Here is a 142,779-nt window from a genome sequence, read left to right as displayed (position 1 = left end):
TTCAGGGTAGGGCTGACTGGTATTTTCCCTGTTTGTGTCCTCCTGAATGAGTGCTGAGCAAGCGCTTGCTGAACCACCAAAGAATGAAGAGTGTAAAGACTGGTGGCCTTTGAATGCATCTGCGAGGTCACAGTTCTCTGGACAAAATTAGCCTCAACTACAGAGCAGCGGGCAGGAAAGGCAACCATGTACCCCAGCTCTGCCATTTTCCTGCCCCAGTCGCAAAGCACTCTCACTAGTGCTCTGATTTCATAAAGCTTGAAACTTAAAACCAGGACGTCGAGGAAGGAAATAAAATAATAAAATCATTTCCATAAGAATCCTTTCATAGCAACGGATTTCACCCAGACACTGGGGAAATGACCACTGCAGCGCAAGGAAGATAAGAGATTGGGCAAAAGAACACAGTTGACCTTCTAAGATGAACAACCCTAGAGCTTGTTCTGCTGTGGCTGCACCAGAATCCACCTGTTCTGGAAAACATGCACTTGTAAAACTGCAGGTCTCTCCCACCACACCTATGTTGAACACCCATGAAAGGATGCCTGGCCTGGAGTGATTTTATATCGGCTTAATTGGAAAACATCTCGACATCGCTTTAGACTAGAAACAAGTAGATGCTGCCTCTGTGTCAAGACCCCTAGAACTGTACATTATTTTTTCCCAGACAACTATTTTGAGTTTTTTTTTATTAAAATAACTGACTCACAAACAGAAACGCTTCCTGATCTATAAGCCACTTTGAAAACAAATCATTATGCCGTTGAATATTTTATGATGGTCCAAAGCACCAAAGGAGGGAAGGCTAGCATTCACCAGTACTTGCCATATCTATTTCGGGACTCCCAAAGTAAACTGCAAATGCCTCCTTTATTTTCTAAACGTCCATTTGCAAGTTCTGGGTGCTGCATTCTTGGTGAAATATTACCACTACCCAAACTGACTCTAACTACAGAGACCTAGAGATTCTAATTCTCCAGATTTACAGTGGGTGGACCTGAAGGATCGCCTAGTGCACACTCCCCCACCTCCCATTTTTTATAGGCTGCAACACCAGTGGGGATACCTGCCCAAGGTCACACAGTCAGTGGATGGTACAGGAGCCCCGAGAGCCAGGGACCCGACTCCCAGCTCTGGGAGCATCGAATATTCCCAGAGGCTGACTCAACACCCTCCTAAAGCTCAACCAAAGCTGCTGAAGGTTTGCAACATGACCCCTAATATTGACTCATGTGGGTCCCAACAGTCCTCTCCATCCCCAAGGAACCCTGGAGCTGAGGCACCCCTTGACTCACAAAATGACAATACAGGCATGGCGCTTCGGGTGATCGTCCCTGGCGAACCCCTCCGGCTCCAGGTGTGGCCGCGGAGCCCCGGCAGGGCAGGCTGGTAGGAGGTCACTCAGAAAGTTGGCGCTGGCCGGGAAGGCGGCACCTGGACCCAGGTCTCCTGCCTCCTGGTTGGCCGCTCTTTGCACTACACCGTGCAGATCTCGAAAACTTAAGCGACACTGATACTGTGTAAAGATTTAACCGTTGCAGGCCCGGAACGAGCCGGCGCACGCGCCCCGGCCGGGAGTGGGGACCGGAGGACTGGAGGTGGCTGCGGCTCCCCGGGGCTGGTGGTGCGAGCAGAGCGCACGGCCGAGGGCGGCGCGGAGGAAGCCGAGCGGCGGGCAGCTCGCGCAGGCCCGGGGCGTGAGGACCGGCAGTCCCCCCAAAACTTTGCGGCGCCGGGACCTCGCCCTTACCTGCAGAGGAGGCGCCTCCCGCGCGGACCCGGACCTGGCGCTCTGGGCGAGGGGCGGCCCCGCCCGGCGCGGGCTCGGACGCGTGCGGGGCTCTGGCGGACGCTCGGCTCCAGCTCGGCTCGGGCTCCGCCTCCCGCTCCGCCGCTGCAGCCGGAGGGGGGTGCGCAGGGCCCGGCCGCGCCCGCGCCGTCTGGCCGCGGCAGGTGCTGAGGCTGCAGCTGCGTGGCCGCCAGCTGCGGGCGCCGCGACCCCCGCCCCGGGGGAGGAGTCCCGCGCGCAGCCTCCGCGGGCGCGGAGGTCCCGGCGCCGCAGTGGGCGGTCCCGCTGCCCCCGGCCCGGCTCAGCCGGCCCCCCCCAGCTCCCCGCCTGGGCGCGCGGCGTCCGCCTGATACCCACGGGGAGCCTGTGGTCGGAGAGGAAGAGGGCTCCCCAAGGTCACCCAGACCGGCCGCGGTGGGGCCAGAACTGGAACCCAAGACTCCCAAGGAACGAGCACCCTTCCCACGCCTCCCTTCCCCTGGCGCGCCTACTCCATTGCCTTTGGAGGAGCACGAGCTACATGGGGCTCTGGGGGATGCAGATGAGCCCGAGGGAGATGGGAGAGGTGGGCCTACGTTTGGCGCTAGGGGCTGCTTCCCCGCCTCTGCAAACTCTTTCCGCGCTGGGACGCTGCGCTCCTTCGGCTTTCCCCTGGCCTCTCTATTCTTTCTTGGTCTCCTCGAGTGCTCTTCAAACTCTCAAACCCCAAAATGCTGGGGTACCCTAGGACTCTGCACTTGGCCCTCTTCTGACTCCCTGGGCCATCTCCCCACGCCTCTGGTTCCAGCCCTACCACCATACCACCACTGGGGTACCCGTCACACCCACATGCCTGCCGCTAGGCCCCTGCCCGTGTTAGACCCTGGAGCGACGGCCTGGGGTAGAGCGCAGCCCCCGCCCTCAGGGAGTGGACGGTCCACCCGGCCGCGGATACAGCGCAGTTCCTGTGGCAACAGCGTGAGGCCAGGGGCCGGGGGCCATGGCAGGCGCCTGCGTTGGCTGAGCGAGGGAGGAAGGCCTCCTGCAGAGGAGGCCCTCCAAACCGAAACCCAAAAGGCCAAGGGAGTTGGCCAATGAAAGGAAGGAGTGTGAAGAGTCTTCTGGGCGAGGCCAGGGGAGCAGAGACCCCAGGATGAGAGATCCCAGTGAGGGCGGGGCAGGAGCTGAGAGCTGCAGCCGGAGAGTCAGGAGGAGTTTTGAGCAGGGAAGGGGCACCATCAGATTTGCCTGGCAGATCATCTTAGTGATGGAATGGAGCACAAATATAAGTTGACAACTGTGTTCTTTGTAAAATAAATAATAAATAAATAATAAATGAGCAACATGGATTTCAGCACATTGGAGCCCACCCTTCCTAGATGAAGAAAGGCACTCCAGTACCTATGCCTCTGTACCCTTCATTCCCAAATTCAGGCCTCTGTCCCAAAACTCTCCTGAGAGGCTCTGCCTTTGAAAGGCCTCCTAGGTACCTGCACCCAAAGCTCCTTTTCTCAGTGCCCCAGCCCCTCTGCCACACACATCCACAGGCTGAGATGGCCCTTCACTCCTTGGGGTCTGCTTCCCTCACCTGTATCCACTCTAGATAATAGTGTACAAAGTTCTGCCCCAGGATAAGCACCATTCGGAGGCGTGGACAAACATGACATATTCTGAAGCCGGTGGAAATAAAGTACGCTTCTAAAAATTTAAGTGTTGTGCCTCTCTACATTAATTTCTTACAACTGCATGTGAATCTACAATGATCTCTAAATAAGTTTAATTTTTAAAATTGTGTTGTAGATAAAGGTTAATAACCAAGTCACTCTTGCTGATGAAAGACTGAAGAGGGCAATTGTCAGAAAGGGAAATAAACACTCAACTCTCTTATCCAGTGCGGACAAATTTTGCTTATGGAATCTTGTCCTGTTCCTCTCAGTTTCCTAGCTGCGCACGCCAGGAGCATCTGCCTCTTCAGGTGCTTTATGTATTTATGTGTAAACAATTTCACCTTGGGCTCCTGGGTCCCCACACTGCCCATGTTCCCATTCTGATCGCTCTTCTCCCAAAGCCTTCCTTTCTCTACCAGCTGTTTAAATGCCGGGCTTCTTCACGTCCTCTCTTGGTCTCTTTTTTTCTTTCCCCCTCACTGAGTGATTCAGTTGGCCGCACGGTTTCAGCCCAGGCCTTCTTCTGTTCTCCAAACTCAGAGGCATAACTGCCTGCTGGACACCTCCTGACTGCCCCTCAGGTGCCCCAGTCTCAACAGAGCCAAAGCCCAGCTAACATCGTTCCTTTAAATTACACCTTTTGCATTCCTTCCATATCTCAACTGGTAGTGGCCCTTACACCAGAAACCAGTGGGACATTCTAGACTCTTCCCTATACCCTACTGGTCATTAAGTCCAAACATCTCGTGTACATATCTTCTCCTCCCCTTGCCTTAGCTGGAGCCTCACCATGTCTTGATGAAGCTGTAGTAAATGCCTCCAGTCTTGCCTGTTTGCAATTCATCCACTACATGCAGCCAGTGATCTTTTTAAACTATAAATCTGACAAGTCATTCTCTGGCTGAAGATACCTCCATTGTTCCTTCCTGACCTTTCAGTGAAGTTCTCTTTATCCTGGCATGAAGCCCTCAGGAATTCGACCTATTACCACCACAGTCCCTTCTTCACGTCACCCCATACCTGCACACCAAATACCTTATGTTCCTAGGGCACATCATATTTTACAATAGCGAAAATAGCTATAATTTATTACTGTGTGTCAGGCGTGTGTTAAACCCTTTACACACAATATCTCATGCAATGAAAGGCATAGAGCATAGCGCTAAAAAATGGTCTTGAGCCAAACTGCCTGGGTTCACATACCAAGGCAGCCACTTGTTAACCTGCACAACAAGTTCCATCACCTCTCAGTTCTAGGTTTCTTTTTCTGCAAAGGGAACATAAGCATACCTGCAACCTAAGAATGTTCTACAAGAGTGACTAGGGCTGGAACAGTGTTCGTTACCTGCCAGCCAGCACTGTTAGTCCTGCTTATAATCAGTATATGCAGTGAGGGTTTCTATGTGCCTGTTGCAAAGAAGGAAACTGGAGCTCTAAGAAGTAAAGTCGTTTACTTAGGATCCCACGGGTAAAGTAGCTGCACTGGGATTCACATGCGATTCTAAATCTCATACTGCCAAATACTTTGCCTAAGCTTTTACCTTGCTCTGAGAGTTTTTCTCACTCCTGCACCTTTACCACAAACTGCTATACAAACTCTTCTTCCTCCTTTAAATTCTGGTAAAAAAATGTCTTCTCCTCTAGGTTTTCCCAGTCCCTCCTTTGTGCCTGTGCTGTACTTGGTTTAGTCTTCAAATAAAGCACCAAGCACACCACAGTATAATGATCTGTTTACATGGTTGTCTTCTTGAGACCTCCTTGAGAAAGACAGTATCTTATTTATTTTTGTCTTCCTAGAACTCTATAGATATTTGTTGAATGAATGAATGAATAAGTCGATGAATAAAATATATGTAAGATTCTCAAAAGAGCTTTGCCCTAGCAGCTGTCATTTCAATACAGATCACTTTTAATCTCTGTTTTTGTCACTCTGCAGTCATTTTTTGTGAGAAGAAGGCATCAAACGATCCATTATTAATATAGAGCAAGATACAGCAAGACTAAATTTCTCATATTGCTATTTGGCCATGCCTTGTCCCTCTCAGATGTGTCTCCTTTTTTAGTGACACTATGTAATAACCCATAATGAGAAGCTGTGTTGCATCCTAATGAGACTTCCTGACTAAAACATCTGAGGTTTGAATTTATTTCCCATAAGTACCATTTCAGCTAAAAGTTTGCTTTCTGTATGGCATGAGTGTGCCATTTGTCATCTGCCAAATGCCCATACCTTCTCCTTATCTGCATTAATCTCCTTTGCATTTAAATATTTCTGAACGTTGACTTAGTAGTTAGCTTCTCCATACAATTTCCTTCTTAGAATGCCTGACTCTTCCTGACTTCATGTCTATTGTTCCCAAAATAGAAGTTTACTGCTTCAAGTTTCAGCTTTACTGTCTGCAGTGATTTAGGACACGTTTCTGCTCTTTCTCAGAATGATCAAATTCCATATGGCTAAAAAAATAAAAGTAAAAACCCTGACCCTGTCATTTTGTATGAACTAGTGTTTCTAAATTAATTGTTAGAAACGTTTATTTTATATACCAGAGCACAAGTAAATTGGCAATTTCAATACCTTCATATCAAATTAATGAAAACAGTGCAGCTGAAAAAAAGAACCCTGGTCTGAAAAATAGAGGGGAAAGGGGGTTCTAATATTGTTCTGCCACTTGTCCAAGTCCCCTCACTCTTCAGGCAGGAGAAGGAAAGAGTGGGACACAATGACCTTCAAGGTCTCTTTCAGACGTAAATGACATGATTCCTTAATGGGCCCCCAAGTGGCCATTCATATGACATTGTTGAGTGCCTACCATGGGCTTATTTTATTATTTATTTATTTATTTATTTATTTTAGAACTTTCTTTTTAAATATATTTTTATTGATTTCAGAGAGAAGAAGGGAGAGTGAGAGAGAGACAGAAACATCAATGACGAGAGTCATTGATCGGCTGCCTCCTGCACCACCCCCCCACTGGAGATCGAGCCCCCAACCCTGGCATGCACCCTGACCAGGAATCAAACCCTGATCTCCTGGACCATAGGTCAATGCTCAACCACTGAGCCATGCCAGCCTGGCCCATGGGCTTACTTTACAGTGTAGTGATTTAAATATAAATCCAGACTGGATGGGGAATGGAATGGTTTGATTAAGAGAGTGTTATTATACTGTATAAGCTGATTACATGTTTTTAATATTCAAGATTGACTTAATAGTGAACTATAATGAAGGCAGTTTTATTGAGACTTTGGTGAACCAAGACTCATGGACACTGGAGTGTTATAGGAAGACCATTAGGAACACCCCTATCTGAGATCCATGCCAGCACTTGTGAGCTGCTTGTGGAAAAGCAATGCCCTAAGAGTTCTAAGACCTAGTTCTGTCCCTACCTTGCTGTGTGGCTAAGGAAAAGTCACATCACCTCTCTGGGCTATAGTCTGCTCTTCTGTAAAATGAGGGAATGATACCTTATGAAAATCAAGTTCTCTTCAGCTCTAAACCAAATGATTCTTTGAGACTAACAAAGCTAAAGTATTATCTAGTCAGAAAGAGAGGTTCTGCTGTTGTCTGCAAAAGAAACGGGTGTTTATCATGAGGATTATATTACCTCTTAAGGACAAATAAATTGTTGCTTTACAGAGAGAAATGATGACATAAAAACAACATGTTCTTACTCCCACGATTCTAGGACACAGAAGCAGACATTCACAGCTCACTTTTTAAAAATGAATTGTCCAGTTAACTGCAAAATACTAAGGATAAGCAGTTGGGCTAGGCAGTCTATTATCTGTGTGTTAGTGAAGAGAGATCAGTCTCCCAGAATTCTCCAAAGCTTGTTTGATCACAGTGATTTGCCCAAAGATGACCTATTTTGACTTTTGCGGGGAGGGGTGGGAGCGTTAAGGTTTGGAACACATGTTTCCTTTCTGGATTGCTTCTTTTGCTCTCATATAAGCCTTGTCTGCTTAAACATCTAGCCCTGTTCCTAATCACATTCTCTGCTCCTTGATAAAATCTGGTATTCTAATCAACTTCGAATGCAATGGACTTAATGACCTAGTTGGAAACCAAGGGAAAGAATGGGACATTTGCATAGATTTGGAAATGATTATCACAATTAAAAATATATATTTGTGTTCATTATGTCTCTTATCAGACAAGTTTTTATTTCATTCCTCAGATGATAAATCTTTCAGTGCTCTAAGGGACAGTTTTGAAAATATAGGAGTAGCTTTAGCCTCTTTTACTCTTTTCTTTTTACCTCTTTTTAAAATTATGTTTTCTTCTGTTGGTTCAACTTTTGAAAGATCAGCTCCTAAAGATGAACTTCAAAGACATGCCCTTTAGATTGTGGCCAGGGTCTTGCCTGATCCCACCTTGGTCTTGCCGCTAAGTCTACTCTAATTCCCACCGGCTCAGTTCTGCTCTGAATCTGCCAGGTGACTACTGCTTTGGTCCCCACAGCCCCAGGGACAGAGGCCGCCTTCTCTGCATCACCACTTTCTTCAGATAAACCTGGGTCTGAATCCTAGTTTACACAGATCATCTGACTTCTCCGAGCTTGTCTCAACTTCTTCATCTCTAATACAGGGGATCATAATGTTCGTCCTGCGTAACTCAAGTTGCTATTGAGAGAATAAAATGAAATGATTGCTCTGTTTGGTGTTTTACAAACTGTAAAGTGCTATGAAAAAATAAAGGAGATGGAGAAAGCTAAATAACTAGAAGAGAGGGCTCACGTTAAGATATGTTTAAAAGAAGAAAAAGTAATTTTTTAAAAATAAGAATTTTAAGGAGATTCAGGTAGAGATTAAAATGATAAGTGAGGCCCAGCCGGGCGTGGCTCAGCGGTTGAGCGTCGACCTGGGATCCAGGCGATCGGGGTTCGATTCCCCGTCAGGGCACATGCCCGGTTGTGGGCTCCATCAATGACTCTCTCATCATTGATGTTTCTATCTCTCTCTCTCCCTTTCCTTTCCTCTCTCTGAAATCAATAAAGATATATTTTTTTAAAAATAAAAATAAAATAAAATGATAAGTGAGGAAAAAAACAGTTTGGGGAAGTTAAAAAGGCAATTTCTAAATTTAAACATTCCAATTGTGGACGTGAAACATAGAATGAATGCCACTGAAAACTGATTTAATGGTCTGAAAGATAAAAGAAGAGAACAACCCCACAGTACCAAGCCAAAAATACAAATAAATGGAAATTATGAGTGACAAGGTTTAAAAACATGGATAAAATATCTAGAAGCTATGCAAACAATAGGAGTATCACATGGAACAAAAATAAGCAGAGAGCAAAGCAATAAAGAAGTAACAGAATAAAATCTTATGGGCTTTAAAAACCTTGCATTTTCAGATAGAAAAGACTTACTGAATGCTGCACATTGTAATTTAAAAACACAGACCTAGGACTTCCAGTTCTGGACGAGATACAGGAGATACATTCCTCCCTATTCTCCTGCTAAATACAGCTAAAAGCCCTAGACATAGTGTATCAAACAAATGTAAGAAAACTCTTATGAGTGATGAGGAGAGAAGGAAGACTAATTAGGGACCTCAGGACTTAAGGAACAACATGGCAATGAATTAATTCCCTGGGGTTTCTTTCAGCCTCCAAATATCCCAGACTGGGCACCAGAGAAGCCCACAGCTAGGAACTGTTAATAGGCACAGAGAAAATAAGCCTGGAGAAAAGCCTGATCTCCACGGCCAGAGGAATCGGGAAAGGGCAGCCTAATGAGGCTGAGCCTTTGTGACAACACCCACCTCGTTCTAGCCAAACACCACAGAACAAAAGACACGCGACACTCCCACTCTCCCGCCCCTGGCCAGCGGAGACTAAGTTAAGTGAGAAACTTAGACTCTCGCCCCTGCCCCGAGGTAACGAGACACAGCTCCCGCCCCCACCAGGGTAGCCAGGCGAGGCTGAGTGGGGAGCTTGGGCTCCCATGCCCACCGGGGTCACGAGGCAGTACCCCTTCCCCACCAGGGCAGCGGCCGGCGAGGCCTGCTGAAGTAGAAAATTCAAATAGGATCCAGACTCTCATAACATAATACCCCAAATTTCCAGGGTACAATAAAAAAATTACTCATTATACCGAGAACCAGAAAAATCTCACCTTGAGTGAGAAAATGACGATCAACAGGCCCCCAAATGGACCAGCTACAGATGTTAGAATTAGCTGACGAATGTGTTGTTTTTTTAAAGCAGCCATCACAAAAATGCTTCAAGCAATTATGAATTCTCTTGAAACAAATGAAAACAGAAAATATCAGCCAAGAAATAGAAGTAGTTGAAGAACTAATCTTTGAAAATTCCCCAAATTTGGTAAAAGACGAAAGCCTACATTGAAAAAAGTTGCACAAACTCTAGAGGGAATAAATTCAGAGAAATTCATACCAAGCATAATAATTAAACTTCTGAAAACTAAAGATGAAATAATCTTGAAAGTAAAGAAAAATTATTCATCACAATTCAAATGACAGCAGAATTCTCATTTGAAATCATAGGGCCAGAAGGAAGCGGTACGACCTTTTTTGGCTGCTGAAAGGAAAGAGCTGCCAACCCAGAATTCTATATCCAGTAAAAAATATCCTTCAGGAATAAAGTGGAAAGCTAAGATGAAGGAAACCTAAGAGAACCTGTGGCCAATAGACTTATTCTAAAAAGATCATGAGATGAAATTCTTCAAATAGAAAGGAAATGATAAAAGAAGGAAACCTGGAACATAAGCAATGAAGAAAAGATAACAGAAAGAGTAAAAATATTGGTTAATATAATATATTATCATTTTCCTCTTGAGTTTTAAATGTATATTTGGTAGTAAAAGCAAAAATCATAATGTTATTAGATGTTCTCAATGGATACAGAGGTAATATTTAAGACAATGATATTAAAAAGGGGAAAGGAGAAAGAAATCTAAATGCACATTTTACTTGAAGTGCTAAAATGTCAGCACCAGTAGACTATAATAAGTTCTGTATGTATAGTTTAATACTTGACCAACAACTGAAAAAACTATACAGAGATGTGTGCAAAAACACTATATCCAGCTCAAATTGGAATTCTAAAAAATGTTCAAGTAATTGGAAGGAAAAAGGCAGGAAAAAAGAAAGAGAAGAATGAAAAATGTGGAACAAACAGAAAACAGAAAATAAATAATAAAATGTCAGACGTAAGTCCTAACATTTCAACGATTATATTAACTTAAAGTAGCCTAAATGCACCAACTAAAAGACTGAGATTGGCAGAATGGGTTTCTAAAAACAGGACCTGGTGAAGTCTCTACACTCCAAGAATAAAGAGAAAATGTTATGAGTGTCCAGACAATGTGAATAGCTTACTTATGAAGGAAAGAGGGCCCTCCATAACTATTTTGTGGACCTCACAAACTGTCCTTGTTAAAATTTATTGAGACCTAATATTTGCTAGACACTGTTCTAAGCACTGTATGTTATTTCCTATTAACAATTCTGTGAGGTACATATCATTAGTATCCCCATTTTACAGGCAATGAAACTAAGGCTAACTTTCCCAAGGTCACTTAATTGGTAAGTAGCAGAGCTTAGAGTCAAACACAGGTTCCCTAGTGAAAGAAACGAAAGAATGAATACCCATTAGCTATCTGAATAGGGGAGCTCCCAGGCAGACAGAACAGCCCCTGGGAAGGTCCTGAGGGTGGGAAGGAACACCTATTTATTATATGCTGGGTTTTAAAAATAGACTATCAATTATCACAAAACTCCAGCAGGCAGGTATTAGGGTGGCCGTTTTGCAGGTGCAAAGATTCAGCAAGGTTCAGTTAATTGCTCAACATAATCCAGCTAGTGGGAGATGGAGCCAGAATTTAAATCTGGGTCAGCCACCCTCCCTATTAGATCAACAGGCTGGAAATGCTTTCAGAACATATTTCCCATGGTGGTTGTCTTTGCCACCCCCAATAGTTTCCCTGTTGTGACCCAGCAATTAAAACCTTAAAGAGAAAAAGATCAGTCGCCTTTCTGGGTGTTTTTGCTCAAGCCTCCCCTGGTTCTGAGTGTCTTCATCCGTAAAACAGAGAATTGGGCTACATCAGTGTTTTTCTAACTTAGGCAGAGGGGAGACCAGTGGAACCTTTTATTCATTTCACAGCCTGTTAAACAGAAACCCAAAGTAGAAGACAGGTCAAAGCAGAGCAAACCTGACTGGCGGGACCTGGGGCCTGTAGGGATGGTGCTAGCCTGGGCCCTCTTCAGTTAAAACACTCCTTTGGGGAGGGGGAGGGAGTGGGGAGGGGGAGGTTAATGGGGAAAAGGGGGGCATCTGTAACACTTTCAACAACAAAGATATTTTTAAAAAGAGGAAAGATAATAAAATACTCTTTTTGCAACACTAAATTCTGGAACTAGTGGGCGGGGAGGCCCTGGGCACAGGGGAGAGTTTTGGAGGCATTCTCTCCCATCTTCAGTGTAGGCTAGGGAGGGAGATGGATGACCTAGATTTTCTTAAAAACAAGGCTTTATTCATGTTTTGTTACTATGTACTGTGAACTGCAACGTTGTGTTTAGTCTCGTCTTTGAATCAGAGGGATGTTCTGGGAAGGATCTGGGCTGTGGAGTCAGCCGTGGCTTGAATCCCTTGCTAGCTTCATGACCTTGGGCAACTAGTGTCACCTTTCAGTTTTCTTATAATAACAAAGAGATAATGCTGACCTTGAAGGGTGTTGTGAGGATTAAATTAAATAATAAGAACAAAGTACCTAGGGCACGATCATAGTCTTGTAGACTGTTCTTAAAAGGCAGCTATTATTATTCACTTGGACACTTTGTCGTTTCTTTCAGTTTGTGGAGCTTGGGTGTTTCTTCTTTTTTGTTTTTCCCCTTTTTTATGCAGATTGATTGATATGCAAAGAGATGATGCTTTTTGCAAAGGAATGCTGCAGGTACTATAAATTTAAGGTGGTGAATTATGAAAAACCACTTACTTATTGAACTGGAGCTGTGATGTATTTTCATAATCTGAACCCTGATTAATGACTGTTACACACACTGATTAGTTTGAAACCAAAGAGGAAGAGTGTTCACAAAATAATTCATTATGAAAACATACATTATTTTTTCAAAAATAAAAGATGCCTTTATGATCCGCGTATTGACAGACAAGGATAACCTGACTTTACCGACTTTCTTAAAATAAGCCGTGTTCCGTGCATCGTCATGTAGTTGGAGGCATAGCCTATCCTTCCAGAGCCTAGGAGATCTGGAGTGTGTTTTACTAGAGGTTAAAGTCATGGCAAGATTTCTTATAATGGATTATGAATTCCTGCCACGACCCATGAAGCTTAATGGGAGAGCATTTCAGAGCATATGGTACTTTTGTCAACTGATACTAATGTGTCCATTAGTGTGGCTCCAGAGGGAATTTTAGTCTACGCCTAGAAAATGGTCACTTGAAGAACAGAAATAGCTACTTATATCTCCCACCTCTCCCACAACTCTGTCTCTGGTCAGCCTCCCCGTGTCTTCCAGTCCTCCCAGGAAGAGACATTAATGGTCTCTGCACTGTCTACACTTGAACCGTAATCCCTTGAGGCACACCAACTTGATGTCCTTCAGAACCTTTATGCAGACAGTGTCTCATTCCACCCTCACAATATACCTCTGAGCTGTTTATTATTATCCCATTTCACAGATAAGGAAAACAGAGGCACACAATAGTTAAACTATTTATGTGGAGGCCAGAGGTAAATGGCAGGACTATGCTTAGTTCAGTGCAATGGCCCAGCCTCATGCTAGATGTATGGAGGCATCTACTTGGCCTGACTGGGCTCTATGAATTGCTCTTCTTTGCTCATCTGAATCAAAGTGAGGCCCAAAATAAGTATATGCAAATTTATTTATTCAAATAACATTGGATAGAACAGAAATAGCTACTATGGGAAAGGCTATAAGGGGATCCTGGGCTATGAGCGGAGTAGTGTCCTGGGAAGCATAGGGCTTTGGAGTCATTCAGTACGTGGGCATGTGAATATCCTGGCCCTAGTGAGTGCTCTTTACGTGCTAGTTATTATTACTGAGAGGTGCCATGGAGGACACAGGGCTGAGTTAGACATGGTCCTGACCCTCAAAAGGCCCTAAAGTTTAAATAAGTTATATGGCCATCTGAAAAAATAAAAGATCTAAATCCCTATCTTACTTCCTATATCTTACTCTTTATTCCTAAATAAAATCCAAATGAATCAAATATTTAAGTAGTGAAACCATAGAAGTACTAGAAGAAAATATGGAATAATTTAATCTTGGAGCAGAGAAGGTCATAAGCATTAAATAGAAGATGAATAGATATTATTACACAAAAATAAAAATCCTTCATGGGGGGGAGCACTATAAACATAGTCAAAAGATGCATAAAAACTAAGAAGGATTTTTGCTATACATACGACAAACAAGTGGATAATATCCTTATGCTATATAAAGTTTTTAGAAATCAGTGATTAAAAGACCAACAACTGAGTAAAAAAATAAGCAAAGGATAGGAATAGATACTTTATGGTAAAGCAATTATAAATGGCTCTAAACATCTACAGAAACACTCAACCTCATTCATGAAATTCAAATAAAAGCGACATTGAGATATCGTGTGTTCCCTATTATAATGTCAAAGATCAAAAAGTTTTACAATACGATGTGTTGTTGGAGATGTGGGGAAACAAACTTTTACACTTTGTTGGTGGGAGTGCAAATTGGTACAATAGCTGTGAAGAGCAATTTGACAATGTCTGTGAAAAATCTGTAAATGTGTACCAATAACAAAACATTTTAAACAAGCTGAATGTCCATCTTTGAAGAACAGATAGATTACGGCATATCCATTTAGTGGAAGGCATGTAACCATTAAAAAAGAAAAACAAGACTCTTTGAGAATAATTTTCATGATACTGTATATGGTTAAATATTTTTAAAGCAAGGTGCCAAATTATGAATATGATGTGCCACCACTTGTATTTTTAAAAAGGGAAGGAAATAGTTTTCTAAGAATATACATGAAACTGATAATAGTTGTTGACTCGGAGATTAGAACTAGAAGGTTGAAGAACAGGAATGAAAGTCAGACTTTTCACATATACCCTTAGGATCTTCGTAATTTTGAACTGAGTAATAGTAGTAAATATGTTTTAATTTTAATGTTGGAAAAAATCTTTTAACCCAGAAATTTCAGTGCTAGGAATTAACTCCACAGATGTATTTACATATATGTCCCATATGTACAAAGATATTCACTGCAGTGTTTTATGTAATGGCAAAGGATTGGAGACATTCTAAATGCTCGCTAATAAGGGAGGGCTTAATAAATTATAGTCAGTCATACAAAGGGCTGCATACATCATTAAAAAGGGTAAGAAACAAGGAAGTTGGTCGTGTTATATGGAGTAAGAGAAGATAATCCAAACAGTTTTGAATGAAAAAAAGACTATGCGTGGAATAGTCTATACAGTATTGTGTGTGTGTGGTATGCTTGGATATAGACTATACAAAACCATAAGCTATTTCTGGAAAAATATACAAACAGCTAATATTGGTTCCTGGGAGCAGAGGGTCTGGAAGAGAGACAAACATGGGAAGACAGCTTCCTTTTCACTGTATATCCCTTTGTAGCTTTTGAATGTTTTATCATGTGCACAATAAAAAAATGTAAACACATCATGTTAAAAAAAAAAAAAAATAGGGGACTTTGTGTATTGAGTTGAAATTTGCCTCCCTGTGGGTTCTGCCCCCTGATTCAGGTTCTGTCATTAGGGCCACCTGTAACTTGGGTTTAACCCTCCCCTACTAGATGCTCTTGGGGTGTTTGAATACTTTGAGCCTTCACTCCTCCAGCCAAGCTGTCACAGGCACAAATTGTTTGTTGCAAGAGAGGTCCTTCCTTACCCTGGGCTCCATCTTTGGACCCTCTGAGGTCCTGGGCTTTCCTGAAAAGAACATCACCCAGAGCTAAGCAGGCTACTGGCATCCTTCCATCGTTGCTATGACCATCTTCCTTCAGGACTTCTGCTTTGGGTGGGGACAAGTTAGGCCAGTGGGAAATGGCAGGGACACATCACCCCTGAGGAACCCCAGCCTCCAAATGACTGAGGCAAGGCCGCCTGGCTGCTTCCCATTTCTTCTGGAAGGGGGCAGTGGCCACCCTGGGCCTCGCTGTATTTTGTCTGCAGCAGAATCTGGATTTAGACTGGCTGAAGGAGGGCATGGTTTGAACACAGGGAGACCTGCTTGCAAACATAATTTCATGAAAGGTTCAAGAATGTGAGAAATCTCGAGGTGGTTCAATGGTGAGAACTGTGCTCAGGAAAGCAATCCCAAGTGGTTCTGGGGAAGAGCAAGGCGAATCTACAACCTGCTAAAGATGTGCCCACACACAGTGGACTGTTTGGACCCACTGTGGATCGCATCATTTATAAGGGAGACTGAGTTGCTCTGGGAAGGCAAAGCGGGCCTCCATGTCCCCTCCAAGCACTCCTACTCTAGATACCATCACGAATTTACTTTAGCCCTTCTTGGGTCTGTCTTTTCTTTGTAAATATAATGCTTATTTCTCTCAATTATAAAGATGCTATACATCTGCGGTATACAATTTAGAAAATACAGAAACATTTAGAAAAGAAAACCTATAATCTTACCACATACCATCATTTTTCTCTATTTATATTTATTTTTCTCACAAAATTGACTGCCTGACATACAGGTTTGTATTCTATTCTTTCGGCTGAACATTATAGCCTGACATTTTTCCATGTTAACTGTTTTCAAAGCATGATTGGTTTTGCTTAGAAATGCTCTTTCCTGAAGATGCACTATAATTTACTTAATCATTCACCTATTTTTAGACACTTTACTTGCAATTTTCCCTAAATAATGCAGCAATCAACATCTTTGAACATAAAGCAACATCTGCCTCCCTGATTACGTTTGAGAATACATTTCTAAAAGTGGAATTCCCGAGTCAAAGCACCCTTGACACGGGACCGTCCAGTTGCAACCCAGGAAGAACATGCCAATTTCCTGCGCGTGTGCAGGCACCCGCTTCGCCTCGCCTTAGCCGAGCTGGGCATTACCGCAACACACGAAAGCTTTACTAAGTTTATTTCATTACAAGGGAAGTTAAATGCATTTTCATATGCTTATCAATATTTACAATTCTTATCCTATGAATCATTAGTTTAGGTTTGTGTTGCTGTTAGAATGTTGCTCAGATTTCAGGCGAGCTGATGAGGCTCCTGCCCAACACTATTGCTGTCAGAACTCAGGTTAATCAGGCAGCATTGTGATCATGGATATTCTTTTCACACAAGCACCTTTACCCAGCACTTGCTTCCCCCTGGAGCAGCCGTACGAAACAAACAACCGGCATCTAAACAACTACTTGTTTATTTAAAAACACAGACTTCAATTGCCCTCCATTCTATTCCATGAGGCTAATTGAGCTTAAAAGGCTCCTGATATGGAGTATCAATCAGCATTACCGAAAACGAATGCCCACATTTAGTAGTAAGTGCTCTCTGTAATAATCAGAATAATCGTATTACACGGTTCTGAAAAGGCCAGGAAGGGGGCTTTCTGTCTCACTGTGTGTGGGGCTGAGAGCAGGCCAGGGGGCTCGGGGCCCGGGGCTGGGGCACCCGGCTCCTAGTCCCAGCTCAACATCCCACGCTGGCCTCACTTTTCCTGGATCTTGAAGCAGGTCTTGGGTGTCTTGAGGACATCACCCTCCCCTTACAGATAAGGAAACCAAGGTTCTAAGGGTAGAAAGCTTTTAGACAAGCTTATATGTTTCCTTTCCATGGGAAACAACTATTTTGAGGGGAGAGAAGAGCGGGCCCTTGATAGCATGACTGGTTGGGTAGAACGGAAGCTATACTAGAACAGCAATGGCTATAATTATGCATCGAGGGGTCCATGTGATAACCTCTGAGGCTTCTTCCACGCTCTGTGAGTACATTGATACAATGTGAGTCGCTGATGGGGAAGTTATCTTTGTATCCTGGGCAGACAGAGTGCCAGTGTGGGATAGTTGAATACAGCTACTCACCATCACCAGAAAGACAAATGAAAGTTTCTGTTTGTCTCATGGTGTGCCACCCTCACAGTGTAGGGCAAGGCCTTTTAGGTTGCTTACAGATTGTCCTAAAACTTTAAAATCTGGACCCAAATCAGCAATGGGAGCCTTCCCAACAAACCCAGAAGAGTATGGGGCCCTCCTTCCCTGGGCCTTCATCTTCCGCAGGGGCTCCCGCAACATAAGCTCTGTCCCTTCATGAGGAAGTGGTCCTAGGAGGTAGGACAGCTTTATTTCAAACTCTCCAGTGGCTGTTTCATTCTGCAGTGGACAACTGCAGGTGTGCTCTGTTACAGAAAGACATTGTTTCAGAGGGGGGAAAAATCAGGCATACGAGGGAAGACGATGGCTGTTTTCAACTCTCTGGAGGCCCATGTGGTACAAGACAAATTAGGTTTGTTTTGTGTCTCTCACAGGGCAGAGCCACAACCAGTGGGGAGAGGTGCCTGGGAAACAGAGCTGGAATCAATGGAAGGAAGAACGTTAGGAGCTAACTCAGGTTTCCATTTTTCCCAGTGCCTGTTCCTTGATGGGACACAGAGAAAAGGTACTATCTTGCTCCCTGAGCCTGGAGTTCAGACACTAATAGCAAGGCTCTGAGGGTGGGGGCTATGCTAGGGGGCCTCCTCTCCTAGACTGGCAAGGGTGGTATTACCTGATTTTACAACCAATGAGAGCAAAACTGAGCCCCATCAAATGTGCTGGTAGACACAACATAGTATTATTTGTAGAGAGGAGCAACATGATCTGTATCCAGTTCTACTCAAACTTGAGTCCCCCAAAATCCTCGACTCCTCTATATCCTTGTCATGTACATCAATATTAGTTATATCGATGCTATCCCTAAAATATGCCTTGCACAGCCATTCCCTTTTCCATCACGCTACCATTACCCTGATAAAGGTCCTCATTACTGTTTGTCTGAAGCTCCAGAACAATTTCCTAGCTGGTTTCCCCACCTCCCACCTCAACTGCCCGAGGCTATCCACCTTGCTGCTGCTAGAGTGCCTCACACAGCTCTAACTGTATCACACCCCCTGCCCCCAACCTTTTAGTAACTCACTTATTCATTCACTCACATTCATTCATTCAACAAACATAGACTGCTTGCCAACTATGTGTGCTGGGATATACAATGGTAAATAAAGCAGATATTGCTCTGATCTCATGATGCTTATAGTCTGCGGTCCACTGAATTATCTGGCATTCAGTGACTCTCTGCAATACGGCCCAACTCACCAATCTGATCTTCTCACCTATCACCTCCTTGTGCCTCAGGCTCTGGCAGACCAAACCACTCAGGTGTCTTGAATGTGGCCTATACATTCCAGTCTCCAACCATGTCAGTGCTCACCCTTCTACTTAGATCTGCCTCCCTCCCTGTGTCACATATGTCTAAATCTTATCCATCTTTCAAGGTCAGAACTAACATCACATTTCCCATGAAGTCATCCTTGATTCCCTTCACGCGTCTCCCAACCACAGTGGATATAATCTCTTCTGTCTCTGACCCCCATAATTCTTTAACATACCCACTGTCTGGCATTTTAGGTGTTCACCTGTGAAGCCTACACGTGTGGCGCATCCTAGACCGTGGCTCTGGAAGGTCAGGGTCCCTAGCAGGTGAGCTGGGCCTGAGGATCCAGGCACTGGTGCTTTTTAGGCTCCCTGTTTGGTTTATTCTGCCTCCTGCTCCTCCTATCTGTGGACAGAGCTCCACATGGCATCCAAGGAACCTCCTGGAGCCATTGTTCTCTGGAAACGAGTGGGAAGAAGGCCTCTTCTAAAGCTGAGAAAATAGGCGAGTATCAGGACTGCCAGGTGCAGGCATTTTACTCTGCGAGGGATTCTAAGACTGGGTCATAAAAAAACCATAGCTTTCCACCTGGTTCTCTCTTTTAGGACATTTGTTCATGGTACTCAGCTGCCAGGCTGTGAGAAATGTCAGGCCATCTGATTTGATCTATAACATTTATATATCACACCCTTCAATTCAGCTGTTTTTCTGAGACCAACCCAGAAACCTAGAATTCTAGGCTTTGCTTTTCCTTTAGCTAATTGCAGATTTTACGAATGTTAGTTAAATTCACGAGTCCTGTTTCCACATTTGTAGAACTAGGGGATTTGACCTGCATGTAAAGTAGTCTCCTCTCCAAAATATGAATATTCTCTATCTGCTTTGCCTGCCTCACAAGGTGGCTGTGCAGAGATGCTGTATAAGGAGCAGATACAGCGCAAGGGATGGTCATCACCACCGTCACAACCCATTCTCAGACCCAGAGCCAGGTCAGCCCGCCGAAGGGAGCCCTGCAGCAACGCCAACAGTGCAGAAGGCATGAGAGAAGGTCCCAGGGCACTGTCTCCCCTGGCCTCCTTGCCAGCACAGTGCTCTAAGGACAGTGCTCGCTTTCATCAGCATTCCCCCTGTGGAACCTAGGGCAGCACTGCCTGAGATAGGTTTCCACGAGCCATCTGCAATCTTGGTGAAATCCCAGTTAACTGCAGCCAGATTGATTTTCAAGAAGAAAATGATAATAAGGTCATACCTGGGAAAAACAAAACTTTAAGTGATATCTTCTAGACTATGTCCAAGGGGCAGTATCAACTTTGCCCAACAGCCCAGTTTGGGCTTCAGTTGGTCCACCCGTGAAATGAAAGGATTTGATAAAATTATGTGTGAGGTCCCTCTGGGCCCTACAGTTCTCAACCTATCATTCTGTGTACTTGTACCTACACCACCCATCCCTACCCACAGATTGCTGTGTTGCTCTAATATTGCCACATTCCTGAAACACTTGAACAGTGCTACTCTAGTAATCTTTGTCCAAATTATGCAAAGAATCTCTTGCCTCAAATATTTTTTGATAACAAAATACAGGTCACTGTAGGAGATGGAGAGCAGGAGTATAGGACAATATTCTTTCCTAGAGCCAGATGGAAAGCTTTGTTCAATTGTTCACTTTTCCATTAGCTTTTGACAGCATAAAAATGAGTTTTAGAAAGATAACACAGAATTTTAATTAAGGAAAGATGTTTGCTTATTTGTCTTTAAATTATTAAAAAGGCAGAGAGATAAAAGTATTTTTGACTAAACTTAGAATTTTTAAACTGACTTAGGTGTTATCTAATTCAACTGCCTGCTTTTCCAGATGAGGTCTAAAGAGAGCAACTGCTCCCTGCCTACCCAGTATGCATTCTGCATGTCCTCTTTAGTGGCAGAAGCCAGGTATTGTGCTAACTGAAACTTTACGTTTCCTGGCCTGCCCTGATTCAGATAAAGGTGCCCGTTAGGATTTAAGAAGTCACAGGAGGAGACTCCCAAGAAAGCTCTTTAATGGAGTGCTCCCTTTCACCCTTTCTCCCTTCCTTCTTCCTGTTGCCAGGAGTGTGGATACGATAGCTGGATCTCTAGCAGCCATTGGGATCATGAGGTGACCTTGAAGATGGAAAACTATGCTAAAGACTATGGAACAAAAAGATAAAAGCAGTCTGGATCTATAAGAAGTCAAGAATACATGGCGTAATTGCTAGGGTAGCCACTAAAATAATAGTAAAAAATGTTTAATTAAGAAGCTCAAAGAGGGAAAAGTGGAATGATAAAAAAATAGTTGATGAATTCAAAATAAGGCAAATAATAATAGGAAAAATAATATAAAACAGGTGAGACAAAGGGAAAACAAATATGAAGATGGTGGCTATAAACTCAAATAAGTAATGAGCATACGTAGCTGCTAGAGCCCCAGCTAGCAGGTCCCCACACTGGCCCAAGATGAGACAATCTGAGCCTCAGCATGAATAATGAGAGCACTGGGTTGAAACTCATCCAATATGCTTAAGTCATGAATTCATAATGATATGCACAAAACCTACGTGGTGACCTTTGGCTGATGCTAGAAAAACAATTCATTATCTTGAAAGCTGGTAAATAAAGAGGAGGAATTCAAAATTTTCCCCTGCCTTTCCTACATGAACAGTAGCCAGTGGTATGCTTGCGAATGTTTAACAACTGGCTCCTTGGGGAGAAGCCCTGCTTTGCATCACTTGCCAATTTCCATGGTGTAAATACTCCTACCATGGCCAATTTCAAGCTACCAATGTGACATCAGTGAACACGGGGTTGGGAAGAGATGTACACAATTGGCTCTCTTGAGCTGGCTGGCTATTGTCTCTGAGTAAAAATATAATGAAAGGAACCATCTCTGTATCAAGAGTATTCCAACTTATAAATGAATAAGAAATGACAGAATTAGAACATCACCATTTTGCAACTTCCAGTGAATTAGAGGATCTTGGCATGGAGCACCCATAGCTGCTAACATCACACTAGGAGACATAGCCAAATGTTATGTGCCCTCTGATGAAAGAATGCCACACCACTTAGGGTCTTGCCAGTGGGATCAAACCCAAGTCTGTAGAGCCTCTGTTATCTAGCTGCCAGTTTTATAGAAAATACAAAGAACAGGGGAATGTGTTGAACTGCACCATCAGTGTGCAAAAAGCAAATCCAGGCTGTGGGAAACCCAACAAGTCAAATGGTACTGGTTCTTCAACAGATAAATTGTGAGAAAAAGATAGGAATGGAAGGGTGCTAGCAGATTAAAAGAGATTTAAATAACATTTTTAATGAGCACGATTAAAGTCTAGTGTCTAGTGATATGGAGTTGGGTGGTAAAACTATAAAGACTTGCAAGGAAATGATCATTCTAAAGTCAGGAGCATGCTTACTTTCAGAGGAATGGGGTTGAGGTTGCCCATGGAGGGGCTCCTGGATTGGCTTGACCTAGGTTATAAGAATTCATTACATATAACCCTTATAAGAACTCATTAAAAAACACACTTGTTAATAGTTTTCTGTTTCTATGTATGATTTTGCAATAAAAAGAGGTTAAAACAAAAGCCAGACAAAAAACAGTACATACTAATGATTTCATTTAATGAAGTTCAAAAACAGACAAAACTAATTTGCATTAGAGGTCAAGATAGTAGTGACCCTCGGGTAGGACTAGGGTGTGGAAGGAGACACCAGAGGATTTCTGGGCAATGTCCTGTTTTTTATCTTTTTGCTGGGTCACATGGGTGAGTTCACTTTGTGAAAAATTAATACATTAAGTTTTAATGCCATTTTTATTTTGGATTGTCTGTTATTTGTTGCTGAACCTAATCCAAATTCCCATGATGAGTTAATTGCAGTATCCTCTCCCCACCACTATCACTGCGGTGCTGCCCTGTGGGACCTTAGTGACTGAGCACAGCACCGCCCTCGTCTCTGGGAAGGGGAGACCCTGAGCACCAAGCCTCCCCCTGCCTCTGAGAGTCACCCAGTACTTACTGAGCTCGACTTCTAGACTTACAGAGATGAGTCACATGGGCGCCATCCTCACGGACTCAGGAGTCAGTATAAAGAAATGTGAAATTGTTTTAAACTGTGTTGTTCAAAGACCACGATATTAAAGTGCACATTAGAAATTACCTCAAGTTTCAAGCTAGGAAAATAATTTGTCTCTTTTGACAAACTGGCAGGCTTCCCTTTATCAGTTAATGGAAGCTATCTAATTTGCCACACATTCTTCCCTCCCCACCCCAGGCTGCCAAGAAAATCAGAGTCACATTTAGTGCTAAATGACAGCAACTTCTTCTGACTGATAGCAACAAATCCTACAGCTTTACAGTCTATCCTGCCAACTTCCAAATCTCTGTTTTCCACTCAACAGTCTCTCCTAAATTTCTGGCCACTTAAACTCCTCAGTATGAGTGACAAAGCTTCACAATCTGACTGAAGCACACACCCTTGCCTCCTCTCTCACTGCTCACACAAACACCTCTGCTGGTCACAAAGATCTTCTCATCATTTCTCAAATGCACCTTGCGTTTTAGGCTCTAAGAACTTTCCTTAAAAAAATTTTTAAACAGCTTTATTGAGGTATAATTTATATACCATGAAGTTCACCCATTGAAAGTGTACCCTAAGTGCTTTGGAAGGTGCTGTGCTTCCCACTTAGTGATTTCCTTTTCCTCCAGACCCAGGCTATGTCACCTCCTCTGTGAAGCCAAAACCCAACAAACAAAGACAATATTTTTCCCTCTGTAGAACTTTATATTTGTCCCCATTATGGCATTTAGCATATTACACCCTTATTGTTTGTTGATATTTATATTGTGTCCACTGGAATGTCCAGATCCCTGAGGACAAGCTGTGTGTCTACCCACCCACTACACTGTCTTTCAGAACATTAATCAGTGTCCAAAAGTAGTCAAGCTGCCCATAGGAAGCCGCTCATCCCAGCACCGAATAACCTCGGGGCCACCGTCACCGTGGGAACTCTAGGGGGGACCAAGTACATCCCTTCGGCATGAGCTTGTCCAAATGCCTAACACGGTGCGCGCTGCCCATGAACTCTCGCTCTAGGCTGGGGTTGTAAGAGAGTTTAAGACTTCACAGAAGGATGTGGGTGAAAGTCTGGCATAGCATGGCTTCTCAGGAACATCAAAGGTGCCAACAATATAGCACATTTCTTTGGATCTAAGGCACCATCTATTGTAATCACAGAGGTAAAAAGATGTGCTTCTTAAGAGTCTATGGAGTATGGTAAGTGACTTACTAAATACCTCAAGGAAAAGCCAGGAGAAAGGCAGGATGGAGAACTTTAAATACCCTCAACTTTGAAAACGCTATATAGTTCCCACTATGTCCCCATGCCTGCCCTGAGAATTTTAAAATTTAAAAAAAAAAAAAGCACTAAACTAGACACTAAATATAAAGAGATCTAACAAAGTTCTGATTTTTCCTATGAGAACAACTTTAATGATTTTTGGGAAACATCGGGTATCAATTTTTTCATACAAAGATAATGTTGTGAGTGGCCCTGTCCTGCCGGTGCCCTGGGTGTGTGCTCAGGGTGCCCGCAGTGAGTCACCTGGCTCTGCGGTTTGGCCCACTCCGTGCAGAGCGGCACCGCAGCAGTCCATGACCCGGCGTCTGTAAATTGGTGGCCTAGGGCACAGAGCCATCCTCTGCCTCAGTTTCCTACATCTGCTTTGCGTATGCTGCCGTTCCTTCATTTATAGAAACACAGAATGACTAGTCCAGCGGGTCTCAAACTTGAGCGTGCATCAGGACCACCTGGAGGGCTTGTTAAAGGACAGGTTGCTGGGCCCCACCCCAGAATGTCTGAGGTGGTAGGAATTTGCATTTCTAGCAAGTTCCCAGATGCTGCTGATGTTGCTGGTTCAGGGACCACACATTTAGAAACACCGACCTAGGCTAAACTACTCATTTTACAGACAAGAAACTGGAGCACCGAGAAGGGAGGGGCTTGCCAAAGATCACACTGTGATTATGGTAAAGTGGGGCCTGGACCTAAGTCTTTCTCTTTATGCTTCGCCCTGGGGCCTCCCCTCAGGGGGCTACATCAGTTTCCAACCTACAAGGGAGCAATCAAGGCTCTTATAAGTACTTTGTACCTACAAAATTTTAATTTTATTTTGAAATTTTAAATATGGTTGCTAATAATCCAATGGGACTCGTTGGGTCATTAGGCTTATTAGTGAAACAAACCCATCCAATCTAAGCTATAATTTGTTTGCTTTTATAATTTGATTTCTCCTTCCTCACCCTTTCTCTTTGTCTGTCCTTTTGTTCTCCACCTACATTCTTCAGAGCAATTGGCAGTCAGATTTCCCCAAAGACTAACATGTTTACAGAGTCCCTTTTGTCTTGAGTCCAAGTGTCTCCTTCACATTTTCCAGTAAAACTCCATCCGGCTGATGCCCCATCCATTCTCACAGAGCAGTGGGGAGACGAGCAGAACTGCGAGCATGGGTGCAACCAGCCTTGCAACAGAAAACACGGCCAAGTGCGCTCTGTGGGAACCCGAATCCACAGCAATTAGGTGAAAAGACAGACAGAATCAAAAGAGTGGTCATCAGAAAATTATTTTTTTCTTTAACAAAGATTTTCTTAAGTGTCTACTCTGTGCAAAGGAGCAAGCCTAATTAGCAACTGGGGTCTGCCAGTAGAGGGTTTTCCTCCTTGTTGGAACCTTCTCTTGCTTTTAACTGTATCATTACGTGTCACACCCCTATTCCTGAGCACCTAATATGCATTCCATTCAGAGCTGAAATGAACAACTCTGGGCAGGTGTAAGAAAAGGTGGGTTAGGAAAGGTGGCCTAGAAGATGCAGAAACTGGCAATGATTAGGAAAGCCCAATTCTGTGAGCATCTCTGCTATACTAAAGGGAATAAAGAAACTTACAGTCACCTCTCTGCATATGGTTTTACTCTCAAGATCTTGCATTCTTCAGCAGAGCAATATCTGTACTCTAAACCAGTGCTTCTGAAACTTCAAAGTGCAGACAGATCCCCTAGGGACCTGGCTAAAACACAGATGTCAGATTTCACCACCCCCCTCCCCCCACCCTGAAATTCAGATACAGTAGGTCTGTGGGCAAGGCCCATAATTTGCATTTTAAACAAGCTCCAAGGGGATGCTTCCGCTGCTGATCTGAGGACCACACTTTGAGGAGCACTGCTCACAGAGCCCACTTCGTGGGGAGGAGCACTCTAGGCCTCGGGGAGCAAAGCTGTGGATACAAGGAGGTGTCCTCTTTGGAGGAGATTACCCCCCACTCCCTGAAATGGCTGCAGGGTGAAACCACACCATGCCTCCCACCCCAGTGATCTTGACTCCGTGCTCCACACCTATAGTTCCTTTAGCTGCCATGTTTTCTCCAGGTCCTTTGGCTCTGGAAGCAATTATATCAACAGACCCCTGGGACAGAGGACAGCAGATCACCTAAGCATTTAGGAACTGCCTTGGGTTCTGGAGAGATTTATTCGTGCTGATGTCTGGTACCAGCAAATCGGGGGCACTCTTAAGAATGTGGGAGTCTCCCTGAGCTTGCTGCAGCAAGCTACACACAGAACTTTCCTCAAATGACTTCCCAGCAGGGAGCTCCCTGCCTGCATTTCATCTAAGTACTTCAGCAAAATCAGAGATCTGAATGCAAAGTCATAAGTATTAGAGATGGAACCAGCTTAATATCTCACTTAGGGCCTGTCCCTAAGGGCCAGACCAAGAAAGACAATTACAATACAAATGAGTCGTTCCATACATCAGATTTAGAGATTTTATGCAGTTTGGAAGGGCTTTTCGTTTTTCAAACTGCTACCTCCTCCAAGTCACAGTTGTGTGCAGCAATTTTAAGCTTGAATGGAAACAAGTAAATTCAGGTAAGGAATCCCACTTTTAGACCTGGGATGCTTGTCTCACTCTAAGGACATGTGAAAGAACTTTCCCTTGACAGAGTGAAGTTTAATAGTTCCCAATTATTTTAATTCTGGATGGTCTTAATTTTTTCCTGAGGGGTTTCAGAGGGGTGGAATATGTTGGAGAAGGTACAAAGTCCCATAGTAAAAGCCGATTGAAAGAGATTGTGCATGAATCGAGGGGGAAAGCGTGTATGTGCTCAGAATTCAAATTAATTCAATGCCACAAATGTTGACTGAGCAGCCCCTGGGATGGAGAGCACCCAAACTAAAAAGGCACTATCCCAGGGGACAATAACATTCCTTCACATCTTTCTAGTGATTTATGCCAAAAGTTTATCTAAAGTACAGTTTTACAACTGTTACCTCACTTTATTTTCAGAATTACCTTAGAGTAGACCCAGCAGGAACGAATAGCATGTTCTTCAGACAAACCGAGATTCAACACTTAAATTATGTGCCCAAGCCTGGCCCTCACCTTTCATTATTTAGCTTTTACGACTAGCTTTTATTATCAGGTGTGTGATAACTATCACGTTGAAATTAGGTTTCATGGTGACACCCCTCTGCTTGAAATCCCTAAGATTTAAGAAGCTCCAAGACACTAAATGCCATTGAACACAAGGCACAGCTGAACAGTGGACATTTGGTCAATCTCCATTTATTCCCCCATTTATATTTCTGCCCACGTTTCCCCTGCCCTGCACCCCGAGAGGCCCGGCCCTGTAACTGCATTTCCTAGTCACCTTTTCAGTTGAGTGGCCAATGAGAGGAACCAGAGACCAAAGGGCAGCAACGCGGAGAGGTGAGGGTCTTTCTTTCCTGCTCCCTTAACTGTCCTTCCTAGACCACAGCTCCTCCATGGCTCCAGCTCTCAGTAGAAACTGCTAATACTATTTCCTCCCCTTACCCTGCAGGGGTGCTGACAGCTTCCCAGTCCTGCTGCTCTCTGGGGGCCTCACCACCCCTTGTTGGCTCCCTTAACCCCACCCGCACCTCTGCAAGTAGGGCCACACTGGTTAGATTCTGCTTCCCGCCTGGAACCTGAACCATGCAAACCTCTCCCCCACACAGCCCTAACCAGTAAAAATAAATCGAATGCCCAGGGGAACACAGCCTAAAACATCCACAGCCACAAACTCATTGATTTTTCCCTTTTAATAATTGATGTTTGTTTCTCCCATGCTTATTTGCCACAATCTTACCTGGGATCCTTGTTTATCCCTGGCCTGAACTTTCGTGATGGTTTCCTAAGTGGACTCCCATCTCTAAAGCCTCCCACCTCCAATCAATTCTCTCTAGAGCCTGCTATTGAATTAAATTTTCTGATGCACAATTCTGATCATATCATTCCTGCGATGGCTCCCAAGTGATTATATCATAAGTTCAAAGTCCTCAGCCCAGCACGCAGGGCTCTCACCGGTGGGCTCAGCCTTGCCTGCAACTCCCCGATGTGCGCCTGTGCTCCAGTCCCCAGCCCCTCACCCAAATGTATGGGCTTCATCTGGTTTACGCCATCTCCACCATCTAACTTTGAAATTGCTCACAGACTTTAAGGTCCAGCCCAAACGTTGCCTCTGGCCTGAAGATTTCCTGATTCCTTACAGAGATGAACAACCGCTTTCTCTCCTAAACACTCATGGGTCTTTCTGCATCTCTTTTTTTACAGCACTTAGCATGTTGAACCTCTCAGTATAGTTACCTGTGTCCAGCCTCGCCAACACCCCATTCTAAGAATCTTTCCCATCCAGAGGCTGTCTGGTTCACTGTGGTACCACCAACAATGAGTGCAGGACATAGCACAGAATAGACCTCCGCAAGTATGGGTTGGATGAATGAATGTATGAATCAATTCAATTTAACATCCCCTCAGGGCCTAACACTGTGTCTACAGTGTGGTTTGACTTTGCAATAATTTGAATAATCAGTGGAACAAGATGGATGACGCATGCCTAATGTTATATATGAGATGCTGCATATAAACATATCTTCATATTTGTATGACTGTCTCATAATATGAATATATATTATTTTATCGTGTTATTTTTAAAAAGATATCTTTTGAAGGAAAGTACATAAGCATCTTTTAAAAAACACACAACTAAATGTTCTAAAGCTGAGCAAGGTCCTCAAAGAGGTTCCTGAAGGGCAACTGGATGCATGCAGCTTTTAAATGTTCTACTTCTTTCTCATTTCCTATCAGTCAACCCCATCCAATTTTGTTTAACGAGGCTACTGCAATGTATTTGTTTTGGGGTGATTGAATTTAGAGAGACATTTATCTAACACACAATTGCTGCCACAAGCTGAACGGCTGAATCATAACAGGGGTGATGGCATTAATCCGAGGACAGCTGTTTCTTATCATTTCTAACAAAAAAAAAAGCTCAGACCAGGCAGGGGGGTTTGCCTCAGTTGCAAGATGGGACTGATAGGATCTGAAGTAGAAACGCTTCTGGACAGGTGAAGTAGCCAAGCAGAAAGAAGAAATGCCCCAGAGGGAGTAAACCTTTGATTTTAGAACTATGTCTATCGGACATGTGAGCATTGCTTCTGGCCCTTTGGGATGCTCAAGAAATTCCAGTTATAAGGAAATAATTGGTTAAGGACAGCAGAGGCCTCTGTGTGAGTAACTAACCTCTTCAGAAGCGCTTACGAGTCTGTTGCAGCCATTAAAGAACAGGGATAACGACTGGCTCCCATCTGCATGGTGCTGTTATCACTTACAACATGATTCCACACTCACCATCGCAGGCAGGCGAGGCCGGGCTATGGAGGCCCAGGTGCCCAGCGCTCAGGCCCGTACCAAGTACGGCTGCCAGGGAACTGAGGAGCCCCTTCCCAAAGAAATCTCCAGTGACATTTGCCTGCTGCAGATGCCCAGAATTCACCATGAAAGCATAGCTTCTTGGAACTTGGGACTTTTACTGTTAAAGCAAAAATGCTTGTGGAAATAAGCAGATAGCCAACTCTGGAGCTCATTTCCATCTGAGTCTGAATGCATTCTCAGCGCCTTCTCAGCAGAATAGCTGGCTAAGGCTTTAAGCAGGTCACACAAGTAGTAAGAGAGTACAAGGAGATTAAGGGCCTAACAGATAGACGTTGCTAACACTCTTCACTCGCTACAAATTTTGAGGTAACAGGAAACATGCAGGGTGGTGCTAATTCAACTTAGGATCTTAATATAGCAAAGAGCTACAGAATAGTCTGCCACCTACAACTACATACCTTCTGAAGGTAATAAAATGTTACAAGAATTCAATTTAAAAGGCGGAAGTTGGAGTTATAGTGCATCCTAATATCAACAATACTCCTTCATTCATTTATTGTCCATTTATTCATTCTGTAGCCAGTAAGCTGAATGTTCCAAACTCATGGAATATAATAAAAAATCTACTGTCCTTTAAACTGATTAGGAATGAAATCTTCCTATGCCATTAGGTGTAAACTTAAGCAGGCCCCTGGGCTTTGGTGGTCATTCCTGAATAGCTGAAAGTCCTACCTTCACTTTAAGTCACAATGGCAAACACAGTTTCAATTCAGTAAATTCAAATATCCACAGCCACGTAGTAATGAAAACTGCTAGCCTCATTCAGGGGGCTTTCAGCAAGTGGGAAACCAAAGGTAAGTCTTCTCTTCCCTTCCTTATACTCCCATCTTGCTAAATAGAGTTTCTGACCCTGCCTGGAGAAAGAGTGACAAGAGGAGAGGAAAGGTGGGCAAAAAGTGCTTGTTTGGTCAGGACCCTGGTAAGACGGTGTCACTCTCCAGGCCTAGCAGTTGTCTAAAACTGACTTTCTCTTATGTGCTATTCTTGTGACTTCCCCAGAGACCTGCCCCCTCCTCCAACCCTGGTGGTCTCTTACTTGAGGATCCCTTACCCTGAGCAGAAACGTTCTATTTCCGCAGGAGCTTCCAGCTCAAGCCCTAGAAATCACTGCAGCCCTCATCCAGCTTCCCCTCAACTGGGGAACAATACACTCCCCATTCAACAGATCTAAGGTGCTTCCCACACCAGCTCTCTCCTGCAGAGGCCCATATCTGCTCCTTGGAGCATTCTTTGCCTGAACAAACTGTCCAATGCAGAAGCAACAGCAACCTTCTTTGCTCTGCTGCCAAAGCATTAGCCAGCCCTGCTCTTTTCCCGTGAATTTCGGAGGGGGGGGGGGTCAGACCCAGTCCCTAGGGCTCCCAACTGCAGGAGACAGCTCAAGCTCTGAGTGGTCCTGTTTCATTGAGATGAGGTGGGCACCCATATCCCTTACCCCACTTAGCACACTCACTGCTCCCTCCAAAGAAATCCTCTTCAAAAACCCCCAACACTTTTCTGTTCAGTTTAAGAGTCATGTAACCACTTTTCTGTTCAATTGGTCTAGCACTGATACAATTCATTCATGTATTCAATGAGCGACTCCTGAAGGCCTACCCTAGTGTGGATTTTCCCTGTTCCCTACTTCCTTTCTCTTCCTCACTTACTCTGTTCTTCGCCTTCCTGCTACCAAATGTTTTCACTTTCTGTACCAGAATGGATAACAAAAAAACTGGGGGAAAAACCAAAACACTACAATAAATAATGAAGATATTGAATGTCAAATTATCTTACAAGCATAGTCATTTTTTTTAACCCAAAGTATAGCATGTTGTTTATTGGGCTTGGGTTCTTCAAAATTCAAGTTGCAAAGTTCTTGCAAAGCTATTGCAAACACACCCTCCTTAAAATGTTATAGTACAGAAAGTGTATTATCATGTGTTCCTAGAACATAGGGCCTGGGGTGGTAAGAAACAAGCTGACAACAAACAGGGGCCAGTAAGGAATTTAACTATTGCTATGGAAGCAACATAACTGTGCCATCCTTTCTGTAGCATATAAATACAGGCATACGAGTGAGATAAAATAAAAAAGGGAGTTGTAAAGGAATACCAAATGCTTTAACACTGCTCCACCGGACAACTGGAACATCTAACAGGACTTCTGAAATATCAAAGAACAGCTGTCTTCTTTACTAAGCCCTTGAATTCTTACCCCAAAATTAAAAAACAACAACAATCATGGTGCTCGATCACTTACTTAGGTCTTCCTCTATGCCGGACACTGGACTCAATTATTTATGGCACGTGTTATTTAATTCTCACAACAGCCCTGTGAAGAGGATAGTATTTATTCCCATTTTATGGCTGAGGAAAATGAGTCTCAGTGATTAAGGCACTTTTCTTAAGTTGTGTGCCTTGTAAGTGGTGAAACGGCTGATTAGGCCTGGCTCTCCATAACGCTCCTTCGCTCTGCCACGGGACTCTCACCTGGAGGCAGATAAAAGCGAGTGTTTCACTCATAATTCTGCCTATTTGTTAGAAGGGAGGGAAAGGAATTTCAGCCTCATCTGGAAGCTTTTGATCTTTTTTTTAAAAAAAGCTACCTTAACTTTAATTGGTCATTCGACTGGTCTTTATGTCAGTGAAACCTCCAGGGATTCCAGTGATATTGTCACAGAATGGGCTGCAATTGCCAACTGTCTCCTCCTAATTATCTTCTGTTCAGGAATATATCACAGCACCAATTTCAGAATGTGCAGGAAAGAGGAGGGTGAGAGTATCTAGGAATAGAGGGTGGTGTTTTTTCTGATTTACTCAGTGTTAGCACCTACAAGAAGCAGTATGTATGGAGTAAGCACCTTCATCATATCAAGCTAATCCACCAAGACAATATGGCAGGGTCCCCACCTATGACTGTCCCTCTTTGGATTCAGTTTCTCTGTAGTCTTCACCCTCCCCCATCTCTGCATGAACAAACCCTTCTCCCCTCCCTCCCACCCTGTTTTGTCTCCTCCCATAAATATTTGTGGAGCACTTACTATGTGCCAAGCACTAAACTGGGTACAAGGTTATAATAGGGATTAAGGCTTAGCTCCTGCCCTCGAGGATCTTCTAGTCTAACAGAGAAGTCAGACATAGCAGTATATAATTGCAATACTGGGTTGTGAATTCCACCATGGGGGGCAGGTACAGGAGGACCGGTAGGCCCCCAGGGAGAAATCAGAGAAGGTTTACATGAAAAAATGGAACCTTTCCCAGTGTTTCCTGTTTGAAAGATATTCATCCCCACTCCAACCCAAATTCTATTCCACTGGCATTTTGTCTTGGATTAGTCATTTGGGGCTGGTCCTGGGATTGGGTTTGTTGTTTCCCTGTGCCACGGCGCAGCTAGCGCAGTACTCGCGTGGAGTGATTACACTGAACAGAATGCTTACAGGGCTAGAATGCTCTGGTCATAGGACTTGGCATTCGATACCTTCAGCAATTTTCGTTTTCCTTGTAAATTACAAAATTAGCATCCTGGTTGTCTATAGTAGCCTCATAAGCTTAGATCTACCCTTCAGTGCTAACAACTCAGATTTCTGAGCCTGCCAGGCAAAGGCCCAGAACCTGGACCCCGTGAGATCGCGGTGGCAATACCCCATGGTGAAGGCCCTTAAAGAGACAGCAACTGGCCTTCCCTTGGAGTCAGCCAGTCTTTGTTACTGTCCACGCCATTCTTTCGGAAAGCTATAGAAGTAACGGGCCCCTCCCCCCATTCATTGCAGGGATCCCCTCCATGGCAAAGCCTGCCAACAGATAAACTGGCCCAAAGTCTTTATCCTGCCTGTCCTGTCGGAATCCCACACCGCCCTCTCCATGTTAAATCTCATTACCACCCTACATACACTCTGAATTCCAAACCGGATGTGTTTGCTCATACTGTCCCTTTCTGGCTAGAATAGCCCTTGATTCAAGACTCAAGTCAGGTGTCCTTCTTCTATAACCACTTCCATAACTGCTCTTCCACCTCGGAAGGTCCCAGCTCATTCTCTGTGCACGCGCACCTGCTCTCTTCTGTTGGGATTGTGTCGTGCCAGTGAGGTCTCCCAGAATTCCAGAAATGAACGTCATCTCTCTCCTCGGAGCACCCTTCACTCACAGGACACATTTCCTGGGACTTCACATTCATTCCGCCTTCCATTTATTTATTCAGCCATTTAATAAATGTTTACCGAGGGCCTCTATGTGCCAGGCAATGGGATACTGCAGTAAATAAGACGGACAGGACTTCTACCTCACGCAGCTTCCAGTCTAGAGGGGGGAGACAGAAAAATTAATAAATGACAGCTGGGAAGATGCCACGGAGAAGTGCATAGTGCTGTGAGAGTACAGATGAGGCTTTTCTGGGAAAGTTACATTTAAGTGAAACCCCAAAGGTAAGTAGGAGTTAGCCAGGAGAAGAGGAGGGCCTTGAAAGAGTATGAGTTGAATGATCTCCATGGCCAGTGTCGCTGAGCTATGACAGCCTGATGTCTTCAGTCCCTGATTGACTAGCCCATCTTCAGGTAATGCTAGGAACTAATTCACAAATATTGTTCATCTGACTCCCTGTCTCCCAGCTGCAGGCAGACCACCCCTTTTACACAAACAGTTGTCAGAGTTGTCAAAGAATAATAAATATGATTTGTTATACTTAAGCTTTCTTAGTTGTAATTACATCCCCATTAGCCAAATGATTTTATTTGTTTTGTGTTAATTTTCCTAATTTCATTCTCAAAAGATGACATTAACTTCATGCTTTAGGGGTTCTTATTGCCAGCCTCATCGACCACCTGTGAGGAACAAAAACCTCTGTTTTGTTCACTGCTGTATCCCCGGTGCTATAATGCCTGTCATATCGTAGGTGCTCAATTTATATTCATTGTATGGATAGATGGGTGGATTTTATCTTCCCCCTTATAACAGAAACGCTCTAAGAGCACAGTACCTGCCTAGTTCACGTTTGGGTTCCTCTAGCACTTAGGACCATGCCCTGCGTAGGTAGGTAATCAATCAATAAATTATTTGAAAGTAAAAAGTCATCTAGCTTTGCTTGAACTTTTTCATGACTAGAAAGAACTCCTTGCTTTTTCAGGCAGTTGGTTCCATGAACTGCTCTAGCTGTTAAAGTTCTTCCCACTTTGGGGCTAACATTTGCCTCCCCACTGGTCCTAGTTCTGACCTTTGGGCCCATGAAAAACAAATCTGCATCCTCTGTCCCATGGGCAGTGCTTCTGATATTGTGGGCAGTGACCAGGTTCCCTGCAGTCACCTACAAACAGGACACTTCTCCAGTGTAAACTCAGGTACTTTAAAATCTTTTTAAGTGCTCCCGACATAGTTCAAAGGAGGACACATCCCTTATAAGTTTGTGGTGCCTTCTGAACTCCCACAGAGGGCCCTGTGCAAGCAGGTTCTCTCTCCAGGTCAGGAACCCAGATCGGAACTGATGGTGACAACAGTAATTAATGTTTACTTTGCAGTTAATTATGGCTTACCGGTTAATCCACATAACACCCCTGGGATATAGGTCAGGGTTTCTAGGCCTCTTCATGGTCAAGGGGAAGAGGCGGAAGACAGGGACCTGGGCATATTTTGCACACATGCTGAGGCCAAGTGTAGGAGGGAATTGTAGCGCTGGGGTCTCACTGACTTAAGAACCTATCTCCAGGCTAATCCACCTGCAATTACCACTGGCCTCTCTCCTGGGCCTCAAGAATCACTTTGGGTCCAATCTCATTAAAGCCGTATCTGTGAAATGCTGCAGATTCTAGGGTGAGTAAAGGGACAAAAGCATACTGAAGACAGACATGGAGGACTTTCTGTGACCAAGCTCTACATAAATGTGTCCAAATATAGCACTGAACACACAACAGGCCCAAAGCTATGCACAAAGGTTTGATATTATTTGAAATAAGAGAACTGTTAGCTATAGGCGTAAACATCTTTTTGTTCCACATAGATTTTATTGTAGTAGGATTTACTCCAAATTCCCTGAGAACAGATACACTTGGGTCACAAAGAGTCCACTAAAATCAATGCGTGTATTTAATTTTATCCATTTCACTGTATTTTAATGCAGAAGACATTTCAAGTGATTCCTTTCCTCAAATAAAGAGTCCTCTCCAAATTATTTTATAATTTGAACAAGTCTCTTCTTAAAATTGGATTTTCAAGTATGAGGCTTCCTACAAGCAGTGATTCTTAAGCTTTTGGGAGATTTTGAGTCTTTTGAGAATCTGGTGACAGCCACGTGGGCTTTCCCCAGAAGAGGAAACAGATTCACATATGCACACAGATTGCATAAAATTTAGGGTCTGTGAACTGAAGGTAAAGATCAGAAAAGAAACTGGGCCCTGATGAGGCTTTGTAGCTATTGTAAGGGCTTTGATTTCCACTCTGAGTCAGACGGGAAGCCACAGAAGGTTTTGAACTTGCTTTTTAACAGGAGCACTCTGGCTACCATGATGAGAATAGACCTGAAGGGGGCGAGGGCAGAAGGAGGTTACCACAATCACCAGGCGAGAGAGGGTGGTAGTTTGAACCAGGGTAGTAGCAGTGGAGGAGTGAGAAGTCGTCAGATTCTGATAGTTTGAAGGTGCTGCAGCGACAGGAGCTGCTGACTAGATTGAATGTGGTATATGAGTGAAAGAGGTGGGTCGAGCTGACTCCAAGGGTTTTGACCTGAGCAGCTTGAAGCCTGGGATTGTCATTGTCTGGGGTGAAGAAGACTAAAGGTGTAAGAGTTCACTGGAGGCAGGGGAATGAGAAGGGAAATACTAGGAGCCAAGGAGCCAAGTTGGGGACATTTTCAACTTGAGATGCCTATCAAACGTCCAAATAGAAATGCTGAGCAGACAGTTGAATATCTGGTCAGGAATTCTGAAGAGAGTTTGGGCTTTAATAATATTTATCCATAAAATTGAAATAATAATATAATAATGTCTACATAATAATACATATTGGGGAGATTAAACAAGGCAATGCTTGTAAGGCTCTCAGTGCGGGACTTAGTGCACCATGTACTCTCAATCCATGTTAGCTATTATTTTTACTAAAACTTAAATGGTCTCAGTCAGTATTTCTTCCATTACTATAAAGTTGTGAGTGGTTGCTTTTAAGATTGCAGTCAGTTCCCAGGCATGATTTATAAAAGAAAACAAAGTCCTGAGCAATGGCAGTGCCTTTGGAATTGCTCCCTAGCCCCCAGGGTTTAAAATTTTGAAGGCTTTGCACGCCTTCAACAGTCTTCACAGGTAGATTATGTCACATTTCTTCAATAATCAGTATGTTGCCCTAGCCACTTTAGCTCAGTGGATAGAGTGTCGGCCTATGGACTGAAGGGTCCCGGGCTTGATTCCAGCCAAAGGGCATGTATTCAGTTGCAGGCTCGATCCCCAGCCCTGGTGAGGGTGTGTGCAGGAGGCAACCAGTCAATGTGTCTCTCACATCAATGTTTCTCTCTCTCTCTCCCTCTCCCTTCCTCTTTCTGTGAAAAGCAATGGAAAAAATATCCTCAGGCAAGGATTTTAAAAAATAGTAATAATAATCAGTATGTTATTTTATCAACCCAGAATTTATTTCATGTTTCAGAGAGGGTTTGCCATGGAGAATGAGGCAGTTTATCAGAAGAAATTGAATACCAGCAAGGTCCCTGCAGGGAAGACGTTCCCAGACCATTTGTGTGGCCTGTGTGACACAGGAAGTTTCAGTGGAAGGAAGCTTGAGAACTAATTGGCTACCCTGTCTCGACTTCAATAGCTCCAGATGTTATTGCTGGCCACAAGTTTATCTGGCTCCTTCTAAATTGATTCACAAAAGCCATGACCCATGTCTTCCTGAAACAGCAATCTTCTTAGAGGAACCTTCCTTGAAGAAGCACAACCTTGCTCTGTTATTAATTTATTCAGTCATCTGTAGCTATTTTATGTTTGGAAAGTGGAAACAAGAGCTGGCGTGGTTTTATTACACCCTTCTAGACCTTTGAAGCAATGAGTTTCCAACATCAAAACCTAAACAATGTTTGAGGTTTCTCTTTTTTCTTTACATCTCTTTGAATTTTGACTATAAATCCTTGACCCTGTAATTCTCTTCAACATCTATGACAGGCTTAATGCTCAATAATTGCCTATTAATAATCCTCCTTATCTCCATTTGTACCCAAAGGGAAGAGGTGCTGAATCAGTTCAAGCAGTCCTAAATGCATCTGTAACAAATGGATGAGTGAGGTCACATGCAATCAGACACCTGCTTTAGCGCTGGGAGCAGGCGTGGGCCGATGCACCAGGGAGGGGCAGAGAGGAAAGGACACAAAAGAGAGGCTGTCCTCGCATCTTTGTCTTCTTCCAGCTGTGAACGAAACCGCATAACCGAGTTCACTGCTGCTAATGAGCAGCACAATGCTCAATTAAACTTCATGAAACACCAGTTTCTTTCCTTCTCCTTCATTCTTTTGAAAGTTTCTAGTAATTATTGCCACATTCGCTGTGACTCTGCTTCAAGCAGATCTCCAAAGGTGGCTCCTCATAAGAAAATAACGCTTCTCCCTCCCTTCCCCCGGGACTCAGGAGAGGACACCTCCAGGACTAACTCCTTAGGGTCCTATGGCCCAGCAGGACATGTGAGGGCTGAGGTCCCCCATCCCAGCCCCTCTCTGGCCGTGTGCCCCTGAACTCCAGGTGGAGGAAAGATAGAGCCAAGAACCCAGCATTCTAACTGGAGCCAGCCAAGCTGATCTATGGCAAGGGCTAAATGAATTTGTACCCCGCGTTTGTTTTTCTACTTTGAAAGAGATCTTTTTTTATTGTCTATTAATTTTGAAAGTGAAGTTTCATTTTCTATGGTTGCAGCCAAGCTAAGGGGGGAGAGGAAAGCCTTTTGTCTACATTCAGGTGTGGTGGTGACAGGAAAAGGCTGTCCAGCCAGTGCTGTTTATACCCCAACGTCTCTTTGGCTTTACAATTCATAACTCAGGCCCGTCAGGAAAATACAGGTGTTTTTTGTCCATGGGTAGCTTGACAATGACATTATCGTCCTAACAGGGATACTTTTCAGAGTGGAACAGGCAATATAAATAATGCCACTAGCATAACACGCATAAATGGGACTGTGCAGACAAACCAGACACCACCTTCATGCCTAATGAGTCCCCACCTACCAAATGTCCTCATCACTCAACGGACCTGATCCGAAAGAAGGTTCCATGGCTAACACAGAAATAAATGCCCTCTTCTCCATACTGAGATAAATAGATCCTAGTGGTTTATGAATATAAGAAAGTATCTCTCATTCCTTCTTTCTCTTCTCCAACAATCTCTCTGGCCATTTTAATTGCAGAGTCCTTTTGCAAGTTCTGTCTACTCAGCCTTGCCGTCATCTTAGCCCCTACATCACTGATCCAGAAAGTTCATCCAGGAGTCTGAAGGTTATACGACCCATCTTCTGAATCCACTTAGTGGGCAGTGAGCTGAATAGGTAAAAATCCAGCAAGAGAGACAAAAGGGTTTAGAATTAATCTTGTCTGCCTTTACAAAGCAGGACAGGGGTTCTAAGGCAGGGGCTCCTCTCCAGCAAGGACTGTGCACAGTCCACCCTTATGTGGGTAATGGCCAGCGCCCAGCACAGGGCCGAGTTCTCGGTCCGCGCTATGGAACGAGCAGGCTGCTTCCTCACCTCCCTCAGCTCTGGGCTCCCGAGGACCCAAGGGCTTCCTCCCCCTTTCTGTGCAGTGAGGGGAAATCCTCCCCACGATCCCAGTCGGCTGCTGGACTGGGTTTCTGCTGCCAAGCCCCGGGGGCTCCTGAACATTCCACTTCTCAAGTACCGTGCTGAGCCCAGCAGAGCCTCCCACAGCCTCCAGGTACCAGGCTTGAGCACAGGCTGAGTCCTTTGTGTCTGTTCCATTTTGAGACACTCAGCAAAGCCCGTGGCCGCCTCAGCCCCAGGCTGGGTGCTGGAGATACAGAATAAGAGTCGTGGGCGTTCCTTCAAAGTTTACATACGCCCCAGAGCGTAGGTGGTTAACAGCAACCACTCTGCAGCCCAACTGCCTGGGTTTGTACCCTGGCTCTGCGACTTGGGTGAATATTTAACCTCTCCCTACCTGAGTTTTCCACTTAGAAAATGGAAATAAGAGCATGCCTCAGAGGGCTGGTGTGAGAATTATTAATAAAATTCTGATTATGATCATTATGACTTAGAACCCTGCTTGGCACAGAGTAAATACCCAGTAAATTTAACTATTACTATTTTTGTGCTTTGGCTCCTCTTCGTGGGGACCTAAAACTTGGCCATTTCTCTTAATTTTCTCTGCGTCTGGCTGGTCCCTTAGTCTCTCAGAGATTTTCTTTGCTCCTGGCTCACCTCAATGCTAATGACCAAAAAATAACACTTCTCCACACTGTTTGGCCGGTGTTTTGTCCACTAGGATTCAAATCCAAAACCTTCAAGAGGTGAAGCAATCATCTCCCTTCTCTGATGATTTATGCGAATTATTATCTGATGATTCAAGTGAATTATTACATAAGCATTCTTCTAGGAAGGTGAGGAAACTCTTGGTCAACACAGAAGGACCACATATGAAAGGAGCCAGAGCCAGCAGCCCGGTTCCTAAGCAACCTCTGCTCACTCCTTCCTGCTCTTTCAAGGACAAAGGCAGGAGTTTCCACATACCTCTCAGAAATTCTGATACCAGTGAACAGTGAGCAAAAAGAATATTCCCAGGATTTAAAAAAATCATGATGTTATTTTCTTCTCTAACTAGAAACAGTTGGTTACAATGCATTTATTCAATTAGGCAAATACATACTTTTCCTTATGTCTTTATTATAATTATTAAAGCCACTATTGCCCATTTAAAACAGGTAAACTTCAAAATAAACTGGACTTTGATCCACTTGGCTAAGGCAATTCTGAATTTCCATGACTTGATAGTTCATAGCCTAAAACTCCAAATAATTTTCATTCACCCACTTAACACTTCCATTCAAAAACACTGCATTGCTGTCATGCTTGCCCCAGCCAAGTTCCAGGCCGTACTTTCTGCTTCATTTCCAATGCTTACATTTTGGATAATTTCAGTGCGAAGAAAATAATCACAACTATTGGCCAATAAACATCAAAAGCTTCCCCAAATGTGGTCATTTTATTATTAAGTAAAAATTACCACCACTCTGCCACCCATCTACCCCAACTCCACCCCTTGGAAATGCTTCTTCGGAGAGACCTGAGTTAGATCCTCAAGATCTAATGGTGAGCTATTGTGTCCAGAGGTCTCTGTCCCCCAGGGTGACTTAAACCAATCTCTGTCCTAGTTTGGCTCCTTTTTGCTGAAGACTGCTGCTGACCTGGTGCCGATGGTTTCGTTGCCACATGCTCCTAGTACACACGTACCTGCTTCCTTCTGCTGGTGTTCAGTCTTCACGCCGATCACAGAATCCCAGAGCGTCAATCCGGGAAGGGACATTAGAGACCAGCCAACCCAAGCCCTCATTTTACAAATATGGACACTGGAGCCTCTGAAGAGGAAGACACTTGCCCAAGGTCACATAGCTCATTAATGAAAGAGCTTGGACTAGAATTGTTGAGCTGGAGATTCATCTCCCCTTGGTGTCATTCTTCTTCCAACCGGTTCTTGTGCTCTCTGCCCTAGTTGGCTTCCCTGCTCTCAGCGCACAGTCCACACCCTCCTGGGATGTGCCAGCAGCCTGCAAGGCTCAACCGGAGAGAACTAACCCAGCTCAGCTGGCCCGGGACTCTACCTACAGAGGAGGAGTTGTCATGTGACTCTTGGAAACACAGACAGCGTGTAGGGGCACATGCGATGTTCAGGTGTATCCATCATTGCACGTCTGCCAAGCCCATCATGCCGAGAAACAAGCAGAGCCTACAAGTCATTTATAATGTCTGAGACTTTAAAAGTTCTTTTCTTCCAGGCCTATCATTTTATATTACCCTACAATGAAAGCTTTGGTATTGTCACCCCAAATCAACTTATTTAAGTACGAACATTTACTTAGGAGATGCTTGTTCAACAGTTTCCATTTGCTAGGCACTATGCTAGTAGCATCAGGGATACAAAAACGAGTAAGAAATGATTCCTATCTTTTTTCAGTGGAAGGGACAGGCACATGGACAATGGCAAAATATTGTGGCAAGTTCTTGGACACTGACAGGAGTGGGCACAGGCTCCTGTAGACACACAGAAGCAGTGGCTAAGCAGGAACAGGAGAGTTAGTGGAGACTTTGTTTTTAATGGTCTTTTTATTTTGGAATAGTTTAAGCAACGTTGCAAAAATAGTGCAGAGTTCCCATATATCCCTCACCCCAGTTCCCCATAGTGTTAACATCTTATATTACTGTGGTACACTTGTTACAACAAAGGGTCCAACACTGGCATATCACTTTTAACTGAGCTGGCAGGTACTTTTGGAAGGAGGTGAAATCCAAGGTGATATCTGAATAACATTAGGAGTTAGCCCAACAAAGAGGTAGGAAAAAGAATTTTAATGAGATAAAAAAGCATGTGCAAAGGCCCAGAGCTAAGAGCCTGCTGAGCTCAGGAAATAGCTGGTTGCAGTACGTGGGGATGGAAGTGGGAGATTTGGAGGAAAATCAAGATAGAGGAAGCGCGAAGAAGAGGCACCGGGGGGGAAGAGGAGTGGAAAGGGGTGAGGTTGGTGAGGAGAACAGGAGCCAGGTCAACCAAAAGCCTTCTGAACAAGGTCAAAGCATTCATGCTGTTCCCTGAGTGCAACAGAAAATAAATTAAAACATTTTCTATAAGAGACCAACATGATAAAAATTATATTTGGAAAGATCACTTAGACCACAATGTGGAAAATTCACTTGCAGTGATAAGGCAGAAGAAAGAAGACCAGTTGGTGGAATGCCCGAGCAAAAATAGCGCAGAAAGAAATATTGATACAACTTGGTGGTTAATTAGATCAGAGAGCCTAAGGGAGAGAGAAGAATCACGGTTGACTCCCAGATTTCTGGCTTTAGCAACCAGAGGAACTGGGTGGTGGTGCCAGTCATTAGACTGCAGAGCACAGGAGTCAAGACTGATTAGGAGGGAAGATGACTGGTTCCACTTTGAACAAGTGGAGTGTGAAGTACCCAAGGGACATGCCAGAAAACAACGAAGTCAAGAGGTGAGTTGGATGTACAGGTCTGTGTTTGTGGAGAGAAATATGAGCTGGAGACATACAGGGTGGGGCAAAAGGAGGTTTACAGGTGTTAGTACATGAAACACAGTTTATTCTTGTACCATTTTCCATATGAACAACTGTAAACCTACTTTTGCCCCACCCTGTACATGGTGAATCATCAGCTTAAGGCTGGCAGTTGGAGTCAGAGCAGATTGCCCATGAGTATAGAGGAGAAGAGGGTCCAGGAAAGAATCCTAAAGAATGCTGCCGCCCTGGCCAGTGTGGCGCAGTGGTTGGAGCGTCGGCCCTCGGTCCCAAGTTCGATTCTGGCCAAGGGCACGTACCTCGGTTGCAGGTTGAATCCCGGCCCTGATCTGGGCACGTGCAGGAGGCAACCAATCGATGTGTCTCTCTCACGTCGATGTTTCTCTCTCTCTCTCTCTTTCTCTCTCTCTCTATATCATCTATCTATCTATCTATCTATCTATCTATCTATCTATCTATCTATCATCTATCATCTATCTATCTCTATCTATCTATCTAAAAGCAAAGGGAAAAAAATTCTTGGGTGAGGATTGGAAAAAAAAAGAACTCTGCCATTTAGGAGTGGATCCTAGGAAGAGGAAAACCAGAAGAATGCAGTATCTCCTAGGAGGGGAGAGCTTTCCTAAAAGGGTGCGACCAAGAGTGTCAAATGCTGCAGAGGGGTGGAGGCCTACGAGGCTCCCTTGCACGTGGCAATAGAGACTTCCCTTAAAAGAGGCATTTCAGAGAACACGTGGGGTCAGAAGCCCAATCTGTCCCCGGGCTGCGGAACGAATAGTAGGTAAGAACAAGACTGTGGATATACATCATTCTTTTAAAAAGATTTACTGTCCCTTTGGGACAGTATGGATGGACCTGGAGAATATTATGCTAAGTGAAATAAGCCAGGCAGCGAAAGACAAATATCACATGATCTCGCTTATACGTGGAATCTAAAGAACTTAAACTGATGAACAGAATAGATTCAATGACATGGAAGCATCGATGAGACTGATGAATGTCAGAGGGATGGAGGAGGGCGGGTGGGTGGAGGAGGAGAGAGTAACCAAAGAATTTATATGCATCTATGCACAACCCAAGGACACGGACAATGGTGGGGAGAGGGACTGGGGAGGGGGATGGGATGGGGTGGAACGGGTCATTGGGGAGAAAAAGGGACATCTGTAATATTTTAAACAATAATAAAATTTAAAAAAATAAAAAAATAATAAAATAAAAATAAAAAGATTTACTGTGAATTGAAGGCCAGAGATCACTTAAATGGGACTCACAAATGAGAATAGATTCTGTGATGATAAAAAATTACTTGTTTCACTCAGACTATGACTAAGCTATAATTTAGTGAAAAGTTACTTCTTCTGATCAGTAGTAGCTACGGTTTGCAGAAAGTCTACCATAAGCCAGGTACTTTAAGTACATGATCCTATTTAGCCCTTAAAACAACACTGTAAAGTAGATATCAGATCCTTTCATTACAGGTGAGGAAACAAAAACCCAGAAAGATTAAACATCTTGCACAAGAGCTCAAAACAACTTCCTAGAGGAGCTGGAATTTAAGCGTCGCCTTCACTCCGAAGCCCATGCTTTTTCTACGGCAACCGCACTACTTTTGCTGGATGCGTACTTCCTACAGCGGCCTTTATTTCCCAGGGCAAAAGCCAGGAACTAGAACGGGTGTCAGGGAATTTCTGAGGAAAGAGAGAGATAACCCAGGCACACACCTCTTATACAGGGACAATCTTTGAATAAGGAATGTAGAGTCTCTGGCTTTGATTCCCAGAGGTCCTTGCCAGGAACCCTTTGGTGTGTGTTGGAAAGGGGGCAGCGAGATGTGGGGTCAGACCGCTTAGAATAAAATCAATCCACCATTGCTAACTGAAAATGTTAAGTTTTGGGTAGAAGAAACTGGAAGACGCTAAGATAATTTTGCAAAAATTATTTTTAGCCTGGAGAAAACAAGCATTAAGGAAGACCGAGGCTGCTTTTACACATCCGTGAGGAAGAATCACCAGACTTGCTTTTGACATTCTGGAGGACATAACTGGGACCAGGGAGAAGATGGGCTAGAGAGGCAGATTTGGGCTCTAACAATAAGAGTTGCCTATCCAAAGACAGATGGAACTGCCAGGAAAGGGGTAAGCTTCTTGTCATTGGAGATGCTCAAACGGAAGCAGGGATGTCAGTGGTAGAGGCCAAGCATCAGAGAAGGTCTGGATGGCCTTTCAGGCCATGTTAGACCTGAGATTCTGAGAGACCCTCTTAAGAAAATGGTTAGGATAAGATTTCACACTTTAAGGCCTAATTGAATTCTAAATGTTATGTTTTTGGAAGACCGGCATGTTCCTTCATTCTGAAGTTCATTCATTCACTCACCAACTCAGGGAGTACTTTCTGAGGTTTTACCGTGTATAAATATCTATACTCCGTTGTTTGGAGGGTTAAAATGTATGTTCCTTAAACTTGTGGTGCTTACAGTCTACTTGGATGGAAATCCAACATTCATGAGTCATCCAGACAACAAAGCCCTAAAAATTAGAACAGAGAATAGGGTAATATAGGCAACAGATGCCAGTGAAGTAAACGTTATCAAAGTTCTACTCATCCTTTGATGTTCAAAAGGTCCCTCTTCCTGAAGATGCCTCTTATTGGACAATAGTTTCTAGAAGTAAGTTATCCCATCTGCTAGGTGAGGACTCCAATTACCATCTAACACAAAGCAATCCTTACTGTGAGGGCCAAGGATCCTTTCCATGTCCTGACCTTTCACTCATCTTGGGTCCTGAGTGGCCTTCAAAGCCAAGTTTATTTTTTGAACTCAAGACTATGTTCATCTCCCGAAGGAATGAGGAAGGAGAGGGTGGAGCTGGAAAACAGCACAGGCTACATTAACTCCTAGTGATGGGTGTGGAAACATGGAAAGAAGGGCTTACCTTAGCCTGTTGACAAATAGCAGAGACCCCTTACCTGTCCCTCCCAAAATGGTGTTGAACCCATTCTCCCAACCCTAACCTCTGAGGAGAGGGTTATCAATGAGAATATTCATAAGTATTGAAACCTGCGAGGTGTGATTGGAAAAAGTGCTGAACTAGGAGCCCTAGTGCCAGCTAGCTCTACCTTTAATTAGCTTCCCTCTGGGCCTCAGTTTCCTCATCTGTAAAATGAAGGGCTTGAAGTATTCAATACCCAAAGCCTATAGCTCCCTATAAATTAGAAAACAAAGGTTCCTGTGATTATATGTTAGAAATATTCCTCAGTCATGAGTCATCTGTCAATCTGTGACCTTGCAAATACAAATTCCTCCTCAGTGTTAGAAATTAAAACACTTAATTCTCTTATGGGAAGGTTGTGCACATTGAATGTTTGTGTGCAGTACTGTCTGGGAAATTGAGGCAATGGAAATGGCTCCTAAATTTCTCCTGGGATTGAAATGGAAAACAAGACAGGCTATGACATCAGCTCCCATTTCTTCTGTGATCAGACTAAATAATACAAATAGCAATATTAAATTATGCATGCATAGTTTTTCTTTCTGCCTTTCACGGGAAATCACAGGGAATTCTTTGCTTTTAGCCTTTAGTGCAAAGTTACGGAGAACTGGGAAGATGAACACATAATTTCAACATTTTAGAGCTGCAACTGACTTTAAAGATCCAACCCCTCTTCATTTCAATGAGGAAAAAAATGAGGGGTCTAAGATATGAAACAGCTCACTCCAATGGTAACTTCCTGAAATATGTTCTCTCAATTTGCCTCACCTAAGTCAATCATAATTGGACAATACCACCACCGGTATGCCAAAAAAAAAAAAAAAAAAAGGAGCCCAACCTCTTTTAATGAGTTTCCTCTATTACAATTGTTGGAGCCATGCAAGAGCTCATCAGGATGGCCCGGCCGGGCTGGCTCAGCGGCTGAGCATCGACCTAGGACCCAGGAGATTGAGGTTCAATTCCCGGGCAGGGCACATGCCCAGGTTGTGGGCTCTATTCCCCAGCAGGGGACCTGCAGGAGGCAGCCGATCAATGACTCTCTCATCATTGATGTTTCTATCTCTCTTTCCCTCTCCCTTCCTCTTTCTGAAATCAATAAAGATATATATATTTTTTAATTTCATCAGGATGAACATTTCTGAGACAGGAACAGTTCACCTTCCTAGATTATATCCAGAACCAATTCCTCACTTCAAGACACAGCTGCTCTATATTTCCACCCACTACCTTCCTGTCTCTCTACAGGTAGTCAGGCAAGCACCAGAACGTTCTATGAAAATATTATTGCCCTTTAATAGGCCAGCCACTTGCCACCACATCACCTATAAACTAAACAGGTGTTGCTTAGAATTGGGTGAATAAAATTCAAATGCTAAAAATCTGTTCTTTTCACCAAGAAACATGCTTTTTTGCTGATTTCTCCCATCTTTGGTTCTCAGTGAATCCAAGGAAGTTACTCAAAAGCATCTCAGTGAAGAAAAAAATTGGTAGTTCTATATGAGAACTGGCCATCTAAACTTGGTCAGCATTAGGGATCTAAGTTCCTGGAATCACATAAGAACTCATTCCTTTCCAATTCATTTTGCCTCACTATTCAAATGAATGAGAGTACGTTTCATTGTTACCTTCTTTCTACCACGAAAAACACACACGCTGGCTGTTTTGATATCTGACCGCATTTGATAACGTTTTGATTATCTGTACTCCAGACCCGAATGTCCTAGAATTCAAAATGCATGCAGTTAGAAGTGAAAGGGACTCTTAAGAGCATTTAATTACATCTCCCTCCTTTACAACTAAAGAAATAAAGTTGCAGCGAAACAGACTTGTCCCTCTTCACGTGGCTACATAGTGGCAGTGCCAGATCTAGAAGCCACGTCTCCAGCCTTCCTGTCCTGGTTCTTTCCAGAGCCTCTGCTGCTTTCCAGCATCAGTGCGGGCTTTCTAAACACCCTCGAAGGGCTAGATGGAGGCTCTTCCTTGGGAGTCGGCCCCTCCCACTCCAGAGCTGCCTCTGCTATTCCACTGCATGAATTATAGATGCAAGAGGTTACTGAAGCCTGAATGCGCAGATGTGTTCCCTTTCTTGCCCCAATGTCTTACGTTCTGTCAATGAGGAAGGTGGGTGGCGATTCTTATAGTTATCAGTTGCTCCCATAGTAAATTACCATTCTAATTTTTCCAAAATCCATTGTTGCTATGCAATGTGCAGTCAAGAAGGAACATTCTATTCTGGTTTTGAATTATGTGCGCAACTCAGACGTCTGGTTCGTGTCTAAGAATGATACATGGCTAGTTGGCATGCATAATTTGGGGCAGCACTGTTCTGATGATTCTGTGACAGGAAGCCTGGTGGCATTAAACTCCTACCTTCTGACTCCCGTGATGCCCATCCAGGCGGGCACTGACTGTTCAAGGCTCAGAGAAGAGCAGGAGGGTGCAGGGGAAAGAGATTTCAGCTTGACACTGTCATTCTCTGCATCAGAACCCTGCCTCTGCTCATCACTAGCAGAATGACTTCAAGCAGTGACCTTGGTTTCTAAGCCTCCCTCTTCTTATCTGTAAAATGTTGAACAGATTTGAACTTGCTTTATATATACTACATTACTGGGCCAATACTATAATTTGCAAGGATCAGTTAACTCCAGAAATGAGGCTACAGCAACAATATGGAAAATGTTAAAAAACAACAACCACCAAAACACACACACACAAAAGCCCTTCTTGTCTTTGGGCTCCCAAAGGTCTAACTAGGTATGAAACCCTGCTCTGAATTTACTAGTTATGTAATTTTGAGCAATTTTCATCATCTTCGCTTTTTTGGTTTAACGTCTCATGGAAAATTTCAAACACACTCAAAATAGAAAGAGAAAATAATTTAAATTAGGTACTAATCACCAGCTTAAGCAATTTTCAATATTTTGCTAATATCATGTCTTCTCTCTTCCTCAAACGCCCTCCCCTCCCCCCCAGGTATTTTAAAACACATTTGGGCAAATTGTTTTAAAGATGTCTGTGCTCCAATTTTCTCATCTAGAAAATGCAGATGACAACATCTAATTCATAGGGTAGAACTGTACTGAACACTCAGTAGATGTTAGCTATTAGCACTATTTATAGCGCCGCGCTCCCAGGTCGAGGGAGAGGTAATGATTACGTAAACAGCCTGCAGGAACCAAGATCGCGGCCGCCCCCTACCGGCAGCCCTCTTGAGAACCTTTGGGTTAGGACGAGGTTGTCCCTCGTAGGCTCCCTTCGCCGCGTGGGAAAGTGAGGGGCGGGAACCGGAAATGGGGTTGAGCCTATTTCCGGGCGCGAGGCTGCCGCCGAGAAGAGCGGAGCGCTGCCGGTGCAGGTCCGTGAGGCAGAGCCGCGATGTTCCGTATCGAGGGCCTCGCGCCGAAGCTGGACCCCGAGGAGATGAAGCGGAAGATGCGCGAGGATGTGATCTGCTCCATACGGAACTTCCTCATCTATGTGGCCCTGCTGCGAGTCAGTGAGTGTCCTTCTCTGCTGTCGCCGCGAGACCCTCGGGGAGCCCGCCGACGCCGCCCACCCAGCTCTGGCTCTACGGGCCTTTGGGGGTCGTGGGGCTGAGCTCTGCGAGCGCAGGGAGCGGGGGACCAGAGCGTCTAGGGCAGCGGGCGCATGCGCGGCCCAGAGCGTGCGGCCCGATGGGGGTGCTGCCTGCACGCGGTGGCCGGCACTGCGTGGTTAATTGTCCAGCCTTGCCCTGCTTCTAGAGTATTTGAGTCAGAGCCTCAAAGGTCATAAGCCGGAGCAACTCCCTCGTTTTGCAGGCAGAAACTGAGGGATGCGTGGCTCAAGGTCATTCAGAAATTCAGTGAATGATCTTGACCTGGAATCCAGACATTTTAACTCAATACCAGGACTCCTTACTTCAGTGCTGACCTTTGTAACCCAAAAAGTTTTGCGTATTTGTACAATGGGTAATGTAAAAATTGCTTTTTGCGGGGGGGGGGGGGGGGGAGAGTGAGAAGAAAAGGATATGAGTCTATAGGATTTAATGATAATACCTGAGGGTTTATTTGATTTTACAGTTGTTAGAAACTTATTTGCTTTACCTGGTCATGACCTTAGCCCTTTGAGGGAGGCGGGGCCTAAGATTTTGTACCCCGTTTGTTAACTTGAACTCGACTTTTAGAGGGGACTTCTGCAAGATTTAAGAGTTGCAGTGACGCTGAATATTAGAGCTGGAATTGACCTCTAGTTTTGGATATGAATCTCAGAAGTGACTTGCCCCCATCTCGTTCTCAGTTCAGTACTCTCTTCTTTGCTCCTTTATATTGCTGGGAGGTCTGAATGGAGAGGCAGGGACGATTCAAGTAAATTAAGGCCATTAGCAAGGTCGTCCTGTAGAAACTCATGTTGGGCCTAGCGCAGAGCTCACTGAAGCCAAGTCTCTTTTATTCGGTGTCCCTTTCACTGTCTGTGACATTGTTTCCCCGGGAGAGGGAGCCCTGGTGAACAGAAACTCTATCCTGCTTCTTCAAGAGCTTTTTGCAGCTCCCAACTTATTCCTCCACTTACCGTTTTTTGTTGACTTAGCTGCCAGTAAAATATTTGCTTCTTCTCAGTGACCTTTGTATTTGATGTGAACCGGTTTAAAAAAACCCACACACAAAAAAAATAAAAATAATTAAAAAAATAATAATTTAAAAACCCACATATACAGAATACTATTCTGTATTATCACTTTTTAAATTGAGGTACAATTCAGTGGTTTTTCAGTACTGTTAGTTTAGAACAGTCTATTTTAGAACATTTTCTTTCCCTTTAAAAGGGAAAAGCTTTCATTCCCCATTTACCCCCTTCCCCAGCCCTTGGCAACCACTAACCTTTTACACACACACACACACACACACACATACACACATATTATTGATTTGAGAGAGAAGGGAGAGGGATAGAAACTTTTATCCACTGCCCCTACTAGGAATTGAGCCTGCAACCCCAGGCATGTGCTCTATCTGGGAATCGAACCTGTGACCTTATGGTTCATGGGTTGACACTCAACCACTGAACCACACCAACTAGGCAAGCAAACACTAATCTACAATACGTGACCTTTTGTGTCTGGCTTATTTCACTTTGCATAATGTGCTCGAGGTTCATCCATATTTTAGCATGTATTATTTCCTTCTATGTATTGTTATTTCCTTTGTGTTCATTGCTGAATAATATTCCATTTGTATGGATATACCAATTTTATTTATCCATCCATTTGATGGATTTTTTTTTTCTGATAAGAATTAGAAAAAACAACAGGTTCTGTCAGTTTCTGACAGATCTCAGTATCTTCAGTTTAATATTAACAAAATATTTTATTTAGTATTAGCACTGAGAAAAGATTCTAGCAGCTTTTTTGTTGCAGCTCTTTTCCCCCCGGTTTTTAAAGTTATGGTAAAATGCACATAAAATAAGATTTACCACTTAACTGTTTTTTAAATACACAGTGTAGTGGTATTAAATACATTCATAATATTGTGCAACCATCAGCATCATCCATCTCCAGAACTCTTTACCCCTATATAAGTGGAATCATACAGTATCTGTCTTTTTGTAACTGGCTTATTTCACTTAGCATGATATCCTAAGGTTCATCCATGTTGTAGCATGTTAGGATTTCCTTCCTTTTTAAGGCTGAATGATATTCCATTGTGTACCATATTTTACTTATCCCTTCATCTGTCTCTGGACACTTGAGTGGCTTCTACATTTTAGCTACTGTGAGTAATGCTGCTGTGAACATCAATGTACAGGTATCTCTATTTTTAATTTTTTGAGGAACCACCATTCTGTGTTCCACAGCAGCTCTACCATTTTACATTCCCACCAACAGTGACCACAAAGGTTCCAATGTTTCCATATCCTTGCCAACAGGTGTGTTTTTTTTTATAGTAGCCATCCTAATAGGTGTGAGGTGGTATCTCATTGTAGTTTTAATTTGCATTGTCCTGATAATTAGTGAGGTTGGACATCTTTCCATGTCCTTATTTTGGCCATAGCACTTTTACACAGGACAATAATATCACTTCTTTAGATCATTATGACAGCACTTACTGGTTTTCTAGACATTTCTACCTACACTACCCCAACAGGCCCTTATAATTGAACTAGGACTGAACCATATGTGATCTGGAGGGCATAAATCATATATAGTTAGTTAATCAGTGGGGGAAATCAAAATGTGTGACTGGCTCTTCTGGTTCCCTAGTTCATTGTTGTTTCCCTACCTTCACCTTCTTTCAAATGCTTTTTTCAAGGTAAAAAATGCCAATTTGTTTCTTGTAGAGTTTTGTGCCTTTGATAGTTAAATCACAAGAGTAAAGGATTATCATTGAAAGAGGTTTGGATTTACTCTTTGTGGCCCTAGGAGGTAGAACTACTTGGAGAAAAGTGTATGAACTTTATAATAGTCATAGCTGCAAGACACTGGAATGGGTAGCCTTGAAAGACAGCGAGTCCCTATTGCTAGGCTGTGGAGGCAGAGGCTTGGCTGTCACTTGGAATTGTTTTCAAAAATGTATTTATCTAAACCCGTGAGGTTTAGCCTCAATCTTGTAATTTCATAATGTCCCGTGGGACTAATGAAAACAGATTCTCAGCTTGTTTATTTTTCTTTCAGCTCCTTTTATCTTAAAGAAATTGGACAGCATATAAAGATTGGACATCACATGTGAATGCATGATATGAAGAACCTGGTTATAGTTTCTACTCTGCAAATGAATCTGCAAATGAATAGGCCCAGAAAGATGTAAGAGACTCTTTGATTGAATGGACATAAAACTTCTACTTGTTAAGAACAAGTTTGGTTGTGGTCACTGACCTTCATAGCTAAAATAGAAAACTATTTGGGAAGTATGAAAAGACATTTCTTATGCCAGTGATATTCAGCCTCCATGAATGTTGGTGTAATTGTAAATAATGTCAAACTCCATTTTCTAGCAAGTATTAATTATACAAGGGAATTCTGTCTGCAGTGTCCCTGTCTTGTCAGTCATTTCTGTTGACCTTTTTACTTCTGTCTGGAGTATATTTGTTGAAGAGCTCCTTATGACTATTATGTTTTATGGAAGCCAGCACACGACCACAACATTTAAGCACAGGACCATTAGTCTATATTTTTAATAAATGTACCAATTAAGAAAAATTGGGTTTTTTTTCCTTCTTAACCTGCTTTTTGCTGCAAATCAACAATCACTGGTGAGACTACTATAATATTGTAATTATTACAACTGCATGAAATTGAGTTCCTCTTGTTTTGGACTGGAGAATTTGCTAATCCTGATGAAGTGACATTGTTTTATTGTTAAGCAACCTTCATGAAAGGCATCATTGCTGCTTGGTGCTGAAAATATGTAATGTCGCCCAGCCAGGCATGGCTTAGCGGCTGTCAACCTAGGATCCAGGAGATTGCGGTTCGATTCCCAGTCAAGGCACATGCCCAGGTTGCGGGCTCCATCCCCAGTCGGGGGCATGCAGGAGGCAGCTGATCAGTGACTCTCATCATTGATGTTTCTGTCTCTCCCTCTCCCTTTGTCTCTCTGAAATCAATGAAGATATATAAAATATATATATATACATGTAATACCACCAAAGGAGAAAACAGTATATTTTTAAAGTCAGTAGTTCTCCAAGTTTCTTGGGGAAGGGGACAGTCTTTAATCTTCCTCCCAGAGGCAATGCAACTACATTCACCTCTTTTTACCTAATTATATTGGTATTTACCTCATGTCTCTAAATAACATGATTGTATTGTTACTTTATGATTTTTCGGTTTTAGACATTGCTTATTGACTTCTCCATATCTGTAAGGATTTAGGTCTCTTTCCTCCCTTTACCTCCATTACTTATACATCTCATTTCTTCTTCCTCCCAGTGTACTTATTAGTGTGATGTTCATTAGATCAATTTCATTAGAATTTCAGATGCTGTTCATTGTTTTTGTTTCCTGTACATCTTTTTGTTTTTCCTAGGCATAGTTTTCTATGAATTTACCACTAAATCAAACTAAACTTTTTGCCATTGCTCCCAGTGTTTCATTAGATATGCTGTTTCATCTTGCTGAATAAGTTTTTCCTGGAGCTCCCTAACCTGCCCCAGTGTAGACTCACAGTCTTCTATGCCTGTTGTATGACTGTGCTCTGGCATCTCTCTTCATCATCATCCTGGGAATTCCTTTTCCTCTTATCCCATGTTAGATCTCGTTTTCTGTATCTCATGTCCAATGTGCATTTTTTCACCAAATCTTTGTATTGGGTTCAGTACCCCTGCCCATAACTGCTTGGCATCCCAAAATCCAGAAAATCCGCTATGTTACCCTTTTCAGAAAATAAACTTCTAATTTGGAGAGGGGAGCCTGCTTAGCAATGTAGAGTTGCAGAGAGCATTTGCTACTTAAACCTTCAACCAATTCTATTTTTATATCTACCCCTTCACCTCCTACTTCCACAAGCACATGAAGCCACCAGTTCCTGAGCCTTTTAGGGATTCTATGATGGAAATTGGGTTGTTTGTTTGGCTTTTCCTGTAAACTCAGGATTCAGTTTTCTTGGGTCTGCCATGTTATTTACTACTTGTCCATCTGTTCCAACTTCTTTGTTGCTGTTGTCTCTTCTCTTCCCTCCTCTTAGGTTTATACCTAAAACAAATAAAAATCTTTGCTGTTATTAAATAGAATTTCAGGAGAGAGTGGAAATAGATGCATGTGCTTAATTCACCATTTGTACCCAGACTGTATGTATTTTTAACCCTGTGATGTTGTGTTCCATGCTGATAATTTATATCCATTCCTGACTTAAAGAGGTACAGTATATAGTGCCATGGTCATGAACACTGACTCTAAAGATAGGCAGACTTGATTTTGAGTCCTGGCTCCAACACTTATGAGTTGGATGACTTGTAGCAACTGAACCTTTAAATCTTACTTTCTTCATGTGTAAAATTAGCATAATAGAAACATCTCTATTTCAAAGTGTTATAAGGGTGAAGTGAGAATGCAAGTAAAGCAGTTAGCACAGTGCCTGACATTTGGTAAATGCTAGTTATTAATGGTTAGTCTTTGGTGTAAGGTGCTTAAAAGTGATTTGTGCTGGCACTCACTGCATTTCATTCATGTTTCCAGATGCTATGAGATAGCATGCTTATCCTCTAATTGTGTATGGACTTCAAAATTACCAAACACTTAAATTCATTACCTAAAACAGCCTTAACCAATCAATGTTAATGCCATTTTACAGATGGTGTTTGAGACTCTAGGAATTTCAATAGCTAATAAATAGTAGCTGGCAAGGTTTGGGTTTTTGTTTATTTATTGTACCCTATCCTAAGTGCCTTTCTCCACTACTGACAATTTAGCCCCACCAGGCGCCATTGTCTATTCACCCTACCACTTAGTTTCTGTGCTTCACCTCCCTCATGTCTCAGTTTAGATTCCATTGGCCATCATTGTAATCATTCTTGCACAAATACATTTCACTCTCTTCCCTCTCTCTAGCTTCATTGTACTTCCCTGGCAAAACCCAACCCTGGTTAAATCCAACTCTCCCTGTTCTGTGCTGCCCTGTGCAGTTGAAAGTGGCTGGAAAAACAAACAAACATACTAACAGAATCCGCTTGGAAAATGATGCCTCTTAATTTCTGTTGGGTCCTGCATGACCACTTCATTTCCACAGGTCATTCTTTCTTCTCTACTAAACACACATTTCATATCTTCTCTTACCTCAGAATTCCAGTATCTCTTATCTTTAAGCTTAGCTGATGGCACTGCTTTGTATTTCCTTGAGAACAGAGAAGCATCCAGAAGAAAACTTCCATAAGCTTACTCCATGATACCTGCCCACACACCAGCATTTATACCTTCCCTCGTGTTAGACCTATAGTAGTAACTATAAAAGGGTGGTTGTGTCAAAGAAAGAATAATTGTCCTAGAAAGCAGATAGGATAAATGGAAAGCTCGGGAAGATTTCCTTCTTGAGCTCACAACTGCTGTTACCAAGGTGGACTTGGGTTGTGGAAGGGGTTCTTCATTGGAGGAGGTTTGTAAACAGAACCTGAACATAGATACTCTAGTAGAGATTGCCACTATGGGGGAAAGAGTTTGTCATTTCTTCTCCCCATTACTGAAGACTACTTGAAGTACTGTCTCACACATTTTCTGTCCCCCATAATATCCTTACAAAGAAGGGACTGAATAAATTGTTGAGTTGAAGGTGGAAAAATACTGACTTTCCAGCTACTACCTGTCATCCAGGCCTCAGAAAAATCCCAATCTATTTGGTATTCACTTTCACAAATATTCAGTGACTACAGTACTACAGGTACTGTGGTAGGTGAGGGATACAGCAGAGAATTCACTCATGATACCTATCTTTAAGAGGCTTGCTTACAATCTAGCAGGGAAGTCAGACATTACATAATTTCATCACTAATTCCATTATATAAACTGCCAGGAGAGTGAAGTACAGGTAACTAGAACATGGCATAGGGGAGCTCTGACCTATTGGATAGGGGAGGAAGCAGGAACGGCTCCTTGTGGAAGTCGCATTAAAGATTTGGATGACTAGGAATTTGCCCAATAAAAGAGCGAGGAACCTTTAAAAAAGGTGTTAAAGCAGATGTGTTTAAGGAATAAAGAAGGCCAATGTGACGAGTGTGTTGAGCACGGAAGAGAGAAACTTCAGTCCTTCCAAAAACTCCTACTATTTGCAAGTTTTAGTCTTAAAGAGGTCCCATTCTGACATCTGCTGGTTAGTGTGTATACTGCAATTCCAAATGTCATTACAAAGAACCACCTATATTTTTGAAGGCTACTATGATAAATTGGAAATAAAGCACCAGGTTTTTTCCTTACTCTGTATATGTCCATCACAAAGGAGATGTGAACAATTGTTATTTACATGTTATTTGCATGCACTCAAGCCATTTGCCTACTTTTGTACCAGTTCACAAAAGCTTACATAGAAATCTCATCTATAAAAGTTGAACAGACTTGTTACTGAGATGTAAAAACATTACAAAAATCACTTGCTTTGTGCTTTAAATAATATCTGATGAAATGTTTTCAGTTATGAAATGCTGTTAAACTGTTACTTCATAAATAAGACAGCTGGCTTTAATCCAGTAAGCATTCTACTAATGCTAAAGATCTGCTTTAGCCCTGGTTTGGCTCAGTTGGAGCGTCGGCCCGAGGACTGAAGGGTCCTGGGTTCAATTCCTGGTAAAGGGCACATACCTCGGTTGCAGGCTGGATCCCTGGCCCTGGTTGGAGCGCATGCGGGAGGCAGCCGATCAATGTGTCTCTCTCACATCGATGTGTCTCCCTCTCTCTCTCCTCTCACCTTTCCATTCTCTGAAAAATCAATGGAAAAAATATCCTCAGGTGAGGATTTAAAAAAAAAAAAAGATCTGTTTTAAAACATGTCTGATAAGTTTCCTCTTTTTTAATCACATTAGTGTTTTCATTTTCCACTTACATCTATAAAAAACAAATGCCAAAAAAATTAATATTACATAAACATATATACAGACAATGACACTGCTGCATTTGAAACAATGTTCCACTGGCAACTGCCTCATCATGAAGTTACTTGAAATATTTATTAATCAGCTGACGTTAAAAATAAAAATTTGGTGAACAAAGGATGATTTAGAGATCTATGTAATGTGAAAATGTGGGTTGTTGGAATCTATATGTTAGGAAGGAGCATTAGGATTAGTAGTTCAAAGTCCTGGGTTACAGCTTCAGCTCTGCTATTATTTGACTATATGAGTGAGATATTTTACTTGGAAATACCAAAATCCAGCCTTGGTAGATTTAAGGACAAAAGCAATTTAAAAGAATTATAGGTAGTTTAGCATCACCAGGAGGCCTAGAGAGTTGGGCTTGGAGACTAGGCAACTGGAACATCACTGTTTGTCACACGGTCAGTCCACACAACCTGGTGCAGTGAGGATACCATCTCTGCTGAGGATTAGATGCTACCATTTGTTACCAAGGCCACAGGCACAGAACCCTGGACTTTTATGGCAGCCAGTGTTGCTCTAAGAACTTCATCTTGCTGCATTTGCCATGGTCACCAAAGAATTATTCCACAACTCTTGTGTCTCTGGCTCCCAATTCAAAGTCCAGGGAATGTTTAATTTGTAGTGTCACATGGAGAAGCAGAGAAAATATCTGGATTTCAGCTTCTATAGTGAAAGGCATGCTCTGATTACCAACAAGCTTAAGATGGGGAATTTCCAAATGTAGGAAGGGAGTTTAGATCCTGGGCAGACAAAAAGGATGACAGAAGTCTATTATGTTGACCCTGGACAAATCACTTTGAGCCTCACTTTTCTATAAAGCAAAGTAAATAACATTCACATGGCTGTGGGAAATTATGTATGTTACTCATTCGTTTCACAATAAATACCAGCTATGTGCCAGGATGGAAAGATGAGCAAGCTGGCTCATGTTTAATGGAGGAGAAAAATCCACAGCAAGTGGTAAGGCAGAGGTATGCACAGGAGAGAGGAGGGCAGAAAGAAGAGAGGGTGGAACTGCAGTTTGCAAATGATGTCTTCATGTGCAAGTACTTATATATAAAATCACATTTTCCATTGCACAAGTGATGCTTGCACCACTAATAAGAAAGACAGCATGCTCTCATAGAAACCTGATGCATTTCTTTAAAAGGCTTAGCTCTTTTATAGAAATGCCACAATAATAACGGCTGGCACGAATCCAGAAATTCAGGCTTTTGATTGATTATTGACAGATATTTAGACTGCCAGTTTCACACAATGGGGTACTTTTCAAAGGATTAAATGTCATAGCTTTGCCAGTCATCAATAAGACAAATCATCAAACTCACTGTAGTGTAAATCATAACCTGTTTTGACCTGACTTGGCCTAAACTAAGTCAGAGAGGTGTTTCTACTATATATGGCTATTGTGTGTACAGCTTTGTGTCTTTGCTTAAAATAATCTGTTGACTTTAGGCTTAGGGTGTTCTCCCCTCCCTCCTTTATAAAAAAGAGCAGCTGCATGGTAACTTGGGCCTCACTCAGAATAATAATAGAATACATTTTTATAGAATACATTCTATAGAACCAGGGACTGACAAGTCGATGGGACCACGGGGTCAGCTATTACAAACCTCAGTCTGCTGCAATAATTTTTTCACAGCAATCCCAAGTTAGATTTCTGTAGCTGACATTCTCTCCTAAAATCTAGACGTCTATATCCAACTGCCTTTTTGATTGCTTCATTTGGCTGACACACAGGCATCTTAAATTTAGCAAGTGTAAAATTAAGTTCTCGATCTCCCTTCCCCTCAAAATAGGTTCCCCTACAATAGTTATCATTTCAATAAACAGCACATCCATGGGCACAGTCAGTAGATTAAGCTAGAAGTCTAGGAATCCCCCTAATTTCCCATATCAAGCCAAGTTGGCTCTACCTCAAAAATGTATCTCTAATCCATTTCTCTCCATCTTCACTGCCATTACTCCAGTGCACATCTTAACCAACCTCTGCTTTCACGCTTAGCTTTGCCTATTCTCCACATATCTTTTAAAAAGATATCAAATCATCTACATTCTCCCCCATTCAACAAAAATTTAAAACGCACATAAAATTTTAAAACCCATCCTTATCCTGACCTACTAAATGCTGCATGATCTAGCTCCTAACTACATCTCTCCATTTATACTTTTCTCTCCTTAACCCAATAAGCTTCTGACAAACTAGACATCTCCATTTACCCATCTTCCATTTCCTCTGCCCTGCCCCACCCCACCTGGCTCTTCACACTGGCTTTCCCTCCTCTCTCCCATCTAGGTAACTCCTTACCTTTCTCTGAGAGGTCCTTGACTACCTTCCCTTGCCCCCTAATTTTAAGTCAGGGTTCCTTCAGTGCACTTGCCATCATTTAAAATACATACTTAAGCGACATCTAATTAATAACTACCTTCTCCACTTGAGATTTAACTTCAAGAGGACAGGAACCATATCAGCTTTGTTCACTTTTATGCCCATAATAACAGCAGGGGCACCAACAAATACCACTTACTATGTGGCAGGCACTGTGCTAAGCGCTGTATCTATAATGCTTTTATAGACACCCCCAGGATGCGGTCGGCCCCATAGCCAGGGGTCGGTCTGTTGAATGAATGAGCCCAGCCCCTGTGAGCACACCTGCAAGTTGCTCACCTCCACCTGAAACAGCGCGACTATAGCCAACCGCGGCGATCGGAAGACTCCTTTAGACTGACCCCAGCGTGCCTCTGCGATTCCGCCCCCCGCTTCCATTTCTGCCCCTTTCGGGCCACGCAGTACAAGCCTTCATCGTCCTCCCGCAAGCGCGACTCCGCAGAACCTGAAGCCCGCGCGTCCCCCTCCGGTCTCCCGGAAGAGACGCCCCGCGGTTCCCTCGCCGCCGCGGTGGTCTAGGAGCCGCCCCGCCCCCCGCCCGCCTCTCCCAGCATCCCCCGCCTCGCGCGTCACGTGACGGCGCCCGCCCCGCACCAGCCCTGCAACTGTCCGCCCCCGGGCGGGGCTCTGGGCCCCTCGCGCCGCCTCGCGCCTCGCGGTGCCGCCGCGGCTCCGGCGCCCGCGGCCCGGACTGCGTGGGCGAGCGCCCGGGGAGCTCGCGGCCAGGTAAGACGCGGTCGGCCCGCGGAGGCTGTGCGCGAACTTAATTCCGCCCGCATCCCCGGGATGCCCCAGGCCCGGGGGAGGGGCTCGGCCGCCGGAGGGCTGCTCGCGGGGACCTGGGGCGCTTCGCGAGGCGACCGGCCTGGAAGGCACGGCTGGGTCCGGGCCGAGGCTGAGCGTCGGGCGCCGGCGGGACCCGGCGGGGTGCCCGCAGGCCGCTCGCAGCCCCTCCTCCTGCGCTCTGCGGGCAGCTGCGCGCTCGGCCGCGCGGAGGAGCCGTGCCTCGGTTTCCCCTCCTGCAGAATGACCGCGCCGGGAAGGTGGGTCTGGGATTTTGCGAGTGTGTAAGTGAAGGGGCAGAGGAAGAAGCAGGCTCGGGATGGGAAGAGCCCTCACCTCGGAACGCGGGAGCGAGCGTCCGCGCCGGGCACCTCACTCAGTGCCTTCTGTATTTTATGCAAATCACAAGCCTCTTTGAGATTCCGTTTCTCCATCTTTAAAGTAAAGGTGATGATCCCTGCTCCGCCTCCCTCCTGGGACTACGGCGAAGAACGGAAAGCCATTTAAAGAGCCAGAGCTCTGGAGGCAGCCAGACTCGGGTTCAAGTTCTAGTTGCCACTTACTAGCTGTGTGACCTCGAGCCACACAGAACCCTCATTTGTTTTTTTTAAATATATCTTTATTGATTTCAGAGAGAGGAAAGGAGAGGGAGAGAGAGAGAGATAGAAACATCAATGATGAGAGTCATTGATTGAGCCCGCTGCCTGGGCATGTGCCCCAACTGGGAATCGAACCCCGATCGCCTGGATCCTTGGTCGATGCTCAACCTCTGAGCCACGCCGGCCGGGCCAGAACCCTCATTTGTTAAAAGCAGATGATAATACTTAGCTCATGAGGCTGCTGTGAGGATTAAGTTTTAAAGGGCTTAACACAGTGTCAGGCACCAGAGCGCTCAAAGATAGTGCTATTAATATAAGTTTATTAAATTAGTAAGCTTCACGTGAGGGGTGTTGAGAATAGCCACAGGTCAGTTTCTGTGTTTAGTCCTTAAGAGTACTGTTTTGGTTTCCTAAGAAAGGATCCAAGTGGGACCCTTTCCCCCTTTCTCTTTCTGGGCCCCTTTGGTTCTCATTTACAGTTGGCATGTGAACCTGTTGTTCCTATCAGATGAGTCAGGCGGGATGGGAACATTAATGTACTGGAGCAGATGGGTATCAGATTCCCTCTGAGAAAAAAAGCACCATGCCTGCGCTACCACCAAAAAAAGCACAGTACAGTGATTGACTGTCTGAGCTGGAAGATGCCTGGGAAACCATCTCATCCAACTGTCTCCTTTTGCAAATGGAGAGGCTGGACCCAGAAAGAGAATGGGACTTTGATTTTCTCAGGAAGGGACAGAATGTTGGCACTGTGTGGTGGAAAGAACATACACTGTGTACCAGACACTGTGCTTTCCCTAAGTTCTAACCTAATTTTTCATTTATTCAACAAGTATTTTTGGAGCACCTACTGTGTGCTTGTACACCTAGGAACTAGAGAAGAAATATATGTGTTTTGTACATATATGTTATATATATACACATATATATCCATTCTTCTGCTGGTTCTCGGTATATTTTATAATAACAATAAGTTTCAGCTCCCAGTGAGCTTGCCTCATAGCAGCTGGCCCCAAGGGACAGAAACACACAGAGAGGTCTAAATTACTTCATGATCAGCCCCAGCAGTCCCAGAACCCTTGTTGAAGCCTGGTGAGATTTTAGACACTGGAGAAAATACTGCTTTTTTAGGGCTTTTAGGAAAGGATTTCCTTGTCTTTCTGGTTTCAGGCCTCTAATTATTTTCAGATTTCTGAAGAGAGCCACCCTCACCATAGTGCTTTCATTTTGGTTCCCATGGTTATCAGATTAATTGTATTTTTATGATAGCACAAGTAGCTGTTAACTAATAACGTGGTCAAGCAATCCCATTTACTGTGAGTTTCTGTTTTCTGGTGGTGGACCTCTGTTTTTTTTTCAGCTACAGAACAAACTATCCCTGCCTGCCTCCCTCCCTCCTTCCTTCTTTAACAAACCTGCATGGGTAGCAGGACCAAGGGGATGCATTTGGGAAGCAACCAATTGATCTCTCTCTCCCCCCGCTCCTTCCCCTCTCTCTAAAAACTAGTGAACATGTCCTCGGGTAAGGAGATATATATATATAAATCTCCTGGCTTAGGGACCTCAGAGTCTGGGAGAAATGCAAGGAGCAAATCAGTAGACCTCTGATTGGGAGCCAGCCAGAGCTCTCAGAGGTGGGAGGGATAGTGTCCTGGGCAACGAAGAAGACATCACACACTGAGATGCTTTTCAAGGAAGATATGAAAGAAACAAGTCTCTTTTACTTGTCTCAGTCACGTAATAATAGATGATACTACAAGAAGTGTTTTGTTCCTTCGCTTTGTCTTAATGAATGAACCTTCTCTTAAGTCATCTATCACAGGCATTGCTTGAAATGACTGCTAGTTTCTCTCATTACCCTCTTTCTGTTATCTTAGTGATGTATTAGTTTTCTACTCATACAGGTGATATTGTGTACATAAAAGTAGATAGACATTAAAATTTTGTGTTTCATTTTAGGTGCTTAACTTGTGTGTCTCACCAATTGTGTTCTAATGCAGTCATGTGCTTCTTTATTTTTTCAAGTAATCTCCCAAGTCTTTTAATGCCCTTATTAGTAATTCAAATATCTCTCATTTCCAGGCCCCCTGGGGGCTTAAACAGTCCAAAGAATTCAGTCAGTCTTCTGTTCTCCAAAGGAACAAGAATTGCAGAGTCTGAGCAGTACATCCACGTTGTTATTTCTGAAACAGCTATATGGTCTCACTCTTTTTTTTTTTTTTTTTTAATATGTTTTTATTGATTTCAGAAAGAAGAAGGGAGAGAGAGATAGAACATCATTGATGAGAGCGAGTCATTCATCGGCTGCCTCCTGCATGTTCCCTACTAGGGATCAAGCCTGCAACCTGGGCATGTGCCCTGACTGGAATTGAACCAACCACTGAGCCATGCCAGCCAGGCTGTATGGTATTACTCTTGAAGAGCTGCCCCGTGTGGTCCAAGGATGTGTGGTTACTACTGCTCAACGCCCTTGTTGAACCAGGTTCCAGCAGCCTGATCCCAGGCTTGGATTCCAAGGTTAGAGCTTTTCTAGCTTCTGCTCATGTGCTTAGCTATTCTCCCCAAAGCACCGCACTCTGCGCTGTGTGTTGAGCCTGTCACCAGGCTGGGCTCTCCCAGTCTCCTGTTGAGATTTCTTTGAAGGCATGTAGCCTTTGAAGGCATATATCCCTTTCCTGCTAGCAGCCTTGATCATGGTCACCCCATTTTCAAACCTTTTATCAGGGTTTGGAGGCTCAGTCCCTCTTCTTTCTAACCCTAATCTGAGACATTTTTCGGCAAGTTCTGTTTCCTCTCCTGAATTCTGCCTACAAAGGATTCTCAGGAATGGCAGGCAGCCTTCAACAAGGTAACTCCCCTAGGTGCCTACTCACTGTACTTTTCATATGTAAGAAGGGTCCTCTGATGACTCCTGGCAAAGCATAGATCTGTTCCCAGGAGACTGTGTCTCCACCTATAGTCCTAAGAGAAGTTGGCATTAATGAAAGTTTACTTGGCATGTGCCCTGTTAGATATTTGGGGGCAAGGTTTTAACTTAAAAATGAAGGATTTTCAGTTCCCTCAACTTTTCTAAGAATCAGACAATAATCAGTATGTTTATTCCATTGTCTATTTTATTTTTTTAAATATATCTTTATTGATTTCAGAGAGAGAGAGAGAGAGAAACATCAATGATGAGAGAATCATCTGTTGCCTCCTACACGTCCCACACTGGAGATCGAGCCCACAACCTGGGCATGTGCCCTAATGGAGAATGGAACTGTAATCTCCTGGATAATAGGTCAATGCTCAACCGCTGAGCCACGCTGGCTGGGCTCATTGTCTTTATTTTAAACTTTTAAAAATACGATGTATAACGAGAATGCCGGCAGGAAAAACCTCCCACAGATTTATAGTTTAACAATCCTAAGGGAAATATACATGTAACCACAGCCCATGTCAAGAAATGGAATATTTGCCCGGCCGGGCGTGGCTCAGCGGTTGAGCGTCGACCTAGGATCCAGGAGATCAGGGTTCGATTCCGGCCAGGGCACATGCCCGGGTTGCGGGCTGCAGCCGATCAATGACTCTCTCATCATTGATGTTTCTATCTCTCTCTCCCTCTCCTTTCCTCTCTCTGAAATCAATAAAGATATATTTTAAAAAAAAAGAAAAGAAATGGAATATTTATTTTAAAAAATTTAAAAAAAGATATGGAATGTTGCCAGTACTCAGTAGTACCCTCTTCCAAATCATAACCTCCTTTCCAAGCAAAACAACTATCTTGACTTTTATGATAATTATTTATTTGCTTTTCTTTGTAATTTTGTCACCTATATTTACATCCCTAAACAATATAGTTTATTTTCACTAGTTTTTAAACTTTATACATATAGAATCATATTGTGTGCATTTTGTGTTTGCTTCTTTTGCTCAACTTGTTTGTGAGTTGCATCCATGTAATGATCACATTTATTTTTATTGCCAACAATGTTTCATGATATGAATATGTCACAATATATTTATGCATCCTGTAGTTGATGGACACCTGTGTTGCTTATAGTTTCTGACTACCAAGAACAGTGCAGCCAATAGCATCCTAAGACATTTTCTATTATGTATGTGAACAAGTTTCTTTAGGTTATTATGTGAAAGTGGAATTGCTTTGCCACATAACCAGTTTTCTAAGTGATTGCACCAGTGTACTTTCTGGCCAGCAGAATATGAGAGTTCCAGTTGCTTTACATCCTTACAAATAGTTGGTATTATCAGTTTTAAATTTTTAAACTGTTCTCAGTGTATAATGATATCTCTTGTGGTTTTAATTTTCTTTCCTTGGTTACTGCTGATGTTGAGCACTTTTTTATTGGTTAATTAGATGGTCTCTTTTGCGAACTCCAGGTCTTTTACCTGTTTTTCAATTTTTCTTATTGATTTGTCAGAGTTCTTGATATATTTTGGTTAGTAATCCTTTGTCAGTTCCATGTTTTAGAAGTATCCTCTCCTACTCTGTGACTGTCTTCTCACCCTCTTAAATGGTGATAGCTTAGATTCCCTAGAAGCAGGACCCCAAATGGGGATTCCTGTTTTAAGTGATTTACTGGAAGTGCTCAGGAAAAGGAGAATGTGGGAAGCAGGATGGGGGGAGAAGGGAAAGAGGAGTACAACCAGATTAGGTGTTTTCAGCTGAAACTTCTGTCTGCGGGGTGGATGAGCTCGCCAGGAAAGAGGGTCTGGGTGAGGCGCCGATAGTATTCCCTGTTGTCCATTTGGATCCATTCCCTTTTTACGTCAAGTTTACTCCTTCCAGATACAATTTCTCTAGGTTTCTGGTTGGTCACAATTCCTGGAAAAACTTACAAGAGGAAGGTTAGTGGGACAACTACATTCCTGGCTGCTGCGTTTCTTTAGCCCACAGATCTGATACGTGCTGGCTTCCTGCCCCGCCACCCGTTTTAGTTCCTCTCCTTTGTCCCTTGAATATTTGAGAGAACTCAGTGAGCCACCTGGGTCTGGAAGTTTGTTTTCTTTTATGTTATTTTTAACCACAGATTCGATGTTCTTAATGGTTCTAGGGCAGTTAAAACTTTTTCTTCTTAAGTTAGTTTTAATAAGTAATATTTTTCTAGGAATTTGCTCCTTCTAAGGTTTCAAATTTACAAACACACACACATATATATGTTTATAATATTTCCTTATTACTCATTTAATGTCTGCAACATCTGTAAAGATATCCCCCATTTCACTCTGACTTCAGTGGTTACCCTGGAAATTTTAATTTAACCAAAGTTGATAAAGTTAGAGCTGATAAATATCCCTACTCTTCTTTTAGACAGTACAGGGACCTTAGACCGCTTGAACTCCATTTACCCCCTTCCCTCTTAGTGGTAGGCTAGTTGTAATGCACTGTGTCAGCTTTGATTAGAGTCACTTAAGGACCCACAGATGGAACAAATGTGATGAGGGAGGAAAAGTCAGAGAGCAAAGAATTTGCTTGAGAAAACTATACATTTGTCAGAACTCTTTGGTTGCAGGTTATGAGCTTAGACTCTCTTAACTTTAAAAAGAAAATCTGTTGGCTTATAAACTGCATAGCTGGATCCAGGGGCTCAAAATATACTTTTAGGGCTGTGTGTGTGTGTGTGTGTGTGTGTGTGTGTGTCTCCATCTCTCACAGTTGCTCAACCTTGTCTTAATTTGGCTTCATTCCTCACATGAACTCTTCTGAGTTGTTCTAGGGGTTGCAATGTTCTGATTGTCTATTTTAGGTCAAGTATCCATCCTGTGTGCTGGAGGCCTGAGACCCTATGAATGATAGTTCCACCAGGACTAAATGGAATGGGAGCAGAGTTCCTCTAAGGCACTAGAAGAGGAAAGATTTGCTGGGCAGATAGAAGCTATAGCTACCATAGTCCACTACACCGTGTAATGACTGGAAGGAAGAGTGATGCAAAGAAAGGAGAGCTAGAGAGTTTGCAGTTGGAACTAACTCAGTTGATCTGTACAAGAAAAAAAAAGGACATCACATGTTCATGAGCCCACTGAAAGGGAAAGAAGAGTCTGGTCAAATAGTTCCTTTGCCCACCAACCACTGGGCACTTTGGTTTTGTTGGCTGAGGACATGGTGTTGGTTCAGGGCAGCAGAGGTGAGAGAGCTAGTGCAAGGGCTCTCTACCATGTGGACGTGTATTCAGTGTATCAGCCATGGTGCTTGCTAGTCCCATAGTGCTTTTTAAGAAAACTTCTACGTTCACAACTGTTCATGCAGGGAAAGCCCCAGACAGTCATGTTTTCTACCATGAAATCTTGCTCTTTCCCTACCCGCTAGTAGTCAGAATTTACTGAACCAGAGATGAACATCAGACCCAAGAACAGCCAATTCCTGGCCTCACCAGGGACCCCTGCAGGGGCTGTGGTCTCAGTCCAGGTTAGGAACCTCAGCTGTGCTGCTTACTAACTAAAACGGGAGTAACTGTTTTTTCCTCGAATTGGGGATAAGACTACGACCTCTTGGTTTGTTGTAAGTGCTCATTGAGATGACATATAAAAAGTACCTGGTATTTAGTACGTCCGCATCACACTTTTCCCTGCCCCCTCAAGGCCACCCAGCTAATTGGTGTGAAGTCAGTACTAAATCCCAGGTCTGGGAATTCCCCACCCAGTGCACAGTGAAACAGTGAACGGGCAGTGCACTAAAGAAGGGAGGGAGAGGGGCCCTTATGGCTCCCAGCCACACTAAGAAAGCACCATATGTGCATAAAAACACCGCATTCTGGTCTTTGTCATCAAGTTTCAAAGCTGCAAATAAGAAACAGCTGGTGATTTCTTAGGCTGAAGAGAGCTAAGATTTGAAGAAATAATGAAAAGCCCAGCTGAGACTCAAGGGTGGAGTCTTTATCTGACTCCTGACTCCCTAACAGTGCTTACCTCTGTCTTATACATCACAAGTGTTGACTACAGACTTGAGTTTTATTTACTTTTTTTATTCCATGGGGACCTGTGTGACAGTAGGGATTCCTACGGCTAATGGTTTGAATAGCCTGAGCTCTACTAATACCCCAGGTAATGATGATGGTGATTATTCATTCAGTAAATGTTTATCGAGCACCTACTATGGGCCAGGCATAGTTCTAGGCATAATACAAAGCATGACACAAAGTTTCTGCCATTAAGGAGCTTACATTATACTCAGGGGAGACAGATAATGAAGGAAACATTATATATAAGATGATAAGCTCCTTGAGGGCAGAGGATGCGTCTGCTTCGTCGTAGTGAGTTTCCTCTAGTAGGTGTCCAGACACAGTGTCACCTGGCCACTCTGCATCTGCGTATGCTGTCTCACTTTTCACGTGGGCAGGCCTGATGGTGTAACATGGTACTTCCTCGTGTCTCCTTCACTTACTCCACAAATCCACTCAAACAAAAAAGCATTAGTGAGCTCGATAGGTGTCACTAGATTTTATTCCTGACTTGCCCACCCATCATGATGCTCAGCTAACTCAGTGGCCCATAGAACCCACCTTTGCAGAAGCAGTGGGGGTCTAGAGAGCAAACCAAAGCAAAGCTTTCCTGCCAGTGCCTTGCGTTGACTAGACTTCTGTACAGCGTTCAAAGGGTATTTACTCCCAGTTTCTCCTTAGCACGGCCTTTCAGTTCAGGCACTTTAAATGGTAGGCTGGCGAGGACTTGGTCAGCAGACTTCTCTCTCTTCACTCTCTCCACTCTCTCTAGTGATCTCATCCCATCCCATGGCTTTAAATGTCATTCAGGCCTCTGTTTAAATGTCACTTCCTTAGAGACCTTCCTTACCAACCCTATCTAAAATAGCACACGTGTGCATGCACACAGGCACATAGACACACTCCCTTTAGCCTGCTTTATTTCTCTTCATAGCATTTATGTTATTTTCAAAATTCATTGTCTGTCTCTGAAGGTAGGGACTCTGTCTTGTTTACTGCTTGTCAGTATTTGGAACAGTGCCTAGCATAATAGTTGACAGTCAACAAATATTTGTTGAATAAATGATTTTTTTCTTCGGAAATTTTCAAAATCCTCATGAGGTGTAGCAGGACAGCTGTCATTAGCCTGTTTACAGATGAGGAAATCGGCTCAGAGAGGTTAAAGGGCTTGCCTGACGTTATAGGGCTGGGACACAGTAGAGCCTGCTTGTTGAGAGCCAAGTCTTGTGGGACTCACCTCCCAAGAGGATGGACTCTGCCTCGCCCACAGAGGTGGGGGATACCAGGTGGCCTGCAGGCATGTGGATACTGCCAATGGGCTGTTAGGAGGTGCCACGAAAAGCTCTTGAGTTCTCACTCTTGGGAACATGTAAATAAAGGAACAGCTTAAGGCCTACCTTAGGACATGCTTTCTCCCATCCCAAACAACTTCCCATTGTTGTTTCTCCAGTCCTTTGCAAGTGCACAAGCCCTGGGGGGCATTCGTTACTTTTAATTCCATAGCTCAGAGGCCCCAATGGCAAAAAGGAGGGACAAAACTCGAGTACTTTTTTTTTCAAGTGTTACTTGGTTATAGAAATCCCTGTAGACGCATGGATCCCCATGGATTAGTGTAAAGATACAGTAAATAAAGCCAAATGGAACAACAGGGAATGCGGCATTTGAGCAAAAGGAAATCCTCATCTGAGCTCAGAGGGGCCTGGACTTCTTATGCTAATACTACACTGTTGTGGCTGACATGTTGAGGGAGTTTAGATTATGTTGTCTTTTTTTTTTTTTTTAAGAATATCAAATTATATTCTAGCAGGCAGTTAAGATACTGATGGAACCCTTTGATCCCATCAGGCTTGCTTTTGTTCTTCCAATTTGAATTTATTCCTATGGCATATCCGTTCTGAGTCCCAGCATGAACAGTCCATATTCTGGGCTGGAATTCCATTGTCTCCCAGCTCTGTGTGATCTCTGGTATCATTGTTTACCCCATAGCAGGCGATCTCTACTAGGCCTGATGAAGTCTTGCGCTGTGCAGGTGCAGTCCAGCTTTCAGCCCAGAAACGGCCCACCCACTCTGTGCTGTTCTCTCTGTTCTGGCACCCTGCCTCAGAGATTCCAGCCGCTTCAGCAGCAGAGAACTCAGATCTGCCTGCTCGGTGAGACTAACCACTCTGCCTGGGCTCCATCTCCCTCACCACAGTAAGGAGGTGCCTCAGGATGCAAGCTGGGCAGCCATGCGCTCACCCCCTGTGCTTCCCTTCTCTCAAAGATCACAGTCCTGTGTGTGGCTGGCTGTTCAGTGCCCTAAAGCATATTTTGTTCAGCTTTATAGTTGTTTATGACAGAAGGATGAATCTAGTTCCAGCTGTTCAGTCAAGACCTGAAGTGGAAGTGGAAGTTCAGTTTTGAATACACTACTGAGTTTTTAGTGTCTGTGTCAGGGACATCTGAGTAGACTTGCCCAAGAGGTGCTGAGTGTTCATATGTGGAGCCTGAAAGAGATTATCAGGACTAGAGATTCAGATTTTTGTAGTCACGAATTTAGTTATAGTTGAAGTCAAGGGAATCAGTGTGACCACTTAGCTACAGAATGGTTAGGGAAGGACTTTCAGAAGAACATTTTTCTTTTAAAAAGCCTGAGCAGACAAAGCTAAAGAAGTAGGTGAGGAATAGGAGACATCACTGTCACAGAAACCACCTTGAATAAATGAATGGCATTCACCGGGGGGAGTGACAGCTGTCAGGAGCCTATTTTCTCTATTTGTAATGCTTACCGATCCAGAGACCAGCTTTTCTCCAGTGCCCCCAAGGACTGTAAAGTTCCACTGGGTGATAATTAGAGAAGAACCCACATACTCAGGCTCCAGTACTAATCTGTAGTAGTAAAGCCACACCTGTCTTGAGGAAGCTCAGAATTTCTTCCAGATATAATCATATATTTGTGCTTGTAGCCGCCTTGGAGCTTACATAGCTGACAAGTATGATCATAAACAACAGAAATTCAATGAAGCCAGCTTAAGCAAAGAGGAGAATTTATTATGAGTACAGAGATATCTGATGGAATTCAAAAGGCAAGGATAAAGCTGAGCTTTTTGAATAGCCTGGAGCATCACCTGGAGCGCCGCAGAGAAACTGTGGTAACCCCTTGTTTCTGCTTTTCTCTGCTTTTTTTCTGTGTTTCTGATTCATTCTTCTCTCATTTTATTTTTTTAAAGTATGTTTTTATTGATTTCAGAGAGAGGAAGGGAGAGGGAGAGAGAAATAGAAACATCAATAATGAGAGTCATTGATTGGCAGCCTCTTGCACGCCCCCTACTGGGGATCGAGCCCACAACCCTGGCATGTGCCCTGACCAGGAATCGAACTGTGACCTCCTGGTTCTTAGGTAGATGCTCAACCACTAAGCCATGCTGGCCAGGCTCTTCTCTCATTTTAGACTAACTTCTTGTGCACCTCCCCCCCCCCCCCCCCCCCCCCAATTGAGAAAATGTTCGCCAGCAACTATTCCTGAGTTTATAGCTTAGGAAAGAAGCGATTCATTCCCCTCCATTCAGGAAGGAAGTCAACCTGGTTGTAGAATCACAACTCGTATTCCCCTGGAGGTCTCAGTGGCCCAATTAGAGCCATACAGAATCCAATCAGTTGCAGCCAAGGAGCTGGGGGAGTGTTGTACACACACATGTGGCTGTGGGAGCCCTACCTCTGTATCCATGGGGTATAAATTGCTGGAGGAAGGAAGAATATTTTCCAGAAAAAAGCAAGCGGGCAAGGGGGCAGGTGACTGGGCAGCCAGACTAGTAGATGTTTAGAACACTAGAGTTCTATCCATATATTACCAGTGGCAGAGCCAGGACCAAGACCCTCAACCTCTGATCCTGTGATAACCTTTCCTGAGACTGCCTAAGATGGGAAACAGTGGTAATTATTTGACCTGGTTATGAGGAGAGACAGACAAATAGATATTCACTGTCTCAGTTTTCATTCCTATTGGTGTGAAGAAATAGAGGTCCTTTCCCTGAGAGTCTGGGGATCCAGAGCTCTGGAGCCATAACAGCCAATTAAGTTCCCTCAGGATAATTAGTCCAGATTCTTAGTTACCAGTCACAGAAACCCAGATCAAACCAGCTTAAGCACAAAGAGCATTTATTAGAAGGCCATCGTGGTTCCTCACAGAATTGAAAGAAGAATGAAGATTCCAGGGTACCTGCAGGAGTCTGGAATCTGTACCACCAGAACATACAAGTGTGCTCACTTTTTTCTTTCTTTTTTTTTTTTTAATTTTAAATATATCTTTATTGATTTGAGAGAGGGAGAAAGAGAGATAGAAACATCAATGATGAGAGAGAGTCATTGATCGGCTGCCTCCTGCATGCCCCTGACTGGGGAACGAGCCTGCAACCCGGGCATGTGCCCTGACCAGGAATCAAGCCACGATCTCCTGGGTCCTAGGTCAATGCTCAACTGCTGAGCCATGCCATTCTGAGCTCTTTCCCTTTTTCTGTTTATATCTTTCATCTCTCATTTTTGCTTGGCTTTGGTACCACAACTTTTCTCTGCAAGGTAGGGAATGTGGCTTCCAACAGTTCTGGAGTCATACCCATACAATGTCTGACCAAAGAGAAAAGAGAGTCTTTGCTGCTGATTCTTGGTAGAAAAATCCCAGAGAAGTATTCTGATTGAGGGGATGGAGTCCTGTGGTTGACCGGGCCTTGTTCCCTTGCTCACCCCTAGAGTCAGAAGAAGGCAGGGGGTATTTAAGAAGAGGGACCGTAAGCAGGATCAACAAAAGCCTCTTTTGTTCTGTGTTTGTCTCCCAGGTGACCATGGAGGCTGGTGGGCTCCCCCTGGAGCTTTGGCGCATGATCCTAGCCTACCTGCACCTTCCTGACCTGGGCCGCTGCAGCCTGGTGTGCAAGGCCTGGTATGAACTGATCCTCAGTCTCGACAGCACCCGCTGGCGCCAGCTGTGTCTGGGCTGCACCGAGTGCCGCCACCCCAACTGGCCCAACCAACCTGATGTGGAGCCTGAGTCTTGGAGGGAGGCCTTCAAACAGCATTACCTTGCCTCCAAGACATGGGCCAAGAATGCCCTGGACTTAGAGTCCTCTGTTTGCTTTTCTCTTTTTCGCCGGAGGAGGGAACGCCGTACCCTGAGCGTCGGGCCAGGCCATGAGTTCGACAGCCTGGGCAGTGCCTTGGCCATGGCCAGCCTATATGACCGCATTGTGCTGTTCCCAGGTGTGTACGAAGAGCAAGGTGAAATCATCCTGAAGGTGCCTGTGGAGATTGTAGGCCACGGGAAGTTGGGCGAAGTGGCCCTGCTAGCCAGCATTGATCAGCACTGCTCAACCACACGCCTGTGCAACCTTGTCTTCATGCCAGCCTGGTTCTCGCCCTTCATGTTCAAGGTGGGTACCCATATCAGATGATGGCCTCTCCAGCCCTGACCCCGGACCTTGACCTCTTCTTAGTCGATTTGTAGACCCTTTTTTTGTTGGAATTGAGAGTTTAATTATTATTGCTCTAACACACTTCTCTGAGTTCTGCACCAGTTGAGAAATAGGCACAGGATCAGTAGAGATTAACATTCTGCTTTATTCCTGCCAAAGCTGTATTAAAAAATGAGCCTTGGACTTGAGGCCAAAATTACTTTGTAGTTCTTCCCTTCCAAACTGGATCAACCGGAGCCACAGGTGGAGCAACTAGGTAGGAAATCCAGGTTCCTAGAGCATGCCACATGGTGACAGAAAGCAGAGAACACTTTATGGCAGCATGCCCAGAGAGGGGAGGCCAATGACCCCCGTGCATCAGCCCCACCCTGTGGACGGCCCAGGAAGACCAGGTTTTACCAAGGGTGACTGGAAAGAGGGTCAGGAAATATCAGTCCCAACACATTCCTTCCAGGAACACAGAGCAGAAGTTGTGTTCACAGCAAAGCATGGACTGAGGTGTTGGTAGCTCCTGGCAGAGCATCTGCAGCTTTTACATTGCCAATACTAATTGCGATACCTAAATTATGTACCTAGTCAACAAAAATTATATTGCTACTTTACTACCAATAACAACTAAATTGTCTCTCAGGTTTGTAACGATCATAATACCAGCAATCATTTATGATGCACTTACTGTGTGCTGGGCATATGTTTTACTAACTAGCTAAACAGGTCTTATCCCTGCCATCTTCACTTTCTCTTTTCATTCCCCAGACATCATCAGGTCATGTCCAGTTTGACAACTGCAACTTTGAAAATGGGCACATCCAGGTCCATGGCCCAGGCACCTGCCAAGTGAAGTTTTGCACCTTCAAAAACACCCATGTCTTCCTGCACAATGTGCCCCTGTGCGTTCTGGAAAACTGTGAATTTGTGGGCAGCGAAAACAACTCTGTGACAGTTGAGGGCCACCCATCTGCAGACAAAAACTGGGCCTACAAATATCTCCTAGGGCTCATTAAGTCCTCTCCCAGCGTGCTCCCCACAGAGGACTCCGACTCTTTAATGTCCCTGGACCTGGAGAGCAGGGACCAGGCCTGGAGCCCAAGGACCTGTGACATTGTCATTGAAGGCAGCCAGAGCCCTACCAGCCCAGTGTCCAGCTCCCCAAAGCCAGGCTCCAAGGCTGGCTCGCAGGAGGCAGAGGCGGGCAGCGATGGGGAAAGACTGGCGCAGACCCCGGACAGCAGCGATGGAGGCCTGAGTCCCAGCGGCGATGACGAGGACGAGGACCAGCTCACGTACAGGCTGTCGTACCAAGTGCAGGGCCCGCGCCCGGTCCTGGGGGGCTCCTTCCTGGGCCCCCCCCTGCCGGGAGCATCCATTCAGCTGCCCAGCTGCCTTGTCCTGAATTCGCTGCAGCAGGAGCTGCAGAAGGACAGGGAGGCCCTGGCGCTGGCCAGCTCGGTGCAGGGCTGCCTCATCCGCAGGTGCCTCTTCAGGGACGGGAAGGGCGGCGTCTTCGTTTGCTCCTACGGCCGAGCCAAGATGGAAGGAAACATCTTCCGGAACCTGACTTACGCGGTGCGGTGCATACACAATAGCAAGGTGCTGTCATAGGCTTACTCCCAGAGCCATGCGTCTCCCTGAGCCACCGGGAACACGATTTGTGATTGATGAGAGGCCCTCAGAGCCTATATGCAAGGAAGGCTTTGATGGGGCTATTTTGCCTTTTTTAAAAATCATCTTTTTCTTAAGCTTATAACACACTTGCCTTACGTCTGTCATCTGATTTGGAGAGGGCAGAAACTATTTTTCCCATTTTACACCATTATACAGCCTTAATCGTAACCTTCTTGAACTGTGATCCTCAGGACTTTTGGCAGGAATTGCGCAGCCAATGAATCAGTTGTGCAGCTAGTGAGTCCCTAGAGACAGGAACCTGAAAAACTGATATTCAAGGTTTTTGACTAATAAAAAATCCATGATGTCTCATGAGTACAATTATATGCTAAGTGGCATTGATTCAAGCAGAGAGCTGTGGGCAGGAGTGCAGGGCTTACTGAGCTGGTCCCTGTGCCTAGGAGCAAGGCCTTGATCCAGAAGAGAACCTTACTTTCAGAGCTTTCTCAGGCAGGTGAAGTTTTGCAAAGGCGGGTAGGAAGTGGTAGATCTGGAACTTGATTCCATTCAAAGTAGCTGTGCCCTTGGACCTCTGGGGGAATTTTCATGTAACCCCAGTGCATGTTGACTTTGAAGACCACTGATTCCCATCTTTTCTAAGGGTCTTTTTCATTCCATTATCCAATTATTCTGCTCAAAAGTTGTGAATATGGAGCCCAGGGCTAAGCTCCGGTCAGGTTTTACTAAAGAACTGGTGTGAGGTTGGGCATGCCAGGAAGGGCATGGCGCAGGCGCCGCCCTGTGAGCACAGGGTGGCCGTGCTGACCTGCTCACGTACAGGCTGTCCTACCAAGTCTATAGACACTCCTCTCTCCTGTGGGTTGAACAGCACAGACCAGACACTAAGGGACACACTCGAGTGTCCCTGAGTAATTTTTTTTTTAAATCCTTTGTGACAGGAAAACAAATAGCTTTCTCTTTCCTGCTTAGATCGTCATGCTCAGGAACGACATTCACCGCTGCAAAGCATCAGGCATCTTTCTTCGCTTGGAGGGTGGAGGCTTGATCGCCGGCAACAACATTTACCACAACGCGGAGGCCGGCGTGGACATCCGGAAAAAGTCCAACCCGCTCATTCTGGTACTTCCCTCTGTCTTCATGCCCTTTTCAGGGTGGCTCTTGCTTCTCAGAAACCTTTTCTGAGGATATTTAAATCAATGTTGCCATCCTGGGTTTATAGTGCTTTCTGTTTGCAAGGGGCTCCTGCCCTTTTTCCTGCAGTCTCCCCGTCAGTAAGAGGACCAGTCACAGGGAATTCCACAGGGCCTTGATGTGCTCTGGTGGCTTTGACTTTGGTAAGAATTAAAGATAACAGCGTCTGCCCTAAAAGACACATGGATGAGAAATAAAACACCAAGTTAGTGTGCTCATTACTATAACAAGGATATTTAGTTGTGAAGATTATTTGTTTCATGGGTATTGTAAGTTTGATTTTACACCAATGTGAAAGCCACTTAAAATCCTAGCAACTGAGACCAGTGACATGAGACTAGCCCCTTTTCCGCCCTGGCTTTCCCCCAGAGACAGGTTTCTGAGAAGTTGGGACATGTGATGGACTTTTTATGGACCTGGAAAAATAATATCCACCCTTATGTATAGTGCTTATTATATGCCAGGTTATTCTAAGAACTTTATATATGTACTTAATTATGGTTTAATCCTTACACAACTCTGTGGGGTAGAGTTGTTATCCCCGTTTTATAGATGAGACATCGACACACAAAGAGGCTAAGGATCTTGCCCCAAATCACACTAGTGACAGAGCTGGGATCTGAATCCGGAGAGCCTGACTCATAGTTGATGTTCTTAACCCATTGTATCTAAACTGCCCTTGAAATGCAGAGAAAAGAAAGTCCTAACTTTATTTAAGAGACATGCTTAGCCAATGTCCTCTTTCGGCCTCTTCCTCTCACTGTGTTTTTGCCATGCAGCTGATATTTGACACATGACCATGGCTTCGGAAATTATTGCTGCAGTTGCCAGAAAGATGAGTTTGCCTTCCCAGGGACAGAGGGGGCAGGCCAGTTCGCAGGTGGAGGTGGGAAGGGGGTGTTGCATAGTAGCCCTGGCTTTGTGAAAGGGCGTGGGTGGAAATGTCGTTGCACACACCTCTCTCTCAAAGCTTTTCAGCCCTGTCGGGGACTTCTGTTAGGACGTGGTTGCCCTGGTGAGTCGGCCAAATCCATCAGGAGAAAATCTGGAAAGTGAATAAGAATAGGAGAGTTTGCAGCATGGAACACTTACTTTAAGGCAAACGAGAACTTTCTGTGAACTCGTTTTGGAAGAGAAATAGCTAACTTTCTGGTTTAAGTATGGGATTGCATTTGGGGCTGTAAATTAACTATTAGATTGAAACAGTTTTATTATAATTTATTACAATCTAAAAATTTTGTCACTGTGCAAAAGCAACTAACTGGGAAACAGAAAAAACTAGGTTTCAAATCTGGCTCTGCCACAAACATGACCTTGGGCCTGTTTTCCTTTTGTGCAGAGGTATTAGAATGAATGTCTCTAAGATTCCTTGTAGCTCCCACACCTGTCACCTCATGCTCCATGGGACAGCTAAGCTCCCCAGAGCTGTACCTTTCCACAGCCCTCCCCTGAATAAGAAGTGAGGACTAGAAGCCAAATGGCTCTCACCCCTCCCTGGTTCTGTCCCCCTTGGGACTGTACTTGGCCCATATTCTCGTGTACTGGGGTACTGCTGTTCCGTGAAGGTAGGCTCCCCCAACCCTGGGCGGTGTGGTGTGGCCAGATGATTGTGTGTTTGGGGCACTTGTGGAGGCTCAGAAATTTCCAGCAGCGGGGCCAGCATCATTGCATCCCAAGACGGAGCAGTGAAAACTCCTGCCTTCAGCTTCTCCCGGCTAGGCTTCCACGTGTGTACCTGTGCAGGGCAGCAGCAGGGTCCATGTACTTTGTTGTGTGCTCAGGCTCCTCCAGTGATGTTGTTCTCCCCACTGTACTCATTGTGGCCCTGCCGTGGGGCAGCAGTCAGCACGCTGCTTCTGGCTAGCCTGTCTGATCTGTCTTATGTGCTGTCTCATGTTAACTTACAGTGTAATCAGATCCACCATGGCCTCCGCTCTGGCATCGTCGTCCTTGGCAATGGGAAAGGCATCATCCGGAACAATCAAATCTTTTCAAATAAGGAGGCTGGCATTTACATCCTGTACCACGGAAATCCAGTCGTGAGGTATGCGCTGCTGTGCCCAGACCGTCCTGCTCACCCAAGTCCCTTCTTTCTTTCCTCTCTCATCTCTGTTTCTCTACTCCCTGTCTTCCCTCCATTTGAAAACATTTTTTGTTTCTTAAAACAACTGTACAGACGCGACATTGGTATAAAACGTTTTAAATTGGGACTGTCCCAGAAAATCTTGGGTGCTATGGTCACTACAGCCTGACCTTTTATATCCCCAGGGCTGTACATCTCTGCCACGCAGCATGGTGGAAACGGATGATGGAAGGAAGGGGACAGGTGGAGAAGGCTTGTTTATGTGGACAAGCTGAGGAAGGTGGAGTTTCAGATAATGGAGAAACACTAAAGGGTTTGAGCAGAAGACTCGCACAGTTCTGTCTGCTTTAGGAAAATAATCTGCATTAATGTGCAACAAATATATTCTGAGGGGTTTTCCCCTGCATTATTCTAAATGTACTTCATATTGTCACATGGCCTTTAATCACTTTGGAAAGTTTCAGAACATTCCATTGTTTCAATATCCCATAATTTTTGAACCTGTCCTGTGAGGCATTTATTTTTTTACTGTTATAGGCAGCTGTCTAAAAACAGTGGTCATAGAGCTCCTTTCATATTTTGCATTGTTGCTTTAAGAATATGCCCCTGTATGTATGCATGTTATTTACATAACACATACTGAAGTTTACTCTATGTAACGGGTCAGTGATATAAAAAGTGTATAAGAACTGTCCATGTTCTGTGGGGTTTACCATCTCATGCTGCAGATGGACAGACACACAAAGGCCCATGGGGGAAGACTCACCAAAACAAGAACTTTAATAGGTCTTCATGCTGGTGCCAAAGGAACCCAGCCACAATTTTGGCTGTGTCAGTCAGAGACAGAAGAAAACTTACTATCAGCCAACTCCTATTCAGTGATGTTCTATGGGGTGCTGACCCCGCGTCAGGCTCTGAAGGGCCAGATGTATATTTGGACCTACCTCAACTACCTGGTGGGAAGTAGGTGGGTCATCTCTTTTTTTTCTTCTTTTTTTTGGTGAGTCACCTCTTAAGAGAGGGGGCAAGCCCTTTTCAGTAGGGAAGGAGATCATAGCATTCCTGTTAGTAAAAATAGCAAATGTGTCCTCCAGGGATAACCCGATTTTGCTATCATCTGGGTGGGACTAGCTTTGTTTTTACAGGCAGGAAACCAAGCTGCAGAGGCTGGAGGGAAATGCATGTCCCTTCACATGCTCAATTGTCTGTTTCTGAGGAACTCATTCATGAGGCCTTTACGTGGCAGTAAGGGCCATGTGAGTTTCTCTGAGCAGGAGTGTGTTTTTCTATAGCTGCCATTTGTGGCTAACCCAACCCATGAGACTTCACATACACATGGTCTGATGTTCTTGAAACTCCCTTTTTAAAAATCTGGTTTTCTTCTTTTAAAGCATGTCATTATTTTATTTTGTCATCCAGTGGGTATGTGATTAAGTTAACAGAAAATAAAGAGTAGCTGTTGGACACGAACAGAAGGTTGTAGGCTTAGTACTGGCAGAGAGTCTGAGTCAGGGACTGGACACAGTCGCTCCCAGACAAGCTTAACACAGCATCCTTGGAATTCTGACATGGCCAAGATTTCTCCTGGGAGCTGTGTGCCACGATGACATCCGTTTAAAATGCTCTTTGTACATGGATGCCCATCAGGAGAAGCCACAAAGCCTTGGATAATCATGCGCTTTTATGGCATAGCTGTAGGGTTAGTTTTAATCAGTGATAACCAAAGATTGCTAAATGCCTGGCTTCTAGGACTTCAGGAAGTGCTTTATGCTGCTGTGGACTTGAGCTGTCTGCGGAAGCCCACAAAAGAAGATAGTCACCTTGAGTGGCATTGTCTAATCTCACCTATCTTGTTCTTTTTCCATTTTAGCGGGAACCACATTTTCAAGGGTCGTGCAGCCGGTATAGCTGTGAATGAGAATGGCAAAGGCCTCATCACAGGTAGGGTGGGGACATTGGAGTCTGGCCAGTCATGTAGTGGGCTCCGCCTCACTCCCCCCACCCAGTCCTTCACCGGGACAGATTGGCCTCCTGCTGACTAGTGGCTAGCGCTCGGGGATGCTGGCCCACGCACTGGCCGTGCTAATCACTGTCCTGGCCCAGTGCTCACAGGATTTCACTGGGTGGCTGACATAATACTGTCAGGAACATTTATGCCATGCAAAATGTCTGAATCCCTCTTGGTTCTGTACTGGCTTTTGCCAGCTCTGGAAACCCATCCCCATTTCCCCTCCGCCTGGCCAACTCCTGCTCTTCCTTCAGGTCTCATTCTGAATGTCACTTCCTCAGGAAAGCCTTCCCAGACTTCCCCTTATACACATATACACTCACTGTACCCAGGAGGCCTGCTCTCTAGGACATTTTACTTAATTTCTTAGTGATTTGTTTAATGTCAGTCTCCTTTGCTGTAAGGTAGTGAATTCTTTAAGGTAAGGATCAAGTATGTGTGGTACATCGGTATAACCTCAGCACAGAGCGTAGCCATACCTGGGACATTAAAGGGATTCAGAAAATATTGGTCCAGTGAATCCCACTGACTGAATCCAGCCTTCATTCATCAGGCATTTTTGAGTACATGCTTCCTGAAGAAGCCAGGGATACAGCAGTGCACAATGCAGATCTCCATTTCAGGAACTGATATTTTAGGAGGGGGAAGCAAATAAATAAATAAAAGCATACATATACAAGCAAGAAAAGTCACATCTAAGGATGATAAGTGCTTAGAAATAGAATAAGATGATAGAGGGCCTTTGTTTTAAAGATTGGGTGGTCGGGGCAGGCCTTTCTGAGAAGGTGGCTTGTAAGCTAGAACCTGCGTGATGAGAAGGAGCCTGGGGAAGAGACCAGAATTACATGCAGGGCCATCTGTGGGAGCAGACCTGACATGCCTGAGGAGCAGGGAGATCACTTTTGTGACTGGAGTATGGCAAGCGAGGGGCGAAGGTTTGGAGATGGGGTCACAGAGGCAGGAAGGGGCCAGTCACACAGGGTTTCATGAGCCATGGCACTTTAGTCCCAGGAGGCTGAGAGACTGCCCTGCCACAGTGCTTGGGGCAGATGGTCTCAGACCACCCTTCTGACTGACTCCTCAGTCCACTCTTGGAGAGGGAGAGGGGAGAGAAGACAACAGCTGTGGTCCAGAGCTGAGGCTGAGAAGGACAGGCTAGTGCCTCCCCAGGCTTGTGGGAGAATGGCTGGATTCTGTCCCAGCCCTTCTGGAAACAGCCCTCTAGGACAGATATCCCCTGCCTGGCCTGGTCCAGGGGCTCTAATGCTCGTTTATTCTTAGTCATCAGTTCCCAAGGCCACTGGGTACAGTGGGTACTGGGGATATAGGAGAGCTCAAGACACAGACCTTGCCCATGGGGAATGCAGATAGCCAACAAGTCCCTAAAATGCCAAACAAGGGTCAGGATGCTGACTGCAGACAGGGTAAGGCCTGGGCTTCCTGGTCCAGACTGTCCTTCCTCTCAGTTGCCCAAGTCCTTGTTGCCAGCACTGCAGGTGGCCCTTGGGTCTTGACCCTCTTTTTTGCCTCTCTCCATAGAAAATGTTATCCGTGAGAATCAGTGGGGAGGTGTGGACATCCGCCGTGGAGGGGTCCCTGTCCTCAGGAGCAACCTCATCTGCTTTGGCTATTCAGATGGTGTTGTTGTGGGAGATGAAGGCAAAGGACTGATAGAAGGAAATACCATCTATGGTGAGGAGCACATTCGGGGGGGTGGGCGTGGGGTCCAGCCTGGCCTGGGAAGCAGAAAGCCCAGGACCCATCTTTGTGGGTCCTGAGAAAGTCATAGCCTTTCCCTGGGCCTCAGAGACCTCATCTGAATAATGGCACTCATCTCATATAAGCCTCTTATAAGTTATGTAATCAGATTAATCCCATGAGGTCAGCAAAGCAGAGAGCTTTAGCCCCATTTAAAACAGGAGAAGGCAGGAGTCAGGTATTGTGTAAGGAAAGGGCCACTTAATCTCTGACACACAAGCATCTAAGTTCTCTTATCCTTTCCTGTGACCCACAGAACTGAACATAATATGGGAGAAATAGGATGATCATAGAAAGAAAACTTCTCACTCAGTCTCTGATTTTGGGTAAAGCCTTAATCATTCTGGACTGTGTATTTGATGATGGTGATAATGATAATAATAGCAGCTAACGTGGATTCAGGCCCAACTCTGCTAGGCCCTTTATATGCATTATTGCATTTAATCCTCAGGTAGTTATTAACCCCATTTTAAAGGTAAGAAAACTGAGGCACAGAGAGGTTCCATTTGCTCAGTCACACAGCTAGGAAGTAGTAGGGCTGGGATTCAAACTGAGGCCTCCTCTGTCTCTTCAGGGATGGGTTGGGCTGGATAAACTCCAAGGCCCCTTTGCCCTGTCACTATGGGCTTGCGTGCCTCTGGTCTGGAAGTGTGGCCTTGACATTTCTCAGAGCACTCTTACACCCGATGGAATGATCCTAGTTGAAAGATTGTTCTGATTGTTATTTTCCCTCTTGTATGAAGGAAGAGCCTGCAGTCTGAGCCATAAAGTGACTTGTCCCAGGCCTTTAGCAAATCAGGAACTCTGTCCCCTGGGCCAGTGCCTTTTTTGCTTCCTCTGTTGGGAAGACACTGGGGGCTGCATTACTCCTTGCTCAATGTCAGTGACCAGCTGCTTTCACTGTCCCAGCTAATAAGGGCTGTGGTGTGTGGATGATGTCGTCCAGCCTGCCCCACGTCACCAGCAACCACGTCAGCTACAATGGCCTGTATGGAGTGGCAGTGTTTAGCCAGAAGGAGGGCTCTGGGGACTTCCCTGGGGGCCATGGGGCCCAGGAGAACTTCAGTGAGGATGGGGATGCCATCCTCTGGGAGACAGAGCTAGAGAAGGACGACGACCCGCTGCGCCAGCCCGTCTCCATAGCTCTTGTGGAGTCTAACAGTATTAATCACAATGGAGGTGAGTGTCCCCTTGTGCTCAGCCCCTGCTCCAGAGCTATCCGTGCTTTCACCACCTTAATGGCCCTTCCAGCCCGCCGGCCTCATTGACCACTTCTTTCGGCCACCTACCCGATACCCAGTCCCCTGGACTTCATGCTCCCTGAACTTGAATCCATTCTTTCTTCTCCCCGACCCCGACTTTGGTCATGCTATTTCTCTTGCTTGAAATTTCCTTTCTCCCATCCGCACAGCCCAAACCACTTGAAACTCAGAGCTACTGGTAATGCACCCTGCATCCTTCCCTCCTTTGAACCGTGCCCTCCAGTGGCACTTGTTAGGCGGCCTGGGACTATATTTGTTTCTGTGGCTGTTTCATCAACTCTGATAGGCTATAAGCTTGAATCAAAGAATTGAATCCCACCCATGTCAGTGCCCCTGCCCCTACAGCGTCAAATCCACACCTGGCAGGCACATTTAACTAATTCTGAGACACATTTTTCACGTTTTAACGTCTTTGATGAGATGTGTCTTACAATTAATGACATATCATGGTTTAATCGCAATGATTTTTCTTAGCTGTATAGAAAATAAGAGTGTGTTTTGTTTTATTTTTTAATGTTTTTATTGATTTTAGAGAGAGAGGAAGGGAGAGGGAGAAAGAGATAGAAACATCAAAGATGAGAGTCATTGATCAGCTGCCTCCTGCACGCCCCCTACTGGGGACCGAGCCCTGACCAGGAATCGAACCAGTGACCTCTTGGTTCATGGGTCGACACTCAACCACTGGGCAACACCGGCTGGGCTTTTTTTTTAGAGTGTATGTGTATTTTCTTTTGGGTGTAGTTTTAAGAGTCATACAATACTTTTAATATATCTTTATTGATTTCAGAGAGAGGAAAGGAGAGGGAGAGAGAGAGATAGAAACATCAATGATGAGAGAGTCATTGCTTGGCTGCCTCCCACACACCCCCAGCTGGGGACCGAGCCCGAAACCTGGGCATGTGCCTTGACCGGTAATTGAACCCCAATCTCCTGGATCCTAGGTCGATGCTCAACCGCTGAGCCATGCCCAGCTGAGTGTGTTTTAAATCTATGTTATCTTACACTTAACCAAAAAAAATGATAGTAGGTATTTGATGTTTATTGAATTGAAAAAAATATACACTTATTGTGGAGTTCATCTAACTCCAGGACTCCTAAACTGGGCTGGTTATCAGAATCACTATTGAGGAGCTAATGGAGGAAGGCTTGTTACAAAGAGGTCACAGACCCTGGTAAGTTCATTCCTCTGGGAGTGGCAGAGGTCAGAGAGATCTGTGGCCATCTGTCCAGTAGGAGAGGAAAAGCTGCATAAATTCACAAATACTTAATTTATAATTGCTGTTCTCTACCAAGCCAGGAGAAGCAACAGGTGGGTACCACCAAAAGATTTGGACTCACGCTCACAGCTCAAACTGCTCCCACACGACCCCCACCGTGGTCATGCCCTCACTCCCCTCCCAGCGCGCCCCGTGCCTCCTGCTCTCGCGGCCGGCGGATGCCGCTGGGGAGAACGCCTCTTCCTCACCCAGGTCCACCTGCCGTGCTCTCTCTTCCTGACCAAGTGGGCAGCTCAGAGCCCACCAATTTTGTACTTTTTTCCAAAAACACCCAGTGTCTCTAAGCATACACAACCCCAAACAGCATTTTCTTTATAAAATTTCCAACACATTTTAGACACATATTACTTAGCTTAGTAAATTTTTTTATTCAAAAATTACAGAATTTTCCTTATAAAGAAAGTTTCTCCAAACAGCAGGGAGGCAGATCCCAGGTCAGTATGGAAGGAAAACAAAACAACTTTCCAGCAGGTGGGTCTGTCTGGAGTTGGAACGGGCAGCGTGTGGTAAGCACCCCACCACAGGAAGGGCATGTAGTGGATGGTTTTGTAGGAGGTGTTCCAGCGCAGGATGAGAGCCTGGGCCAGACGATCCGCTGAGCCTGAGGAATCTTGCATCCCATTTCTCTGGCTATATTTAATGAGGACTGACTTCAGAAGAAACAGAATTTTCTTGATGTCCCAGGTTTCCTCCGACTCTGTGTGCCATCCAGCTTGGAAGCTGCAGCTACCAAGGGCTGAATCTGAGTGTTGCTCCCTCCTCTTCCCCACCTCTGTCCTGGAGGCAGAGTTCCAGGAAGGCTTTTCCTGACTGGTGGTGTCAGGGCTGACCCTGGGACCACCCTGTGCTTTCTCTGCTCTCCACCCCCTCCACCTGCAGCCTCAGGACTCTACGTCCAGAGCAGTGAGGCGCTGCACGTCATCACCAACGTGATCCATGCTAATGGGGACAGAGGCATCACTGTGGCCCAGAGCAGCCAGCTCACCCGCGTGGCTAACAATAGCATCTCCTGCAACCGCCAGAGTGGGGTCAAGGTTGAGGCCCAGTGCAAGGTGGAGCTCCGGGGCAATGGTATCTATGACAACAGAGGCCATGGCATCATCACCAAGGGTGACAGCACTATCGTCATTGAAAACGACATAATTGGCAACCGGGGCAGCGGGCTGCAGCTGCTGCCCAGGTCAGACACTAAGGTGAGTGTATGTGTGTGTGTGCACGCGCACCATGTAGTGCCAATACAGGGCACAACTCTAGAGAGCTTTTGCTCCCTCTCTGCTGAGAAGCAGCCATCACTGGAAGTAACATCATTCCTCCTGCCAAAAATCAGCCTGGAAGGCAAAGATGGGGACAAATGAACTGGGCCCTGAAGGATGAATAAAAGTTGCCAGCAAAAACCAGGGTGGGGGTGCCACCTGGGGTATCTTCATGGTCTCCAGGTCAAGGTCAGGGCTATTTTAGATTTCTGCTAACAGAATAATCTCACATGGGACCTGGTATGTGGTAGGTGCTTAATTAGGACAGAAGTCTTGCCTCAGGGCCTTTGCATACACTATTCCCTGTGTATCTGGACACACTTCTCCCTCATTCTCTGTCTCAGCCCTATAGCTTGGCTATTGCTTTCTTCAGGAAGCCCTCCCTGAGCCCCCAGGGAGGTGACCCTTTTCTGGACTCTAAGGTGCTTATTTCCACCTTCCTTACAGAACACTTCCCATAGTGCTTTGTAAATGTTCCTTTGCCTTTTTGTCTCCCAATGGGACACTGAGCTCTGACCTCCCTTTTTATGCAAAGCACTGTGCTGGGTGCTAGGCTTTCAATGTTGAGCCAAACTGACCCAGTCCCTGCCCATGTGAAATTACGATCCTAGAGCCTCTTTTCAGCTCTGTGGTTTCGTGATTAGTGACTTAGGCAAGGAGTAAAGAAGTCCTTGGCTTTGAGTCTGAGCACTGTGGGAGCAGAGGAAAGGAGAGAGGGGCACACTGTTGCCTCAGTTGGGTTTCTGTGGGCCCTGGTCTCTAGCACCACCTCCCCTCTCTGCCAGGCCTTTGCCTATTCTTTCTTCTTCCTGGAACATCCCTCCCTTGCTCTGCACCTGATAAACTCCTATAGCTTACCCATCACCTCTTCTAGGAAGCCTTCCCTGGTTACCCCCAACTGGTCTAGATATCCCTTCCCTGAGCTCCTATGGCTTACTGCTCACCTCCTATCATGTTCTTACCCCTCAGTTTTATAACTGGTGAGTCACTTACCGGGCTCCCCCAGTCTGGGAGTCCCTGAGCTGTGACAAACTCTGGCTGCCTCTTCCAGGTAATAAAAAACCGCATCCATTCATTTCGGGCCTATGGCATCGCCGTGCGGGGCCGCACCAAGGCTCTGGTGCAGGAGAACATCTTCTTCCAGGGCAAGACCAACAAGACCATCTTTCAGCAGATCTCAAACAATCGAGAATGCATCATGCAAAACAACAAGTTCTTGGTCTTCAAGAAAAAGTAAGTGACTACATCAGTTTTCTAGAACCACAGTGAGGCCACTGGGGAGGCCAGGCCCAGTGATTGCGGCTGCCCTTGCTCCCTGTAGTCCTGCCAGCTTTTGGCTCTGGTCAGATAAAGTCCTCTGCTGTGCTTTGTGTCAGGCCTGGGCTGAGGACCTACACTTTACTCCCTGGGAGGAAACAAGCTTTAAGAGCAAGGGGTATGTGGTTTCAAATCTCAGCTCTGCCAGTTATTGGCTGTGTGACTCAGGCAAGTTACTCAACATCTCTGAGCCTAGTAAAATCCAATTAGCTCTGACCAGGTGGCTCAGTTGGTTGGAGCATCATCCCATACACCAAAAAAAAAGTTGCAGGTTTGAGTCCCAGTCAGGGCAAATATCTAGGTTTTGGGTTCAATCCCTGGTCAGTGTGCGTATGGGAGGCCACCAATGGAGGTTTCTCTCACATTGATGTTTCACTCTCTCTCTCTTTCCCTTCTTTTCTAAGAATCAGTAAAAACATATCCTTAGGTAAAGATTTAAAAATATATGTCATACAGAATGTAGTCTTTTGAGTCTGGCTTCTTTCAGCCGAATATCCCAGAGATTTGCCCATGCTGTCGCATCTGTCGTCCCTCCTTTTTGTTGAGTGGTGTTTTATTGTATGGGTGTTCCACACACTGCTTATCCATTCATCAGCTGTAGTTTCTAGTTTGGGGTGATTATGAATAAAGCTTCTATAAATTTTCATGGTCATGCAGCTAGGGTGGGGAGAAAGGAAAATCAAAGAGAGAAAAAGGAAGGCACTAATCTTATCCAGATCCTTATAAAGAGGGGACATTGGGGCTCCTAGAGGGAACTTGTCCAAGATCATATGCAGAATTGAAGGCATAGCTGGAGCTAGAATGCGGGACTGTTGCCCTTTAGCTTCACTAACTTGGGAGACAAAACCTACATCCAGATTTAAACACCTGCATCCAATGAGCTTGAGTCAAAGATAAAATTTTCAGGACACTTGGTGAATGCTGTATACTCTTAGAGTCCCTTGATTGTCATTTGCATCTCCAGGTCTGATACATGGCGGCTGGTGAACCCACCAGCACGCCCTCACCTTGAAAACTCTCTCCGAGGCCCCTCTGCAGCCCACAGTGGGCAGAAGGTGACAGCGTTGGCGACAAGGATCACAGCCCGTGTGGAAGGTGGGTACCACAGCAACCGCAGCATCTTCTGCACCATCCTGTGAGGATGGAGAGCCACAGGGCGGGGCAACTGGAGTGCTGGCCAAAGACTCTGGGACCAACAACCACATACCCTGCTCTCAGGCTCAGGCCCTGACAGTGCCCAGCTAAGAGATGAGGCCTTCGAGATGGAAGCGGTGTCTGAGGAGACTCCAGGTCCTTCTCACCACACCCCTGAAAAACAAGCTCCTAGGCTTCCTGGGGACTAAGAACAAGGTACCTCCACAACCCTTCAGCTCCACCACCTTCAAAAGGCACTTGGAAGTGTTTTTCAAGGAGAAAAGGAACACACATTGGTGGGTTTCCAGTCACTCCAGCTCCTGTAGAGATTATGAAGAGTTGAGAGGAATCAGTACTGAAGCTTCAGTCAGGTTTTTGTTTAGGGAACTGTGTTTTACATACCAAACCCAGGCTCTTCTCAGGGAAGAGATTTACTCCTAAGCGAGGGAAGTAATTCTAGTGAGGTGGAAAGAGACAGCTGCTCCAGAATTTTCCCCTTTCCTAGACCTCTCCCTCTCTGTCCCTCCAGGGACACCGCCACCCCCTCCCAGCTGCCCGCAGGGGCAGGAGGAGTTGAGTTTGGTTTCCTTAAGGGCATAGAAGTCTTAGACTTAGAATGGGCCTATGAGGGAGGAAGGGGCTTGGGACAGGCAGCCCCTCCTGAAAGGCTGATCTAGGGATGACACAGGCATGCGAAAAACAGGAGAGGCATGTTGAGAAGGCTTCCTTGCAGTGGCTCAGGTGCCAGGCTGGGCAGTGCAGGGACACACACAACTCCCCTCTACCCTCAAGAAGCTCCCAAACTCAGGAGGATGTTAGCTTGGTGCCTGCTGCACAAGGATTCACATCTCACAGGCACAGCCACACCAGCTGCCCCTCCTGGGCACAGACTGGTGGCAATGCAGGTACCTACAGCCCCTCATGTGTGTCCATGTTTTCTCATGGATAACCACCTGCCTTTGCTGACCCTTATGGTTTCCACTCTGTGCCTTGGCTCATGCTCTACCCCCTCCTGGCCTGCCCTTCTCTCTCTGCACATGTCCAGGTCCCACCCATTCAAGTGTAGCTCAGACACTGCCATCTTCACAGAGCACTCCCCTCCCTCCAGATGACAATGCTCTTCCCCCGCTGAGCCCTCCTGCCCTGTCTCTGCTCCCTCAGGTACTGAGCACTTACTGCCTTGGTGTTACCCAGGTCCATCCCTGTCCCACTCACCTACATAGGGCCCTGTCTCACTGTGTCCCCAGGCCTGGGGTAGGGTCTATAGCCTGAATGGGGGGAGGAAGGCCAGGTCCCAAAGGGCTTTACTGAACTGTACTGTCAAGGTTCCAGGTGGGCTCAGACCCTGCCCTGACTGCTTGAGGAAGGGGGCTGGATGCAGGACACACTACCTGAACAATCCCCTCCCACTCAGCCTTTCATGCGGGGCCTTCACCAGCCTGTTGGGGTCGCTGTCATTCACCTCACTTATGGCTTCCCAGGCTGGTTCTGCCAGGCCCTCGGTGCTGCTCTCCCAGGTCAGGTGGGAGGGGCTGGAGGGACCCAGGAGCACTGGCTCCTTGAGGACTTTGGGCACAAGAGCACTGCCCCCTTCCATCCCCACATTGTCCTTTGCACTTCTCTAGTGGCCCCAATGTGAGTCGCTGTACAAAATGCTGCCTTTATTTTGTAAGAAATGACTTTTCTGTGAACCAAGCGCTTATAAAAATCTCAGCAACTAAAATAAAGTTCTATATTTTAAAAGAGGCACTTTTGGGGGACTTTCCTTGGTTGGATATGTGCTGGAGTTCCTGGGTGACTGGATGCAGACCCTGCACAGCTCACTTTCCCAAAGCACCCACTGCTTGGAGGCAGTAGTGGGATAGAACACCCATCCCAGCTCTTCTGTGGTTGGGGAATAATCAGGAAGTTGAGAATGCTCTGCAGTAGCCTCACTGGTTCATTGGGCAGGGCCTGCTCTCCCACACAGCTGGACAACACAGTAACAGCTGGAGAATCTGGGTAAAAGATACAGAAGTTCTTTGTATTATTCTTGCAACTATTTTCTAAGTACATATGACATATCAAAAGAAAGTTTTTAAAAGAAGACACTAAAAATTTTTATCTAATTAGCAATTTCTAGGTTGGTGTCCTCTGCAAGTGTTAAATCTATCTTCTTTGATCTCATCACTGTTAACAATGTACAACAGGTCAGGACCACAAGCAGAAACCTCCCTCTAGGCCTTCAGTTAACCAACACCTGGAAGTTAAGGTTATTTCACAAACTGCAAATCTTATTAAGGGTACCAGATTCTAGCCCACAGCCTCCCTTTCTTCAGAGGAAAGCAGGAGATCTTATGGCAAAAAAACTTGGTGAGATCAAGGTATCCACTGTGAATGTATTAGTAAACAAATGGTTTTTTAGAGCTATAAAAAACCATTTCCATTATTGTGCAAGTGTTTACCCTCTAATAGCCCTGCCAAGGAAAGAAGGTGCAGTTCACGTACTATGACTCATTTAACATAAACTGCCTGTGTCAGGCACTGTGCTAGCTGCTTTCAGATTTGTTCAAGGTGAACAAGGCCCTCTTGAGCCTTCTGACCCACAAGCCCCTTGATGTACAGAAATGTGCTTTTCAGTCAACCTCTGGGAATGTAGTGAGGTACACCTGTTGTCATGCAGGACAAGTACTTGCCATCCCAGACTCTTCCCTATCGATACCACTGCTCTGCGAGAGTGACTCAAGACAGGCTGCTTCCCCTCTAGGACAGGTTCAGAGGCCTGGTCATGTGCTGTGACCCAATCATTCCTGGAAATTCCAAGTGTCAAACCCATCAGAATCTAAAAAGCATTCATGAAAACACATTCTACCCTATAAACACATTAGTTCTTTTCTCAGAGACAGATCACGAATGCAGTCACACATACTTGGTTTTCATGACAGCTTAGATAAGGAAAATTGACGCATTTACATTTCCTGCTCACCTCTGCTGGAGACAAAGTATACTACAAATGCCCACTACTCAGGATCAGAGACAAATGAGACAAACCAGAGAAGAGCATGAAAAATAAACACTTTAGGCATTGGCCTTGCTCCAGAAGCGGCTCTGATAACAGCATCCCAGAGCTGGACGGAATACAAGGACCACCTGTTTGAGCAAATCATCTAAGACTCATTTCCATCATGTCCTCCCTGACGGATGGCCCAGCTGCTGCATAAACTTCCTCCTCCTCTCACTTTCAGAGATGAATTCTACCTTCCTTCCTTCACTGCTCCTCACTCCCCAGCACTGAGCACCACAAACCTCAGCTACTCCCAGAGCGCCTTGAAGACCTGAGCGTTAGCCATAGTCCGCTGGCGGTCAGCATCCATCCCTGTCGCCTTCAGGTATGCCTTCCTGTAACTAGATGGCGGAGAGCTGAAACCTTTTCCAAGACTCCCTTGCTGCTAGGATTGTAGATGCAAACTAGGTTCCTAGATGTGCACTCACAGAAGAAGGAAGTAGGATGGAAGCCAGCTTCGTGATCCTTTGGTTATGCTGACAAGAAAGGGGGTGGAAATGTGGGTATTAAAAGCAGAGGTGGCTGAACTTTGTTGAGTTACCAGTTTCATGAATTCAAGCAGTTGTGGGGCAGAAGTGGCTTCTTGATGCTTGGATGGCAACCCCCGCAGTGTGTTCTTGAACTGAGCAGTTCTGACACTAACCTCCTGATTCCCCCTCCTGCAGCCCGTTTAACAGCTTTACATTTTATCCATGTATTAAACTCCTTTGTTCTTAAGATATCTAGTACAGTTTGTTTTCTGTGTTTAACTCCGATTCATCCCCCTCAGAACTGTGGCTTGAGAGCTGACCTCTACCATCTATATGGGCTGAGCCAGACAGAGCAGCTGGGATGTCACTTCCTCCCTGTTCAGGCAAGGGTTTCCACCCTGTTACAGCAGCCTCACACTCCAGCAGCCTGTCTGGCAACCACAGCACGCTGGCTAACCTGAAGCCGCCTCTTCCAACCCCGCCGGGCTGGCTCCTCGCCACCATGTACTCCACTGAACCTCCAAGACCTAAGCAGGGCACTTCACATTGCTCTTTATTAAACTTTATCCATTAGATTTGGCCCAGGGTCCAGCCTGTGAGATCTGGCTCTGGCTTCCCAGGCCCCACCTCCCACATACCAACACGAGAACCACCTGCCAGTTATAATCACACCAAAGGTTGGAGCGAAGTCCAAAATGGTGGTCACTTTATGTTTTTACTTAAGACAAGCACGACTGAGATGCTGGCTTGTGGCGTCATACCCATGCCAAAGCAAGGCTGCTGTTTCCTCTTTTTAAAAATGAAAATGGAAATGAACAGAGGTAGTGGCTATATGATGTGGCCAAACTGCTGTGTGAAGAGCACATCTCTATGTGATTTTCCTCCGCTTTGACTGGCGGTCCACGGTCTGGGCTGGAGGCAGTGGGATGCACAGAGTACCCAGTTTGTGTTCCTCCTCCCTGCCGTCTGCCAGAGACACTTTTCTTTTGGAGATCTTCAGCCTCATGGCTTTTGCTATCTCGATCATCCTGAGGAGCAAACACACAAAACAAATGGAGAGTCTCTTCAAATGTCACTGCTCAGGGAGGGGTGGCAGGATCGAGCGGCACACTCATGCTCCAGACCATGAAGACAATCCCCAGAGTGGCCGCCAGGAGAGAGGCAGACAAGACGCCCCCCAGAGCCATCAGACAATTTCATTTTCTGCGTTGCCATTAGAAATATCCTTACAGGTGATTACAAACCAGGTTATCTATCTAGATCCTATTAATAAACTTTGTTTACTTCTTACAACCAGCCAGGAATGAACACTTGCTAAGCAGGCTCCAGATTTGCAACATCAGTGCCTGTGAGAATGCCATTTGTGGAGAGCCCTTGGAATAATCCCTCTGTGAACTGCTAGAGTCCAAACAAAGGTGTTTCACAGGCTGTTTTGAACACAGGGTCCCTGGGTATCAGATACCCCTAAATCACCAACAAAGGCCAAAGGAACCAATGTTAAGGAACCTGGGAGGTTCTGCCCCCTACTCAGTCTGAATCCCTTCCAGCAAGGCTAGAAAGGGCCTGAAGATCTTTGCCAACTCACTCAGTCTGGTCAGAGAAGCCCCAATGTGACATCCCTGCCAAGCAGGAGCCCCTTCCATCTGACCCTGAGCAAGGTCTTCTTACTAAGCTGAAACTGGGTTCTTGTATCTTCCACCCCTGGGTTCCACTCCTCAGGACCATACAGAATCTCTCCGCAGAGAAAGGTATTTGGAGACTGGAGGCTGCCTGGTTACATAGGGACAGAATGCTACGGAAGGCTCAGGTCTGAAACCCAACTATTCCCCTTCTTGTCTGTGCAACTTTGGGAAAGTCAGTGATTTCTCTGAACTACAGATTTAGTTGTTTTTTAGGGAAATCGTTGAGATATTATGACAGATTTAATGCTATGCCTGGCATAGATAATTGGCAGTCAGTAATGTCCAGCTGCTCATCCATTCAATCACTCGACAACTGTCCGCTGGTCCCAAGTCTTTCCCCTGCTAAATGTCCCCAGTTCTCCCGATGGAGCCTCGTGCTTTCCAGCAGTACTAGAGATAACAGCAAGGCACCCTAAGGAGCTTTCTACTTGTGCTCACCTTTTCTCACTGAGCTTCAGGTCCCTCTGTAACACTGTCAGGTCAATCTGGAAGTCGTTTATGTGCAAGGCGAGTATAATCACGTACGCGATGATCTTCGCCTTCATAGAATCGGAAATTAAGTTGCGTAAACTGCAAAATCAGTGGCAATAAAGGAGACAAACTAAGATTTCTCCAAAAGCAAAATAAAACCATCCAAACCTGTTCCTATAGGTACTCAATGTCTTTCCATCTTGGAGAGAAGAAAAAGAATTCAAGAAACTCCTTGTCCTTCTAGGTGCCTGAGCCATCACATAGAGGACAGTGAGCCAATCCCAGTGCTCCCTCCAAGGGAGACAGAAGGCCGCACTTACTACCCCAGGCACAGTGAGAGCCCTGCACTGGCGAGGACCCTCGAGTCTGTCCCACCTGCTCAGCAGGGCTGCCAGGAAAGCAGTCACCCCACACCTAGTTGCAGATGATCCTTCCAAGCACACTCAGAAGAGGAAACACATTCCCAGCAAATAGCAGGAAGGTGCACTGCTTGGGGATCCTTCCCCCAAATCACCACACAGGCTTCTTGAAAGGAATGTGTCGAGTAAAGCAAGTCTTTGTTGCTGGACATCCCAAGGGAAGTGAACTTCTCCAAGGGGAAGAGAACACATACTATATAGTGTTTCCTAAACTTAACCGACCCCAAGATCACTCCAAGTGGCAGTGCTCTCTTCAGCAAAGTAGCTCTGTGGACATGACCTTCAATCCAAGCTCCTACTCCCCGCTCTCACCACCCTCCCTGACCTGTTTTCTTCTTTATAGGCAGAAGCCAGAGAAATCATGCCCCCTGACCTGCCATTGTTGTAGGTCAAGCAGGTAAAGTGCTTCAGCAGTTTGGTGTTGATGATGTGTGGAACTGCAGGTCCCAGGGCACCTACAACACAAAGTTGAGTTGGACCATTTTTTGTCAAAACCCTTAGGCCACATGTCATCCATGAGTTGGGAGAAGAAGCCAAAAGTTAGGCCGGTGTTATGAACAAAACCTTGCGGTAAGAGAAGCAGGGCCCATGAAACAAAATGCCACTTTCCAATGAAAATATGCTCATTTCAAATGAAACTGCCTGAGAGACATTTGTGATGGGGTGACAAGAAAGAAAAATGAGGCCTAAAGATACAGAATTCATAAAATGTTAGAAAAGCAAAAGAGATTCTGGAGAAAATGCAGGGAGAGGGAAAGCAGGGAAGACTGAAAATAAGAATTAAACAAGTATCACCCTAGCCAGTTTGGCTCAGTGGTTAGAGCGTCAGCCCGCAGACTGGAGGGTCCCAGGTTCGATTCCAGCCAAGGGCACGTAACTCGATTGCAGGCTCCATCCCCAGCCCTGGTCGGGGAGGCAACCAATCAATGTGTCTCTCTCACATCGATGTTTCTCTCTCTCTGCACCCTCCCCCCAACTCTCTCTGAAAAGCAACGGAAAAAATATCCTCGGGTTAGGAATAAAAAAAAAAGGTACCATAAAACATACACACACTCGGGTACCCAATCACAGTAACATAACTGCCCACACCTTGTACCTAAAACCCTAGCTGCCTCCTGCCTCCTTTCCAATTCTAGATGGATGGATATGGCAGCCATGAGCCCTAGCTATAGCAGAAACTGGCTTTCTCCTCTACATTAGAAATAAGCTGACACAAAACAAACCAGTCACAAGCCTGCATGAGCAAGGCCAACTTTTCTCCCTCTATGACTGATGTCTAAGTCCCTTACAATTTTCATTTGATTTGGATACTACACATTGCTTAATGCAGAAGAGAAGTGAATGTTAGCTCTGAACAATCACATAATCCAACCTATCCCCATGTGCAGATGAGTAAAGAACCTGGCAAGGCCTCTCAGCCTATCAGCAGTACTAATAGGAACCTCACTGTTACACAGTTAAAAATAAGACCTGAATACACATTTCCATTTTCTTCTCTCATTAGAATTGGTTTAAGAATTACAGGAAAATAATGGACTGGAAATAACTGGAATCAAATGTCCATCAAGGAGGACTTACTTTTCTTCTTAATCACTTTCTGTGCTCGAAACTTGATGAGTGTGTCCAGAAACCATATGCATCGGGCCTGGCGGTCTCGGCTCTCCTCATTTGATGGCAAAGATTTCAATGCTTCTATGACAAAGGAGCAGTGGCTAAAACAAGGGAGGGAAAGGAAAGACTGTATCGGGTAAGACCAGCTCTGTCAGGAGCCATTCAACCCCTCACAATTAGAACAGCAAGCACCCCTCACACCTGATACACACTTGATAGCTGAGGAAGGGCCATCTGCCACTGCTCCTTATAACAGAAGGAGCAGTTTTGTGCAGGGATGGTAAGGGGCTAGCATAGTACGTATTTTAGGCTTTGTGGGCCACATGGTCTCTGTTGCAACTACTCAAATCTGCCAGTATAGTGCAAAAGCAGCCATCGATAAAAATGAATGACGATGGCTGTGCTCCAATAAAACTTTATCCACAAGCATCAGGCCAGACTGAGCACGCAGGCCAGTCTGCCAAACCCAGATGTAGTGGTTTGAAGCACAGGCTCTCAAGTTGGACTGCCTGGGTTTGAATTCCCTCTCTGCCATTTAGTGGCTTGAGCAATTTTCTGTAGAGCTCTGTCCATCATCTTTACCTATAAACAGAGGCTAATGATAATACCCTCCTCTTAGAGATTTTGTGGATTAAAAACAACAATGCAAGTAAAGGGCTTAGAACAGTGGTTGGCACCTGTAAGAGCTCAATCAATGTTAGCTATTACTTTTAATGTACTGTTCTACCACTATCAGGATCCTGGACTAGAGGAGATAAAAAGGTTCTTTGAGATCATCTTATAGCTGCCTTATTTCACAGGAAAACTGAGGCTCAGAGAGGGGAAGATCACACAGTATACTCTCCAGAGCTCCAGGGCTCAGTTTCTCAGGCTTGCAGCCCAGAGCTGATCCCTGCACCTGCTCCTGGGCCACCATCACATTAACACAACTAAGAACTAGTAATGAGCTTTTTTTGGAAATGGGTCTTTGGAGGGAAAAAGAGGTATTTTCCAAGGCCTTTAATTTCACTGACCAGTAAAATTTCCAAAGAAAAATCAGGGAACCAACCTATGGTTGACAGGTTTTACTTTTTCAAGATAAAATTATTTTTAACAACCCCACGAAACTCAAAAGCAAAATAATCCCACCATCATCATAAAAGAAAAGCTGTTTCGTGGCCAAAAAAACACACCCCAGGATTACTATATGACTTATTTAAAATACATTATTTAAAATGTTTCAAAAGAAAAAAAAAGCTTGCCCCGCACATCATCACAGATAAATCATATATTTAGCTGGCACCTACTCTCAGGCCAGCAGTTGGGCTCCCCAGTGACAATCAGCATCAAACATAACACTGGGATATAGTCCATCTCTAGTTCCCAGTCCAACTACAAGGCCTTGCCACCCTCTGCCCAGCCACAGGTGCTATGCATTCAGAGGTCACCCATAGCCTTTGGACAACAGGTCTATAAGCCCAAACATTTATGAAAACACTGGCTTGTTCATGTTCAAATGCTGAACAGTGATCCTCAAAGACTGACACCCAAAGGTCTGCTTCATGTCTAACTACTACTTCCTCAGACACTCCATCCGCCCAAGTGGGGGTACCTGTTATCTTCGATCATCTTCAGTATTTCTTCTGATGTGACATTCCTGAAAGCTTCAGATGGACTCTGAAGAGCTTCATACTCCGCAGGGGAAAGAACTAGTTACTGGTCAAGAACACAATCTGACCAAAATGGAAACATCTAACTAGCTAGATCATCTCTTAGTGGCCTCGTTTTAGAGATGGGAAAGCTGAGGCTCAGGGAAGGGAAGATCACCCAGCACTTTGGGGCAGAGCTCAGGAACTCAGTTCTCCAGACTCCCAGCCCAGACTTCATTCCCTGCCTGGGCTTTTCTGTCTTCTCTTTACAAAGCCCCTGCAGGTATTTTTCATCTGATTAGACCCACAAATAGGGCAATTTTACATTCCAACCCTTCCTTTTACAAAATCAGTCTGTCCTACACTTTGGGCACTGACTGACTTAAAGTCATATTGGGACTATTCGCTGAGAGTGACCTCCACTGCACTGAGCTGTAGACATTTGGCATTTGGCTGAGGAATGGATATGAATCCCAGGGGCTGAGAAGCTGGTGCTAGAGCAGGTCCCTCAGGGGGTGAGGAAGCCTAGCTGACTTCCCAGCAACAGCACTGGGCAACGACAAAGGTCAGGATGTAGCTTCTATAAATGTCATGGGACAACTGACCCCTCAAGAGAGCCTAGCTATGCCAATCATGTGCACATATCCCAACTTGTGAAATAAGGTAACATTTCTACCACAAGGATACGGTCTTCAAATTTATACACGTCTTCGGGCTTGGCTGCGTCCACGTGGCAGGGGGGAAGGTAGAGGGAGTCGCCTTGCAAATTATCGTGGAGGGCATCATTGACCAGAGCTTTTCAATAAAGGAAAAGTCAGTGTGGGTATCACCTTGTTTGGCTTCAGATGCCCAACACTCATTGCAACCTGTGCACTCAAGATCATAACCAGCTGCTTACCAGTCACACCCTTTGTATCAATAATACTCTCTGCGGCTTTAGCTACTGCACGACTCAAAGATTCATTGCCAACTCTGTTCATTCTCCTGGAGTTCAGAGCCCGCTTCTGTTTGGTGGTACCAAAGGCTTCAATGCAAGAGTCCATCTGTGCAAGAGACAAATTTGGTCAAGCTGGGCACTGCTACTCCTAGCTGTGTGACTATGGGGAAACTGTTAGCCTCTCTGAGCCATCATTATCTCCCCTATAAACTGAGTTGAAACATAGCCATCTACCTCATAGGCTTGCTGTAAGAATCAAATGATATTAACAGATCTGAAGAACTTGCTTTGTAAAAAGTAATGGCCACTTACAAATCAACAGTGCCTCCATCTGTAAAATGTAAAGACTTAACTAGAATTCAGGTTGATAAATCTTTGGCATGCAGTTTAACATTTTCCAATCCTACACCAAAAACAGATATTGCTAATAGAGCACTCACTCTTTCCCTCTGAGCTGGAAGATAACCTTCTCAATACAGTGCTCCAGGCAGCACTGAAGATGCAATCAATTTGCATCTTGGAGTGAAATGGGCTTTGTGGGAACATTCTACATTGAAAATCCTAAAATTTACTGTTTTAATATGAAAGTTTCCAGGCTACAACCAATATTCTCTGAAACTTGGATTAAATCTTAAAAACATGCTAAACCTCTATTAGTACAGAGCACCAGTTCAAAACATTGGCACAGAGCTGTGTATAGCTGCCCCATATAGGTGGACTGCTTTCTATGAGGTTGATGAGGCTTCTACAGGTAGAAAAATGTCTAGACAACCCCAGAATGAATGAGCTGGGAGCAGCAAGGGAACCCCTGTGTTCAACCAGCTCACTTTACTGATGGAGAAACCTTTACCCAAGGCCTAGAAGGAACTTGCTTAAGGTCCCACATCTTAGTTCCATCACACTTACCTTATCTCTAAAAGTTTTGCTCTCATTCTCTAATGTCAATTCACTCTCAATTGATTCATCTATCAAAACATAAAACAAAAACGGGGGAAAAGCAAACTGTTAGGCCTACAGATAGTAATAGTGTTTGGTATTCATCTGTTCAACAGTTAATCTAAGAAAAAAGATTTCTTTACTCCAGGACTTCCCAGAGTTTAACATGAGTGTATACTGAACATTTAGTACATAGCCTTAGCATACACTTAGAGAATTTGGAGAATTAAGGAGTCAAATGAAGGGGCCATCTGGTCCAACCTTTTCATTTTACCAATAAGGAAAAATGAGGCCTCCGGATTAAATGACTTGCCCCAGGTCAATATGCTGGATATAATAAACCAATATTTACAAATTTCTTATTTATAAAATAAAAACTTGTTTAATCAACAATTAATGAATAATTTTCTTTGCTTCCTTGAAAGAAGAGCATTTGGATAATTTAAATATAATTACATTTGTTTGCAAAGTAAGGAAATCTTAACCTAGAGACTATGGTCCACTAGGAAATTCACAGATGGGCTCTGGAACTCAGGAGCGTCATCCCGTACACGAAAAAGCTGCAGGTTCAATTCCCAGTCAGGGCATATACCTAGGTTTTGGGTTCAGTCCTCCATCAGGAAATGTGTAGGAGGCAACCAATCGATAGGTGTCACATCGATGTTTCTCTCTCCCCACTCCTTCCACTCTTTCTAAAAATCAACGGAAAAAAATATCCTCAGATGAGGATTAACAACAACAAAATGTGTTCAAATGAAAAACAAAACTGACAGAAAGGCACCCTTTTATAAATAACTACAGCCTGGCTGTCATGGCTCAACAGTTGAGCACTGACCTAGGATCCAGAAGATCGCGGTTTGATTCCCGGTCAGGGCACATGCCAGGGTCGCGGGCTTGATCCCCAGCAAGGGGAGTGCAGGCGGCAGCCGATCAATGACTCTCATCATTGATGTTTCTCTCTCTCTCCCTCTCCCTTCCTCTCTCTGAAATCAATAAAAATATATTTTAAAAATATATAACTAAAAAATGTATTTTTTTTTTTAACATATCTTTATTGATTTCAGAGAGGAAAAGAGGAGGAGAGAGAGAGATAGAAATATCAATGATGAGAAAGTCATTAATCTGCTGCCTAGCCTGCAACCCGGGCATGTGCTCTGACAGGGAATCGAACCCCGATCTCCTGGATCCTAGGTCGACACTCAACTGCTGAGCCACGCCCAGCCGGGCAGAAAATGTATTTTAAAATCGAAAACCCAAGCCAATGCATCCAGCAAACCTAAAATATGCAGCATTTCTTTGAGCCTTGACTGGGACCTACCTGAAAACAGTGGCTGCATGTTGAATAATTCAGCATCATATACTTCCATTTGGCCAGAGGTCTTGTTCAAAATTCCCACAAAGTGTCTGAATAAAAGAAGGAATAATACCAGCGACAATGGATTATTCAAATGGCATTGTTTATACAACTTTCCTTTCCCTGCTTAAAAGTTCTCAACATTCTTTCTGCCCCAGTACACCCGGGGAATGCACCACTTGCTCAGAAGAAGCAATAATCCCCCAGAGCAGCAATTCTCTGCATGGGGAGGGTTCATGATGTGGTTCTGGAAAAAAAAAAAAAAAGCTACAGGTGATTCTAGTACGTTCAGGCTCACTGCTGCAGTGGAAAACCCTTTTGGGATGTAAGAATGAAGAGTTACACTAGAATTACTGCACATATAAATTTTAAAGAGGCAAAGACAAGTAAAGCCTTGGTAGTTATGGGAAAAGACCAATCTGAACTACAGAATCTCTGTAAAGGGATAATGTAGTGTTAATAGTTTTAAGCATATACTCATTAATCTGATTTCTATCAGGGTGGTCCAGTGTGGCTCTGAAAGCACCTTGTTTGTGATTCACTGTTGTATACCATCACAGGGACCTCTGCATTATAGACTGTTCAGGCTGGGCAAGCTTCAGTGCAGGGCAGTGCAGCAAGGAGAGACCTGGGATATCAGTGAAGGGCAAAGTTGCCCCAAGTCAGCCAGTCAATCAGTGGCAGAGCTGGACAGAAACCCCAGAGTCTTTGACACTACCAAATTCTTTTTCTGTATTTAGTCCTAAAGCAAATTTTTGGCAGGCTTTGAAACACTGATCATACATTCCATATTAGTTAAGACAGCTGCATTTTGGAAACAAGATCATAAATGAGTCCTGGGGAAGTAATGTACAATATGGTGACTATAGTTAATACTGTATTGTCTATTTGAAAGTTGCTAAGAAAATAAATCTTAAAAGTTCTCGTCATAAGAAAAAAATAGTAACTGTGTGGTGATAGATGTTAACTAGATTTATTTTGGTGACCATTTCATTATACATATATTGAGTCACTATGTTGTACACCTGAAACTAACATAATGTTATATGTCAATTATATCTTAATTTTTTTTTTTAATTTCAGAATACTACAAATAAATGAGGTTTTCAGGAAATTCAACAAATATAAGTCAACTTTCTTTTTAAGAACATTACATGCTGGTGTGAGAGCCCCTAGATCTGGGAACATGGAAACTTGGTAAACCTCTCTAGATTTCCCCCACTACCCCTAATGTAAAGACTGAGAACAGCAGTGCCAGGGCCACCACCACTCCTTTCCCCTTCCAGCTGTCCCCCTGTCCCTACCTGCACAGAGTGTTGCATTTGAGGGCTCCAGTCCCAAAATTGTTTCCCACGTAGGAAAGTCTGTCTGTTTCAGCTGCCTAAAATGTAGAGGGAGAAGAGCTCCGTTACAACCAATGTTGAAAGGTATTAAGCATCTTGTCTTCCTTTTCCACATTTGAAAAAAGCTTTAGAATCCAACCACAATGCATTAGAACTAGACAGCCTCTGGGAGATGATCTAGCCCCACTATCTCTAAGTATATCTAGGGTGCCTGTGGGGAAAAGAGGACTTGGAAAGGGAAGCCCCGGATAGTGCTGGCTTCTAGTTGGTCTGAAAAGTCCTTGGGGAAGCTGCACCACAGGACTTAGGAGAGAGGCCCTGGGCTCCCTACACTTATAGACATGCAATAAAATGATCTTGCAGGCAACCTCCTGAGTTGGAAGTCCACGCCCTTCTTAAACCTCTTTGCCCACCTCTCCTATGACTGCTTCTCATATGTTCTTAGGACCGTGGAAATGGCCAATTCCCTTCTCAACTACAGCCAAGCTTTCCTGTTTCCCTGTTTGTCCTTGCTTCACTTGGAATGCTAAGCCTCAGCTGTCAAACCCTCTTCCGGCCTTCAGAGCTCAGCTTCATGTGCCCTCCCCAGGAAGACATCCTGGCAAGCAGAGACTTAGACTCTGCCTTGTAGTCTCCTTGCCTGACATTCTGGTTGTCACAACTAGGAGGTACTACTGGTATATAGTGGGTAGAGGCCAGGGAAGCTACTAAACATCCTGTAATGCACAGGGCTGCCCTCACAACAAATTATCTGAGTTAAAATGTCAATAGTGCCAAGGTTGAGAAACCTCACTCTAGGGTACAAGCTCCCACAGAGTGAGGCCAGGTCTGATTTAGCTGTTTTTCTAGCACAGGGCCACAGTAGGTGCTCAAAAACATGCTTGCTGAATGAACTAATGAATGAAAGGCCATCAGTTCACCAAAAGTACGACACTGAATGAAGCCTGTCCCTACACCCCCAACCTGCCGAGGCTCAGAAGAGTTCTTCAAAGGCTCATTTGCTATCTCCTGCCTTTCTCCTCTCACTCCCTCCCACATCCACCACACCCAAGGGGTCTTACTGAGGTGTGCAGAGTGGAGGCAATTGGCCTCTGCAGCACTCACCAGGATCCGCTGACTCCTCTTCCTGGGATTTGTGGAGTCGTTGCTCTTGTACAAGGTAAAACGCATGTTACCTGGATTCTGCAGCTTCCCATTGGAAAACTGAACTGTAAGATCACAGCCCAAGAATGAGATGAGATCAGAATCAATGTATGGTGGAGAGGAACTGGACTGTCAACAGGAAGGAGAGACTGGAGGAATCAGGATGAGAAGGAAGCCCAGGTCCCGACCTGAAGTGGGACTGAAGGGGCTCCTGGTCCACTTGGAAAGAAGGGATGGGGAGGTGAGGGGAGTCCTGGGGAGGGGCTGAGACAGGAGAGAATAACTATGAGAATTGTGCCGACTGAGGAGGCCTAGTTCGGACCTAGAGAAACAGAGGGTGTCCCTGCCCAGTGGAGATAAGGAAATGGAGCAGGTCTAAGACCTGGTGAGTGAGATGTCAAAATCCTGGGTAAATCCCTTGGGGAGGGGGTGACTGGGCTGTCCACATCCAGGAGGGAGGTGGTAACAGAAAGATGGCGGGATGGCAGAGCAGCTCTGGCCGAGTCCCAAGTAGCGGTGGGCACTAGGGGCGGGGGTCTCGGGCCAGCTGGAAAGGTGCCCGGCGGGGGGCGGGAGGGCTGTAAAGGTACCGAGACGAAAGGGGGCGTTCGCGGAATTCTGCCCCAGCTCCGCCGCGCTCACCCAGTACAGCTCTCTGGCTCTCGTCGGGCTGCCCACAGTAAAGCCACTTCGCACTCGGCAACACCTCCGCCGCCATCTCCCCCTCCAGCCGCCAAGCCCAGGAGTTGAGACTGTCTCAGCCGCCACCACGCCGGTCCACACGCGCAGGCAGCGCAGCCGCCCGGAAGACGCGTGACGTCGCCGGGCACCGCCCCGCGCTACCGGAGCTGCGTGGCTCCGCCCCCAAGACCCCGCCCCCCGAGCGCAGAGGCGCGCCTTTCCAGTCCGCCACTGGCCCCGCCCCCCGCGAGAAGGGGCGTGGTCTCCACCCGGTGCGTTGCTTCCTCCTCCGCCTCTCGAGGCGCAGCACCCGCTTCGCCCCGCACTCCGCCTGAGCCGTTAAAGGTTGCGTGAGACGAGGGTCCGAAACTCCTAACAGTCTTGCAGTTTCTGACTAACAGTCATGTGGGGTTTCTTCTTGCTCAGCATGGTCTACATAGAGTATGATCTATCCCTCCTAGCGTGACAAGCCTATCTTACCAAGACCTGAAAGGCCAAGTTCAAATTTAGAATTCTCTGACAGGCACTCCGTGAGCCCCAACTAAATGTGGCAGCTGGAAAACGGCAGTTGCCCTCTAGGGCCTCCACGCACACCCGTGGAGATCCAGTCCTCAAGTCCAAGCAAGCTTCGTCCACAACGTTGCAAACAGCTCCCAGCCACGATCATTCCTGGGCCTAGGCAAGCATACAGCTGCGGCCCAATCAACCCTTCGAGGGTGGTGGGGGGCGGGGAGGAGGCCTCGCAGACTCAAGAGTGTCTGAGCAGGAGATTCTCCCGTGAACTAGACAGGGGGGAGCCTGATCTGATTGGTATGTCGCATTGTCCTTGCAGATTCAACTCTCCTTCCACATGGGGAGTTACTGAAGCCAGAGAAGGGCCTAAAGCAGGGCCTTTAAGGATGGACCCAGGGCCCTGTCAAAGAGGTGGTACTGTTGACCGGCAAGAACCCAGGCTACACTCTGTTCTCCAAATCTCCTTCTTTAAGACACATCCCCTCCCCGCAAACACCCAGGATGCTTCGAATAACCCTTATACCTGAGCTCCTTTTGAGCACTTATCATGCTTTTCCCAATCTCAAACAGGAACTTTGCAAATAGAGTGCAAATAACATTTTCCCCCCTTAACCTTTTAGAGTAAGTTGTCAATGCCTCATCACCCCTGAAGACTAGTATTTCTTACAGACAGGGATGTTCCCTAATTAACTACATACAGCCATCAAAATCAGGAAATTAATATTGATACATTGCTACCATATAATCATCATACTCCATCTAAGTTCACCAACTGTCCTATTAATAATTTATAGCAAGAAAGATCCTGTCCAGAATCATCACATGTTGCACTGGGCTACCACAGCTCTTAAGTCTCCTTCAACCTGGGACAGTTACTCACTTTTACTTTGACTTTCATAACTTTGACAATTTAAAAGATTACAGGCCCGTTATTTTGTAGAATGTCCCTCAATCTGGGTTTGTCTAATGTTTTCAAGTGAGTCATTTCAGGTTATGCATCTTTGGCAGGAATATCACAGATATGAGGCTGTTCTCATTATATCGTATCAAGTAGCACACAATTTTGATTTGTCCCATTTCTGGTTATATTAACTTTGATCACTTAAGTGGTTTCAACCAGGTTTAAGTAAAGTGGTATCAACCAAAAGAAAAGTTATTCTTTTCCCTTTGCAATTAATAAGCATGTTGTGGGCAGGTACTTAAGACACTAAATATCCTGTTCATCACACCTCCAATTTATTCATTTATTTATTTATGTCAGTACAGACTTGTAGATTTCTACTTTATTCAATAGATTAGAATATACTACTATTATCACTTATTTTTATGTTTAAATTTTCCCAGATGAGGCCAGTGGGAACCCCATCAAGCTGTCTTCTGAATCATCACTAATCCTAGGAGCCTAGCATAAGGACTAGAACTCAAGATGCTTAAAATTGTTGGATCAAGGATTGAACCGGGACCTCTGGGTTCATGGATCATTGTCCAACCACTGAGCCACACCGGTAGGACCTTTTTCCTGATCTTAATGGACAGTCTTAAAGTTTTTCACTATTGAGTATGATGTTTGCTGTGGGTTTGCATAATTGTTTTTATTATGTTGAGGTAGTTTCCTTCTATTCCTTGTTTGTTGAGTGTGTTGTGTTTTGTTTTTTTGAAAAGGGGTTGAATTTTATCAAATGCTGTCTACATTAATTGAAATGGTCATGGGTTTCTTTCCCCCTTCATTCTTTTTTTAAAAAAATATGTCTTGATTTCAGAGAGAGGAAGGGAGAGGGAGAGGGAGAGAGAGAGACATATCAATGATGAGAGAATCATTGATCTGCTGTCTCCTGCATGCCCCCTAGTGAGGATAGAGCCCAAAACCCCAGCATGTGGCCTGACTGGGATCAAACCCCAATCTCTTGGATCATAGGTCGATGCTCAACCACTGAGCCATGCCAGCTGGGCTTCCCCTTCATTGTTTTAATGAGGTATATTATATTGATCAATTTTATCTTTCAACTATCCTTGCATTCCAGGAATAAATCCTACTTGGTGACTAGTGATGAAAGAGCCATAAAATTCATATACATTTTTTTGTAATCCTCTGTAGATGCACATTCAGCTCTTTCTTTTTTTTCTACTAAAAAAGCTGTGATCAAAAGCTTCTTATATATTTTATGACATTTGTGTATTTCATCTAGGTTAATTTGTGTATTTCAGAATACATTTCTACAAAGAAATTGCCAGTTAGGAGAGAATGAATGCATATTTAAAATTTGATAGATACTATCATGTTATCTTCAAAGACAGTGTCAATGATACTCCCATCAACAATGTAGGAGGGAGCCTATAGTACTTACTCCTAAGTACTGAATACAGGCATGGGCAAAAGGAGGTTTACAGTTGTTTGTATGGCAAGACATGCAGGTTATGGTGGTTACAATAGGATTATTAACTCTGTGTTTCAAGTATTCGCAACTGTCAACCTACTTCTGCCCACCCCCGTATACAAATCTTTTACATTTTTGCCAGGTTGTAAATTTGAGATAATGTCTAGCTCACAGCATTTTTGTAAGGGTCACATGTGAAAAGACCTCACACCACCCGGCTTATTGTCAGCATTCCTTATCTTTTTACTTTACTACCCGATGTGGCAATAAAATATCTGTAAGCGCTCTAAAATGTCAGGGACTCTTAAAGAACAGAATTCACCGTCAGACTTCATTGAGGCTTTAAAGAAAGAAACCCCAAATGGCAGTATTTTCAACCTGTAACTTCTGAAGAGATGCCTCCGCTGTAATATTTGGGTGTTAAGTTTTGAGGCTGCAAGACGTTCCTTTTTTAAAAGTCTACCCCTTCCCTCCCTCTCCCCGAAAAGAAACGCGAGGTGTTCCCCAGCCTGCCCTTGCCTCTGGGTCCAAGCCGAACTCCCGGGCAGGGCACGGCGGCCTGTTGGTCCCCTTCAGGGTCGGACTCTCCGTGCGATCCGGGAGCCGCCCCGGAGCTTGCGTCCCACAGAAGCCCGCGACCGTTCCACGTGTCTAATTTTGTTTTTTGGGGGGAAGTTGGTTTTGGAGACTGCAGGCTTCTGTGACCCGCGGCACGAAATGTGGAGCAATGTGGGAGTCGGAAGCCCGGGCCCGCCCGTCATTCTCCTCAGGCGCCAGAGATGCGAGGAGCCACCCCCCGCACTGGATGTGGGGCGCTGTCGGACCCAATTGCCGTAGCGTTGGTTCCACGTTTGTAGCTTGGAGCTCGGCTAATTCAACCTAAACAGGTTCTTGGAATTTTCTCTTTTCCAAAGTCTACGACGTGAGAATTCAACTTGTAACCGGTGCGTGTGTGCACTCTCCTCCCACAGGGAGCAGGGGTCACGGAAGGGCCAGCGCGGGGGGAGTGGGAAAACCCACCAGGTCTGGCGGGACGCGCTACCCTGAGGGCCCGCCTCCCGGCAGTCGTAATTGTGATTGTCCCAACCACAATGGATCTTGATTGGTTGTGACACACATTGGCTTTTCTACAGCCCAAACCTAGAGCCTCTTAGTGATGAATCCCGCCTTAAAGGCGTTAGATATCAGTTTTACGTGTTGTAAGGCAAACGGTGATTGGTCACAGCGCTCACGGATTCGGTCGGTAGTAAACACAGCGAGACTCCTGGGACCGTGGATTGGTCAGTGTTCCGGGACTTAGTAAAGTCTTCCGGATTCCGCACGTCGATTGGCTGCTCTGCTGACCCGCCCCCGCCCCTCCCTTGCTGATTGGTTACAGCTCGTCCCTAGGAGAGGAGGGGGAGTAGGCGCTATCGCATTGCGTCACTTCCGTTTACTGTCGGCAGCCGCGGCGGTGTTCTCAGAGTGAGGCGGCGAACCGGCAGCAGGAGCTGGGGGACGAGAGGCGGGGCGGGCGGGGAGGGTGGGCGGAAGGGGGAGTAAATCCTATCTAGGAGACGCTAGCTTGGACGTTCCCGCCTCCTCCGACACCGCTGAGTCGGATCGGAGAAGGGTCATTGCCTTCTCCAGCGAGAAGGGGGGCGGAGCCCGGCTCAGGTGAGGGGACCCTGTCAGCGCGAGTGGTGGTAGCGCGCGCGGGCGCGCTCCTGTGGAGACCGTTGGACACCAGGGGCGCTGGGCTGGCGGCTTAAGCGGGGTCGCGACAAGGCGTCTGGGGAGCGCGCAGACGCGTACCGGTGGCCCCAGCCTAGCCTGCCTGTCTTTCAGACGGGGTATTGTTACCCTTTCTAGTGGAGGGGCCAGGAGGATGGGAGGCGGGTTCTTCTGCGCAGGCGTCCCCCTTGTCCCGACGCCAGGCAGTCTGTCTGCGGGGTTGGGCGGGAGCTTTTGCCCCCCTCGGCTCTGTGGGCCCAAGAGGCTGATTACCGAGCGGGGTGGATAGGTCTCCGGATCGACAGCCTAGAGGATCTGCCGCCCTCATCCTGGTCTCCTGAGCCACCAGGTTTATTTCACCACAGCGAGGCCAGGGCGGTCTGAAATCGGGAACCCGCGGCTGACCCTGGAGGGGCGGAGCCAGTGTTTTGGAATTGCCCAACTTGTTATCAGAGGACTAAAGTGTATGTGGGCACTTATTGAATGCCCACCGCTTCCAGGCTTCGTGTAAGAACAGCCGTCCACCTTCTCCCCTTGCAGATTTGCACATAAATACATCCGACAGTGAATTAAGGGGGAGTTGAAGGTCAGTCTTTTTCCTTCCAAAAAAGGTCATTTGTTATTCAGTCTGCATTGTCATAGTAGAAGGTACTGTAGAAACTAATTTCTGAAAAGAATACAAATTACAACGTGGAGGAAGGTTTTTAGGTAAAGGCAAAGTAAGGTCTTGATCACTAAGTAGTATACTCGAGTTCTGGTTAATTTGAATGAATAGAGAAGTAAGAAACCCTTCACATTCAAGAACTGAACAAAAGCTTTCCAGAGTAGGTTTACAGTTGTGAGTACGCGAAACAGTTTATTCTGTTATTAATTATTGTATTATTTTCCATATAAACAACTGTAAACCTACGTTTGCCCCAACCTGTTCTTTTCAGTTGTAGTAAATAGAAGATATTACGTACATTGAGATCTTTCTTTAGATTTAAAGAGAATGCTGTGCCTTCCTCATCATTGATGATTTATTTTTTTGATGGGCTTTTGTGCCTTAGGTAATTTTTGAAAGGTGGGCTGGGTGCTTCTGTTTTCTGGAGAACTTGCTTTTTGTATGCTGAAGTATTACGATTTCCGCCCTGAGGGTGGTTGGCCATAAGCTATAATTGTAGCTCTGGGGGGAAGAGATCGGATGGGGAGAGAAGGAAGGGAATTTTTAGAGAAAAGCCCCTAAATCAAGTGAAGACTTCCCATTACTGCTTTAACCCCCTCGGGAAATCCCAGCAAACTTGGGAAGACTGGCCTGGCTACTGCAGCCAGCTTGATCACCTGCCAGGTAAGACTAATTGGTTGGAGACTTGTTCTGGCCCTTGGATTTTGCTGAATAAATGAACTGGGACTTTTTAAAGAGTCCTGAAACTAACTTGTTTTCTGATCTGCCGTTTTTCTCCTAAAAGTTGTGTTAAAACACAGTGTAGTTAGTTGGAGATACTGGCAAGCTGCTTTCTGTTTCACTGAGGTGTCTAGCAAAATTCTGAAAGTGGTAAGATTTGGAAGAAAAGCATCTCATAATGGAGTGTTTTCCTAAATTAATGGGTCCGTGCTCTCCAAAAGAGGCTTTGTTGCAAGACTATCATGAGAAGTTGAAGTACTTTTAAAAAATCACTTGAATACAAAATGCATGTAAATGTTCTAGTGTTTAAAGTACTTAGCATGAATTGAGTTTTTCAGTGTGGATAAGACTTAATATCTTGTGTACAGTCAGACATGGCAAAGCTTGCTGTAGTGCTGACACAGAATGTTGAATCTGCCTCAATTTCTTGGAAGGGAAAAGAAAAACACAAGGTATTGATTCCATGTTAGCTTTCAACTTTTTTAAAAATGTAAATTTATTGTAAACAAATACTTTTCCCCCTCTGTCAGTTTTTAGCATATGATTTTTCTTTTACTGTACTTAACATTTCTCAAATATGGATGTTGTCTAGTAGAGACAGTTTTTGTTAGTGTAGCAGGTGGGATGGAATGTAACACTACACTGCAACTTTTGTCTAAGTATGCAGTGAACTTCTCATGCTAAAAGACCAGCTGTTTCTGAGTGAACTATTGCCCTTTACAGTTGTTTTCATCATTGTCATCACTGAACAGTGGCTTTTAATCTCAAGACCAATTTGGGGTTGGATGACTTTCACTTGATTAATTATACATATATTTGCTAAAAGCTTTGATTTATCTTTCTGACAGTTCAGATTAGGAATTGTGTTGGAGCACTAACTTTATTGTAATATACTATACGAGGCATAGATAACTTTCTTAGTATTCAAGATTATATTTTGTCTGGATAATTTTTCTTATCTTCTAATATGTTTGAGTGATATGTTTAAGATTCCAGTATTTTCTTGATTCTAAAACAGTTTTAGATTCCATTTTAAATCTTGAAGACAGGATGCCATCAATAAGCATTATGCTATAGTGTAATTGACAGCTTTTTTCTTTCCTAATGTTACATGAAATGTGTTGCATTTTATAATCAGTGGCATCTAAGATTTAATGACATTTGGTACGCTTAAAACACTTTTGTACCCAATTAATTTTTTTTTTTTTTAAATATGATCTTATTGATTTCAGAGAGAGGAAGGGAGAGGGAGAGATAGAAACATCAATGATGAGAGAGTCACTGATTGGCTGCCTCCTGCACGCCCCCCACTGGGGATCGAGCCAGCAACCTGGGCATGTGCCCTGACCTGGAATTAAACCATGATCTCCTGGATCCTGGGTCCTAGGTCGATGTTCAACCTCTGAGCCATGCTGTCCGGGTGGACATGATAATTTTTTCTTATATAAATGGAAATCAACATAGTGTTTTGTTTTGTTTACTAGCTTTAAGGATGTTTGAATGGAGTCTGCTTTTAGAAATTAGCCTTGGTAGTCTTTTACTTTGTGTACTTGATATGTTTGCAAATGCTTTATTTCCAACTTCCTAAGTTTAATATGATTAGGGTGAATTACTCCCCCTTTTCTTCTGAACATGATATTGTTAATTGGTGTAATTGATTTTTCACTACATTTTAATTAGCTGAATTATAAATTAAAACTCACTCAACGGTCTTCCTCTAAAAATGCAAGACCTTCAGTTGTTTAGTCCTTCTGTTTTAGCTGCAGCTGCAGAGAGGATTTGAGGAAGGATAGGGAGAAGAAAACCCACTGTTTGGGGGTTCAGTTGTGAGAGGAACCCACAGATGGTGCTAAAATCTAAATACATTTAGTAACATACATGGTAGTCTTTATTTTGAGTAGAATGTCAAAAGCAACTTAGCAGGTTAAAGCATCAGTCACTTGCTAAATGCTATTGACTTGATAAATGATTCAGAAGTGAAGGAATATACTGTTTTGAAAGTAAACTAATTATAAGAATGAATTAAATCTATTTTTTATTTTCTCTACTGTAAAGGCACTATCAGTAATAGTGTCTTTAAAGCTTTGAGATGGCTTTTTTCTTGATAAAGTGGTTTTGTTCAGTAAGAAATATGCTTCTTGATCTGTCAGAGTTAAAAGGCAATGCATGTTCTTTTTTAAATTGCTGAGAAGTTTGCGTGGGGCAGATAACTGAGGGGTGGCAGGCAACATTTTGTAAGTAATAGAGGGAAATACATTTAGACTTCTTAAACAGATGTTAAAATAGTTTCAGACTTGTAAGTAGCTAAAAGAAGCCATTTATGATTGGTTTTTATACCTTTATGAAGTTTGTATGATCTTTAGAGCTTTAACTGTCTACAGATGTTCTTTTATCTAGATAACCAGCTAGCTGGCTATTTATTTTAAATTTTAGGAAAATTTTTAAATTTTAGGAAAATTTAAAATGAATAGCCAAGAAAGGGAAATTTGTAAGCCAGTTACAGTGTAAGTGTCAAATTCTAAACAGGATAAAGCAGTGAAATTTGTCCTAAATTATTTTAAGTTTAAATGTAGTGTTTTCAGTCAGTCATGTATGTAACTGGCTGTCTTGGGCATTCCCATCTTTAAGACAGCACTCTCTGCTACTGGGCCACCACCCTGACAGACCACCTCCCTGAGAGGGTTGGGCAGACCAAGATTTTCTCTGTATGACAGGTGAGCCTGCTGTCAGGAATGTATTTTGTCACCTTCCTCTTCTCCCCAAAGCTCTGATCCCTGATAATCTTTCTGTGCCAGTCTCTTGGAAGGCAGTGTTGGGGAGGAGCCAGTGGCTAGAGGCAGTGGGAGGAGGCAAAGCTCATCCTTCGTTCTCCTCACATTCCACACGGGGGTCTGTTGGCCATGGTGAAGGGTTGGCAGTGTGGTTGGTGGAGGTGGCATGTGGCATTAGTAGCAAGGGAGGATTTGAGTAAGAGGAGAGGACAAGAAAAGTCCCTCCTGCCACCTCTTCCACAACCCTTGCTCTAATTTTCACTCCCTTAGCTGTTATTTGACACACTTTTCATTGTTACCACCACCCCAGTTCTTGACCTTGACCCTGCTTTTCATCTTCAACCCCTTACTCCCTCAGTCCTCCTAATCCTTATTCCTAGCCTTTGCTCACACTCGTAACTACATACTGTTCTCTCCTGAGTATTCTGTCATCATCCACCTGGCCTGTCTTACTGGGCCCATTACTGCAAAGTGAAGTTTCATAGTTGGACCTGGGTTCATAACTCTTCTCCTTCACTTACTGTACTAGTTGGGTGATGTTGGCCCTAGTCATGGGGATGACAGTCACTGCTTAACAATCATCCATAAGAGAGAATATATGTAAAGTACCTACAGAACCTGGCTCTTAGTAGGCATTCAACCTTTTCATCTTATCCAACTAACCCACGGCCACCCAACTTATTTTGTAGACTGTCCAATTGGGATTTGTCTGATGATTAGACTGGGGTTATGGGGTTTTTGTGGGGAAGACCACAAAAAGTGCCACTCTCATCATATCAACACGTGATACCTGTAACATGCATGCTCTGATCATGACTTATTACCATTGATGTTGCCCTTGATCACTTGGCTGAGATAATGTTTGTCAGATATCTCCACTATAAAGTTACTCTTTCCCCTCCCTTTCTGTACTGCACTCTAGAAGGAAGTCACTGTGCACAGCCCACACTTAAGGAATGGGGAATGGGGAGTAGGGAGTATGCTCCATCTCCTTGAGGGCAGAGTAGCTACATAAACTACTTGGAATTCTTCTGCACACAGGAGATTTGTCTCTTCTCTCCCATTTATTTATATAATCAACCATTTATATCAGGATAAACCTATGGATATTTATTTTATACTTTGGGTTATAATCTAATACTATTTTATCTATCTTTTTGCTCAAACTGTTCCAGCTTTCGCCTTGAGAGCACTTTCTCCTATGGGGCCCTAAATCCCTTTCACATATTCCCATTATCATGTTTGTTTGTTTTAAGCACTTCTTTACTTTCTGGAACTACAAGATTCTGCAGGCTTATCTTGTATATTTCCTGCCTCAGTCCTAGAATCAGCCATTTCTCCAAGGAACCCCGGTTTATTTTATTAGCGAGTGGTATTTGAAACAAACATCTCTGCACTGGGAATGCTCAAATTGGCACTGTTTTACAATTTTTGCTAATCTCCTTAATGTCTAGTTTAATGGAAGGACAGGTTAGTTGCAATGTAGAATCTGAAACTATATCAATGAACTTTTCACATTGTTACATTAAAATATATTAATTTATATCTTGCACTTTGATTGGTGTTTTTTTTATACCCATACCTTATTTTGTAACATAACATCATGGTTACAACATTTGTCATTTAGAAAATGTTGATTCACTGAAGTAGGCAGATCTTTCAAATGTTGACACATTTATTATACAATATATTTTTTAAATCACCTTTCATTAATATCACTAATGATCTCATTAGAAGGGTTTGAACATTGGGAAGCTATCAAGCTCAAGGTGACAAACACAGATTTTCCAAAATTCTAATTTTTACCTGAAAGCTCAGATTTTATCATAGGCAAGAAATACTGTAAATTGTTTTCCTTGAAATGATAAGCTCATTTTCTTCATTTCCAAGAAAATGTCTGGCATATACTTAAGTCTGAATAGTTTGTCATTCATTCTTCCAAGTAAAAATGGTGTTCCTTGAAAAAAGCAGTGACTGCTGTTTGTGACTCAAAAATTGCACAAGTATTTTTTCCTTGAGACTACATCATCATCATATTTCAGTGTACAGCACAATTATTTCAAGTGTACTTCCCATTTCATCTCATGTAATATCAAAAAAGACGTATGTATTCAAGAATCAAGACTAAATAACAATAATGAAGACAAAGGGAGATTAGATCTCTTGTAGAGTCAGCATTCTTGTCCTAGTGGCTATATCCAGATTGTTCCTACTGCTCAGTTCAAGCTCGGGTGTCCAGCCTTCCCATCAATTCTGTGAACAAATCAATGACCTTTCAGCATGTTGTTGTTACTATATTTTTTAATCCTTACCCAAGGATATTTTTTCCATTGCTTTTCAGAGAGAGTGGAAAGGAGGGAGAGACATCGATGTGACTCATCTGTTGGTTGTCTCCCCACAAACCCCAACTGGGGCCAGGGATCGAACCTGGGACCTTTCAGTCCTCAGGCCAGCACTCTAACCACTGAGCAAAACTGGCCAGGGCACAGCACGTTACTTTTTGGTTAAGTTAGAACCAGTTTTTATTGCTGCAAACAAGAACCCTGACTGATACTGTCCTTAAACTTTAAAATGCTTTTTACAAAAGTTATCTGAAAAGTGATGACAGTCTTTAGAATTATATGCTAATCTTTCTGGTGACTTGCTGTAATTATTAACATCAGTTATGAGTATTCACTATCTAATACCTTCCTTCCTACCCTTACCTATTTTCCAGGATGAATACATAGCTTCCCCCACCTCAAACCTCTCCCCACCTTTACCTCTGTCTAGAATATACTTTATATCTCATTTTATCCTAATCCAAAACAATACCTAGCTCTGTTGTCAGTGCCACCATGAAACTGGAAATAACCTTTGATGCCTTTGAGCCACCATGTACACTTTATCACTTATGTGGCACTTAATGGTTATTTGTGTATGTCTCATTTCTACTAAGCATCGGTGACAGGACTGTGCCATATAAATCTCTGTTCCACAGGACTTAACTTCGAACAGAGTAAGCACTTTAAAACATTGGATGAATGAATTTGTATACCAAATTCACAGCATCTTCTAGGGCTGTTGAGATCTCGAGGGCTCCAAGTTGCTGGACCTCTTCTCCCCTAGTGAGTCAGCTGTCTCTTTTTGCAGCTGTCAACCTGCAGTCCGCTCTTTCTCATATTCTAGAATTGCTGTTGCTCATCTTCAGTCAGTTAGGAAACTGGAAAAACTTTAATTTTGTTTGTTTAAAGCAAAAGAGTGTGTGAAGGCTTGAGGGACTTTCATATGAGAAAATCTTTCATATGTAGGTTTTGATCTTTATTTTGGATATTCTGAGAATTTTTCTTTCTGGGTTTTGGAGAGCGTTGGGGCTCTTAGAGAAATGACTATTGGGTAATATGGTGTTATATTTCATCACCATACAGTTGAAGTTTACCCAACAAATAATTTACTGAGGCACTTTTTTTAGTTAAAAAAATTTACCGAGGCACTTTTTTTTAGTTAAAAAAAAGCATTTTGAGTTTTCACTAGGAATATAATAGGGCACTAATACCTTTTCTTATTTAAACTGAGTTATGCCATTCTGGGTCAGCTAATCCACAGGAATGTTGAAAACAAGGTGGCAAATCAGGGAGAGTTGGAGGGTAGGGCAAGACAGTAAGGGTTTCTGGCAATTAGCTTGACTTCCCCAGTGGTGCTCACCTTTACTCACTGATGGATTCCTTTATTAGTAGACTTAATCTGTCCAGTTTCTGAGCCAGCCCTGACAAAGTAGAACCAGAGAGATTATGAAATTACGCTGACAGATCTGGTATCTGGGGTTAACCTTGGGCATCTGTGTGCCTACCTAGTCACAGCCTTTCCCAACTTCCACTTAGTGAAATCAGAACAATGGATGCATGTTCCAGGACTCTAGGACGTGGATCCATGTCAAAAATCCTAGTCAGTTTGACTGGGACCTTGCCTGGTTTTGTTGTTTACATTTATTTTTATCTATATCATCTTTACAAGTGGAGGAAAAGTTCTGTTATTTTTCAGCTGGGGTTTTATTTAGATTAGGATATTGAATGTCACGAGTTTCTTAGAATGTTAAGTTGCTTCCCTACAGGTGCCAACTTAGTAGGTCCTGCCTGGCATAGAGGCAGCAAATCACTTGCTGTGTTGGTAGATGGTGTTTGAGTATAGATGTATTTTTCTTTATAAACTAAGTATATTATTGAAAAGCATGTGGGTAGATCAATATATAAATCAAATAGTTTAAAATGTACTATTAACTGGCTTGTTCTCCTGGAACACAAATAACCTTTTTTTTCTTTTTAGTCTAGATAAAGCATTATTAGGAAAGTAAATCTGTGGAGAAAACAGTCAACTCTTGATTATCCATGTTAATGTAATGAGCAGTGGTATAAGTGTATTTTCTTAGTTATATTTAGTTTAGAAATAACTAAAACTCTGTTTCTGCAGGTAACAAATATTGTAGTGTATACTTGCTTTGGGTCAGATACAGTTACAAATTGATAGATTACTTGCCTGTATCTCCTCCAGCTACATAGACTCATAGAGTCACATTTTGAAATCTTTAAAGAGACCTGAAGCTTTTTTCGTTGGTTTGAAGGCTTCAGACAGGCAGCTTTTGGTAAAACACTTATCTTTTCAGTATGAGCTCTTTAATATCTTTTAGCCTGGACTTCTGAGTTTGCTAGAGTTGCTTGAGAGTTTTCAATAACTATGATCTTGATTTATAATTACCTTCCATCAGAGTAGAGTAACAAATTTTATACCTCCCCAACTAACTGAATTTTTTAAATACCTCTTCTAGATCCATGGTTTGAAGATAGCCATGTTACTTAGGTTTTTCTGAGATTGTGATTCAACCCTCACAGTGTGACAAAGATCCAGCATAAACCAGGTTAAGGTAAAAGGGGAATTTATTGGCTCGTGAAATAGGAAGTCATAGAATGATGCTAACTGCAGTCATGGCTGGGTCCAAGGGTGCTGATGTCATCAGGACATTGTCTCTGGTACTGCTTTGGCAATCATCAGTGCTAGACTTCTATCTCCCTCATAGATTGTGATCTGGGAAAAGAGAATATCTCTTCTTGATAGTACCAGCAGAAGTCTTGAGGGCAGACTCTAATTGGCATGGTGTGGGTCATATACCCATTTCTTAAACAATATCTGTAAACAAGACCTTCCTGGATCATCTGTCCACCCATGGAACTGAGAAGCTTGGGGCAGTCTGATCTGTAAGTACCACATGGACTAAGAATGGGTGAAAAAGGATTTTCCCCAAAGGCATAATAGACAAAAAAAATGAATTCCTTGGAGGTAGCATTTAAATGTTGATTTGTGGAAAGATGTTAACAAGTTTCACATTGTTGCAGTTATTTGTTGCTGTGTAACAAAACCACTTTGAAACTTAATAACTTAAAACAACAAGAATCATTATTCTCTAACAGTCCTACAGGTTAACTGAATTTAGCTAGATGATTCTAATCTCTTGGGGTCTGTCATGTGCTTATAGTCAGATTGTGACTGGTGCGGAAGTCATCTTGAAGGCATACTCATATCTGGTGTTGACTGTCAGCTAGACGTTAGCTGTACTTTCTCATGGCATGATGGTTGGGTTCCAAGAGGGAGCCAAAAGGCCAGTTGAAGACCTGTGTTACCTTTTATAACCTAGCTCACAAGTCACATAGTATAACTTTTGGCATAGTCACAGACTTGTCTGCTTCGAGGGGAGTGAACATAGATCCCTTCTCTTGATGAGAGGAGTGTCAGTATCATTGTAAGACAGCATGCAGGATGGGAGATCTTAATGTGGCCAGCCATCTTGGAAATACAGTTTGCTATACACATTGCCTTATTTCACATGACTAGTTTTTATAAAGAACATGAAATATAAATTAGGCCATTGCAGTTCTTGGGTTGTTCTTATCACTTTGTTGCCCAAAGTATCTTAGTATTACTAAAAAACTCTCAGGCATTTTTTTCTTTCCTAATAGCATTCTGATTTTCTATTTGTGAATTATCTCCACCTACCCCCCTTATATATAATCTTGTTAGGTGGATAAATCATCAGCAACCAGCCTTCCACTACGTAAGTAAAAAACAAAGATAAACCCTTCATCTTTGCTTTTCCAGCACAATCAGAAGTGGGGGTGTAGGAGCTCTACCTAGAACTTTGAGTCTTGAGCATGTGATGTCCATACTGAAGGAACTGGTGGAGGCAATTTATTGCAGAGGCAGTAGCTGAAGGAGATCTTCCTACTGTACCATTGTGATTATGGATTTTGCTTCCTAACCCTTCAAAATTCCTTTGACCGCTGTCTGGTTTTTTACCCTCCCAAGGCTTTGCTCTCTCAGATATCTTTTGCTCAAGTAAGCCAGAGTTGGGTTCTGTTGGTTCTAAGTACAAAGTCTTAACTGACATACCATTATAACTACAGCTAGCTGTATTTTAATGCCCAAAATAATTAGATTTCTTTAGTTATGCCAGAAAGCTCAATTGAGAAAGTATGTTGTGGTATATTATTTTGTTAATGACTTGTAAACAGTATTTACTAATGTTTACTACAATGGGGCCTCTTAATGCTAAGTGGCATCTTAAAGTGAAAGAACTGAATTGAGATTTCTCATTGACTTAATAATTTTGGGACAGCAATGGGGCATTGGGAGTAAGGCATATTAAGTATATATACAAAAATGTCCTTTCCTAACAGACAGTAGCATCTGTTTGTCTATATAGTTACACATCACTTTATTCCTTAGTATCACCAAGTGTGAGTAGCAGATACTGTCAGGGCTCTCACCAGATCCCCTTGATCCTTTTTACCGGTTCTGTGCACCCGCCATGCAGCTTCTGTATGCTTTTGCTTCTAATGACTTGCATCTGTGACTTTTTTGAGGCCTAGGTCTTTGGGTGACTGGTATCACTTTGTGCGTGGGCCCAGAAATCTGGAAGTGCCTGGCAGTTTTCGTTTCCCTGGAGAGGCTCTTAGCTGTTGACTGACTAATGCAGGGCTACAAAGACCAGTTCCTTTGCCTTGTGGTGGCTTAAACTCATTTATACTCCAGAGCTCCCCTGCTAGACCAGGCTAAGACTGGGTTTTTGTCCCAAATCACACCCTTGCTTAGCTGCTGCTGTTTTCCTCATGCTCCCCACTCCCAGTTTCTCCTGGGAGCACTTCCTTGATAAATCAGTTGCACTGAATCCTTCTCTGTGGTCTGCTTCTGGGGAACCTTACCTAAGATGGTATGAATCTAAGCCTTCTTCATATTCATGGTCTTTGGAATCACTTTTGGGTATCATAGTAATGCCCTTCTATTTCCAATTCATTCTTGATGTGGCATTTTCGGATGGCAAAACATACGTTTAAAAATGCTAGTGCATCCCCTGCATTTCTCATTTGGTTTAATGCATGGCTGTACTTTTACCTTAATTGAGTTAGGCATGTGTTACTGGATATTAAATAGCTTCTCTTAAAAGTCTGTTAGTGCACTCACAGCAACAGATTGCCCTTCTCTGCATAACTCGTCCTTATTGATCCATGGCATGTGATATAGTAACTATTTCAATATTGGATCATTGGAAGCTTCCTCTCCTAAAATGGTTTAAATAACATATGAATTATCTTTTCCATAGCATTTAATAGGTAGTTCCTATAAAACTATTTGGTACTGATACCTTTTCAGGGATGGAGAGTAATTCTTCTTTGGCAACTTTTTCTAATTGTGTGTGTGTGGGGGGGGAGGGGTTATGGTCTGTTCTGGCTCTCTTCTTTTTAGATTTTAAAAACAGATTATACCAAAAGTATATGTAGTTTGCTAAGTACAGATCACTTAAAGAATCAAATAGTTCTACAAGATTTGTTAAGAAAAACACCAGGCCCTAGTCTCTCTGCTTTCCATTTTCTCTTCCCCAAGGCTACCACTTTCAACTCTTAGAGCTAATTCTTTTGATATTTGTGTATATATACTAAATGATATGCTTGGAGCTACTTAATTTCTTAGTTAAACATTATCTATTGACTTCCCCTTGGTTATAGATAAGACTTTTTTTAATGAACTTGTTAACTTCTCCTAACAATTCTACTAGTTTTGGTCTGTGCATTTCAGTGTACTCTCCCCACCTCCATCGTCCCAGTATAGTTAGAATTTTCACTTGATTCGCAGTTCTCAAAGTACAGTCCAAGGACCCCCAGGGGCCCCAGGCACTTTTTCAAGGGATTTATGAAGTCAAAACTGTTTTCATAATAATACAAATACTTACTTGCTTTTTTTCACTCTCATTCTTCCATGAGCGTACAGTGGAGTTTTCCAGAGGCCTTATGATATGTGATATTGCAAAAACCTGAATGCACTAGCAAATACGAGAATCCAGCTCTATTCTGTTAATGCAAAAATGTAAAACTGACACCCTTCTCATTATTTTGAGGGGAAAATATTTTTTTTTAATAAAAGTTGTTTACATTAACATGTAATTATTATTATTTTAAAATAAATTAACAAGTACATATTCTTACCATAGCCCATGGAAGAGGAATCAGGAGTTAGGATTTAGTAAGTGCTGGTTGAAGATGTCTGCAGTGCCACACGTGTGCATTGGTGGATTTTTGTTGTTTGTTTTTAATCCTCACCCCAGGATATTTTTTCCATTGCTTTTCAGAGAGAGGGGAAGGAGGAGAGACACATTGGTTGGTTGCCTCCCACAGACTAGGGCTGGGGACCGAGCCTGCAACCGAGGTACGTGCCCTTGGCCGGAATCGAATCTGGGACCCTTCAGTCTGCGGACCAATGCTCTAACCACAGAGCCAAACTGGCCAGGGCTGCACACATGTATTGTAACACCAGTGTTCTGGTCTTCTGTTTTGGTTCTTTCTTTCGCTTCTAGATAATCACCTCTTACCCAGTATAACTCTGCATTTCCAAAGTCATCTGTATGTTACATGCACGTTGAGGGCCTCTAATTTTCAGTGGGATGTTGTAGTGGACATTTGTCATTTGTAGCTGCCCAAAATATTTTGAACACCCCCTCATTTACATTTGGATGGCCTGCAAATTGTGAGCCCACTTTCCCAAGGTAGAATCATAGTTACAGTGCAGATATAAGAACTAAGTTTCCCTTGGTCGTATATACTTGAGTGGGGTTTGGATGCACATGTGAGAAATATGGAACAATACTGAACATTTAGAATTACTCTCCAATATGGTAGCCATTTAAATTAATTAAAATTAAATAAAATTAAAGTTCAGTTCCTCAGCTAACACTAGCCACATTTCAGTGCTCATAGCCACATATGACTAGTGTATAGCATAGCAACAATGCTGATGATTTTCCATCATAAAAAGTTCTATTGGACAGTGCCGGTCTAGAAGGTGCAATGGCAACTGTGCAGCTAATCCAGAGCAAGATCCATGCAAAGCTGCAGGTGGTAGAGGTGGCAGTAGCAGTAATGAATTTTCTGGAATGGTTCCACAGTGTGGTTGGGTGCTCTGGGGCATTTGAGTATAGCTCTTCCATCCTCCTGAAGATTTTGTAAGCTTCCCAACATCCTGTAATCATAAATCTCTTTCTCCTTAAATCAGTGGAGTGGACTCTGCTGTATTCAGTTAAGGACTCTGACGTATACTGAGGTGCTTTCCAACATTCTTAGTATTGGAAAGAAGGACAGTTGAATAATCCAATTAGCCAGCTTTATGGCTAAGATTTGCTTTAACCTGGGGGATTTGATTCCCATTGCTAAACCAAATGATCATAAATTGACTGATTAAATGATATTGAGATGAAAGAGTATTGCCATTAAGGAGAAATTAGTTTGGAGAATCTGTAAATGAATAATTGCACACTGTTACTAACTTAGAGAACAGGTGTTTCTCTAGGTTTTGATCATCTCTAATGTCACCATGTTAGTTTCACAACTTCCAGAGCCCCTTAGAAGAAAAGGAGGCCTTGCCTTGCCTTGCCTTGCCTTGCCTTGCCTTGCCTTGCTCGGGTGGCTCAGCTGGTTGGAGAGTCATCCCATACACCATACGGTTGCAGGTTCGATCCCCATTTGGGGTGTGTACGGGAGGCAGCCTTGCAGGAGACAGTCGATCGATGTTTCTCTCTCACATCGATACTTCTCTCTTAAAAAATCAATGAAAACGTTGGGTGAGGATTAAAAAGAGAGAGAAAGGGAAGCCTTAGCCGTTGTACTGCCCTGAAGATGGCCTGACAACAAGGCGTAGCAAGACATTCCAGTCATCCCTGAAGTGTTCTGAGAAGAGTTTGAGTTGCATGTGTTGAGAAGAACTTAAGTTGATCTCCAGGGCTATGTTAGGGCATCTTATACAGGGCTGACAATCTTGAGGTGAATGGGAAGCTAAATGATTCTACGGCCTATTTATCTTCCAGTATTATTTCAACACCCACCTTTTGTTGCGGTCATGCTTAGCTACCTCAGGAGTCTCTTCTCAAAGGTTTCTAGGCTCTGGGAATTTCCTCAAAATAGTGCTTCTGGGACCACAATATCCTTGCATGCCTTTTCTATAAATAGAAGGGATTGAACATTGAGAGGTGGCATTCTAGTGAATGACCTTTTTGTGGAAAAGAGGGTAGTTTCTTCTTATACTCAAGATGACTGACATTTCAAAAAATAAGGAGGCTATTTTCCCCTCAGATAATCATATTTCTGCTGCTTTTTGAAGAATAAAGGCATTGAGCAGAATGTCATTATCCTTTTAAAGTAGCATGCTGGGTTGAAATGCCATTTATTTGGAAAGTTAGTTTTTTATGCCCCCCTCATCTGGATCTTGTTCATCTGTTTTTCCCTTTCCTCATTATTTTTTTTATTGTGGTTAATTTATTGAGCTATATTGAGGTATAATGTACATACCATAAAATTACTTGTTTTAAGTGTACAAATATTTTTAGAAAATTATGAGTTGTGTGATCATCACCACAATCTAATTTTAGATCATTTCCACCATTCCCCTCAAAATTCCCTCTTCCCATCTGCACACCTTCCATGATCCCATCCTGAGTCCCAGATAGCTCTTTCTATAGATTTACCTTTTCTGTGCACAGGCTCAGCGTTTCCATTGTATTCTTTTTTTATTAAATAGATTTCCATTCAGTCCTCCTGTCTTAGTATCACCTCCATTCCATGTCCCCTGGCACCTCAGCAACCAGTTTCTGAGCCTTTGGGTGGAGCTTATATAAAGTTAGTGTTTTATCCACTGCAAGTGAATTTAGCTTTCTGGGTATGCTAAGTCACTTAGCAGTCATTCATGTACCTGTTCACTAGCTTCCAAAATGCTATTGATATTTATTTCCTATTCTTTTTTTTCCTTGTGGGTTTATACCTTTAAAAAAGCAACAAAACCAAAAAACCTCATATTTTTAACAGGATTTTTGGGATGAGTGTGTGTGGAGCGGGGGAGGGTAAACGTGTGCAGTCTGCTGCCATCTAGAACTGGAAGTCTTCCCCACTAATATTGATTTACCCTTTTCACTTATTTAAGTTACTAAAAGACTCTGAAATTTATTCATTGTCCTTAGGGAATGCAGAAGTTGAATTAACTTCTGTGGGGTAGATATTCTATCATTCACACGTTGGTCTTTTTTTTTTTCCTTTGTTAATCCTCACCTGAGGATACTTTTTTCCATTGATTTTTTTAGAGAGAGTGAAAGCAAAGGAAGGAGGGAGGGAGAGAGGAGAGAGAAACATCGATGTGAGAGAAAAACATTGATTGGTTGCCTCCCACATGTGCCCTGACTGAGGCCAGAGATTGAACCTGCAACTCAGGTATGTGCACTTGACCAGGAATCCAGCCTGTGACTCTTCGGTGTGAGGGCTGGCACTCTAACCACTGAGCAACACTGGTCAGGGCCACACGTTGGTCTTTTCTAACATGGACTCTGAGTGTTGAAAGTGGGTCATATGAAGAGTGAAGGGAGCCTGTAAACAATCAGCAACTGATCCCAGTTATGTGCATGCTTCCAGGGCTGTAGCTGAATCAGCATTTGTTCCTTGTTTGTCAGGTTTTTAGTCTGTGCCCCTTATCAAAAATATCACAAGCTTTTATAGATCCAAGTTTGGCCAACCACGCCTCTCTTTTCATCACTACCTCTGTGCTCTGGCTTTATTTTAAGCTTTTCTAATTCTTAACACTTTCTTTGTTTTCCCATAGGATCATGGATTTTCCTGGACACTTTGAACAGATCTTTCAGCAACTGAACTACCAAAGACTTCATGGCCAGCTCTGTGATTGTGTCATTGTAGTAGGGAATAGACATTTTAAAGCCCACCGCTCTGTACTGGCAGCCTGCAGCACGCATTTCCGAGCACTGTTCTCAGTGGCGGAGGGAGATCAGACCATGAACATGATCCAGCTGGATAGTGAGGTAGTGACAGCGGAGGCCTTTGCCGCACTGATTGACATGATGTATACCTCCACCCTCATGCTGGGGGAGAGCAATGTTATGGATGTCTTATTGGCAGCCTCTCACTTGCATTTGAACTCTGTTGTTAAGGCATGTAAACATTACTTAACGACAAGGACGCTGCCCATGTCTCCCCCCAGTGAGCGTGTTCAGGAACAGAGCGCCCGCATGCAGCGCTTCTTTATGTTGCAGCAGCTGGGACTAAGCATTGTGAGCTCAGCCCTCAATTCCAGTCAGAGTGGCGAGGAGCAGCCGGCCTCCATGAGCTCATCGATGCGCAGTAACCTGGACCAGCGGACGCCTTTCCCCATGAGACGTCTTCATAAGCGCAAGCAGTCTGCAGAGGAAAGGGCCAGACAGCGCCTCCGACCTGCCATGGATGATTCTGCTATTTCCAATGTTACACCAGAGAGTGGACCTTCAGGGGTTCATTCTCGAGAGGAATTCTTCTCACCAGATTCTCTGAAAATTGTGGATAACCCTAAAGCCGATGGAATGACCGACAACCAGGAAGATGGTGCCATCATGTTCGACCAGTCTTTTGGTGCTCAAGAAGATGCCCAGGTGCCTAGCCAGTCTGACAACAGTGCCAGCAACATGCCACAGTTGTCCATGGCCTCACGCGCAACTCAGGTGGAGACGAGTTTTGAGCAGGAAGCTGCAACTGAGAAAAGTGGTTTTCAGTGTGAAAATCCTGAGGTTGGCCTTGGTGAGAAGGAACACATGAGAGTGGTGGTTAAATCTGAGCCTTTGAGCTCTCCTGAGCCTCAGGATGAAGTGAGTGATGTGACCTCACAAGCAGAAGGCAGTGAATCTGTGGAAGTGGAAGGAGTTGTGGTCAGTGCTGAGAAGATAGACCTCAGCCCTGAAAGCAGTGATCGGAGTTTTTCAGATCCCCAGTCCAGCACTGACAGGGTAGGTGACATCCATATTTTGGAAGTCACAAATAACTTAGATCATAAGTCCACTTTTAGCATTTCAAATTTTCTAAACAAGAGCAGAGGAAGTAACTTTAGTGCAACTCAGAACAATGATGATAATATCCCAAACACCACTAGTGACTGCAGGCTGGAGTGTGAGGCCCCTTATTTGTTGAGTCCAGAGGCTGGGCCTGCGGGCGGGCCCTCCTCAGCCACTGGCTCTCATGTGGAAAACCCATTCAGTGAGCCTGCAGACTCCCACTTTGCTAGGCCTATGCAGGAAGCCATGGGCCTGCCATGTGTGCAGAGTTCAGGCTATCAAGGAGAACAGTTTGGAATGGATTTTCCCAGATCTGGTTTGGGCCTCCACTCTTCCTTCTCCAGGGTAATGATGGGCTCCTCAAGAGGAAAGGCCAGTAACTTTCCATACTACCGCCGTATAGCTCCCAAAATGCCAATTGTAACTTCTGTCAGGAGCTCACAGATCCCAGAAAACTCTGCCAGTTCCCAGCTAATGATGAATGGGGCCACATCCTCATTTGAAAATGGGCATCCTTCCCAGCCTGGCCCTCCACAGTTGACCAGGGCGTCTGCTGATGTCCTGTCAAAGTGCAAGAAGGCCTTATCAGAGCACAATGTCTTGGTTGTAGAGGGAGCTCGCAAGTATGCCTGCAAAATCTGCTGCAAGACTTTTCTGACCTTGACAGATTGTAAGAAGCACATCCGTGTCCACACAGGTGAAAAACCCTATGCCTGCCTGAAGTGCGGCAAGAGGTTCAGTCAGTCCAGCCACCTGTATAAACATTCTAAGACTACCTGCCTGCGCTGGCAGAGCAGCAGCCTTCCCAGCACTTTGCTCTAACCCTGACCTCTTGAGAGAGTGTCAATGCCAGTTGTAGGGCAGAAACTAAAATCTCTTGATTGAGGGTTAATGCCCTTGGGTTTGAGGCTTCAGGCTGCCCAGTGGCTCTTGCAAATTTCTATGACTCAGTGGAGAACTAATATGTGTAGCACTAGTGCTGCTGCATTTCTGAGTGAAATGCAGCTTTCAGAGAGGGACGCAGTCCCCGAACCAAGTTCTTCCTTAGGGTTGAGTAATGCAGCCAGAAAGCAGTTTATAATTGATGTTGTTAAAAGTGGCACATGTAAAAATTAAAAATTGAAGTGCAAAAAAATTTTTTTAGCAATTTTTGTAAAACTCTGTGAAGCATTTAATTAAATTTCCTATACCTTCTGACGGGAATATTATATACCTGTACAGTGGTGCAAAACTCACTTATGTGTAACCAGTGGCAACTTTGTGCCCATCTAAAAGCCCTTGAGGATGACATGCCTGTCGGCCACAATGCTTTAGAGCTTACTTACTATGAGCTAGTCCTAGGCCTCAGAAAGTACTGTATTTTTTATTTTTGTCTGACTTGCAGTCACAGACACTGCACTTTGATGGTGCTGACACTGGGTCCAGAGCAAGCATTCTCTGGGCTGTTAGGTGTATATACTTTTGAAAACATCACTGTTGGATAGATGTTTTAACAAATTTTCCTGGTTTTAAAAACAAGATTGTAAATGGAGTATGTACTTGTAGGGAGTGACAAGTAAGGTACTGTTTCTGTGTGTGCTGTTTTAGCAGTATTTTAACCAATTTGTATACATATGTTACAGTTCCATGTTTGGAAGTCAGAAAAAAGCTAGTGTTTGTCTTTGTTCTGATGATGTGGAGTCCTGTTCTGTGGGATCTTTCATAGCGCATTTACCCTTTGCTCCATCTAGACTTCAGGGCCAGTCCAGCCTGACACATCCCACCCAATGACACGCCATGCCTGTTCTCTGCTTCGCTATTTCACGCCCTATATGGCTTCATCCCCAGGCCTAGATTGCTGTTTTCAGTTAGAAACTAACCAAAAACCGTGGGTTTTAGTACTGTAGTATATAATATAGTATTGTTATATTGTTTAGTACTGTTATATACTGTAGTATATATACTGTAGTATATAACAGTATTGTTGTTGTTTTTTTTAACTTTCAATCCTCACCCAAGGATATGTTTTCCATTGCTTTTCAGAGAGAGTGGAAGGGGGAGAGAGAGAGAGAGAAATATCGATGTGAGGGAGACACATTGACTGTTTACCTCCCACACACGTCCCAACAGGGGCTGGGGATAAAGCCTGCAACTGAGGTACGTGCCCTTGGCTGGAATTGAACCCAAGACCCTTCAGACTGAGGGACAGTGCTCCAACCACTGAGCCATACTGGCTAGGGCATATACTATAGTTTTAAAGTATAGAATGTGAACTTCCGTTGTTGCCTGGGCCCAATATTGCATGTTTGAAATCCAAACAGCAGTGTTCCCAGATATTTTCCAGACTTTATAAGAGGGTTGGATAGCCCAGATCACAGAAGTCACCAAGTAGCATCTGAGACTGTTGGAAGAAACATTTGGGTCACTGTCTGGGGCCACTTTGGGTCCCACTGCCTCATTTCCCTAGCCCGCCTTGCAGGTCTCCTGACCCTGTGCTATCAGGGCTGTTGGTGGCACCTGTGTCAGACTGAGCCCTGGTTTGTGTGTGTCCGGGAAAACCGCACAAGTTAATGTGTCTCTGTAGAGCTCATGAAGTCAGTTTAATTCATGCATGAACATGAGTTCATTTTTCATACAGCTTTTGTAGACACCAACCATTCATTGTGCATAATTGAGAGAAATCCTTCAGTTCTTGTGTTTAGAAAGCTAAGTATGTGTAGCCTAAAAATATATAGATATCTCATCGTGTTTTTTCCTCTTAATCTAGTGTGTACAGTTACACACCTGTCTGGATAAACTCATAATGTTCATAGTTGGGCTTAGCATCTCCTGTGAACAGATTCCTCTCCTTTCCAGCAGATGTGGGAAAGAGACCGCTGGAGGACATGGGGTCACCTGTGAAATTCAGTGTGTGTGTGGCTAATTGTTAGCAGTTGTGTTCTGATTTGATGTGAGGAGGCTCTACATCCACCCCTCTACACAGTGAGGGGACCAGTGTCTTGGGAGATTAACCTTGGGAGGCAGGTGGGTCAGCATGGACAACAAGAGGCCCGCTTGGACCCGGGGGAGAACCAGTGACACTGGGAAGAGCAGTGGCAGCCCTCCTTCCCTTTCATCTTGAGGAGGTGGTGCGACGAGGCTGCCCCCTCACCTCATCTCAGGCTTAAGTGGACTTTGCTTTGGGGCCTATCTCCAGTACAGTAGCTGGAGCCCTGCCTTTCCTCTGCTAGATGGAATCTGAATTGCTCATCTACCTCTTAGTCAATCAGTTTGTGTGTGAGAGAAGCAAGCTTGCAGGCCAGTGTCCTCATACAAGCTGTAGTGCTTAAAAGATAATTCAGAGGTTCCCTGGAAAACCAGTCCCAGGGGTCCTATGATCCAGTTTCTACCTGAATTATAACTGGTATTGGGTACCTGGATTTTGATTGGTTAGCCTTAATTATAGCCTGGCATAATCATTTCTGGTGATCAAATCATAAAGTTCTATCAGGGCACCCATGTCAGTGGTGCTATGCTGGTCAAAATTTGAGATTTTTAAATAAATCTGTCACATTCATACCTCTAAATATGTGTTCTTTTTCCGCGCTTAGCTTATTAAGGTTATATCAAAAAAGGGAAGTAGTGTTTTCTCTGCTAATGCTGCTTTGACCAGTACTTTTTTTTTTTTAACCAAGTCTTCTAGAAAATACTCTAATACTCTCAATAACAATTATTGGTCCTTCCCCTCAATTTAGTCCCTTCTGCCTTGCCTGCAGTCTTTTTGTCTTTGAGCTGTGGGCATGTGTGAGGTTTTGTTCTCAGCCCACCCAGTTTTATTGCTCAATCTTACGCTTGTGCTGCTCCCTTACCTGCCTCCCAGATTGAAAATTCCACTCTCCAGTTTGGCTTGGCTGTGGGGGAAGGGCTGGAACCTGACTCCCTCTGCAGGAGTAGGGCTTTGGCACTGCTGGTGGCCTGGCCTTGGGAAGGAGTGAGGTGGTTAGAAAACGGGCATCCATCTGGGGGGAGGCGGTGAGGACCAGATAGACAAAGGGAGCAAAGTGTGATGGTGCTGAAACTAATTTTAAGATAAAAATTAAGAAACCTACTTCCAATTATCCTTCCCTGGTTCTCTTTGATGACTATATTTAGTTCGCCCCAGTGGTTTAGGTAGCAGAGTCAAGTGTCATAGTCACCCCTGGGCTATGGTTGCCCATTCTCAGTGACAGACATGTAAAGGAATCTGAGCAGAGGATGAGGGTAAGGTGGTTGGACAGGTTCTAATTAAAATGCTAGGGGTATGGACCGGAGTGGGAAGCTGAACTCGCAGGTCACTAGATGCCCTGATTTAGAAAAGGTGAAGCAGATGCTCTTGTCATTAGCTCCTCCCAATCACAGGCCAACACGGTCTCTCAGAGAATTATTTAATACAATTACACACTTAAGCGCAGATGTTTCCAACCACAAAAGTGGCAAGTAGATCTGACAGCACCAGTCTTTCCTCTCCAGGATCAGACTTTTCCTTGGCTCCCGTCCTGTGGGTCCAAATCAAGCCTGGGGCACCTGACAGCATCCTGGGCACTGTTTGCCTGGCCCTCGGTGTCTGCTGCCTGGCTACAGCTTGAGTTCACTGGGCATTGGTTCCCCTCTCAGGCCAGCCAGCAAGTTGTTGGCTGCCAACAAGGACATGGTGTTTCGTGTTCCATGGGTGGCACTGCCAATATGGGGCAAGATCACTGGAAAGGAGAGGAAGAGAGGGAGGTAAGAGGGTGGTTCAAGAGCCTTACAGGGGCCCTTCTTTCAGGGCCATGGCTTACCAGTGAGAAGAATAAGCCCACCTCAGTATCCTTTGATTTGCTTTCCCTCCTGTCACTCAGCACTCCATTCCCCTGAGGCTGAGGGTCAGAGTAAGAGTAAAGGGAACCCAGGTTACTGACACCCAGATGCAAGGGTGACGAGGGACACGTACCCTAAATATAAGAACATTGGCTTAAAAGGGGTCTTGGAGCTTATCTAGAACCCAGCCCTTCAGTTACCAGATAGTGATTGGTACTAATTTAACTGCTCACCCATACTCTGTGCCCTTGAAAGTGGTGCCACAGGGCTTCTGAGCTACAGAAATAATGACAAGATGAAACACTGGACAGCACAGCAGAGCAAGTGAGGTCACTTTATCCCAAAACACCTTTTGAAAGCAGCACCCGAGGCACTGAGCTGAACTCCCAGGCCTTGGGGGGATGGGGACAGATTTCTTGGCTGTGGGCACAGGCCTGACATCACAGCCAATGTTCCTTTCTGGCTGGTGGGGTGGGAACAGTAAAGTTTCCAAGGGCTACAATAATGGGAGCATTCATTGTGGTGAAGGCAGCTAAGGACCTTCTCTTTGGGTTTCCCTTTCAGAATATAAACAAAGGACAGGGACTGGCCCAACCTACGGTCCTTACCACACCATTACATATCATTGTGGAGACAGAAACCACACCAGCTATGTGAACAGAGAGAACTTAATATAAAGAACTGTTAACTAGGTCACGGGGCTAAAAAGAGAACACTAAGGCAGCGCTCACAGTGTGGTCCTGGGCCCAACAGCATTGGCGGGGGAGCACATTAGACCCACTGAAGCAGAAACCCTTGGGGGCCCAGCATCCTGTGTTTGATCAGTCCCTCCGGGTGACTGAGGAACCTAACAGCTTAAGAACCACTGCCCTTAGGAGTCACAGAGACTGAGCTGGAAGCATCTGCCTCGCCAGTACTAGGGACGAAGGGGAAGGGTGGGGTTGCTGACACTTAGAAGACTGAAGGAAGGGCCCTGTGGAGCTACAACTCGCACTGACTGGCTGTGGCTTGTCTGAGGGGGCACAATGGTCAACCAAGTGTTGGGAAAACTGCAAAGCGATTCCCCAGCCACTATGGAAGGAACAGCTGCTGCTAGTGAAGAAGTTGCTGCGTGTCGCTCGCAGACAGGAAGGCAGGAGGGAGCCAAGTGCTGCTGCCTCCACCTGCCAGGCTGCTTGCAGCGTCCACACTGATGGGGCCCGCAGAAGTTAGAGAGCCAGCCCCTGCACCGCAAAGCAGAATACCCAAGGACAGGTTTGGAGTCAGGAGACAACAGCTGAGTCACCAGCACAGGTTACAGATATTGCTGTTGTACTTTCACTTGCGACTTCTCACACTTAAACTGATAACAGCAATTTATTGTAATGGGTTTTACCTGTGACTAGCTATGGATAAAAGATACCGGGTCAGTGCACTCTTTCCAAACAAATCCACTCACCCCTACCTCCATTCACTCCTTTAGGGACACAGACTCGGGTGAGCACACTCAAGAGGCCCCTCCCCTATGTTATTATGTACCAGTGCCGCTAATGGCATAAACATTTATGTCCCTGAGCATGACCCTTTGTGTTCTGTACTGCTCAGGTGGCTTCACACACAGCACCTCCAGGCCACCTCTAACGACTATGGTCCTATGAGGCAGCGGATGACTGCTTTGGAAAATGCAATTCTTACCACAGTTCTTTAGGGTCAGCAGAGGGTGGTTCGTAGGCAGTGGTTCTGGAGTCGTCACATCCAGTCCAGCAGCTGCAATCTGACCAGTGGCCAAGGCCTGGTACAGGTCGTCCTGGTTTACTACGTCTCCCCTGGGAATGACAGAGGTGGTGTGGGTGCCCCACAGCTCCCTGCACCGAGGCTGCCTTTAGGGCGGAACAGCCCACGGAATGAATTTTCCCACAGACCTGGCACCTGGCACTAACTTCTTTAGTATAGTAAGGACTGTAATACAGGATAGTAATACAGGTCTTATCATCAGAGAACCCCAGCTCTGCCACTTTCTAGCTGTGCAACTTTGAACAAGTGTCTCAAATTATCTGTGTCTCAGGTTCTTCCTCTGTAATATGGGGGGACCTAACTCCCAGGAGTGCTGGGAGGATTCCAGCTTACTGACATGCACTACTGCATGAGCAGGGCCCCATCCAGGTGTTCTGATCTGGTTGCTCCCCAGACCACCCACTGAGAACCACTGCAGCCTGCCGTCGGTCACCTGCCTAACCAAGGGCAGAGATGTGATCCACCTACTCACATCCATCTAGGTGAGCAGCCTGCCTTCCTGTGACTGAACCATGGAAGTAAAGAACTAAAGTGCTAGAGACTTTGTATTGTGCACTAAATAATACTTGTAAGGATAATAAATAGCAGCCGGTACAGTGCTGGGACCATGTGGGTGCCCAGTAGACGGAGGCTGTGACATGTCAGCCATCAGCGTGAGCCCTGTGTTCACTCCACCTCCAGGTCACCTCCTTTGTAGCTAAACCTTAGTAATTACAGGCACCTACAGTGGAGAGCCTGGGAGGTGACCTCACCCAACCCCTTCCCTCACCTTTGTTTGCCTCCAGACCAATTTAAACAGGTTCAAAGGGCACCAGCTAGGAAGGGTTTGGAGAGGCAGAGAGGGAAGTTCTGCCCTTATCACATGCCCAGTGGCCTGAAGGCACCCTAGGGACATTTTGAGGAACCAAAACAACTTGAATTTGGAGTCTGTCTTTTCTGAAGCATGAAGGTTCAAGCTGTCACCAACACACAGACAGACCCAGGCTCAGTGCAATGGGAGGTCGGCCTCCGAAGGGAGGTTCAATCGTTAAGTCCAGCCCTTTGTGGTCCAGAGGAACAGGGGCTGCCCAAGGATACTTGGGAATGCAATGCCATCATGTTTTCACTCCCTAAACCAATGCAACAATGTGCTCAGCCCTAAGCAAGGTTGGGGTAACTGTTGGGAACCAGACAGGCCCAGGCCCTCCTCGAGTGGATCTTCCTCCCAGCCTGGGCTCTCCCTCGTGGCCTTCACTACATTTGAGTTGGCTGCTTGGTTGGTTTATGGAGAGTGGCAAGCTCAGACTGAGGTCTCCTCAACAACCCACTGGGAAGAAAAACCTCAGCTCACAGCAACAAGGACAGCCCCTCTCTAGGACTGCCCAGTGACCAGGGATGTCGGGCGGCCCCAGGATACCTGCTGATGTTGACAAACACAGCCGTTTTCTTCATCTTCTGGAAGAAGTCCTTATTGCAGAGCCCCTTGGTTGCAGGTGTTAAGGAGCAGGTCACAACGATGAAATCAGACTCAGCAGCCAGCTGGGGGGTAGACACTGGGGGAGGGCAGGGCTCCATCAGATATTGAGTCCCAAGTACAAACAGCAAGAGGACAGGAAGCCAGGTCCTTCCCTCCTCCTCCAATGACGGAAACTCCCAAGATGCTTCCTGAAGGCCTCGTTTCTACTGGCATGCTCGTAACTGTACAGTTGGCAGCCACTTGTGGGACCCTGGTGTTTGACATCATTCATCCAGCCCCCTGGCCTAATAGATGGGGACATTGAGGCCAGAGAGGGGCAGAGCTTGTTCAAGATCACACAGCGGGATCTGGGCCACTTTGGCTTTCACTGACTGCAGGGACCTACGTGCCAAGAGGGTAAGGAATGGCTGAAATCCAGCCTGCTCTCTGCACACTAAGCTGTGCACCCTACGAGGGGGCTGATCCACCTGGACACAGGCTGGAGGCCAGTAATGCTCAGCAGTTTAAGGAAACTGAGTGATAGCTCCCAGCAGCTCTTTATTTCTGTCATCATCCCTGCTGCTCTGCCCATCAAATGTGCAACTGTGACGGACACACCTGGAGAGCTCTCTGGCACTGAGAGAACTCACTGCTGGCCTAGACAAGTCTCTGTGCTCCCTGAGTGGGCCTGTGTCCAGAGGCAGGTAGAACAGATACCACCTGAGGGACTGTAGGCCTTGGACACACCCGGAGTTCCTGTGTTCTGCCTGCCGATGGGGCCATTACAGACAAGAGGGAAACCCTCTCACTGAGCACAGATGGGACTCCTGTGCATATCAGGGTTTTACTCACCAAACTCTGCCTGGAACTCTGCTGCTTCCTGAGGCTTGGGCTGGCGCCCTGAGTATAGAAATCTCTGGACACCGAATGGTTTCAGCCGCCGAGCAATGGCCTGGCCTGGAGACAAGGGGTCAAAGTCATAGCTTGTTCCTGACTCCCCAGAGGCAGGGACAGCACCCAGTAGCTCCAGGGACAGGAAGCGAATCCTTTCATTAGCATAGTCCCAGTATTAATTGGTCCTACCTCGGTGTAACCAGCCCCCACTTCCCTTAGCAGTCCGTGTGACAGCCCTTCAGAGATCTAGAGGAAGCACCACAGCTCCTCTGTGACTTGGGCCCAGTCACCTGGAGGTCCATCTGCTAACCTTCCCTGATAACTGAACCTGGTGGCCCAGGAGATGTCTGACCAAACAGTCCCCTCCCATCCTTCTGGGCCCTCTGCTTCTGTTCATGAAGCCCAGACCTCAACTGACTTTTTGGTGGCACTGGCAAATTGCCAACCTGCCCCAAACCTGTAACACCTTTTCACAGATGCTGCTCCTGAGACAGGCTTGGGCAGCTGGATTTTCAGACTCAGCATGCGCCTCATAGCTGGTGGGTTCCTCCAAGCAATTCTCTAGTGTAAGAGGCAGGGCTGCCAGCAGGCCAGACAGATTATCCACACTTTCCATCCTCTCTCATCTCTGCACCAAGCAGGATGCCAGAGAACCACTGACAGCTGCCTGGCTGAGCTCTAGCCTCTCTTCCAGGCTTCTCAAAATGGGGCAATGGAAGGAAAACAGCTCTGCCCATCTGCAGCATCACAGGTCAGCTCTGCCCGCGGGACCCTCTGGTGCCTGAGTGAAGGCTTCATGAGTAAATGCCTTCCAGAACCCAGGCCTTCGGAAGCACGGGCTCTCTCACAGTGAACCCCTCCTTCGGGCCCCAACCCAGCCAACATCTCTCTCATCAGTTCCGCATGGAGCTGCAGTCATGAAGAACCCTGGCTCTTACAATGTGCTTCTCTCACCTAGTGAGTTCTTAAGGAGCTCCTGTGTTTCTTTTTTCTTTTCATTTTTGCCTGTGTTTTATGAAGCTGTGTATCATAATATACCTGTGTATCAGAGATACTCCTACTGCATGAGAAGTGCACTGGCACCACGCAGTCATGGCAACCCTTTCCAAAGGATTGTCAGCATCCCGACATGTGGTGCCGGAGACTCAAACCAAACCATGTGAGCCGGGGCGGGTAAAGGGGGAGGTATGGGCCTCACCTATGCGCCCCAGCCCGATGATGCCGACAGTGCTGTTTGTGAGGCCGTAGCCACACATCCACAGGGGCTTCCACGAGGTCCAGCCACCACTACAGGGATGGAGACAGGGAGAGTGAGAGGTCCTGGCCTTGGGCAAAGACAAGGGCCACTGCAAACTCACAGACCCTGCACCCCTGGGCAGGGGCTGTGTTCCAAGAGATAGGCCCTGCCCTCCAAGCCAAAGGACTGAGAATGGCATGAGCCACACCCACAGCCACTCAGCACTGTGGACAAGCAGCAGGAATGACTCTTCTAAGGGCTGGAAGGGGCCTTAAAAGTTCTCATCCCTTTTAGCAGATGGAGAAACTAAGACCAGAAAGTGTGACCTGCCTGAGGTCACACAGCCAGGGCAGAGTTGGGAGCAGCAGGCTGCAGACTCAAGGTCTGGGATTCCAGAACCAATATTCTCAACACCCCAGGGAACTGACAAAACATAAAGCCACAAGCCCACCCTCTGTTGCCCTGGGTGGACAGGGGAACAAAGCCTATCTTGAGCTACCTCCATTGAAGGTACAGATTCCCTAGATAAAAGGGTGAGTGGGATTTTCAGCACTATGTCTATTCAGCCCCATGATGCTGTCCAGCTCTGTTCCTGTCACATCCCTGCCCGGAGCCACACTCCCAGTCCACACTCTCCGAGGGCCTGCATTTGCTCAGGCTTGTCCCTGCACCTGGAATGCCTTCCCCAACTCTGGATATACAGACCCAAGCCCCTGGTCTGAAACCCTCAGGCCAGATTTCAGAATTCTTTAGGTTTCAGAAAGGTAGTCTGGTGCACAAGCTATATTCTGCATAACCCCCTCAGCAGCGTGTGGGCGGCACACTGTATCAGACACCCCGATATATCTGCAGCAAAACATGAATATTCACACCAACCAGCAGAAATTAAAACCATAAGCAGCCTCCTGTTAGTTCAGGTTAACTTTTGCTGCCAAAAGATTTATGAAACAACCTTCAGTTTTCAGAGCTTTTGTATTTCTGCATTATGAGTGAGGAATGGCGGACCTGCTCTGAGCACTCAAGAGGATGCCCACCTGCTACTTCCCCATGAAGCCTTCCCTGATCCACACTCCGCCCCCCTCCTCCTCACCTCACTTACCCTTTTCTCTCATGATTTGCCTTCATGCTCTGTTTATTTCAGCTCTGCCTTGTACGTTAGTATTTTGGCTTAGCCTGTCCCTCTTCACTAGATGTGGCATATCTGGGGACAGGGATCATATGTGGGCACAGGGATCACATCTGGGCCAGGGTGGCACTGGATGCTCAGAAGCCAGCTGCTAAGCACAGCCAACTCTCCCACCAGATGTCCACTCACTTCTTCACTTCCTCAATGGCCTCCGGCAGCCGGCGACAGGTGGTGAGCAGCAGGGAGACAGCGAGTTCCGCAGTGGCATCTGTCAGGACATCTGGGGTGTAGCCCACACGGATCCCACTACGAATCAAACATCTGGTGGTAACACTGGCCTCAAGCACCTTCACCAGTTTCTATGACTGGGACACTTCCATGCTGCTGCTTTGTTCCCTCTTTGCGCTGCCTGCCAGGAAGCTCAGAGCTGTAAATGAGCACTCAGGAATGGTCAGCTCTTATTCCATTTGAACTATCTCCCACTTTGGGAAGGATGTCAAGTTGGGAGACCAGGGTCTAATGTCTGGTGCAAGTAACTACTTAACCTTTCTGAATTTCCTCATCTAAAGAGAGAAATAATAATACTTGCCTTTCTACTTCAATGGGTTATTGTGGGGGTTCAAAAAGATAATGAAAGGGTGCCGCTTGGCATATATTTACCCGCTATTTCTAACCTCCTGAGCTTATTTTAACTGACCTGTGCACATATAGACAGATTTCATCATCAGCCCCTTCACATTCTCACTGAATGGTTAGGAATACGAAATAAAAACAAATGAAGGCTCAGTTCCTCTTCCTCCCTGTCTAGTAGTGACCCCTCACACTCCAGGCCCCCTTCCAGAATCCAAGCTGTATTTACCGCTTCTTGATTTCCTCCAAAGCCAAGTGGTCGATGCCCACAGACAATGTGCTGATGACTTTGAGATTGGCTCCTGTTGGGCAGAAACAGTATCATTTTTATCTTTCTTCGTAGGATTCAAACCCTCCCGCATGCTCTAGATGGGTCCAGAGGGGCAGGGTCTTGCTGGAGGTCACAAAGCAAGGCTGTGGCAGGGCTGGACGAGGGCCCAGGGCCTTGGAATGTTCTCCCCCCTACCCTGCTGCCTCCACCCATGGTCTTTGCCCTCCAAAGGTCTCCCTCCAGGGATTCACAGGCAGGAGAGAGAAACAATGCATGCACTGGACGGAGCTGCACACAACTGCTCCCTCTGGCCAACCACTGCAGCTGGTGCCCTCAGAGCTCACACAGGTCACCGCACCCCTCCTTGGGGAGCCAGCAGCAGCAGGCCAATGTGCCCCACAGGCCAAGACACCCTCGGAATCCTCCCCAGACCTGCCCAGTGCACACACCTGCAGTATCTAGGAGCTTTTTGTCCACCCGATCAGTGAGGAGGCAAAGCAGGCCCTGTGCCCCAGCCACGCCTTGCTCCAGCTCCTTCCTGGGGATGGGCTCGTCTGAATCCCACTGCTCCACCTCACAGCTGAGGGCAAAGGAAAGACCAGTCAGAAGCAGGGGAGCCCTGCAGATGCTCCTGAGCCCCCAAAGTCCCCCAGCCATATCTGCAGCCCCCGTCTCAGAGTAGAAAACATTGCCTTCTGCTTGCTCTGGCCTCAGACTGCCTGAATGTGGTTGAAGAGAGTCAGGGTCATGTATGGGCCACTTCAGAACTGTCCTGAGAGGGTGGGTGAAGGGCAAAGGGCCGTCACAGAGCAGAGAGGGCTGACAAGAGCCTAACCTGAGGGGAGAGTCATAGGAACAGCTCTCAGCTCAACACAAGGAAGAGCTTTGTCACCCTCAGAGGAGGCCTCACAGGTAGTAAGCTCCCTCCACCCAGGTGGCCAACTGCTGGCGAGGCCAATGGGGGGGGGGGGGCATAGAGGTTCCTGCATCAAATGGGATTGGATTCCATGTCCAGGTGCATGCCCTGTGCTGTGAGTCCATGAAATGGAAAACTCATACGTTGACTTTGCCAGGAAAGACATGATCAAAGCAATACTACATGGAGGGTGGACTTATAGGCTCTGGGCATGTTTCTCAGGGGTGCCACCCAGCCTCCCAGCCCTGGCCATTTAATTCACTGCAGCCAACATGTACGAAGCCTCTACATGAGCCAGACACTGGACAGCTGCTGGCACCTCCCAGCGCACCCTGCTGTAGCACCTGGCCCTCGAAGCCCAGTCAGAGGCCACCTTTCATCCTGCGTCCCAGGAGCCTGGCGCCCTGCTGCAGCAGTGTGAGCCACTGCCATTCCTGCCACCCTTTCTGCCTCTATCTCCTCCCCCTCAATGCTGGGTGGACAGGTCCTCAGCAAAGCGTTTGTTGCACTGAACGAAATGAACAAATCTCATTTCCCCTGGCACTGGTGTCTGAGGCTGGGTTCCATCTTCCTCTGCCTGGCGTAGGCTCTGCAGACCTGTGTAATGCAGTGTTCAGACTGTGGTCGGACAGAGCTGAGTTCAAATCCCAGCCCTGCCACAAGCAGAGCTGTGTGACTCTGGGCTAGGTACTTCACCTCCCCAGTCTCAGTTCTCTCATCTGTAAAATGGGAATTACAGGACAACCTCAAAGTACTGCAAGGATTAAAAGAGTTTATGTAAACGCGAAGCGCTTGGCAAAGGCGGCACGCAGGGTTCAATTTAAGAAGTGTCACCAAAGGCCCCGGCGAGGGTCCGAAGGACCAGACCAGTGACGGCCAAAGTTCCTGACTTCCGCCGAGTCACCTTGGAAGGTAAAGAATTAACAGCCTGGACCTTGCATCACGAGCGGTTTTCCCGCCCCGCAGGCCCGTCCCTGGGAAGGGTTCCAGCCAGGCCCCCCCTCACCCCCTGCAGGCGCCAGGGGAGGTGCAGGTCCGAGCGACACCGCCTCGGGGCTGCCGAAAGCTGGGCGCAGAGAGCGTTCTCTCAGCCCCCCCGAAACGTCAACACGTCCCTGCCGCGCACAGGCTGGAAAGTCCGGCTCGCTGGGCCCCCAGGACCGCCCGGTTCTCCCCACAAAAAATAACTGGGCTTCTGGAGGCCGCCCCAGCCCACCCAGGTGCAGCCTGGGGGCCCCCAAAGTAGCTCCCGGAGACGCTGAGTCACCCTGCGCGCGGGGGTCCGAGTCCCGGGGCGGTGCCCGGGGTTCCGCAGCCCCTTTCCCGACACCACCCCAGCCCCGCGTGGGGGGGCAGGGGGGCAGAGAGGCTGCGCGAGGGGGGCGGCGCGGGGCGCGGGCTCTTACTCTGCCGCCCGGGCGAGCGCAGCCCTGCCCTCGGGGGGGATCCTGCGGGTGACGAACACCTTCATGAGTCGCGCTGGCCTCATCCACCCTGCGGCTGCTGGACACTGACCCGGGGCCGCGGGCCGGAAGCGGGACTCGGCGTGGGGGCGGGGCCTCGGCGGGGGCTAAGGAGGGCGGGCCCGGGCTGGGGGCGGGGCCTCGGCGGGGGCGGGGCGGGGGCTAAGGAGGGCGGGCCCGGGCTGGGGGCGGGGCCTCGGCGGGGGCGGGGCGGGGGCTAAGGAGGGCGGGCCCGGGCTGGGGGCGGGGCCTCGGCGGGGGCGGGCCCAGGCTGGGGGCGGGGGCTCGGCGTGGGCGGGGCGCAGGTGGGCCTCGAGTCCGGGCGCGGGGGCTGTAGCAGCGAGTTCAGGCACCCACAGTGTGTCTCCGTGCGGGGCGTAACTGCGGGGCACCGGGCGCGCGCCGCGTGCAGCTGCGCGCGTGATTGAGCCCGAATGGAACTGGGACTGGTTCTGGGGCGATGCGGGCAGGCCAGGGCCTTGGCACTCGGCCCCAGGGCCTCCCTGGGAGCACCCACTGCCCCAGGAGCTCAGGGACTGACGGGCGCCTGGAGGCTGGGGTGGGTGAAGGGACCCAGTCCCGCGTGAGTGTGTGGAGATGTCTGTCAGGACGCCTCTGGGTAGAATGGGTGGTGCCTGCCTGCCTAGGGGCTTGTTGAGAGGTTGAACTGGGTACAGTGCTTAGGACACCATGGAACACACCTAGTGGGTGCTTAACAACTAGAAACTCATCCCAGGAACCCCACACGCTGGTGCCCCGGGCCGGGCGCTGGTCGGAGGTGCAGATGCTGAAGCCAGTCTTAGGACCAGTGAGAGGACCCAGGCCTCCCTCGGCTCTGCTGCCTTTATCTCTGCCAGAGGCTGTTCATGTACTTGCTCCCAGATCTGGGAGCACCCAGAGGGCAAAAGTCCTGCCTGGTGGTCTCTTCTCTGCTCATTTTATCTGAATCCATTCTGCCCCTTCCAGATCCAGAGAGGAAACAGCGATAGGTACAGAGAGGTGACATCTCCAGCTTAGGGCTGCACAGCAAGTCTCAGGAGAGGCCAGAGCTGCCGCCGCAGGCCACCTGGACCCCCAGCCAGTGTACCACCCTGCCATGTCCCTCTCTTAAGTAACACATTAATGAATGTCTTACCCACAAACCGTTATCTGCAGTTAGGCCACCTCAGGAACATTTTTTGAAATACCTCAAACACTGATGCAATGAGGTGTTTTTCTGTCCCCAGGCCAGGCCCTCTGGGGAACAGCATGGCCCTGTAGCTCTAACCTCTGCTAATCAGGGGTGATACCTGAGCCCAGCCCCTCCCACACACTGGACAGGCGAGGACACTGGGCAAGTTTGTCCAGCAGGAGCAGAAGAGGGCATGACAGGTCAATGGGTCCCCTCCCCCAATGCAAAGCAGGCGCTCAAAAGTGCTGCTAGGTGATGGGCGTGAGCCAGAAAGTGGAGCCAGCTGAGGACCCAGAGGAGGGCTCTGGTGAAGTGGTTGGGAGAGGAAGGATCTGATCTGGAGAGGAGTTGGAGGTCTGATCTGGGTTTCCCAGGGTAAAACTGATCATCTATTATGTAGCTAAGATTTATGGAGCTCTTAGCAAGTTCCAGGCACTGTCCTATGAACTATAAATACCTTGCTACAATTTAAACAAATCAACACTCTATAAGGCACATACTGTTACTCTTCCCACTTCACAGATGGGGAAGCCGAGGACAAGAAAGGTGAAATCATTTGCTTAATTAAAGTCACACAGTTAGTGAGAGGCAGAGCTTTCGATTCAAGCCTGGCACCCTGACTCCAGACCCAAGTTCTTAACCACTGTGCAAGCCTGTGGGATTGAGCAGGGTGTCATAGTCCATTTGGTTTGCTGTAACAAAATATCATAGACTGGGTGGCTTAAACAATAGACATTTACTTCTCAGTTCTGGGAGCTTGGAAATCCAAAATTAAGGTGCTGGCAGGTTTGGTTCCATGTAAAAG

General features: G+C 45.2%; 5 protein-coding genes across 12 annotated transcripts; 3 read left to right on the top strand and 2 right to left on the bottom strand.

Annotated features, from left to right (window-relative positions):
* Positions 1–49,162: 49,162 nt before the first annotated feature.
* Positions 49,163–55,125, top strand: TOMM5 (translocase of outer mitochondrial membrane 5). The gene is made up of 2 exons (XM_016222920.2): positions 49,163–49,305; positions 52,459–55,125. Exons 1-2 carry the CDS (start codon positions 49,185–49,187, stop codon positions 52,491–52,493), a joined length of 156 nt encoding a protein of 51 aa, XP_016078406.1. The 5' UTR covers positions 49,163–49,184; the 3' UTR covers positions 52,494–55,125.
* Positions 55,126–60,394: 5,269 nt separating this feature from the next.
* Positions 60,395–91,940, top strand: FBXO10 (F-box protein 10). 5 transcript variants are annotated; one of them, XM_087822771.1, is made up of 12 exons: positions 60,395–60,474; positions 72,880–73,470; positions 74,269–75,102; positions 76,108–76,257; positions 78,237–78,373; positions 80,283–80,353; positions 81,960–82,112; positions 83,088–83,357; positions 85,597–85,910; positions 87,022–87,203; positions 88,252–88,382; positions 88,506–90,167. In XM_087822771.1, the coding sequence occupies exons 2-12, from the start codon at positions 72,886–72,888 to the stop codon at positions 88,628–88,630; spliced, it is 2,952 nt and encodes a 983-aa protein (XP_087678897.1). In that variant the 5' UTR covers positions 60,395–60,474; positions 72,880–72,885; the 3' UTR covers positions 88,631–90,167. The 5 variants fall into 5 exon arrangements, with proteins under 5 accessions (XP_087678897.1, XP_016078407.1, XP_016078409.1 ...); XM_016222921.2 differs by lacking the exon at positions 60,395–60,474 and adding an exon at positions 63,388–63,647; XM_016222923.2 differs by lacking the exons at positions 60,395–60,474; positions 88,506–90,167 and adding exons at positions 63,389–63,647; positions 91,646–91,940.
* Positions 91,941–92,477: 537 nt separating this feature from the next.
* On the bottom strand, positions 92,478–104,219 carry POLR1E (RNA polymerase I subunit E). The gene is made up of 12 exons (XM_016222926.2): positions 104,101–104,219; positions 103,420–103,523; positions 102,277–102,353; positions 100,937–101,022; positions 99,589–99,647; positions 98,644–98,788; positions 98,433–98,540; positions 97,709–97,805; positions 96,085–96,218; positions 94,880–94,961; positions 94,055–94,186; positions 92,478–92,962 (listed from the first exon to the last, which is right to left on the bottom strand). Exons 1-12 carry the CDS (start codon positions 104,174–104,176, stop codon positions 92,803–92,805), a joined length of 1,260 nt encoding a protein of 419 aa, XP_016078412.2. The 5' UTR covers positions 104,177–104,219; the 3' UTR covers positions 92,478–92,802.
* Positions 104,220–105,942: 1,723 nt separating this feature from the next.
* ZBTB5 (zinc finger and BTB domain containing 5) lies at positions 105,943–127,482 on the top strand. Of its 4 annotated transcripts, none has more exons than XM_016222996.2 (2): positions 105,943–106,157; positions 125,052–127,482. In XM_016222996.2, exons 1-2 carry the CDS (start codon positions 106,126–106,128, stop codon positions 127,084–127,086), a joined length of 2,067 nt encoding a protein of 688 aa, XP_016078482.2. In that variant the 5' UTR covers positions 105,943–106,125; the 3' UTR covers positions 127,087–127,482. The 4 variants fall into 4 exon arrangements, with proteins under 4 accessions (XP_016078482.2, XP_016078483.1, XP_016078484.1 ...); XM_016222997.2 differs by lacking the exon at positions 105,943–106,157 and adding an exon at positions 108,608–108,683; XM_016222998.2 differs by lacking the exon at positions 105,943–106,157 and adding an exon at positions 108,992–109,326.
* Positions 127,483–130,632: 3,150 nt separating this feature from the next.
* Positions 130,633–140,860, bottom strand: GRHPR (glyoxylate and hydroxypyruvate reductase). Its single transcript, XM_087822770.1, has 9 exons — positions 140,747–140,860; positions 138,874–139,004; positions 138,383–138,455; positions 137,713–137,829; positions 136,359–136,447; positions 135,119–135,223; positions 134,228–134,363; positions 132,733–132,863; positions 130,633–130,958 (listed from the first exon to the last, which is right to left on the bottom strand). The coding sequence occupies exons 1-9, from the start codon at positions 140,827–140,829 to the stop codon at positions 130,837–130,839; spliced, it is 987 nt and encodes a 328-aa protein (XP_087678896.1). The 5' UTR covers positions 140,830–140,860; the 3' UTR covers positions 130,633–130,836.
* Positions 140,861–142,779: the final 1,919 nt, after the last annotated feature.

The sequence above is a fragment of the Miniopterus natalensis genome, chromosome 12 (genome assembly GCF_054644295.1).
Source record: "Miniopterus natalensis isolate mMinNat1 chromosome 12, mMinNat1.hap1, whole genome shotgun sequence".
Taxonomy (NCBI): domain Eukaryota; kingdom Metazoa; phylum Chordata; class Mammalia; order Chiroptera; family Miniopteridae; genus Miniopterus; species Miniopterus natalensis.
Note: the sequence above shows the minus strand (reverse complement) of the source record. Positions and strands in the feature narration are given on the sequence as shown.

Coding starts and splice junctions, on each gene's coding strand:
- TOMM5 (XM_016222920.2), top strand. CDS start 49,185: ATGTTCCGTATCGAGGGCCTCGCGCCGAAGCTGGACCCCGAGGAGATG. Junction 49,306..52,458: donor TGTGGCCCTGCTGCGAGTCA/GTGAGTGTCCTT, acceptor TTTTTCTTTCAG/CTCCTTTTATCTTAAAGAAA.
- FBXO10 (XM_016222921.2), top strand. CDS start 63,534: ATGGTATTACTCTTGAAGAGCTGCCCCGTGTGGTCCAAGGATGTGTGG. Junction 75,103..76,107: donor GGTGCATACACAATAGCAAG/GTGCTGTCATAG, acceptor TTTCCTGCTTAG/ATCGTCATGCTCAGGAACGA. Junction 88,383..88,505: donor GATCACAGCCCGTGTGGAAG/GTGGGTACCACA, acceptor CCCTGCTCTCAG/GCTCAGGCCCTGACAGTGCC.
- POLR1E (XM_016222926.2), bottom strand. CDS start 104,176: ATGGCGGCGGAGGTGTTGCCGAGTGCGAAGTGGCTTTACTGTGGGCAG. Junction 101,023..102,276: donor AAATGCAACACTCTGTGCAG/GTAGGGACAGGG, acceptor TCTTTTATTCAG/ACACTTTGTGGGAATTTTGA. Junction 96,219..97,708: donor AAGATGATCGAAGATAACAG/GTACCCCCACTT, acceptor CCCTTGTTTTAG/CCACTGCTCCTTTGTCATAG.
- ZBTB5 (XM_016222996.2), top strand. CDS start 106,126: ATGGATCATTGTCCAACCACTGAGCCACACCG. Junction 106,158..125,051: donor CCAACCACTGAGCCACACCG/GTAGGACCTTTT, acceptor GTTTTCCCATAG/GATCATGGATTTTCCTGGAC.
- GRHPR (XM_087822770.1), bottom strand. CDS start 140,829: ATGAGGCCAGCGCGACTCATGAAGGTGTTCGTCACCCGCAGGATCCCC. Junction 137,830..138,382: donor TTGGAGGAAATCAAGAAGCG/GTAAATACAGCT, acceptor TTTGATTCGTAG/TGGGATCCGTGTGGGCTACA. Junction 136,448..137,712: donor GCCATTGAGGAAGTGAAGAA/GTGAGTGGACAT, acceptor CCATCCCTGTAG/TGGTGGCTGGACCTCGTGGA.